General features: G+C 38.6%; 1 protein-coding gene and 1 pseudogene across 1 annotated transcript; both read right to left on the bottom strand.

The window, feature by feature from the left end:
- Positions 1-5,183: 5,183 nt before the first annotated feature.
- On the bottom strand, positions 5,184-5,907 carry LOC140235291 (uncharacterized; annotated as a pseudogene).
- Positions 5,908-23,777: 17,870 nt separating this feature from the next.
- Positions 23,778-127,397, bottom strand: LOC140234806 (uncharacterized). Its single transcript, XM_072314844.1, is given in 26 exon segments — positions 23,778-24,529; positions 25,587-25,689; positions 29,705-30,004; positions 32,704-33,191; positions 33,471-33,692; positions 33,964-35,425; positions 45,806-45,956; positions 46,557-46,723; positions 47,460-47,603; positions 51,413-51,721; positions 52,651-52,762; positions 53,271-53,688; positions 55,074-55,247; positions 55,776-55,905; positions 56,321-56,686; positions 63,904-64,117; positions 65,487-65,503; positions 65,877-66,063; positions 72,795-72,937; positions 73,620-74,162; positions 75,944-76,060; positions 77,980-78,031; positions 82,117-82,220; positions 104,258-104,315; positions 106,304-106,377; positions 127,289-127,397. Coding segments are annotated over 26 exon segments (6,171 nt in total). The 5' UTR covers positions 127,382-127,397; the 3' UTR covers positions 23,778-24,506.
- Positions 127,398-144,179: the final 16,782 nt, after the last annotated feature.

Genomic DNA, 144,179 nt, shown 5'->3' with positions numbered 1-144,179 from the left:
GGGTTGTTGAAGAGCTTGTCCGCAGCTCTCAGGAGTGCCTGACAGCTGCTCTCCCTCTCCTTTGATAAAGCAGGCTCTTTTTCTGTTGTAGCTGATTATTGATCTCGTCAGTGGCTGTTAAAATGGCATCTGCTTTTTCATGCGAATCAATCTGGAGGATGCAAAACTCATCGAAAGACAGTAGATTCACCATCCTTTTCATGTTGTCTACGGAGAACTATGTTATCCCGTCTGGAATATTGTTCAACATTGTCGAGCCTGTTGTCATGGAGCTGTAGCACTGTTTGTGTTTTGTCTTCGGACACGTAGGTAGTGGTCGCAATCGAGTCAACAGATAGATAGGCAGGATGGTAGCAACAACTGCCTTTATGTAGTTGCAGACCAGCTCTTTTACTGTTTTGCATCTGCTTTTTTTTTTTTTTTGTGAATGAGTTTAGAGGATACATACTGTTGTGCTGGGATAGATTTAATTTTGAGAGGTACACGTTTAATGACTGACTTGCGACACAGTTGAGTTTAATTTGAAGAGCATTTTATTCGAGAGGTGTTTGGGTGTGATCTCCTCTCTTCGAGCTTCAGATTGCAAATCCTTTTTCAGTGATACAATTCTCTTCATACATTGAATGATACACATTGGTTACACGGTTGTAATATTTATGTATGGGTGAATGAGTAAATGGGGGTGAAGTCTTCTTGTCAAAGAGAGGTTTTTAATTTGGCCAAACTTCGGTTGTTATAGAAATAATGGCGGGACTAGTTTTGTCATGTTTTGGAAGAGGTCCTTGTACTTCTGGGTTACCGTATCATTGACATCCCTCCACAGTCTCTCAATGCGCTCATTACGCGCTGAACTGCCAACCAGAACGGAATGGGGACCACCATGGTCTGTCCTCATTCCCAAAGGACACTGAAATTCTTCGATAGCTTTGAGAAATTGATCATAAACAGTTGATGCTCTGTTGTTGTCACTTACTTTTAAGAAGGTAATCATCCTTGTGTAACCATCAACCCCTCCATGTGTCACAAGTTTCCATTTGATGAGTTTGTGATTGCCATCCATATGCCATAGATAATGAGGGCAGGGCACACCATAGACTCTGCGTTTAATGGAATGGGTTCTAGATCTCCTCCTTTCAATAACCTCAGCATCAACTTCTTTCAAAATGTTTTCTAATGCAGTACCTCTACACATGAATACCGTGATGACGAAGGTGTCCCATAACCATCGCCTCCCCACTTTCACTATGGTTGTCTCTAATGACCGTAATTGCTCGTTGCAGATCATGATCCGATATTTTTGTGTATTTCTCATATACGATTCCATGTTTAGTCATAATCTCATAGATGGTTGGTCGTGATACTCTGAGTATCCTTGCAATTTCTGCTACTGGAAGTTTTACTTAAATCGGTTCTTTCAAATGATCAATATCCATCTGAAAAGATACAAAATTTCATATAACAAATTGGTAAATTTATGAGATTTTAGTTGCATCTGAAATTATTTCTCTTTACTGAATAATGTACTTCTTTATGATTGATTTTGCAATTATTTGCTGGCGTGTCATTGAGGTGGTTCAATTTCGGGAGCAGAGTAAAAATTATCCAAAAAAAAAATTTCATATATGTTATAAGTATTAGCCTAAGTAAAAAAAAAAAAAATGTTTAGCATCCCGATTTTGAAAAAAAAAAATCTGAGGATGAGGGCCTTTTTATTCTCAATTTGATATTGGAAAAAGACTCAAAGTTCCAATGTTTAACTACATTATTGGATTTATATGTGCAGCAAAGAATAAAATGAAAACGTGGAGGAAGCCCTTTTTATTCTCTTGTTTTGCATGTTATACACATGTACCCCTCTAGTATACCCTAAACTCTCTTGAAATGTATGCAGTTTTAAAGACTGTAGAATCAGGTCTATCTGTTGAGATAGTTTCAAAAATAATTTAATGAAAATTTCAATAAGACATTTTTGAATCATCCAAAAAAGGATGATGGAGGGGACACTAAACTTTTTTTTTTTAAAATTTGACCTTATATTTCCTACACAATGAAAGAAATTTTAGTCTAAAAATCCTTTTGTTTTTCTTTAAAATGACTAATTAATGGCTAATTAATACACAGAAATCAATGTACGTTTCAATCCCTGTGGCATGCGCATGAACTCAAAGAGGCCAAATGGAGTGTTAAATGCACTGTACTTCCTATCTTCTTCATTGAGGGGGACCTGGAAAAATGCACCTTTCAGGTCCACCACCGTGAAGAATCTAGAGCCATGCAGACCATTGAATAAGTCTTCTATCTTAGGTACGCTAATACGCATCAGGAATGACTCGCCTATAAGGTTGTCGATAGTGTACTGTTGTAATTATGTACCCTACCCCAGGTGAAGAGTACACTACTACAATAACACTAGCGCTGCACGCTAATGCTTGGCTGAGCGGCGGCAACAGCGCTAGCACACTAAATTACCTAAAATACGCTAACTTACGTACGAACTACGACTACAAAACTTACTCTACTGTTACTTTACATTACCAGCTTCGCTCACCTCAAATATCCGAGGGTCGTGCGTTGCTGTACAGACGGATGCTGACCGATTTAGCACCAGAACACCAGAGAGTCGTTCGGTGCACAATCCTTCGTCCAGCCACAGTCCTTGGGCGGCCAATCAGGATGCAGGACGACAGACCCCCAATTTGCATAATCCCCGCCTGGGCTAAACCACTATACTATCTAGGGGTGTTCATTATACTAACTCCAGAAGGTACCCAATTTGCTACTACAGTACCGTCATCCTAAGCTTTCCAGACTTTCTGCGTACCAAGCATACCGGTGAGCTGTATGCACTCTCTGAGGGCCTGGTCAACTTGGCATCGAAGAGCTCTCGGAAGAGTTGTCTGGCCTCTTTATGCATGCTTTGAGGGATGGGGCACGCGCGGGCATTCCATGGAGTCTTATCAGACAATTTAATGCTGTGCTCCATGCGCTTAGCACATCTGTAGTCTAAGTCATCTTTCGCAAACAGTCCCTCAAGCTTGTCTAATCTGCTTTAAACAGACACTTCTTGGGGGACCGTGGACGCAATGTCATAGCACCGGTGTTGTCATTGTCGTCATTAACTTCCTTGCTAGGTGTGGAAGTGAAGTAACAAGTAGCATTCTGGTATGTAGGTGTCGAGTAAGAGTCAATGTCAGTCATCCTACTTTCCAAGTTCATACATACCTGTTTGAGTGATCTGCTCCACATGACAGTGTATGCCCCAGCAATGATCTGTATATTGTACAAGGTAATTGGCTTGGCTGTATTGTTTGCGACAACCTTTGCCTTCTTGCCTTGTACATTGTGGATGGAGTTGACTACGTGTAAGTTGGCGAGCGTCTTCAACTTGCCTTCAAACTCTTGCACGAGTATCTCATGCTCCTCTTCAGGGGGTAGGGTGCTTTGGACGGTGCTACGTACCCGAACTACATGACCGGGTTTGACCGTCAGAGGGCGCCGGAGCCTACAATGCACTTTTCCCACATCCCCTGACGTGGGGTTGCCGAGTTTAGAGTCATGAACAGCCTTTTGATAGCGTGAATGGACGTAGGTGAGTATAGAGAGTCTGTCCAGAAAAATTTGGTCCAAATTGCGCCTTGCACTGACTTGCAAGTTCATGGAACACATTAGTACCAATAATGATAGGAGAGGGACAGAAGGTAGGACATGTAACAATTATTGCCAACACTTCAATAGGGAAATCTGTCTCTACTGTTTGTTTGGGAAGGATGATGGGAATTGCTTTGTATCCCTCATATGTTACTGGTTGCCCGTTTGCACCCTATATTCGATGGGAACCTCTGATTTGGTGCATTGGGTACCTGCCACGCAAATGTTCATCAAAAAATGATTTCTGTATTGTAGTAACTAAGCTGCCATTATCAATTAGGCATGAGGTCTCTACATCATCGATCATACAAGGGGACTCACAAGGTTCGCCAATTAATTTGGAAGGGATCTGGAGAGAGCTTGTTTTAGGAGGTTTGCTTTGATCACACCTTTAGGGCATTTGCTAGTAGAACCTTTGTCCAGCCCTCTGGCAGGGGTCTTTATTTGTTTTGAGAAACCTGGCATTTTGTGCCATTCATGGCATGCCACGTTTCAACAGTTTGATTTCTCATTTTCAAGTTTTCTTCTTTTCGCTTTTCATTTGGATGGTTCTTACAGTCCCTCTGGAAATGACTGACTTCTCCGCACCTGTAATGTACTCGAATCCTAGGATGTTTGCTCTGAATTGTTCGGGAAGATTGTAGTGACTTGGGTTTATTTGCAGGGACGATTTCTTTGGGGCAGGTTGGGTTGCCGCCTTGTTGTCTGCTAGCTGCAGCGAGCCGAGTTGCTGTGCAAGATGCTGTACTGCTGGCGTGGGACTTGCCTTTCCCAGCATGTTGCACAAGCTTTGCTGCGTGCATCGCCTCTGCCTTGTGCACAATGCTGATCAAGTGGCTCAAGGTAGGTGGGATAATTTGGTTATGAAGTTTTGTGACGGACAAGATGTACTCATCTGCACATCCCATTCTGAATCGGTCCAAAACTTTGCTAGGGGCATTTAATTGGGAAATCTCTCCAGCATTGATTAGTTTAGTCAGATGGAGTTGCAGACACTTTAAAAAGCCAGAAGGTTTCTCTTGCTTCGTCTGCGTCATACTCATGAATTCTTGGAGCAGGAGATTTGTGTTTTCCAGTTTCCCAAAAATTTCTTTGAGATATTGCACAACGTCAATGGCGGGGGCATCATTAGGGGTCTGCTTGGTAAAGTCTCGGGCAGGGGACACAAGGCAGGTCACAATCTCCCTCCTCTTGGTTGTCTCAACCAAGCCAGGCACACTAATAATTTCAAGAGCAACGTCCATGAATGTTTCCCATTGAACTTCCCCTTGCTTCACTGAGGTATTACCTGAAAATGTCCCTAAACAGGGGAGTCTGGGGACAGTTGGGGCACTAACTCCCATCATGCCATTATTAACTACAGGGGGTGGAACTTGCGGAGGACTGGGTTTGGTGCTGTCCTTCACCAACTCTTCTAATCGGTCTATTGTCAGACCACTCTCTTTCAAAAACTTGTCTAACTTGTCCTCAGGGGGCGCACTAGTTGCACCTAGGGTTTTCTCACCAGCTTCAGACATTTTTACGAAATGTCTATACTAGAGAAGGTACCTCAAACGCTTGCAATCTCTACTGTCGGACCCCGAGTGGGGTGGTCCCTGTCCTCTGTCTCGAGCTCGTCCACAGGTCTGGTCAAGTGTGTTTGTGAGTTTAAGAGAGTTCAGGTCGTCCTTTATTTGGTCAAGTTCGCTTTGTGAGGCGAAGGTCAAGTCTTTAGTGATGGTTCGTTTGTTGTTTTGTATGTCAAGGTAAACTTGCGCTTTGGCAGCTATGTCGTCGCAGGTCTGAGTTGTAGTCAATGCCGACATAAGAACGGCGGCACGACAGTTGTGGGGTAACGAGTCCAAAAGTCTGTGCCGAATTTGGATTTCCCCATAGTCGATGTAAGAGGCTGCTACATGGAGTCGTTGGGGGAATGCTCCAGTACTCTCTCCGTCAGTCATGTTTTGAGCGTTAAAGTCACATACTTTGGTGAAGTCTGATTTAGCAGGACTAAATCATCAAAGAAATGTTTCTTTCATGTCGGTAAAGTCCTTAAATAATAGATTGTCTATCCAAAGTCTTGCCTGTCCGAATAGCGTGCACTGAAATGTCTCAACTATAGTCGGCAAATTGTCAGTTTTGGATGGGCCAATGTCATGTGCATCAAGGTAGTCTTCAAATGGAAGCATGTGTGCTGAGCACTCGTCACGGTCAAGTTGGGTCACCAGTAAATTTTGGTGGCAGAAAGTCTTTTTGTCTGAGGGTGGTGGCAGTAGTCATTTTTGTTGTCTGGGTTTGTTTGTACAAGTTGATAAGGCCAATTGTCAATGAGGCCATTGATCTCTGCCACTGGGCTCTGCAATGACCATCACTTGCTTGCTGGGAAATGAAAGGTGACGCCAGTGAACATCCTTTATGTCAGTTATTGCGGCATTAAACAAAGTGTGTTCCTTCTGCTTAATTTCTACTTCTGAGATGTTCTGGTGACATTGGGCTGATTCTTGTCAGGGAGGATCAAGCAAATGCTGGTTAGGGCCTTGGTGCAGGGGACCCACAGGTGTTCCACAGGGTTCATCATGGAGTCACAAGGGCATGGGTAAGTGTCTCTGAAGAAATGCCCGTAAAAAAAGCATTGATGGTGTGGTTTGAGTTGAAGTCAGGTCCTCCATTGACGACAAGAAAGATTGTTTGAACTCTGTTCCAGGCCCTCTCAGGAATGTCTAGATGCCGAGGTGGGTTGTTTAGATGAGAAGTGACAGTGGCACATCAGACGACAATCGGAGCAGCATTGGCATTTGCTGCATTGACTGCTGTCTTTGCACTTGCTCTGACACTGAACACTCTCCATTTGAGGCAGGTTCATGCCAGGTGAACTGACTCAGTATGGTAGCACGAAGACAGGCAGTCATCGTCATCATGTCCTTCATGATTTTGTCATGACACATGTTCAGAGATCTCTTGAAGCAAAAGAGCATGGCCTTACCCCTCCTGCCATCTCTTGCACATCGGCCAACCTCCTGCCAGTAGGTTAGCACATTGTCCACGCCCCAGTTGATGATAACATCTATGTTATCTATATCAACTCCTAGCCCGAAGGCAATGGTAGTGATGACAATCCTGAGGCATCCCCCTGGCATGCTGATGCTCGCGATAACCTCCTTAGCCTTTCCAGCTGTAGTCCTGCTATGCAGCATTTCAATGATGTGATGCGGCTCTGTTTCGTGGTGACACGTCTTCTTGCTCAGATTACTGATAAACCAGTTGAATATGCTGGCACATGATTTCATTCCATTAGTGTACTGAATTATCTTTCTGTACATCTCTCCCCTGTCTTCCAGCTCCGATTGTAGCCACTGGAGAGCATCCTCATATTTGTCAGTGACATGCCTGACATCAATATAGATGTTTGGCCTGAGGGAAAGTGAAAGAGAAGAAAACAAAATAGGAAACAAGGATAATGTACAGTATGCTCATTCTTACGGGACTGATGTATACATGCACTTTTTTTCTTATTTTGTTCATTTTGTTGCAATCTGAGCCTTATTTGGGGAGGATTTTATCCAGCAAACTAGGAACAGTTTTGTTTGGAAAAAATTAAAATTTTCAAAAATGGGAGTATGTATTTCTCAATATCACTTGATGTCACAAACAATATAGCCCAATCCCACTTTGAGCCACAGACCTGAAATGCTTTGGTGATGTTTGGTCCTGTAGTGAATGTCCCTCATCCTTATGAAAACAGCAGAGCAAAATACATCTCTTTGTGAATGGCATGAATCAAAAGATGCCGATGTTCATTTTCCACTTAAATTGTACTCTGATGAAGCAAGTCTTATCTATAACAAGTATGTCCTAATGAAGAATCACTAATCCATCTGAGAATTTAGATTTTCCTCCAAATGATATAATTTATTCAGTATATTCTTGGAAGAATTATCATTTGTTTTGCATGAAGGAAAAATTTCCAATTTTTAACATTTTTCACCTCTTTTTTTGTTCAAATTTCAATTTCTCACATACATTCTGACAAGAATCTTAATCATTGAATTTGCCGGCTCCATATCCATCTCCCTTTTGTGCTTTTTGGTGGTGATCCTCTTGTATCTGTTCTTCTCTCTTGCGTTTTTTTTTTTTCTTCTCTTGTTCTGAGGAAGCTAAGGCCGATGCCTTCAACCTCAATGGCCCGAATAACATTAAGAGAGAATATGCAGGTCTAGTGCTCACCAGGGTACACATAATCTCCTGTATTACCAACCTTGGGGAACCTCCAGCTCCCTCCCATTATTGATGGTCCCACAGAGATTGGTTATAAATCCCCTCACTACTCAAAAAAGAAAACCAACAACAACAAAAGGACAAACATATAAAATGCAATTTGTAAAATTTAATGAACAAAAATTTATTAACTTACCAACAGCATAAAAGCGGAGAGTGGTCAACACCTGCACATGTACAGGTAGTGCATCATTCCGATCTGTGTCCCTCCTCAGATCACCTTCAAGCATGTTGATAAGGTGGAGTGCAGTTTCTTTCGAAAACATGTAGCGCACTTAAAAAGATTCATCTTCATACAGTTCAAATGGATTCCGCCTGTCGGCTAAATAAATCCTCTCCGCGGCCTTTCAGCTCTCTGGGCATGTACAGAGGAATAATTTAGACAATGATATAGTGAGAAAATATGTGGTAAAACAAAATGATTCTCCTTGTTGGTCATAAAACATATTTAATAATGAGGTTTGTGAAACAAATATCTACTATTCTGTTAACATTTCCTTGGTGCTGTTCACCTCAGCTCTACCCAAGAGTGATAGCAGGGTCAGTACAAACAACTCCTTGGGAGTGAGCATTTCTACTTACTACCATCATCATGATCAGTCAACATTTGGTGTTGGTGTTAGTTCATCTTAACTAATTGAAAAAGTCCCCCTTGTACTTCATCGCCCTGGTAACGGACACGCCCAGACTGACACCTTAAACAACTTTAAGGTGAAATAGAGTATTGGGGAGAACATTATTGTATACGCTTAAAACAGTAATATGCGGCTTAATTGTCCATCTAATTCACTGACTCTAATACGCTCAACTACCGGCTGCGTGGTGTAGCGAAAACTCCCTAATGCTGTGGTAGGGAAGAAGGCAACTGGCTGACACATACCATTTTAGATAAACCTTGAACCATTACTGTGCAGACATGTATGGCCAGTTCAGGCTCTCTGGGATCATCCATCTTTTTCTTTAACATTTTGTTATACTCGGCTAGTTCCCGGCTAACTTTGCCTACATCTGTGTATCCAAAAAGTTGGCCAGTTGAATTGGAGTACACAAGCCCAGACTTGATCTTCATCTCATTTACAATAACAGATATATTACGTTTGTAATTGGGTTGACTGTCAACGTCAAATTCAGCGTCTCCAGCATGTCATACTGTATTCCAATTTTTGGTGCGGCATGGTTGCAATCAATGTTGTAGGATGAGTCAAATTTACAAGCCCATTCTCTCAGGATCTTGTTTGCAGCACTTGATTTTGTTTGTATGGCAATGCACATTCGAAGCATTGCTGGATGCCATTTCATGCTTCTTGTTGTCATCTATTCGAAGAAACTCTTGCCAGTTTCCAGGAACTACAGTCGATGGCTCGACACGTCTCCTTACTCCCTTTCCTCTTTTGCTGCGAGTGTCCGCCTTCAAGCTATCTGCCATGTACAGATCCCAGACAATATCTAATCTGTCTACATGCTGAAGCTGAGATGTGACATACGGTAGGAAGACATCAGTGGCATAAGCTTGGAATGTCTTTGCACTCCCTGGTTGCAGCATGTTGATGATGGCAGCACCATCCATGATGCTGACCTGTACTTTGGGGGAGGAGAGGTCCTCTTTCATTGGAACAAGGTATTCTAGGCAAGGCAGCAAGTCTGACTTGGTTCCAGTTCTCAGGCCACCCATCTGAGACAGTGATGGTGGACAGGCCTGGTTTTCGTGTTGAAAGAACTGGTCCAAATCACCTTGGCGTATCTGGGATGCAATATACAGCCTGGAAAAGAGCGAACAGTCATTCTTTAGGGATGACATCTGCAGCTGCTTCCTTGACTTCTCTCTGACTGGCGGGCAGCTGAACAGATGGAGGATGTTTCGCTTGATGGGATCTGTGATAGGCACTGTTTGGTTCACAAGCCTCTCTTCAACATATGTCGTATACTGCTCAAGTCCACGTTTCTCCATCTGCCACACTGTGTCTGCCACTGCTGTGTCCACAATGTCTCTACTGTCTAGGACAAGCAGATCACTACTGTTTTTTGTGAATGGGTTCCCCATCTCTTCCATGGCTGGGCTCAATGATCGCACATCTTGTGCGAATGCCATCTGTGCATGTCTCTTCTGTTCATGGTGACGACCGTCTGTGTCCTGCCTCTTCTCAATTGATCCCTCAAATTCCTGAATTAAATGAGCCATCTCAGGACCAGATACCATCCAGCGATGAAGAGCTGCTGGGTTTTCTGTCACAGTCAGTGTATGAACACTGTCGCGGGGGACCAAATGCTTTCTTTCAGGGGGCCACTGTGTACGCACTTTCTCGCGGGGGACCAACCACACTGTGTATGAACCGTCCAAGCCAGGTCTATGGGAGCTTCCCTGAATCAAGTTTGTACTGTCACTGAAAGATAAAGACGCTAGAACATAACAACCTCTTGTTCCTCTAAAAATCTAATGGCGAGTTCATCGTACGTTGTAACCATTCTCACACGTTTTCTCAAATAAGTGAAGTTGTAAATACAGAACACAAATTGCACGCTCGTCACCATTTTTTTTTCAGACACACCAAACTATGGAAACACAACTCGTTATCAACATGTTAAAAAACGGAGCTCACCAAAAACAAACTCACAAAAAACAGGGGAACTCAGTTATTTGTGAATATATACATTAATCTTTATTCAATCTCATATGCCATTTATCGGGTATGTAGGTCGATCATTATGTTACGTTTCTGACACTCATTCGTCGCTGACACTCAGTGGTGTCATGTCATGGTTTGAGGTCGGTGATTGTGGGTGTCATGTCATGGTTGTAAGGTAAGGAAGTGCAAGTCATTCCGTTGTTTGTCTCACTCGCACTTGACGTCACCTGTCATTAACGGCAGCTCTCTCGTCGGCGGTCAAGTCCTTTCTCTTGCGACGCGAGTACCGAGTGTGCTGGTCAATAACCTTTACAGGCACCTTCCACATGGCCCCCTGTTGAGACCTGCGAACTGCGACCATGTTGAAGAAGTGGTGACGTAATGTCTGCACTCTGTTCAGGTCGAGTCACTGTCCGTCCGTCCATTCACACACTTCTCCAGTCGTTCATCGTCAGTGAAGAGAGGTTTCGACAGCTCTACAGCAATCTTGGTCAATGCCAATGCTCCAAAATCATATCTGTCACTCTCTGGATCTTCTGATTCCATTCGAGAACACTCAACACACTCTTTAGACAGAACAACTGCATCTAATATTTCGCCTGCATCCACACCTCGGCTGGATTTGAAACCACGATGATGCCAGGTACCATCAAAAGATGCTGCAACGTCTATGATATCATTGTCACCAATGCTATCATTATCTAGAGTCTTTGCCAAGAAGATCCTTGATATTTGCTGCTTCCCACTTACTGCACGGACATTTTACTTCCACTGTGAAGCGGCCGTGGCAATCGCACTTGCCTTTTCCATCAGGGGATGCTCCAAGGAAATGCGCATCTTCCAATAACCTAAGTCCAGTTTTATTGATGAAGACATTTACATGCTGTTTTTGTAGGGATGAGAGGTATGTGTTGATGGCCTTTTCTTCATTTGCCTTCCCCCACTGTATTGCTGAATGATGTAACTCATAGAGTGATGGATTGCAGATTCTAGTTGTAAGTGACATTGCAGGTGTGTTTTGGTTGGTGTGGAGTACTTCATGTGCAATGCTTGCTGTAATGCGACCTGTTCTTAAATCTTTCCATTCAGGTGACTAACTTTGGTTTACTGTTGTCTTTTCAGTGTAATCAAGTTGTTCTGACGTCAGTTGAGTGTTCATTAACTTGTCTATTTGATAGTTGATTTCTTGAGTCGAAGCAGCTGAAATGAAGTATGAACAAAGTGATGGTGGCAGGGATACAACAGCTGGTACTGCCTTTGAGGAGTGATATTTCTCAGAGTATTTATGAAACAGACTGAGTCCAACAGGTTGATCACCCATTGGCAATTTTTTCAACAAGTATAAAAATTGGGTCTGTTCTTCCTCTGTCGATACAACAGACACCTTTGCTTTCGTATGTCCAGAAGATAGTTTTTCGTTTGTTTTTTAACTCAATATTGGCAACCTTGGTTGTACTTTTTGTACAAAGTCATTGTTCCAGCGATGTGGTACATCTGTGCAGGCTTTCCGTGTGTACCCAAGTCTGACTGCTGCCTTGACTTTAAACAGGATGGCTCCTATATGTGAAAACAGGATTCTTCTAATCTGTTCTTAAAAGAAAAAAAAAGAAGGAAGCCCCATTAGATAACCTAAAATAGATAATGATTTAGTCTTTGATATCCAATACAGTGGACTATCATTATAACAAACTCCTTGGGCCCAGTGAAAGTTTTTTTTTTTATATCTGGATTGCAAAAATAATAGAATACATTGAAATTTTTAACTTTGTGACCAAAAAAATTACTTTAGTATATCGGGATTTTGTTATATCAGTGTTCTTTATAACGAGAGTCCACTGTAGTCGGTACACAACATATAGTCTGGTTATTTGACAAAAAAACAAAACAAACACTTGTTGAGAAAACTAATTGTGATGTGGCACTGTTTTGCTGATACCACTCCCCCCCCCTTTTTTTTGGGGGGGGGGGGGGCAACATTTTACTTTATTGTGAAAGTATTAACCAAAAAAAAAATGTTTAAACACTTGGAGAATTACATATTAGGGGTGTCCTTTTGTGACGTACATGTACACTCTTATAGTAGGTTATGAGACATTGGACTGCCAAGTTACCTGGAGTTTTTTTAGGAGGCAAGGCATTGGTATGTAAGGTACAAATGTTTCTATTTCCAAAATTTGGATTTTGTGGGTACTAATGGTGAGGAAAACTGTGTTGAAGGGTGAAATATGACCCCAAATTGTGTACAAACTGCTTATTTCATTGCAGTTCTTGTCAGGGGACTTTAACCACTTGACCACAGAGATTTTAGTGGTTTCGGCTTACCCAAGCTCAATTACCCAACGGAGCAACCATTCAACCCTTATACATTGAATGCATTTAAGTATTTGACTTGCAACTTTTGTCTGCCTAAGGTACTGGCATGATTTTTGTGGTATCTTACTTCTGTGGCTACAAGATTTTTCCCACATATGTGTCAAGAAATTCTTCATTTTACTGTGATAAAGCGGCCTCTAAGAGTTGTCCCCCATCTCCTTTATTTTTGTTTTAGCACAGAACAATATTTTCTGCGTTTCGTTTTAGATACCAGTAGCCTCTGCACGGATATACTTGGGCTCTTTGCAGATAATGCGATGGACAGGCAATATGTGTGCCTTAACAAAGTCATGTCTAGTGGAGGGTCAGTGTCCATGCCATGAGCTTGACCAAAAGCAGTATCATTGGTGTAGGGGTGTCCTCACTTGCTGACCCCTTCTGGGGCTCTTCTGTTACAGGACAAGTTCACCTTCATTAACATAAGGATTGAGAGAATGTAGCAATATTAGTAGAACACATCATTGAAAGTATGAGGAAAATCGGACAATCCGTTCAAAAGTTATGAATTTTTGAAGTTTTTGTGCAGTCACCGCTGGATGAGAAGACTACTGCAGTGTATGATGTCACATGCATACAACAATATAAGGAAAATATAAAGAGAATTTCACAAAATTTTATCTTTTGAAAAAAGTACACATTCCCTTGACTCGTTTCTGACATATGTTATGGGTAATATTATTCCCATTGCCTTTAGAAAGAGGCAAGTCAAGTGCTCTTTTATTATGCGAAAAAAGTGAAAATACGTTGAATTTTCTTTACATTTTCTTTATACTGTTGTACTCATATGACATCACGAGCCTTAGAAGTCTCCTCATCCAGCAGTTCCAACACAAAAATTTTAAAAATTCATAACTTTTGCATCGATTGTCCAATTTTCCTCAAACTTTCACTGATGTGTTCTGCTAATATTGCTGCATTCTTTCAATCCGTATGTTTATGAAGGTGAACCTGTCCTTTAATGACTGTGACTGGTCACTAGGACCTTGTATCTGCAGTCACTCTTAAAGTGAAAAGATCCTCTTTGTGACATGGTAACAGCCACTTTCAAACCACTCACATTTGAGGGATAAATGATGTACCTTGGGTCCCGCCCCTGGTCAGTTTTATAAATCACGGCAAGCTCTTTTAAATCTTGTGAATTCATTTGTCTATCAAAAATAATATGCTATTTTTGTTGTACCCTAGGCTTGTCTCTGCATGAAAATTGTTTTTCTTTTCTTTCTTTAAAGATTGAGGTCTGTGATGATTGCCATTTTTCTCGTCCCGTGATATTATGAAATGGTACTCCCCCCCCCCATTCTTCAATGCATTGTATCTTTATTGTGCTGTGCATAGAAAATTAAAACTTCTAACTTTATTGGAGATGGTTACTCCAATTGCTGTTCTCACAGAGCGTATACTGAATAGTCCTTTGATATATTGCTTACCCTCATCCCACACGACCTACTGTTAACCAAGTAGCAATGCATCCAACCAAACTGAAGCCTGTATGTGGCTATGACACAATAAGATGTGAGCTGGGTCAAAGATGGTACTTTAAAATCTGCATTTGAATGCAAAAATGGCTCCTTAAACACTTGGTGTCATGGCTTTTTTCTTCTTCTTTTCTTTCTTCTTTTTTTCAAGCCAAAGTCCTCTTGCTTAATACATAACATCCGAGCTTATCTGGCTGCCACACTCTCACACCCACACCTAAACAATTTTCCTTTGTTTTGTATCTCATGAACTGTTTGTCCAAATGTGCCATAATTTTTTGTGGATATTGAAGTTGACCAGACATGTGAATCTCAAGATAGATATGAATCCATAAAAGATATATCGCCCCTTGGTTGTGTAAATGAGATGTAAAACTGAAGTGTTAAAGACTGCCATTCTGTGTATTCCGGTAACAGCATGCTTTTCTAATAAATTATATTGTTTTCACCAATGATATCCCAGTTTCAAAGCTTTGATGTTTTTATGTTTTCTTGTGTGTGTTTTAAAAAGTTGTGGTTTCTCAGTGTGCCTCCAGATTCCCCTTAAAAAAAAAATAGGGATATTACAAAATCAGCATATTTTTGCATGGTAAATTAACAATGTCACAAACCTACTATATCAAATGAAAATTGACTTACGATAAGACATTTAGTGCCAAAAATGCACAACCCAGCCCTTCTACAATGTCCTGGCTTTCATAAAGTACAGCAATGCAGTTGTACCGGTATGTTTGTATGTACCGTACGAAGCATGGTCGTTTGATGACAGTTTTTAAGCAGATTTTTCTATGCCTCCACCACAAAGTGTCGCTGGAGGCCTTGGAAATTACTCTTACGTGTATACACTTGATTAAATTAGGTTAGATGTGTTACTGCACAATAATTTTGTAGGGAAAGACTTGGGCAGTGGGGTCAAAGGTCAAGTGAAAGTGTAAAAATATCACTATTTTCCCATGTTTTGAAAATAGCTTAAAGTCTTGTTATGAAAATTGGATATTACCAGTTACAGTACTACCAGTTGTGATTGTTTGAATATAGTCTTGGGCCATGGGGGTCACATGGCAAGGGTCAAATGTCAAATGAAAATGCTCAAATTCCCAATACTGTATGCGCCGAATATTTCGCGAGGTTTTTATTTTCGCGAATTTCGCAAGTTGGGTGCTATTCGTGAAATTAAAGACACGCGAAAATATTGACTCTGATCCCGATGTGAATGTGACGTACGCGTGTACACTTCTCCGTTCAGTGCAGGACTCCACGATCGCGAATTTAACCACTCGCGAAATCGTCGGGAATTCTGGATTTGCAAAAATTTAGACTCGCGAAATATATGGCATATACAGTACTTACTCTCTGAAACAGTTTAGCTAAGCAAGTGAAATCTGGTTCAAGGAATGTATAAACACAAAGAGCATGTGGGGTTGTGTCTCATATTGTCAAGAGACCTCGTGAGAAAAAATTATGAGATGGTAGAAGCCTATCACTAATCAGTCGCCTTAGCGGCATTTCTATTTGTGACCCGCGACAACGGTTTCAGGCAAAAGTCGCAAGAGCAAGTTCCCTCCTAGGAGGGGTACAAAGATTTTGAGCATTATTTTTGTCGATTTAGGTTTTTTGCAGAAATCGAATCTTTAATATGTTTTCTACATCTGCACTAAATTTCATAGCATAAGACTAAGTTTTTCCTATCGAAAATGGAATTTTAAGCACCCTATGCTGGATTGCACTCGTCAGTTTCGAGCTTCTTTCGAACGCCGCGCCAATATCCCCAGCGTTGCTACAGCACAGGGTCTCACATGCGATTGGCTGGTGCGTCGCATACATTTACATAATTCGGCTTTCGGAGACACCAGTTGCAGCGTTTGGGGAATGCTTTGTCCACGCGTGCACGATTACATGCTCCATTGTTCTTGCTATAGTGGTTTATATACCCTCACTCTGTAGTGCGTGCTCTTCGTTTGGCTTTCTATCCAAACTATTCTACCGCAATGTTCGACAACGAAAGTGAAACAAAAATCATGTAGCATGACATAATCGTGTGAAAAGAAATCTAAATATTCTCAATTTGTCTACTTATACAAGTAGTAAAAATTATGACAGCAGACTGACTCAATGGAAGGTAGATGAGAGGAAAGGAGCGGTGACATGAGACCGATTGTATTCAAATACTACACGTCAAAAGATTGCACCAAACTAATGAGTCGTGTTTGTTTGTTTGTTTGTATTAAGTTAATTAGCACCACCGAACAAAGCAACATATGCTTGTCTTGTAAAAGTAAAACAAAAAGGAAGCGTGACCCTTGCCAGCACTAGCAATTTTTTGCCTTCAAAAAGGTCACCAATGATAAAGACAAATCAACCACAATGAAAACGCGATTTGTAAATGTGTGGATTCACCACCGCTCCTGTTACATGCACACGGTCATGGCGTGTGGATGCCATTGCGTAATGTGTGCACCATACACAATGTTCATGTACATGTACACCATACGTGCAATTATCGTTTTCGCCATCTTGAAAGACGTACTGGTAACAAACCCGAGCGAAACGCATTGTTTTTTGGCTCCATACGCTGAGCTCCGAGGAAGGTGCGCGGGAAATTTGACTCTCTCAGTGAGCCAATCAGAAGGCGATGTGGTTGCTAGAGGCGGAGCTTAACATCGATTGGCACCATCGTACGGATGGGTGATTCTCCCCTCGCATCGCCGCTCGGACATTGTTTGAGAAAGAGGTGAATCTTCAAAGCCTGTTTTCTCGCAATTTTGTCAGGCTCGCAACTTAAAAAGCGCATTTTATTTCTCTTTCTATGCCCACTTATGGTGCCGAAGAATACAAGTGTTTTATATCAATGCAAAGCTTAGGAAATGGGCAATGTGATTCAGTGAAAAAATGAATTTTCAAAATTCCCGACTTTTGCCTGAAACCGTTGTCGCCGGTCACATTTCTTTTCTTCTTCTTTTTGGGCATGCAATAAATGTGTGACTCTAAAAACCAGTAATGCAGGTCACTGACTTAAGTGTCTGTGATTGCAGTGTGTCAATATTTGATACACATCCCAATATATGTAATGCATAGTAATGTTTGCCAGATTTGTGCATACAGGGCATTTCTTTCAGAGTTTGTAAGATGAAATCTGATGAAATAAAACATTCAAATAACAAAACAAAGTTTGTTTGCTGGTCTGAATTCTGAATGCTTGTTACATGTATGTACATCTGTATCTTTTATTTGTGTGTGTGTGTGTGTGCATGTGCAGGAATTTGTATTGGTCAGAATATTGGGTCAAGTCTAGTTGATAGCCTGTTGTCACATTATGACATTTATTTTGCAAGCTGCAATATGTAACAAATATCCCAACAATTGTCAAGAAAAATCCACTTGTTCACATTATTGTCACATGTGTGTGAAGTGTTAAGGCATGTTTCTGTTGTACATGGATGTTGCTGTCAAATGAACAGATTTAGTCAAGGAGCTTACATAAATTGTTTACACTTCTTACTGAGTTACAATTAACAGAATATTACATAGGAAGACACTGTGCTAATGTACAAAACAAAACAAACGAGGGCTAATACAAATTTGTTCTTACTATACATATTTAAAATCTGTTTGTGTGTATGTGTGTGTCATCATGTATTAATTGCAAAATGTTGCTGCTTCGATAGCCAATGTTGAAGTGAGTAATTGGGGCCATACATAACTAGCCAGTCCCCATAGTCCACCAGCAATCACCACAGCCATCTATTGTATACGCCGAATATTTCACGAGGTTTTTATTTTCGCGAATTTCGCGAGTCAGCTGCTATTCGCGAAATTAAAAACATGCGAAAATATTTACTCCGATCCTGATATGAATGTGACGTACGCATACACATTTCTCCGTTCAGTACAGGACTCCACGATCGCGAATTTAACCACTCGCGAAATCGTTGGGAAGTCTCGATTCGCGAAAATTTAGACTCGCGAAACATATGCCGTATACAGTATATGGCACATTGTTTTCGTGAATAAAATCAAGGACCTACACTCGCAAACACCAGATAGAAATACCAAATGCACTCCACTTATCCATTGGCTTAACCTACTGTATGAACATCACCAATTTCCACTGTGGCACACAAACACACTTTACCACTCTGAGGTCACTTTGGTTTAAAACAGTTTTGTACACGAGCAGAAAATACCAACACATTCTACATTGTAGTTTTGTATTGTATTTAGCACTCATCAAAATTGGAGGAAAGTTTGCGTCAAGATTTAAAGAAGTAGTCACTTTTGACTTTTGCAATAAATTTCTCATGTATTTGAAAGGAAAAGGGACTGGGCTTTTCCTTTGACTAATTCAAAATTTAACTCTGCTTGCAAATTCAGCCTGGCCATATTCTGTGCTATAGTGTATGTGAATGGAAAAGGAAAAATTTAGACTTGCCTAGGCATCCAGTACCAAGTAAGGTAATTTTGGGCTCATGCAGATTTTACTCTGCTTCATACTATGTAAACTTGAAAATGATGGCAAATGTCTCTCTACATATACGTTGATATTTTGTGTTAAAAGTATTCATGGTTACTATTTTCCATTTTTGCTGTACTTCCGATTTCAGCCATATAGACGTGTATATATATATGTATACACACGCACAAACACACACATTTACAGAATACACCATATGTGACCCTGCATCACAAAACCAACAAAAAGTCACCAGAAATGAATGAAAAGTGAAGTGTGCAAAGATTTTCAAAAAACGAAAAGGGACCTCTAAGACATATCTGCAGGGCCCCGTTTTATCAAAAGATAAAATTGATTTTAAATTTCCTTACTACACAGGCTGCCAAGGGCCCTGATCACACTATTCTCTGAAAAAAAAAGGGGGCAGTAAAAAAACTGCTGAAATCACACTTTCCAATTCATTTTATGATCCCATACTTAAGGATAATGTAGAAGAAGAATGGCTCTTTCAGATAATATGAAAACTCAAGATTGACTTGGCTGACCCATTTCACCATTTGATGCATCACATGTTACCCCGGGGTACCACGTTGTGTAGCGCCACCTCACGTCCACTTGAGGACAGCCGCAGAGAAATGCATGCACTGTGTGTGCGTGTACATAGTCATTTCCATGCCACTGCATGTTATACTATGCATGCATGGTACGCTGTGCTAGCAATAGCGTGTGCTGCAGTACAGTGTAGTGCAGTGCAGTGGCTAGCACGCGTAAGCTCCAGCACCAAAATAATTTCCCACTTTTTGGCACCCAGGGTACAACCTTAAAAAAAAAAAAAAAAATCGAACAAAATGGCTGATTTTTATTTGGTATCCCGGGATACCATTTATGTCATCATTTTTTAGTACTCACGTAAAATCAAGGCGTGCCACTTTTTGTTGGTTTTGTGATGTATGGTCACATATATTTCATGAGTCCAATTTTTTTGTGCATGTGTGTGTGTGTGTGTGTGTGTGTGAATTTGGACTACCAGAAAATTTTGTGCGTGGGTAAATTTGCAAATGCCAAGTACAGTAAGGAAGGGAGGCATGTACACGTGTACGCACCTCACATTCACGTCAAGGTAAAAGTAAATAATTTTGCGTGATAGGTAAGAGTAAATAATTTTGCGTGCTGTGTAATTTGTGAATAGCACCCAACGGGCAAAATTTGTGAAAATAAAAACCTCACAGAATATACATCCTGTACAGTACGTACATGTATTCCTGTCGAAGAACCACTGTACTGGGGCTTCCATCTGGCAGTTAACATCAGATAAATAAGGTCGTATGTTCACAGTCTCCAGCTAACACAGACATCAGGAAATTAAATCCAGTGATACAACAGAAACTTCCCATCTCACCAATCTGTTGTTTGATTTTATTTTATGATATAATGCGATGAAAACATTTCTTATATACAAGGACAGATGGCCACTGAGATCAACATACACAAGATGCATGTACACTAAACAGCATGGTCGGAATACAAAGTCGGAATACAAAGTCACTTCGTTCTCGTTGATGGTAAATAATAAATGTGATCTTCAACTTGCAATTTGCAGTGGATTCAAATCCAGTGGACAAAAAAAAAAAAATGGCGCACAATATACCCCACTGATATTTTGTCATTCTGACAATATAACTGTAGTCACAATTCAAGGCACTCGTGTTTTACAGATCAACCCAAAAAGCCAAGAATGAATGACTTTGCTCTGAGATTCCCGCTTCACAGTTCTGTGTCAATCACAAATGCTAGAAAAAAACAAAACAAAACAAAACAAAACCAAAAAACCTTGTGTAAAACAGTTTTCTCTCTTCTGTATGTTGTGAGAAAATATATAAATCTGTGATTGATAATTTTCTGATTGTAGCACAAATGAAAGGATTTTTTTTTTCTCTATCAAAAAAAATATACTCGCAGCCAACATATCCTCATCAAGTGGCTCAATTGAATATCAAATTGTATGGTTGGAAGTCATGATTTCAATGGGAATGCATGAACAAATATTGAAGGATCAAACTCAACCTCATCACCTGTACACTGGGAAAGAATACATATTGACATGTCTTTGAAAAAAAGAAGAAGTGCAGTATATTGTATGTAAGTGTACTTCTATTCCCTTAGAAATATATCAAAATATTGACTGGTTAAGCAAAGAACGCTACTTGTATCATACTGATTATTTTCCGACTTGAGGCTCAAGTTTGCATTGTGCACCTTTCTTACATTTCTTTCGATCTCTTGGCAAAACGTGGTTCAGTACAAACCAACATGATTGGTTGATTATCTTTCACGCATGGACATTTCGTTGGTGGTTGGAATACAATGATGGAAGACTTTACAGAATCTACACTACAAAGAGCATGTATCAGGACTTCATACAAACAATCATACATAATTATACTGACATGCCTTTGAAAAATCAAACTATTACAACATGAGAGAGAGATATGTACAAATTGATAAAGAAATATACACAAGTAAAAATCTACCTCAATAATATGTTAATATATAATTTCACTTCTGTGATTAACACCCAATTGCAATTTTTGTGGATGTGATGAGTTTTACAAATGAATAAAAGAAGAAAAAAAAACCACACAAAAGAACAAAAAATCCCTCTATACATAACAATATCCATTGGTAGCACTAAAACACAAAAATATAATGGTGTGGTTTTTCCTTTCACACAGATCACACACGATATACAGTCATGAATAATGTGAATAAGTGGATATTTAACCTTCATTTCCCATAAATATTGAGCTATTTAAGCTTGATTGCTGAGCCAAATTCAAAACATAAGCTTGTGAATGTCATGTCTAACATACCTTCACAATGTCTCTACTTTCATTAAAACACATCAAATTGGATACATTGCTCATTTGCAAAGCAAATCTGTACACACAAATGCTGTAAATCAATATTTCCAAACATCCACTCCAATACACTACTACTTCTTTAAATCAACACTTCCTTGCAACTTCACATACCCAGAATTATCAAAACCGTATAAAAACCAATATAGCCATCAAAAGTGACAAACTTTAACAAAACTGATTTCTCAAATGCAACACTTTGCAAAATAAACATGTAATTGATAAATAGAAACATAACTATCATCCATACAAGAGACCAATTTCAAACATATGTCTGCAATTGTTTCAAGTTATGATAATTGCACTTATCACAGCTCAGAACTAAAATGTAGCTGATAGATGGTTGCCATGGTAACTGCAACTACTCTAACTCACAATAACTGCAAACATCTTAATGAAATAGCCCTCTTAACTAATATTACACCATGCCATATATATATTTTTTCTTGATTTTGTACACATTATCCCTTGTGCTATTCATTAAATGATAATATTGCTACCACTACAGGAAATTGATGAAAACAAATGTAGGAAGCTTTGGCTTTTCTCATAAAGGATAAAGAATACAGACTGGGATATTCAACTCTCCAAGGTATCAATAATTCGCTTGCAATATGAATACCAAGCTGCACAAAGGTGAGCTACCTTCTGAATACATAATACCTGCTTCTCATTCTGGTTGTGCAACATAGCTCCTTCGGGTTGAGTGAATATGTACAGGAGGTATCTATGACTGTGCCCATATCAGGAAGTGACAGCAAGAACAATTTTGAGACCACATTGCATGGTGTGTGTAATCAGCATCTATGCACACATTGAGTCAGTAATCTCGGAGCCAAGCTGGTATAATCTGTTTAGTGTCTAGATATGGAAATCTTAAGGAATATCCCAGGACCATGTGACATAGGATTACCCCGCACCTGCATGGCATGCGACCCACATAAGGGTCATCATATCCTACATGACTGTTCATATCACTGCATGTTTTTGTGAGTACAGAAACCATTTCGGCCACAATTTTCATGTTTTCCAAGAACTCTGGAGGGTGCTAAAAACCCACCTGCTCATTTGCCGAGGGCAAAAATTCACAGGCAGGTAAGGAATATGAATGCGCCCCTGACTACATGCCCATTTGGGCAAGTTTGAGAATGTCTCCTGCCATGCCCTGCATGATTGAGAAGAATTTCAGCCCATCAATTATTTTTCCATCATCAAAACATGATGAGTAAGAAGCAGACATGTTTAATAAACTCTTTCAAACATTTTACGCAAAAATGTAGATATCTGACATAGCATCATTGTATGAAATGTCAAAAGCCAGGGAATGATGAGATCTTTTTGAATAAAAGTCATGAATACAGAACAATGTCAGCACATAGATACTCTGCCACTTGGCAGACTCCTATTACACCTGACTCTGAAAATGACAATTGGCAGTTCAGCATATTCAACCTTACAATGCATTATTCAACTCACAACAGGCTATCATGATTTTCATGATGACTAGAAGTACTTCCTTGCTGGAATATTGTGGATGAAGCATGGAAATATTAGCTTCATGGACAAAACAACTGACAAAATTTCCAACCATTGTGTAAATATGTCAAGGCCACAATGTATGAAGTACACTTCAATTCTTTACAATAGACACATAATACGATTTGGTCAGTCTGTATGAAGGAAATACGTAGGCCCGCATTCACAAAAGCAGCTTAAATCAAATCCACGGTTTAAATTTAGTTCATGGACTAAAACAAGTGCAATAAATGTCGGCATGCATCCATTATCATATTAAATGTCTGTTGACGTAAGTGTAGGTGATATGTCATGCACTTTATGGAATCAGGATTTGCATAAACCACAGACTAGATTTAGACTGCCTTTGTGAATTCCTGCTATAGGGTTGTTGTTGTTTTGTTTTTGGCATCATGATAATGAAATGAGGAATGAGCTAGATTCAAGTGAGCTTTCATTCATAGAATGTAATGAAGTGTGTAAAACAAAGTACCACTTTTGATTTAAAACTTTGTGCTAAAGGGATTCCACTCATCAAATACACTACAAATGTTGGGAGGTTATCTTGGTCACTACTCCTGCCTACTGAATACACACTGGATTTCAGTCGATATATGAAAAACATTGTAGTTTGCAGCCACTTGGACAAAAATTACACCACACAACAAACACAGACAAAAAGCCAACTGGATGCTGACACATCCACAAATCTCAAATTTGCACCTCACCATACATAAACTTTTACCACGCCCATCCTTAACAAAAAATCAGTCAATCAAAAACCACTCAGAAATTTTCATGTCTGATTTGAGAGTGCAATTTTACTGATGTTCATTGAAACTCTCACATTACTGACTGTATTTCCGTAATGATGAAATGTGTGCAGACTTTGTACTTCTATCTGTCGACAGAAGAAAACAGCTGTGAATGTGTAAGTGTTGATGACTTTCCAACAGCACAAAACCTATGTGTTCTACTAGTTAACTCCTAATGCCTTATAATTGGCAAAGAAAACACCTGGCTGAGAATACATCTAAACATGTGAAAGTTCTTTCTGAAATAAGCATACATTTGTGTGTCTCACATTTGCACCATCACTCATATATCAAAAAACTGGACACTGTGTCCCTCGCTCTCATTCCTCTCTCAGTCAATCTAGATTAACTTTGCAGCGTTCTCACTCCTTGAGGGCGCCCTTTCCTTCCTCTTTAACGTCTTTAATTCCAGCTGCCTCGCTCAGTGTCTTCTGTCATACTTCTGTGAACTCGAAGCCTGCCAACAAGAAATGAAGATGTGGGTTGCGTTGAAACAATCATGGTAATTGTAATTGAACCTTATGAAATTTGTAATCATAATTTGAAGCAAGAGGGCAAACTTAATTTGGATGAAAAAGTGATTGCAATAAATCAGTGCTCCCTGCCTTTAAAAAAAAAGAAAAAAAAAGATGATACATTAGTGATTCTATAATTTGATTGCACTAATCTTATGTGATTTTCTATAAATCATCCATCTTTCCACTACAAATGAGCAGTGCACCATCAGCAACTGAATACAATGTGAATGGTATGGCTGCTTATCCCCACCACAGTTTCTCTTCTATAAATAAGGTGCTGCTTTCGAGATTGATATCTAGATCTGGGGCCCGTTTCATAAAACTTTTCATCAGTGACAAGTTGTCATAGATGTGACAAGCTACTGAAATCCTTGCATCTGATTGGCTGAGAGCAAATTTGTCACAGAAACGTGGCAGTTGTCACTAATGACAAGTTTTATAAAACGGGCCCCTGGAGAGGTGTGAGATTAACTCTTTATGTGCCACATTCCCACGCCCGACTCAGTCGACAGCGTGCCAACTTTGCATATTCTGCTCAAACGCACAAACCTGCCCAAACCGATCAATAAATCGCCACATGTCACAGTAAATGAAAGCGTTTCTTGTGATTCCGTTTCTCTCACGTATAGCTTGCATTGTATGTGGCGATTGACTAGAAAGCAGTGCTCCCTGCTGCATTTGTGTGTAAATTCCAAGTTTCTGTCACTATTTTGTGTGCAAAAGTCCTACCTTTACAGTAATGTAGCTAATGGGCATTTGAAAGAAAAACAATTATGGATTTGTCATACATTTTACATCAATGGAAAGCTTCGCATTTTCTCGACAACTTTGCTCACTATGTCTACACTTCAACAGAAATTTATGAAAGTTACATAGATTTGAAAAACAGAATGTTTTCTCAGAATAATGTGGCACACAGGGGGGGTTCCCACCATGGCAGATAAAGAGTTAAGACAACACGAGGTGAGACTTGGGTGAGGGAGGGGGAGGCCTTACCTGCATCGTTGCTGTAGCAGTTTTGGCAGTGTAGCTTGTTGGCTCGGATCCGAACGTCAGTGCCTTTAGTTCCATTTCCGAGCTGGATGTTGCAGACGCAGCACTGTGGGCACACAAAACAGTGTACATGGGTGAGGAAACTCGTCATGATGGATATCTCGAGAATGTCCCTTCTTTAAACTTGCCTGCCTATGGGCAGGTAGTAACCTAGGAATGTTCACATAATGCTTTGATTTATGAAGAAATAAAGTATGTTTCTATCAACAACATTCACTAAACACATTGTCCCCCCGAAAGCTATGAGGAATACAGATTGAGATAGAGTTGAGCTTTTGTATTTTCAAACAGCTTACGAAACATTAATTTAATGACTTCCAAATATATCACTGAGAAAACACAGAAACAACCCAACAGATCTGGATTTCCTTGGAAGTCAAACAAACCTAGAATTGAATGAATTTTGTTTTTCCATTTCTTTTCTTGCAGGATATAAGATAGCTCACTTTTATTTAGTGTCTGTTTTTGCTTATGGTTCTATAACATCCACATCAGAAATTATTGTGATAATCAATGAAAACTGAAGTTTTCTCAGGTCTAGGGCAATTACCCGGACCCTTCCCCTGACCCTAACCCTAATCCTAATCCAGAACCTAATCCTAACCCTAACCCAAACTCTTAAACTCTCAACCTAACCCTAACCCTTATCTTTACTCTTTATCACTTTATCATTAGCAGTATTTAGCTGGGGGTAATTGCTCTCGGGGGTAATTGCCCTTGGGGGGTGATTGCCCTGATACGGTTTTCTCATCATTCAAATCACTTTTACGCAACATTTTTTGTGTCCATAAATATTACATAAAAAGAGCACAATGCAATGATCACAATATCAATTTCACTCGTATCTATAAAAAGTGAATGCAACTTTGGAATGTTTTCATTTCTCATGTTAGTGAGACACAGGTGGTGAGATCTCAAAACATGTGTGTTATTTGTTGATAAATGGTATCCAGAGGTAAATTTTGCCAGAGGTAAATTTTGTGGAAAGAGAGAAGGCTGACAAAATAGACGCACTATGGCCCAAATTCACGAAGGTGGTACGATTGAAACCATAGTTTAAACCATGGACAATTTGAATGGAGCACCAAGTGTCGCATAGCCTACTTTATTACGAAATCAGTCATTTTGTAAAGAAATGACAACATTTGGTCTGAAAACGAAATGGTCATTTCGTCGACGAGATGACTGACTTCGTAATGAAATAGGCCTTGTGACACTTGGCGCTCCATACAAATTGTCCATGGTTTAAACCATGGTTTCAATCGTACCACCTTCATGAATTCGGGCTTATGTGTCATTGATTGCTTGAGTACAATTTTTGCACAGAGAATTCCGAATTGAAAATCTAGCAGCGAAAAGTTTGCAGTAAGGGAGAGCAGAAAATATTAAGGCTTTTCATTAATGTCTTTTCTAATGATTTCTCAATTTTGTTTTTCTAAACTGGCCTTCTTGCATTGCTTTTGGGAACATGTCAAAACCAGTAGCATAATAGAGCATGAGTGTTAAAATCTGAAGCATTTGGAAACAACATACATATACTTAACCCTAAAAGGGCCGGGGGGGGGGGGGGGGGGGGCGGAATCCGCCCCCCCCCTCGACGTTTCGCGCTATAATTCTGTAACGCGAGAAGTCCTCGTTGCGAGGCTTCTTGACTTTCTTCGTTCAAGTCTCGCGCAACTTTTGAGACCAAATTTGCAACGTCCGCACATACTTTTGCGAAGCCACACCCATTTTTGTAACGGAATGTCGCCCCAAAACGGGCAAAATTTTGTGATTTTGTGTACATTTCCTATGGAAAACAGTGCTCTGTCATGAAAGTCATAAAAACCTGATTATTTTTACAATTAATCACTTTCATTGATTAATTTTGTGCTAATTATGGTAGAAAAGTGGTCAGTGACAATTTCCAATGAAAAAACAAAGAAAAAACAAAAGTTGAAAAACAAAGATATACATAAGAAATTCTAAAACAATAAAATACACAAGAATTGAAACGAGTTTTGGAAGTTTTTGTGATGTACAATTGTTGAATATGCTAAAACAGTTTTACAGATCAAAAATTAGACTCTCAATGCTTTTAATTAGGCTAAAATATCACCTTGAGCTTAATTTGCATAATTAATTAATTAAAATTAGAAATTGATTGTTTCAAAAAATCTTAAGACACAATCTTGTAGATTATGACGCGGGTCTCACGCATGCAAAATTTCATCGCGATCGCACCTCCGATGGCCGAGATCTCAGGGGGGGGGCGGAATCAATCCCCCCCGGTCTGAGCATAGCCAAAAAAGCCCGGCCCCTTTAGGGTTAAAGTATCTGCAATGCCAACTTCACTATAATATTTTGCTACAATGGGCAAATTACACAGAAATTGTTAAAATCGAGAGAATTGCACCATCCATGGAGATATCTTTATTTAGAATTATGCAACTGCTTTAATATGACATCATTAAATATTTCATCAAATTTGAAGGAAAATTGAGAGGAACCTCTATACAAAGAAATAGTTGCTCTACATTCAGACGAAAGATAAAAGGATCAATTAGTCAATATTACTATTTCAAAGACACCAATGTTACAAGAATCCTTTGAGAATTTTTTTTTTTATTCCATTCTGTACAGCCAAGAGTAGTTTAACAGACAGTAAGAATTTGCAGAAAACAGATCGTGTCGAGAATGAAGGCTGCGAATTAGGACAACAATGCACAAACACACAGCATCAGAAATTGCAAGAAATGAATTTAGCATGTGAACATTTGCAGTGAATTGTAAACAGAATCCGTTCATCATTTCTTTTCTTTTCTTTTTAACCCTAAAAAGACTGGGGGGGGGCCTAAAAGGCCCCCCCTCGACATTTCGCGCGATAACTCTGCAACGCGCAATGCTCTCGCCGCGATGCTCTATGACTTTTTTCTTTCGAGTTTCCCGCACATTTTGACACCAAATTTGTGACGCCCGGGGGTACGGTTCTGAAGTTACATAACTTTTTGTACATGCACGTGAGGCCGAAAATGGCTCAAAAATGCGATTTTGTGTACAAAGTCAATGCAAATTGAGTTTTTTCACATGGTTCATATAAATATGCTTATTTTTACTCTCAATGGCTAAAATTAATTTGTTTTAGGAGTATTATGCTTCAAAAAGTGTCTGCCACAAATTTTGTTTAAAAAAAAACCAAAAACAAAAGGTCGAAAAAACAAAGAAATACATAAGAAATTCATAAAACAATAAAATAAATAAGAAATTGATTTTGATACCGAATTTTTTTTCAAGTACATTTGCTAAGAATGCCACAAAGAATAATTAGACCAAAAATGAGCACTTTTGGAGCTTTATTTACTGATTTAGATCAAAGAGTCTGATTTCTTGCATAAATTAGCATAATTAATCAAAATAAAATAAAAGAAGACTATTTTGTAAAATTTAAATATACGATCTTGTAGATTACATCGCACACTACCATTGTGCAAATTTCCGTGGCAATCGCGCGATCCACGGCCGAGATCTTAAGGGGGGGCCCTTTAGGCCCCCCCCCAGTCTTTTGAGCTACCAAAATAGCCCAGTCTTTTTAGGGTTAAAGTTCAAATTACAAAGGATGCTTGCAAGATGTAGTATCCAATGATAAAAATCAGAATTGCTGCATTTTTATGACATTGTTTTGCTTTGCTTTCAAAATGGTTGCTTATTTTGTGTTTGGTGCAGTGTACGTGACAGGGTGATGAGGATTGCATGAAGTATGAGTGACACTCCAGAATTTGAATTCTTGATGACATGAGGTACTTTCATGAGTGATGAAAAAAAAAAAAAAAAAAAAAACTACCTTGCGTGTAAGCCTTGCATTTTCTCATTAAAGAGACGCAGAATCATTCTTACAAGTTCTTTACTGAAACAAAAAAAAAAAAAAAAACACGTCACACTGGGATTTGGTTTAAAGTGTCTGCTTCAAAACCTGCTACAGAACTCTATTTTGTTAGGTGTGTGAACAGTCAGCAGATACTACAGAAGAGATGTTGCATGTTAGAAACCTTTATTAACTAGCATTTAATTTTTTTTTTACCCACCCTAAAGCATTCAAGGTGAAAGTGAAGGCCCAGCGACTCAATGATCATAGCAGCGCCCCGCCCCAGTGATTTGCCACAATTGGAGCACTGGACTTTTCCGCTCACTGACCGCCCCGGAGGGGGGTTCTTATTGGGCTGCTGGAAGGCAGATGATCTGGGGCCAGGCTGGCCCCGCCCTGGGGCTTGTGAGTGAAGAGGCTGTTGTTGCTGCCGGGGTGGGGCTCGTGACTGGGGCGGGGGACCTCCGCTACCTCTCACCTGGACCGGTGGGCTCTTTGGCCCCCTACGATGGTCATGGGGCTGGGATGTGGGAGAAACGGAATGAAGAATTGAGGTAATGGTTATCCTCTCGGATTTTGTTTTATTTCATGTTTCTTATGAGGGAAATGCCTCGTTTTTCCTCGAACTTTGGGAAGGCATTGATGCCATTTGATTCAAAGTCACATTGGATCCCTGCTGGGATAAAAACAGACATGTTAGTTGTGTCAGTAGAACAAAACATCAGTATAAGCTGTTAGATTAAGGGGGAAACCATAATTTGGGGGCATTGTATCTATGTTCCCCTACGATACTTGTCAACACCTATAAACTAATATTTACGTTTTAGCTCTCCATCCATGCCTCAGAGATATACCCCTGTGATATTAGTAAGGGGAAGAAGAAACTACATGCAACAAATGAAATGCAGCTAGGTTTGAAAGCTCACCTCCTTTGCCTGCTAATGGAAATGTATAAATAAGCTAGAGTGTGCGAGACTGGAAGAAGCGTTCTTTGGAATTATACTTTGCGGGAGAGAAAAACAAGCTACAAAGGCTGCATGATATTAAGAAGACGGAGCCAGCCAATTGGGTTAAAGTGTAGACAGAGCCAGCTGCCACTGGTCGAGGTGTGTCTACCTGTCGCTGTGTGAGGACAGGGAACTGGGAGGCCGGTGGGGGGACTCCCTGCCACCGAGGGCCTTCTTCTGGGCAGCTCGCTGCATGATGCTCTGGTCCAAGGAAGACGGTGCACATTGGGCAACATCATTCCAAATACACACAAAGATATTGAGTCAGATGGCAATGTATTCTCAGAGGATATGAACTGGCAATTATGCACAGTGTCATGCGAAATATCAATTATGGAGTTCCTTTTCATGTAACAATTGTCTACTATAATAATCTGTACTTTTGAAAGCAGGACATTACAGTCTTAAAATGGTTACTTTTCTGTTCATCTCTAATAAAACATCTCATTACCTGTTGTCCCATATACCAATATTTCAGTTGGTAGCTTTTGATGCACATTGTCTTCAGCATATCTTGAAGTTTCTACGTAGTGCTCTTACATCAATACAATGTTAAATTACAGTTGGTGTACTACTAAGTTAATGGATGTAAGGTGGGTAATTTGCCTCGTTATAGATGGGTGGGAAACGGTAATTTGGGATAATATAAAAAGTAAAGACAGTCTTCTGCATGCTGTAACTGCAGTAGTTAACAGAAATCTTCTAACAACAAAAATATTCAATCCATGTGGCACGCAAAGCTAGCTTGTCCAAATTTATGAATTGTAGGAATTAATCCATTTCAACAACAAATGAAATAAATGAAATACTGTAAGTGTATTTCTTTTTGTTTCTTTTTTTGAGGAAAAGTGTAACCAAGAACAGAAATTAATAGAAAAAGAAGGGTGATTTGCTTAAATTAATAACACAAAAAGAAGCAGTGTAACCTCAAGAAATACTGACCACAAAAAAGAGGAGTTAAAGATTCTTTAAATCATAGTACCTGACATGACAACCTACTAGCACGTCATTATAGCCAATTATATCACAAACAACACTGACTGCATTTCTCTCCTTTCAAAAATGAAACTAACTCAATAGACCTCGAAGATATACAAAAATGCAAAACATCTTTAACTTATCACAAAAGAGCATTTTCTTTTCTTTTATAAAACCAGAAGAAAAAAAAAATGTGGGCAAATATTTGACAAACAAACACAAATGGAGTTTTAAACTTGCAATATCCCGGAAACATGACAAAAACTTCTTTGAAGTGCCTATAATACAATGTACACCTTACTGGGTAATTCATTTAAATATTCTCAGTAGTCACATCCCGGTATATATGTACCCCCTATTTATTTTAACACTTCTTGATTATCAACTGTTGTTGTGTTTTAAAGAAAGAAGGGGAAAAAAATATAAACTCTGCAGTAACACTAATGCCATCTTTTACCATGCATTGACAAATGATTAAGTGTACAGTGCAGTATATAAAGCATGTGTAGTGTTACGACGCATGCTATTGTGACATGCAAATACAAAATGAAAATTACAGAAACAAACATCCTTTTTTTCCTAGTGTACAAATCATAAGATCTCTACTTGATGAGATTATGGTGGAGAGATTTAAGTATCATACATTCACCCAATTAGACTTGGTTCTAAATTGATTCCAACAGAAATTGGTACTTATACATATGTGCATCTGTACACTACACATTGAAGATCAACTTGACACAAGACAAAAAAAAAAAATCCAAATCTGTACTGTTGATACTTTCATTCTTTATTATCTTGGCGTTGACTTTTTGAAAATGATATGTGTATCTTTGGACAGATCTAAAATAAAATTTAACAAACACGCAATAAACAAATAAATAGATAGATGAGCAGATATTGTGCATTGCCACTGTTTGAAAAATTTTCCATAGAATGTGCAAATATACCCCCCCCCCCAAAAAAAAAAAAAAAAAAAAATCCAAATCTGGCATGCAGTTGATTATAGTGTGCGCTTGTTGAAGGTGAGGAATCTATCACTAGAAAACAAAAGCTCCTATGAGTTTAAATTGGGTCTCATCCATGTCCTTGCTGTTAGTCTTTTGTTGGGAAATCTTTTCCTATTCTATGCTCATAGCCAACTGGCTAGCAGACACCATCATATGCATACAAACTCTTCCACGCCCAGATGGGGGGGGGGGGGGGGAGGGGTCATTTAGTTTCTGACACTCACCTGAATCAAGCTATCTGGACCTGGGGCTGGTCCCCCTCGCTTCTGGTCCCCCGCTGGTCCCATATGGTGTGGTGGGCCACCCCTCACTCCAGGAGGCCCCGCTCGCTGCTGCTGCTGTAGCTGTGGCTGTATGAGTCCCCCTCTGGGTGGTCCCCCGACAGCGGATCCCCTGAGCGTGGACGGGTCGTCCATGATGCGAGCAGTGGGTGCCATGAAGCTCCGCTTATCACTCAGGTCCGGCATGGAGCGGCGGTGGTGCATCTTCTGCTTGCGCTCAGGGTCGGGCTGGCCGTGCATGCGACGCTGAACTTGGCGGAACTCTGGCTGTGTCTCATACTTGTGGCGGGGCGCATCCCAGCGGTTGGTGTCAGCTGACGTTGGGGACTGCTGCGATTCATGAGGGTGCTTTGCTGGGCGGGGAAGAGAGCCTTGATCCCGATGAGGGGGTGGAATACGTGTGGGAATCTCTTGCTCAAATCCTGGGGGCTCTGGAATATGCAACATAATTTCCAGTGATACTGATCTTCTTTTGAGTATTACAGTTGAGAAAGGTAAAGATAGATATCTAACCAAAGGATTTTACTTATGAGTGTTTACATTTAGATATTTACAATTTGGTCCTCACTTTATTTAACCAGTCTGGCATTTACTTCTTAAAAATCTAATATAATGAAATCAAGACAAAGTGCATTCACATTTCCTGTGAAAAACTTACAAGCTTACATTGTATGTGCCATGTGTGTTCAAGCATATTATAGCAAACGCACCTGGTTTTCTGTAGTCCGTTTCATAAGGCTTGGTGTGGTAGATATTTGGGGTCGGGGCGGCATTCTCTTCGCCGTAGAGCTTTCTCTCCAGAACTGGCTCATGATCGAGGCTGTCTTTCCTCGGCTGAATCACCAGGGAGTCTGTCGATTTTGAGATGTAGTCGTGGTGTCTCCTCTTTGCCTCTTCCACAAGCCAATGCTTCTCTACTGGTAGATTGTCATCTGGGGGGGGGGGGGGGGGAAAGGGATATTTTGGCAAGAGACATTAACAATGCAGATTCTACAATATGTGGTCGTGAAATCGTGATGTGCCGTTTGTTGCTAGAAGTAGACTATGCTAATTTCCTTTTTGGTAAATGCAGCATGTGTACCATAACTCTCTCTGACTTCTGCATTTTTGAAAATTTGCAGACACAAGTCATGTCACTTGTGTGTATGCTCATTGGGCTGACTCCTGCTGATTGAAATGGAGATTGAGGCACACTGAACTCACCCCTGTGCATGGACATGTAGACTTGTCCTGGCTTGCTATCCCTCTCTGGAACCATCCTCCTGTCAATGATGTCCTTCCCTGGAGCCTGAAGGTGAGCAGCCTTCAGGGGCGGGTCCTCCTCAGACAGCTGCTTGTTCTTCCGATTGATGCTGTTCATCTTGTCCAGGTTGTCATCCTGGAAGACCTCGTCACTGGAGGACTTCAGGAATGACTTCCTCTGCCTGGCCAGTCTCTCCTTCTCCTCCTTCTGCTGCTGCTCCAGCTGTTCCCTCTCTCGCTGGAGCTCTGCCTGCTCTCTCCTCAGGCGCTCTATCTGCTCCTCCTCCTGTCTGTGCCTCTCCTGCTGCTGCAGCTTCTCCTGCTCCAGCTGCTCCCACTCCCTGCGGAGACGCTCCCTCTCCTCCTGCCTGATGCGCTCCCGCTCCTCTTCCCGGATGCGCTTGTACATGTCGTCCTGCGATGGCTGTCTCCTGTGCGGACCACCCAAAGGAGGGGCAGACTCCTGCCTCTGCTGCATTTGTGGCTGGATGATTTCGCTGGCAAAGGGTCGCTGTGAGCTGGCTTTCTCCTGCCTCTCTGTCTGTTCTTGCAGCAAGCGTTGGCGTTTTTCTCTTTCTCGCTCAATACGCTCCCTTTCCTGTCGTTGTCTAGCAAGCCTCTCTTTCTCCTCCTGCTCCCGAGCCTGTCTTTCGCGCTCGTCTTTCTCCCGTGCTGCTCTCTGTCTCTCCTCCTTCTCACGAGCTATCCGTTGCATCTCCTCTTCCCTCTCCTTCAGTAGCTTTTCATATTCCTCCTTCTCTTTCTGTATTTTCTCTCTGGCTTTACGCTCTCTGGCTTCCCTTTCTTCCTGAATGCGCCTCTTCTCTTGCTCTTCTCTGCGCTTCTCCTCTTCCTTTCTCCTCTTGACAAGCATTAGCTCCTCCTCTCGTCTCCATTCTGCCTCCTTCCTCTCCCGTTCTTCTTGCTCTCGCCGTTCTTCCTCCTCTTGCTCCAACCTTAACCGCTCTTCTTCTTCCCTCCTGATCCTCTCCTTCTCCTCCTGCTCCATCTGCTGGATCCGCCTTCTCTCCCGTTCCTGTCGCTCCTTCTCCAACATCTCCTCCTCCCGCTTCTTGAGCTCCTCCTGGGCCTTTTTCTGCAGCATCCGCTTCCTCACTTGCAGAGCTTTCAACTCCTCCTCCTGTTTCCTCCTAGCCATGATCTCAGCCCTCTGGAGGTCCTTCTCCTGCTCTTCTTGGAGTCTCCTCTGCTCCTGCTCGTACTGCTCCTGCCGGAGTCTCTCTTGCTCTCTCTGCCACTTCTCGAGGCGCTGCCGCTCCTCATCAACGTTGAAACTCTTCCGATTGGCATTATCCCTGCTGCTTATGGGTTTGGAACGCATCTGGACCTCATTCTCTGGAGCAGGAACAGTCTCCACGTTAGGCTGCTCCACCCGTTTCCACAGATCTTCCATGTTTTGCTCCTCTGGAGTGGATTCCTCCTGCTCATCAGCTAATTTAATGGAGGAAAATGATAAACAGTAAGATGTACACTTGCAGGCTGAATGTTTGATTCTTTTTTTTTTAATGCAGAAGGTCCACTTATACCATTTTGTTTATGTCCTGATACGCAATGACCACTCTAACATACAATTTACAGAGTATATGTTAAATCTCACTCCCCAAGAAATTAAAACTGTGAACAAACAAAACAAACAACACTGCAAGTTATCAAATGAAAGGATGCTGCAATATCTCATCTCAAACCAGTAAATTTTCTGAGCTCTTCACAGGTAAGGAGTGCAGTAGCGGGCCTTTAAAGGGGAATGCTATCACTTTAAGGTTTCACTTCAGGAAAAAAAAAAATGGGGGGGAGGGGGATGGGACAGAATCATTTTTTGTTTTGTTTTGTTTTTTTTGGGGGGGTATCTTTTCAAGCAAGGAATATTTTTTTTTCCCCCAGTGCACTTAGATGAAAGACTTTATATAATGCAATATGCCATAAAGAAAATACATCTTTCACAAAAATGTCAACTTGGGAGCATAGCAGGGGCAAAATGAGTCGGGCAAAATCACACAGGGGCAGACACAGCAAAAAGACCCACAGGTTTTTTTTTAGGTGCCCATCCAAATTCTAAGTTTGATGATTCATTAACATTCATTGACATTCATTATGTAATCTAACGGTTCTTAAAGTTAAATCGAAATTTATCACTTTTGCTGATTGGATCAAATTACACGTTCAAATCTCTCCTTCGATATATTTCCATGAAGATAAATTTTTACAAGACCGTAAATATAATAAGTTTTGATATTCCTCAGTGGCACCAGAATATGCTGAAAAACCTCAACGTCAAGCATATGACTTCCCTCAAAATGGTGAAATACCCCCACATCCACAAATGGTTTCTTTTTATCACAAAATCAAGTATACATGCCATCACTTCACATGTCTAAACATGACATGTGGAAACTGGAAACATGCAAATTAAGACAGTAGCATGCACTCATGAACTGACATTTGAGGAAAACAGATAACAATCTTTTATATGTAGTGTTGTTTAAACATGCAAGCATCTGCAAATGAAGTCAAGCCTTCTATATATTTTGGCCATGTATAAGCAAGGATATAGTTTTAGATGACTACAAAACGTGATGCAAAAAAAAAAAAGAAAAGAAGAAGACAAAGCTGCACAATGGTCAAGGCCAGATCTGTACTATGCAGGTTGCAAAAGGTTTACTATTATCATTATTAATCGTTACAATAGAAGAATAAAAATCAGATAATAAATTCTCTCCCCAGTGCAATTGTACAAAGTATTTGTCATCTTCCTGGCAATAAGTTCTGTTGACAATTTAAGAAGTTACCTACCAGTGTACTTATCAGAAGCAAATTACTCAGCTTTCATCACAGGGAAATTGCACATTGTGTCACTGCAGATTTATTTTCCACTGACTGCTTTCAAACTCCAATTTCTTTTTTTTTTTATTCTGTATCTGGTAAATGATTAATGATATCAATGTTTCTTTTTAACCATGATATTCAAAACACATTTCCATGCAGAAAGATATATTCACTACACAGAAAACTATTTATTTCAATGATTGCATTACAAAATTTAGATAACAATTCCAAACATTACCATATTCAAGTATTGAACTAAAATCTACACCTGTACAGCAAACTTAACAAAGTATTTGAGTATTCAAGGTGACATTACATAAAATCATGCTAACCCAACATATTTATAACTAAAAGTAACAAAAAGCACTACAAAATATTATGACAATCATTTAGGATGATTACAGACATGCTTACTTGCTTCTTAAAAATCATATTCATACCAAACTATGCCAAGAAAATCAAAAATAATATTTACCCTGTCTCTGGCTCAGGTAGTTAGTAGAGCATGCAGTGTGTTTGATTTCATATCGCATTTCTAATGGTAAACTTACCAGGTGGAATCCAGTTGCTATAGCTACAGAGATCATTGTCCCGATGAAATGGCTCATGGGAAGGAAGGGCGGAGAGATGGCAGCTGTGGTATTATGGGTAAAGCTAAGGATTCTGGGAATTAGGTTGGCAGGGTACTAGTGACATCATCTTTGGGGATCATGTTGAAACATGACATGTGGTAATGGGAGTGTTGTTTGCAGTATTGCAATACGATGCTGAATGTGTCTTTAAATACGCAATATATTCATCTGAAGGGAAGGGGTGGGGTGGGGAGGGTGGGGAGGGGTGGGGTGGAGAGGAGAGGGGGAGGGGTAGAGTGAGGTGGAGTGAGGTGGGGTATGGGAGGAGGGCATGCAATGGGGTCATAGGTCAGGATGGATGATGATACCTCGCATACATCCACACACATCCACAAACAAAGACCCACATAATCTCCATGCAGGATCCCCAAACATGCCAACAAGAATGAACACAAACGCATTGCCAACAACCTTGGAGGATGTATGTATTATGTGGCAAATGTAAAGGTTAATAACAAGGTAAGAGAAAATCACAACAAAACTTATGTTCTCATTCTGTGATGAATATCAGAGAACTCTTTTCAGGATTCAACATTGCAATCATGAAGTCATCCAGGATTTCTTCCAACACAACAGGAAAATTTTTGTATCAACTGTACAAAATTCCATGTCACTGTTGCTGGTATTTGATCCAATCAAACTCAAAACTACTCACATAAAACACAAATACACACACAAACACACACACACAAACACATACACACAAAGCATGCATACAGTTGCATAACCTCACACTGCATAGCAGTTGTATGTGCAATATTGGTATCTATTTATGGCATAAATTGGCTGTTACATTTGTGTATCATTTTTTCAAGCATTCCATTTTGTCCTATAGATGTCTTCAGTCACAAACCAATCCACAACATAGATACACACACACACACAAACATACACACCAAAGCTACAGTTGTAAGTCACAGATACACAAATAAACATACACATTTCACATCACAAGTACCACCGATACAGTAACAGCATTCTACGTACAGGAAACCTCTGCTAGTTTGGAGAAGTTACTTCACTGTTTCTTTTTCTATCTAATTCTGCTTCCCTCAGCTCACTTTGCAAAAGTATTTCCATGGTAAGGAAAAGAAAGAAAGAAAATAAAAGAATTGAAGAAAACTAAACAAGCAGAGAAGTAATATGATGCCTGCACAATGAGAAGTGATTTCATTGTCTAATTGCAATGGCTTTGCAATATAATCAATAGAAAATTTGGATGGTGATGTGATCTGGGGCAAACAACCAAATGGGAAACCCTTTCAGGGGCCTACACACTGCCAGATGGAGAAAAAAAAAAAAAGAACACAAACACACACATAGACAGAAACAGAAAACACTTGGGCCCAAATTCACAAAGGTGGTACAAATGAAACCACAGACAAAAACCACGGAGAGCCAAGTGTCGCACGGAATATTTTGTTACAAAATTGGTCATTTCGTCGACAAAACGACCGTTTCTTTAACGAAATTATAATTTCGTGGACGAAATATTCATTTAGTTACAAAATATTGTCATTTTGTTATAAAATCATCATTTCATCGACGAAATGACTGATTTCGTAACGAAATATTCCATGCGACACTTGGCGCTCCATGGTTTTTGTCCATGGTTTAAACCATGGCTTCATTTGTACCACCTTTGTGAATTCGGGCCGTTATGTACAGAGATGAAGGGAAAATTAAGATGGCCATCCTGATAGAGAAGAATCCTGTCCCAAAAGGCAACAGCTCCTATTGTGTCTTTCATTCTACTCAATGCATGATCGTGTAAGTTTTATGCATATCTCAAGATTCTGAAAGTGAATACATCACAAGAAGGCTGATCAGTAACAAAAGTTTTGATGAGTGAGCTTGAATACATACAAATACTTCTTTTTAAAATGGAAAAATTATGCCATGGGGGAAGAAATGTGCTAATAGAGATAGAGTGTGAAGCTAGAGCAATATTCTGATTTGGTGCCCTTTTCTCATCTGTTCAGATGACTCTAAGAAGGGACATTAATGCTATGTTGTAAAATAATTCCTTGAGATGGATGGCTGGAAGATTAACATCTTCCTCATTCTGAACAGGTGTGTACAGTATATGGTCATGTAGAGATGAAATCAGCAGCAATGCACACAGAAAATACAGAAGAAAAATCCCTTAATTGCATGAACAGCACCACAAACACCATCGTATGGACACCAGAGGCAAGGTACCACGCTGAGCTCCCTGATACACGGTGTAACACCAGGCATGGCTTACACCATGCAAGGGTCACACTATGAATGGTCTACACCAAGTATGCCCTACACCGAGCAAAGGCTTATTGTAAGCATGGTTTGCTATGAGCATGGCTTTTGAAGAGGCTAATGTGCATCACAGGGCTCTATAATTTTCATAAAGCTGCATTGCTTCCTGCCCTATTCCTTGTATTGCTGTTGCCAAGTCAATTTCTAATTGTGTTTCCTCTCATTGGTGGCAAATTTGAATTAGTCTTTATCCGAAGGCGTTGACACTGGTGCACTTCAAACAAGTTGATGTCAAATGTCATCTCAGAATGAGTCTGCCACATTAGGTCAAACATGTAGTATTTACAGTAAGTGTCTCCCACATTAGGTCACACATATAATATTCACAGTAAGTTGTGAACTATGCAGTTTCAGCACATTAGAGTTCTTTACAGTAAACCAATTTCTGGCATCGACTTGGGTAATGATATTCATTGAATATTGGCATTATATTCTGCCTCCCTCAATGCAACACTAGCCAATATACTACAATACTTCACTATCTGGCTCTCAGATCAGGTCCTATTATGTAATTCCAGGGAAAGCGCTCCTCAAAACAAAAGTTTTTCCCACGATGTTCAATTCACTGAAGTGTGATCTAAAACAGAACCAGGGTTGTTCTCTTCCTTTCTTTGTTTCTTACGCAGCAGATAGATGCTGCAAGTTTTGTATAATTGCCAGCTGAATCAAGTAATGCAAGCTGAGTTCCTTATGAAAATGAGATATCCCATGAGAACCTACCCACGATATATTAACTAGGTATATGCTGACAATTTCTTTCTCTACATTCAAATACTCCTACTGCACTGGGGGTGTGGTTAGTTTCCTTGGGTTTGCGACAATGAAGAAAGCACTGCTGAGTTTCTTGACAGGCAGAAGTTAAGCGCTTATGGAAAGCAGAACTAATTTCTACGTGTTAAAGTGGTGGGACCTTACCTCTTTTGAGAACAATCCAGAATTGAAATATGTGCAAACTGTCCTTTTTTTCTCTGGTTTTCAAGGTAATGGTTTATTACAAGTAACATATCGATGAGAAAGACATATAAGTGATGGCAGTCCATGAAAGTGAGCGGTCAGTGCATGACAGGAAATTGTTAAAACTTTTGCTATGGAGATTCCTACTAGTAAATAGCAGAGGATACTAAATTACACATGTAGGATATTACAAATAATGGTACATATAGGTCAAGGAGCAGCAAACAATGTTTGGTCCCTATCTCTAGTATTATACTAACATAACAACCAAGTTCATTTTTTTTTCTCTCTCTCTCTCTGTTGTACCAATTCATGGTCATACATGTATATACTTCTAGATACATCTATTGTGGGAATTCTACAAGGCAACTTGAGTATTTGGAATGAATGTATAATGGAATGAATGACGGTAATACTCAATGCACGCTTTCACACTACACAATGATTCTTTGGAAAAAGCACTGCAGTTTCACGTTTCTCCCTCTTCAAGCAACGAGGAGTGACAGTAGAGGAGACGTATAGTATGTACAATATATCAGATGCAAATCATGTCATGCAGCAAATTTACTGAAGGAGAGAGTTTCAAATAACTACTGGTTAAGAGGGGAAAACCTGTAACACATACATAGCGAACTTCAAATATGATTTCTACTTGAATGCTATTATCTGTACATGAAATATCACGAAAAAAAAACACAGAACTCTAAGAATCAAACAACACCACAGTAAAAATGTTTCACAGAAGTTATTAAAGTAATTGATATTTAGTAAGATCATAAACTCATCAACTCTGGACTCTTGTGAAATTAGCTAGAAAATGTGGCAACAAACATTCTCTCCTCTCACTCAAGCAGAGGACACTTTTGGAGATGGAATATGAGGCACTCGTTCATTTCGACCATGTAAACCGACTTCTTATCAAAAATACCAATCTTATTTTGGATTATCTTTCACTTCATAAAATACCGGTACAATATCGATCATAATCCATCATGATAAAGATATCTATTAAGAACTATCTTGGTGTCTCAAATCTTACCAGTTTGAAAAGTGATTGCATATAGTCCTATTTCACTATAGTTTACTTCATACATAATACTTGAATCACCTAGGATATATCAAGACTGTTACAGTGTTAACAAATCTGTGATGCAACAGAGAGATCAGACGCTGTTAGTGAGAAGGATAAAGAGCAAGCAGTATTACCCAGAGTGAAGGAATGTGTCGAGTGAAGAAGATAATTTAAAAACCCCTATGTTACCAGCTTAAATGCACCAATCTAGCCAGCTGGTATTACTTTCCTCACATCAAGGGTATTGAACAGTTTCAGGTTTCCTGAAACATTCTGCCACATATTTTTCATTACCTATCAATGCCTTTTTTATTCAAACCATATCAGTGGCATTAAATCTATGCAACAAAAGTCCCAAATCCCCCTTTCATCTGTTTGACTAGCACATTTCTTTTGTTTGCCTTTTTACTTTGAACAAGAATTGGATATCAAAGGTATATTCATGGTGCTTGTCCCAGTTTCATTCAAAGTATAGATGCAGAATATAAACCACACCCCCAATTATGGAAAGAATAAGAACTTCTTGAAAATCAAAACAAAATTCATGCTCCTATTTTTTCTTTTTTTTTGTTTGAGGGGTGCATTTAAAGCCCTTATGGACTGTGCTTGTTAAACAACCATACAAGGAGAACTCATTCAGCAGTTAAACAGAAGACTACTAAAATGCTCCAATGATTAGCATTCATCATTCAGATCAAACACAATGTTTAAGAGTTTATTATCTAAAGGGGCTCTGTGCATTTGAAGAGGAACCGTGGACACCATTTCATGAAAGTTGTCAGCCCTGACAAGTTGTCATTCTCTGACAATTTTAGTAAAATCCTCTATTTAGTTGGCTGAGAAGCTCTGGTCACTGACAGTTACTATCATGGTGATTGTCAGATACTGACAACTTGTCGGGGCTGATTTCTGTCATGAAACAGTGCCCAGAGCAGTTTGTTACTTGCGACAGAGGAACAAAGCAGGTAGTTGCAGCCACAAACATGGAGAATGGTGGAATGGTTGTGTTTGTCTGACCCTGTTGCCCAAAAGCTTGGCAATGAGTTGTTTTTATAATTTTCTTCATTTGAGCAGTTGCAGGCAGATTGGTCCTAACTGATGTTGGGAAGTGACAGTGCATTCATGCTTCAGTACAAGAGTTTAGTATCAGCCAGCTACAAACACATGCTCACTTTGCACACACACACACTCACACATTCATACATAAACATACTCACAAGAAGAGCGACATACATGCAAACACGCCTTTAAATGCCTTCAAAAATGGACTTGTCCACCATGTCAAATTCTACAAGCCACTTGACTGTGGACCTCACTGTTTGAAGGGTTACAACTAACTGTAGATCTTAATGTAAGCTATGCTTTTTAATCGCGTACTGACACACCTTTTGGTCCCTATGCACTTAATTCACATGCCTTTTACATGATCTGCAGCCTAATGTACCAATGCAACAAGAACGTCAAGAATTCTGTTGTCTACTGCAAGCTGGTGTGTACAATTTGTAAGTGTGAAATGGTCTACATTTGAAAGGCCCTGCCAACTGAACACACTAATTGACACAAACAACCCACCCCCCCCCCCCCACACACACACACTCCAATTTTGGTGTGCTAAAAAGTCCCATTTGACAATTTGTGGAAAGTTGGAACTAGTATCATTGGGGGAACCCGACTGCACATAATCCTTTACACCGACACAAGAAATAATGGCAAATATTTGATTCCTGAACAGAAATCTTTCCTGCACAGTGATAAGCAGAGTGACAGTGGCTTTTGTTTTGTTTTGTTTTGTTTTGTTTTGTTTTGTTTTGTTTTTGTTTTTTTAATGTCATCAATAAAATTTGAATATGACATGTATAAACAACTAGAAATGTCGCTACGGCGACTGATGCCTCCGCCATAATGCATGATTCTCCCAATAGGTGTATAGTACAATGTCTTGACAATGTGTGATGACAGTTTCACATAACTGGCAAAATATCGAAATAACAGGTTTGTCAGAAATATCTTGAATGTTCACTTTCCACGAACTGGGTTTGCTATAATTGTCTATTAAAGAGTGCAGGTACACATATTTGGGGAATTGAAAATTTTTACTTGACTTCTGACCGACCTTATTATAAGTTTATGCATTGAGTTTAATTTTCAAGGTATGAAAAAAGAGTGTAATTACAGTACAAAATATTTTTTTTTTCATTTAAACCTGACCTTTGACCCTTAACCTTTGACCTTTGACCTTCTGGCTAGACATTTCCAAGGAATCTCCATCAAGTAATACATGTACATATATCAAACACTTTTAAAACTAATAATGCAATCATTGCATATACTAGTATACATGTATGAGGAAAATACAGCAGTAACATTTTGAGGAGTTGACCTTGACCTTTGAACCCCTGACTATTGACCCATGACCCCTAAATTCCCTAGATAATCCCTGCCAGTCAGTACATGCATATGTACCATATTCCATGAAGATACATTGAACCATTTGGGAGAAAAGTGATATTGAAACATTTTCACCTAACCTTTGACCTTTTGACCTCTGACCTTATGACATGAAACTCTCTCTGGAGAATCCTTACGCAGTAGTACATGTCTACACTAAGTTTCAAGAAAATAACTGCTAGCATTGCATAGATATGGGGGAAATAGCAACATTTTTAGCATTTGACCTTGACCTTTTGACCTTTGACCTCTTGTCAATGTCACTAGAATCTACTCAACTAATTGTCCCATCATACATCATCCCTGGACCAAGTTTGGTGAAAGCTGCTTTATCCAGTTTTGAGTTATCACATAAACAGATAAATTTTAGGATTTGACCTTGATCTTTGACCTTTGACCTCTGTCCGATTTCACTGAAAAACTATTCAAGTAATTGTCCCATCATACATCATCCTCCAACAAAGTTTGGTGAAATTTGCTCCATACAGTCTTGAGTTATCGCGTAAACGGATACAATTTCATGATTTGACCTTGACCTTTGACCTTTGACCTTTAGCCGATTTCACCCAAAATCTTATCAAATCGTTGCCCCATCATACTTCATACTTGGACCAAGTTTGGTAAAATTCCAGTAAATATTACTCAAGTTATCGCGTAAACGAAAGCGGACGGACGTACGTACGGACGTACGTACGGACGTACGTACGGACGTACGTACGGACGTACGTACGGACGGACGGACAACCCGAAAACATAATGCCTCCGGCACCACTTCGTGGCGGAGGCATAATGAAGCCTGAAACAAATTTAAATGCAATAATCAAATGTTAAACAGGGCATGGATCCTTCGGAGTGTAAAAAGCCTTCCGTACAATAAGTCTTCCCCTTTTGACTCAGTCACATTTTCATTTCTTTCCTTTTTCTCTCTCTATCTCTATCTCTATTGGAATTATTTGCAGCACTGCACAAAAACATCAGGCTGCAAATTTTCTTGCTTTTCTATCTGCATGAAGTATATTTTATCTTCTTCACTTAGAATTTCTGCTAGACTCCCCATAAATAGTTCCTTGAATGCACAGGGCAAGAAGAAATGTATATTGGACAACTGACACTCGCATTCATCATCACATTTCTTCCACTCACACATGCTCACACAAATTTTGAACTCTAGCTGTATCCCAAAAACGAACATGCACTCCTCAATCACCTCCGTGTATATGCAATATCACTTCCTTCTTTGTCAGTTGCATGCTGTTACGCACCAAGGAAAGTAGAACTATTATTTGGGTTCCATCGATACAGCTAATAAAGAGATAAAGTTACGTCACAATCCGAGAGCACACATCCTTCTTCACAATTCTATTCTTGGCATCAACATAGCACACAGAACACACATATTTGCAAAGGGTTGGTATAGGTTGTGTGACTTTCCAGTGCACTGATATCTGGGAGCTCATCAGCACGATGTATATCTTAGGGGGACGGGGATAGGTTGTGGGTCATGTGAGCCATCACATGACTCTGTACTGCGTTCACCTGACTGTTTGGCTAGGGTAACACATCTGCATGACTCTTAGGGACTACCTGAGTAACCAAAGACGGGCATGTCCTTTGGGTCAGGGCTCTTACGAAAGAAGTCGGAGCGGTCCTTCTTCACTTTCTCCTTGATGTCGGTGCCATGGCTAACAACAGAGGGCACAGCCTGCGGTCTGGGTGCACAATGAAAGACAAAATGAGACATAGCAATGAACCTGTAAAGAACAGACCAATGGAGCAAAAAGCACAACAACAAATGGGACAAAATGTGGTCACGGGGCCCACCCAGGTGGTATGATTTCATTGTAATATTTGGGCCACAGAGAGAGAGAATGATAGAACTAAGATTTATTCAATCTAACAAAACCTGTGACAGAATACCGGAAACAGAGCACACTCTAATCTACTTCATTCTATTATATAATCATATTCTTTATTTGTCATTAACAGGAAACAACAACAAAACAAAAAAACAAAACAAAAAACTTCTAGATACTCTGCCTGTTAGTGCTATAAGGTGCAGCGCGATTCACCAAGTTTGTGCAATACTTGACATTAACAGCACGCATGCTTTGGGGACTATTTGCTTGTATTTTGTTACTTTGTGGTATCACTTCTGGATCGGCACGCATTCCAGCCATATGATCTGCTGTCAACGCCAAATGAGAATCCCTTCTACATACGTCCAGTCACTGCATACAATATTTTCAAAACTGACAAGATCTCTCACTATCACACACCATTATCATATTTCTGCTGGAGCTGATGTTTACCTGAATGGCTGAGGCCCCTTGTTGGTTGGTATGAATGGCTTGGGTCCCTTGACACTCCTGAATCCAGTCGGCTTCATCTTTAGGGATGAGGAAAAGCTGGATGGTGGAGGCGCCGATTCTTCAGTCGTCTGCACTGTGGGGGCCACGATGGACTCCTTTATTGGTGACTAAAACAAAGCAACAAATACTTTTTAATCTCAGCAAATAATTCATTACAGAATACAAGAGGTGAATAAACTTGAGCTACTTCTAATCAACCGAAAAATAGACAGAGGTGTGCACATACCTTTAAAAGAATCTTTAAAAAAAATCATCGGCACAACTTTGTCCATTCACATTTGGTTTCATTTGGATACCTCAAACAGTTCTTAAGTTACGCTGCCCACAAAATTGATTATGGATGGAAAGACAGGAGGGATGGACAGACAACCCAAAAACTCATAACGCCTCCAGCAACGCTTTGTGGCAGAGGCATGAAAAAAAAAAAAAAATCACTGTAAGGTAAGTCAAATTGAATGAAACTTGGCAGACAAGGCAGGAGGGAATATTTTAACTGCATGGTAACCTATTATGTCAGATTACACAAAACAAATTGATCTCATGTTATATAACAAAAGTGTGGAAATACCAACACATTATCTCACCAAAAAAAAAAAAATGTTAGAAACCTGAAATTAGGTCTCAACCAAAACTATACGATCCCTTTAATTGCGTACATACAAAGTGCAATCATATTCTATTACCAAAAAAAAAAAAAAATAAATAAATAAATAAATAAATACTAGTCTAGTTGTGGTATGTACTCACTTTGACCAATGTGAGATGATATAAAAGGAGATGGAAAGAAAGGAAGATTTTACTCTGCAGAGTCAAATTTGTGGCACCACGATGAGGGCAACTTACCTTATCCTGCTCATCTTTCTCAATCAGCCGGTGGACCTCTTCCCTCTGGTCTTCCTCCTTCTCCTCCCGTTGGAGCCGATCCATGATAGCCTCCTCCAGTCGCTCCTCCTCAGTGAACTCTTCCTCCTCATCCTCCCTTGTCTCCTGCTTCACAGAAAACACAGAGATGGGAAACCCAACACAATATGAGAGCCCAACATCAATATACATGTACATGTATATACCTCATATACTGCGCTACAATGCAGTCCACCAAATATTTCATCCGCTTGATCACATTTTAAAATTATCTATGCGGTATAATAGCCACGACCTCTGCAGACTGTGTAACTGGCATATGCATGCTCATGTTTCATCAAAATATCGGTTTGATTTCTTTTTTTTTAGGGGGGGGGGGGAGAAGGATTAAAGATACAGTGTATATTGTTTTTCCCTTTAACAGAAACATAAAATTACTTCGGCAAAATGTTCTCTGATGACTTTGATCGATCTAGCCCACTGGACTGAGCCCATTCACTTTATTTCTTTGAAACTGTTTAGCTCTTATAAGGATGGCTTGATGGGAAGTTAAATGTACAATCTATGCTTGAATATATGCACAAATCAAATATACACATTGTAATCAGGAAATGGAGTCAGTCATATATGAAACTTCCCACTGACTGAGCAACAGTTTCTAAGGATAATTTACTTTGTTACTGCTGTTGTTTGTTTTTAGTGCATCTATATGTATATCAACATTGAGATCCACCAATGTTTTCAAAGATCATATAATTGGTCTGGTAGAAGATGAATGGCACCAAGGCCTAATGGAGCACTTCTTGTAAAAGGCAGGAAGATAACAATAAAATAAGACACTCATTGTGAATGCCATTCATTAAACATAATATGTTATATACAAAATCAGTTAGTGGTTGACAATACACTGATACTGATGAGTGGTGGAGGAAAACATCACAGAAATTTCTAACTGTGGGGTCTCAATGCTTACAACATAGGACAATTTGAAGTCCTGTGACACATTCAATGGATTCATCATCAAACCACATTGGCACCCTGTGTAAAAACCTCTTAATGTGACATTATACAAATAGTGAATGGTCACGAGTGTAATGGCACAAGATTTCCCACGAGGCGAAAGATAAAATTCAACGAGGCGAAGTCAAGTTGAATAGTGTGCCTCATCTTTCATAGAGTGCAAAATCTTGTTCCACTGTATGAGTAAAGACCATACACTATTTGTTTTATACTACATCTTGTACGTTAACAAATGTGGTCCACATAGATTCTTAAATTTAGCACAGAAATGGCAGCCATTTTTTGATCTTGAAAGGCAAATTGGTAGCATAGTCGACCAGTCTACAGTATGCAAAATCAGTTGGTTGAGTTGTTTACAGTAATGATCGAGTGACCAAAATGGGTGCTTGTAAGCACGCTTGTAACTGTTGAGTGCGTGTGGCAAAGGCCAAGTTTATTGCAACATCAAAGCCGTGCGATGGAATAAAAATTAGTTGATCACATGAGTCATTGGAAATTAGTAATGTCAGGAGTGCGATATCCATTTTCACTCAAACAAAACTGCACGGCCGACAGTGACAGCATACAATGAAACTTTTAACTGCATGTCACATGATGAGTAATCGACCAATCGGATAGCTACATTATTTTCAGGTGTTGTACAGTTGGAAGTTAGTGATTAGCGTACAATGTAGTGAATGGGTTAATCAAAGAGTAACAGAAGAATTCAGGACCATCTTCAGGGCCTTGATCATGTTTCCAACACCAAGGTAAAATTGTGTTCAAACAGACAGGTCGAGGTGGTATATCAATACAGATACTGTTCAAAAACATCGTCAATGATGGTACCAATATTTGCAAAGATATTTTCACATGAAAATTTTTCTGGTTAGAGAGTCATCAATAGGGAGTGGGTAGGCCCTTTTCAGGGCCTAATAGATAGCCAAGAAAGAATATGTGTTAAGCCTTCTATTACCCAGAAGATCCCATCACATATGAAGTCCAAACCGCGTGACTGTACATATCCAGTCAGTGACACATAATGGATTATTAAACCCATATGATAATTAGGCACTGTTTCCGGGTTAAAAATAGGTATGGCCAGCGGGTTGGTCCAACAGTGTTAGCTAATATTAGCTTCCAGTGATCTCTTGCGATATTGTATTGTATGTCAAGACATAGCATGTGAACACTGTATGCAGGGCCCATGCATTTCCAGACATCAAGAAGGTTGTTAATTTTCCCAGACCACACCAGGGGGAGTGTACAACACACTCCTACGCCCATTTCCACAGAAACAAGACACTTGCAGTGACAAGCCTGAATGAATCCAATTAAATTTCACCTATTGATTACATGTTACATAAGAAGTGGACCCCAGGGAAGATGAACTGTGCCAAGTTGGCAAGACTGGAGCAAAGCATATACCCGTAACCAGCCATTTCATTTCCCTTTCTATGCTTGTATTTTGTGTTTGATTGAAAAAAAAAAAGTTAATAGTATCTCTACTACTTTTTGATGTCAGAACTTACGGTCGTATTCATTGAGAATATGTATACCATTGTTGCTCTCTCTCTCTCTCTCCCACACACACTCGTGCACAAGCACCTCAATACAAAGTTGTTTTAGCTTTTATTGGCACACTGCCTTTTCCCTAATTCCTCTTACTGTGTATACAATTAGAAATGAATATGAACTTATCAAACATTGAAAGAGGCTCTTAGAATGTTCACAGAATACAGCTGTGTGCCTCTGTGCACCTCTCTCTATTTCTTTTGACAGGTAGCTCAGATTAAATAGAAAGGAAATTCTGTTAGACTTAACCCTACCAAAAATAATATATAAATAAGTATGTGAAACAGGCCCTGTCAACACTGTGCAATCAGTATAGGCCAATGAAGAATAAAGCAGTTCCAAAGAGGGAGATATTTAAAGTGAAAGTCTTCAAATGCAGGATACAAACTAGTTAGATATCAAGCAACATCAAACTGTGGGAGTCATGGCTGTTCAACAGTCAGTGTACTAATAAGATAATATGACCACCCATGGGATGACTATGAAATTTCCTCTACATTCAACCAGCATAGACATTATACAAAGTGTAATCAAAGATTTTATATGTCTTTGGGCAAACGAATGACTCGAGTTTCTGAAAATCAGTAATCCACATGATATATATCATGGATAATAATCATTTAGATTTGTTATATTTTAGAACAGGTGGAATGTAACATGTTTAAGAACAAAGTGATGGATTTGCACTACGCTGAGTAATTGTACCATTTTTCATTGACAGGGATCAGCCTCTGAAAGGCCATTATGGTTTACTGTTGATCCCCCTAATTTTTAATATATTTATTGCATCTTGCATGATGTAAGTTGCACATATTGCAATGTTTGTATTTCTTTTATTTACCTTGTGGAAACAAAATACATAAATTGCATTGCTACTTCACAACAGAAGCTTGTATTCCAGATCTTTGATACGAAATTTTGGTTGTCAAGGTTCATTTGACCAGCCAAAATGGGTGTTTTCATCACATATTATTTAAAAGTGGGGTGCACTGTCTTAGTACGAGTTTGCATGACTCAAAACACTTCTGATGAGAGATGGAAACAAAATGTATTTGTGATATGATACAAGACAGAGGCTACAAACCTCACAAAAGGGATTTCTATGTCTTCAATAGAAGTGGAGAGAACATCATTTGTCAGAACTTCAGAACAAGAACACACTGCAACACTGGTTTAATTTTCCCCCCTTACTGCAAAGGACACTGAAAGAAATTGCACTTGAAATGCAAGACAAAGACACACTGCGCAAACACCAAAGTTTTAAACATTTGCTGAAACTACACTAATCATAAAACAAAAACACGGCAAGCAAGATCAAGGGATGGAAGTGGGCAAACACCTTCAAGGCTCTTGGAACTCACCTCGGAGGCAAAGAATGAATCTTCAGTGCCGAATGTTTCATTTAGGTCATCCTGGCCCTTAAGAGCCTCCTCCTCCTCCTCCTTTCCCTCATCCAACTCCACACCACCATCCACACACTCTTCCCCACTCGGGGTCGCATCGCCTTCCCCGGAGTGGAGGGGGTGTGGGTGGTGGGGTGGCTGGTCTCTTGGGGTGGGGCTGCTTGCATCAGCAGGGGGCATATCTTGAGGAGGTGCATCGGAGAGGGGGAGGGAGGGAACGGGCGAGGATATGGGAGAAGGAGGTGGCGAGGGAGACTGAGGGAGGTTCTGGGGAGAAGGGGGGTTAGGAGATGATGAAGAAAGTGCATTGGTAGGGGGCTCGTGGCTCTCTACACTACCATTCTCATGGAGAGGCTGAGGTGGGGGAGTTGGAGGAATGATGTTTGGTGGGGAAAGAGAAATGGAAGAGTTGCATACATATATACAAGGAACATTTGGCATGCTCATCACAATATTTCATGCAAAGTAGAGACGGCATTGGGATAAGATGCAAATATTTCTTGCAGCAAAGGAATTGACTATTGGAGGCTCATGCAAGAAAATGATGGCAGAAGACTGACAGAGAAACAACTAGTTTTTTTTTTATAGGTTTTTTTTTTTTATCCGATGAAATTTGAAATAAATTGCATTATCATCTTATAACTCAACATATTAAAAAGATGACTGGAAACATACTATATGTATACCTTTTGATGGCAGTCTCCTATGACTGCACACACAGACACACACACAGACACACAGACACACACAAACAACCTATAAAAATATGTTGCAGCTGCAGGTACGTTGACTTCATGAGAGAAAAATGCATTTGCAATTATGTACCCCAACAGATGAACATAGATATGTATATCCCTTTGCATGAACTGTATGGTGATTTAGTATTGGTGTATGAACATGTTTAAGTGCAAGGTTTGTGCAGATTTGTACTGAATGGTTAATGTGCGAGTGACATGTAATTTGGTAGTAATTTAATAACAGCTCTGTCAGAGTAAATATTCTCTTAATTGAGGCCCTCGTTAGTGCATGTCATCATTTCAAGTTACAATTTCTAGAACTTGGAGAACTTTGTGCAATTCACAAGTCACTTGACTTGCATCCACATCTACACTCATTAGAGAGAGATTACAAAAATGCTGTGCATCTATGATAGGTGCTTGTCCACTATGAAGTGCTTTGACCCAATTTGATCTCACCTCATCTCTCTGGCTGGATCCATTCCAGGAGTTGGGTGCCATCCCGTTGAGGCTACCATTGGTGTAGCCGTCATCCAGAGCCCCCCGATCCTGACGAGGTGTCTCCTCGGAGCTAAGAGAGAAAGAGAGCAAGGGAGCAAGAGTGAAACTTGCACTTGTTAATGCCAGTACTAATAAAAAAAAAAAAAACACACAAAAGTCTGGTAAACTTCCCTTACAGGTACCGGTAGTAGAACCATTCTCCAAAACCAAGACTGGGGTCTCATGTGAAGTGCGTCGCTCTAACCTTGGAAGCTACCATTGATCACATTCACTTGTTGTGTGGAATTCACTCACATTCATGTGTTGTGTGGAATTCACCCACACACACAGCCTAAACATATTCATTTTACTATTTTGACATAAATGAAAGACAAGTTTTCAGTGAAACTAGGAAAAATGAAATGAAATTCTTGACTTCTAATTCGACCAAAATTCATGTGATCTTCTTCATACGCTTTATCGTACCACTGGTGGCTTACAGAATCAATAATATTGAATATTGTAAATAATCTACCAATTAAGGAAGTTACTACAGTGAAACGAGCAAACCACTGTTTTGCAAGTCTCAGATGACTCACCTTGTTTCATCGTCACCTAACTCATCGAGGAGCTGTTTGGCTCTGGACAGAGCATTCCCTGATGGGCTGGAGTTTGTCGAGCCATCTTCCCTCTTCAGCCGCTCTTCCCGTCTCCTCGCCATCTGAATCTCTTCTTCCTCCTTCCGCCTCCTTTCCTCTTCTTCCTCTCTCTGCCTCCTTTCTTCTTCCCTTCTTCTTTCCTCTTCCTCTCTCAGCTTCCTTTCTTCTTCCCTTCTTCTTTCTTCTTCTTTCCTCCTCTCCTCCTCCTCTTTCCTCCGCCTCTCCATCTCTCTCTGTCTCTCCTCCTCTCTCCGCCTCTCCTCTTCTTCCTCCGCCCTCCTTGCAGACAAGCGAGCCTGGGTGTGGTCGGTGTAGGAGGATGACGATGCAGAGACAGTCCGGGGTTGGCTGTGGGAACCTGCCCGAGGACATAACAATGAGCGTGTTTATACAGAGAAGCAAAATACGCGCTCATGCCGGCTCATGCCGGCTCATGTGAGAGGACCTCTCGAATTTTGCTCTGTATAAACACGGCGTATGCCGGCATACGCCGCCAAATGCAGGCTCATGCGAGAGGTTCCATCCGCCACCTTTTGAGGTGGCCGATGCAAGAGGAGCCTCGCGTATGTTGCTGTGTGTTTATACAGACGACCGAAATTCGAGAGGTAACCGGAAAGCGTGTATTTTAATATCTGTCATGATCGAACCACGTCTTCTCCTTCTTACTGAAAAACTGGATTTCAATTGATCATTTGGCCGGGTGGTTGTCAAGAGGAACGTTACAAGAATGACCTTCAAGCTTGGTGGTTCTGATGACTTTGCTGGTGCCATCTTGATTTTTTTCATTTTTTCCCATCATGCAATAAACTGCACTGCGAACGTGACCTATGCTTGACCCCAAAATTCGAGAGGTCCGGTTCAGCTGAGGTCCGCTCGCATCGGCTCGCATGAGCCGGTATTTTGACTTCTGTATAAACACGAGAAATAAGCGCTCATGCGGGAGGTAAAATACCGGCTCATGCGCGCCGGTGCGAGAGGCTCCTGTATAAACATGCACAATGATGCGTATTACAATTTGAAGACATGCTGCACACACGCATGGCTTGTTCTTTAATTGTTTTTTACATGCAATATCACTATCCAAATTTATGTCATAGGTTTTTTACTCAGCCAGCATCAATTAATAGAATCTCTCTTATTGCATCCAAACTCAACTTGCAAAATTGTTCCTACAGCAAGTTGAAGCATTTTCTCTGAAGGATTTTCCAGAACCTTGCAAAGAATTCTTTTGATTGCTTGAGATCTGGATCCATTACTTGAAAATATTATATTTTTTCACAGTTCTCACAAAGTATAGAATCTGGAGAGGTGTAGAATATCAATCAAAGAGGGTGTGGGGGATGGGGAACCACAGTTTTCACAAAGCATAGAATCTGGAGAGGTGTAGAATATCACTCAAAGATGGTTTGGGGGATGGGGAACCACAGGAAACACATATCATGCAAAATCTTGCAAATTACTGTTTGACCCAGACCAACATGGAGACATACTCCCTGTGAAAGCAGCCATAGTGTGTGAAGGTTCAATGGTATTTGCTCCTGCGACAATTGTTCCCATAAAATACATGCACGCTACGGAAAACATAAATTCTACCCACAAACAAAATCCTAACCCCAATCCTAATCCTCACATCAAATTCATCTTAAAACCCTATCACAACCCTGATCCTAAGCCTTTGGAGAATATAAGGCCAGAGCAATTGTCGCAGTGTCGGCATGTACAAAATATTGTCATCATCCTCACCGTCTCCGGCAACATTAGCATCATATCTCCGCACTTTCAGGTCAAGATTGCCCGAGAGCACAGCCTGGCTGATGCTGTACTGGAAATCGTCATGATCAAACATCTTGGTTCGCTCCCCATTTATGGCACTGATTTCGTCACCAACCATCAGCTTGCTGAATTTGGCGGCACTCCCTGCAATGAAGAGACATGACCTCATGACATTAACAAGGAGAAAAATGAGCTGATTACCTTTAACACAAAACAAAGTGAATACTGCAAACATCAATATTTTCATGTGATTATTCATTTATCTTTATTTATCTTTTTTTGCATTGAGCAGCTCAAAAACATATTAGCGAGTACTTGAATTCACGCTGTGCAATGATCAACCCATTCAAAATGTGCAGAGAGAACTGTGAAGATATATTTGTGGGTTTCAGAATTCGTGCTAGCCAAAAGTAGCACGAAATATGCAAAAAAGAATGAACCGTGAAAATGTCTGCGCTTACAGTAATCTGTCAAAAACAGTAATGATTAGACTACCTGATTTGGGAAACACTATACGAGACACAAAATGAATTTCTTTAATTTTTCCCATTCTTCGGGGATCTTTCATTACTGGCAATCATTTAATGACCTCCTCCTACTCCTATGCCTCAACACCATCAACATTATCTCTGCACACAACTTGCAACGTCCCTGTCAACAGAAGTTACCCACCTGGTTCAATGTCTTTGACCACGATAGGTTTCTTCTTGTCAACGCCTCCAGTCACTGTGAAGCCAAAGCCTCCCTCACTCCTGGGTCTCCGGCTCATGCTGATGGTGAGTTCTGTAAAAGCTGCCGGCTCCTGCAATTCATGATTGGTTCAACACAGGCTTCATCTTTCATTCAATTTTATTGATTGCCAGTGATGTATCATCCAATGAAAACAAACAAACAAGCAAAACAATTCACTAACACATGCTTGCAGTTTGCTACAATAGTAAGGGTAGGACATAATTTCAAGATGAGAGATTTAAAACGAAACAAGAAGGCTGAATACTTTGACCTGGGAAAAAATTTCCCATCTCTAAATTGAATAGCAATCTTATCTAATTCTAATTTGATGGATATGTTTGGAGCAAAACAGTTTATAATTCTATGTAATGAAATTGCTACACAAATGTCTTTTTGCATAGCAGTCACACCAAAATGCACAGTAAAGTCCTATGCAATACCAGGAAAATTATTCCCTGTTTGATCTACACATTGACCTTGGTTACCTGGGGCGCCTGCTGCTTGGGTGGTCGAGACACCGAGGTTCGTGAGGGCGGTTGCTCCGACTCCTCATCGCTGCCCTCTCCCTTCTTCTTGAACGCCTCGCCGCTGTTGAAGGCAGCGATGCGCCCCATGATGCCGAGGCTCATGCGCTTCTGGGTGGGGCGTCGGGCCGTCTCCTGGCCCACCTTGACCTCCTCCCTCATCTGCTTCTCTTTCTCCCGGTCTCGCAGGATCTTCTCGTGGAAGGAGCGGGCTGGGAAGGACTCCTCCGAGGGTGTGGTAGCTGCAGTGGTGGACGGCGATGATGATTCCCCGCGCCTGCTGTCTGCAGCATCACCATTCTCGGGAAGATCCACCCCTTCATTAAGCTGTTCAGAAGGAGAAAATACAAGGTTCATCAGATTTCAGACCAAAGGAAAAAAACAAACAAACAAACAAACCTGAATCAACATCCCTGTGTCAACAAGTAATGTAAATAATTCACTTAGGGCATTTGCAGATGTTTCTGACATAGTCTGTCCCCGCTGATGGATCACATGCTTAAATCTTTCTCTCTTTAAATTAAATGCGAGCTGAATGCTGGTGAGCTAAAAAATCAACTCCCCATGATTATCATACAAGTCACTAATTACACCGAGTGATAACATGGTGAAGAAAAGTTAAAACCAAACTGACATTTTCTATGTCAGAAGATAAGAAGAATCAGCAAATGCATGCATGAATTTGACGGAATCATAACTGTACACAAAATGTGAAATACAAACTCATATAATTAACATTCCCCTTTATATGGTACAAGTTTAACACACAATGGTTATTTGTATAAACATATCCTTTATTAGTTTACATTTTCAATCTCTTTAATATTAGGGAGGGCATCAAATGCCATTAAATTGTTGCAACGAGTCATTCAGTTGGGCTCACAGAGATTCAGAAAACTATCATCTCCCACTATTCCATACTGATAGACATCAGAGTCTATACCAGTGGCATGATAATCACAGGACTTCTAATGAACAATTCACTGTCTATATACAACAAGCTCATGCACATGCATGCTTTAAATCAGAGAAGTAAAAAGCAGAAACAAGAGAAATTAGTACAAATGATGCCAGATAGGTGTGAAGTAAAGCAAGACATAGCAGTTCATAACTTCCTAAACTGAAATAACATATGACAGAAAATTACATGAGGAAGATGAGATGAAATCAAGATAGCAAGTGCACTGTGTCATAGATTTAAAAAATGAAAGAAAAAAAAATAAATGTATGGATTCAATACCCTATTCATTTCATCTGACTTAAAAAACTTAGTAATCAAAATAAGATGCACAAAAGGTATAGCAAAAACCATCTAAAAGAAACCAGACCTAGAATTGTGGACTTACATATTTTTACTTACACGTTGAAATCAAGAAGAAAATGCGTACATAAAATGTGTATACTGGGTTGTAAAGCAATGCTAAACCATATTCTGCATACATTTGTATATCTAAGTATGGTTTACTATACACCTTATTATAAATTACTTCATGTAGCAATACTGCATTTGGCTGAAAAAAAAGCTAACAAAAATTCTGAGAACTGACGTAACATGTAAATGTATTTCTGGGGCTGGATGGGGTGAGGCATTAAGTAGAAGGTAAAATATTACCAGGCTCTCAGCCATACTTGTACATAAAAAAAAAAATAATAATAAATTTAAAAAAAATAAAAAAAAAATGAACAAAATCCCATGGTTGATTTGTTTTTTCCCTGAAGAAAACTAAACTTGATTTCAGTTAGAGCATGACATATGAAGCAGGGCCACTGGGAAGTTGATGGTTCCCTTTAATCCATCCACTGAGTCCAGCTGTTGATTTGGCCTATACGTTAATGAGTACTACGCAACACCTAATCGTCATATCAAAATCAGTCATAGAGGCTCATGAAGAGTTGTCCAAAATAGAATATATCATGCGCCGATCCCTAGCCACAAATCCCTATTGGTTCTCCTGGTTTATGATTAAGCTTCATATCGTGGGTGTTGGAGGGGAGGGGGTAGAAAAGGTACAAATACCGGTACTATCTTCTCTACTGGTAATTCACAAGGTAATTCACACGTATGCTAATCTACTTTGTGCAAATATAGTCAGGTGTGACAAAAAATTTAACAGGCATTGAATATGGCATCAGCACTGTTCCACATTGCATACATATCATCATTTTCCTCTAACAGGCACTATCAAGAAAAGCAGGCCACCTTAAAGAAGCAATTTTCAACACAGATTTTTCGTCCATAAACATCACTACCCCTTTTCCCTTTTAAAAACAAATATGATTATATGATTATCATATTTTTCTAATGCTTTTTTTGTGTGGTGGTTGTGGTGGTATATATTAATATCACATTTCTGGACATTTATTCACAAAGGATTTTATTTTGTTTCTTTAACACAATTTGGTACGAACTGATGTGTCTTAACTACTCTGTGCAATTCCCTTCACTCACTGCTGTTATTTTCTACCAAAACAAATACATCATGATGTACTGCACAGGAGAGATGCAAGAAGCTGTCTGAGTATTATTATCCACAAATCTATGATATACACTTGAAAATCTGTGAAAGTACTGTACTACATTAAGTCAAGAACACCTGCACACACTGTATAGTACATGTACAATTTGTAACTTACGTATGTCTTCTTACTGAGAACAGGCGGGATTCACAAGAAAAATAATTTTTGTATTTTTTTTTTTTTTAAAGAAGACAAAACGTATCCTCAACAAACATACAATGTAACTTGTGAGTTTTCATCTTTAGATTGAGTTCAAACTACAGGAAATTTCAATTTCCTAATGTTAAATGTCCCCTCCCCTACCCCCATACTAACATTCAAGTATTCCGGTTATAAGTGGCTCTCCCACGCCACTCATCTCATTAGCAAGGTATGCTCCTCTCAGACAAAGATATTGTCTGCAGAATTTATGAGCCTGCACTTGGCTAACACCTGTTGCAATGGTGAAATGAAAGCCAAGAACAGTGCACTCCTGAGGCAGTGATCATGTGACCCAGTTTTGAAGCACATATAAAGTTCAGTAAAATACAGGGAAGTTACAAGAGTATGGGAAGTACTATAAGGTCATCCGTACATATTGAAGGCGTTAAAAGAAAAAAAGCTCACTGAAATACATTTTAGAAAACTCTCATAGCTGAAATAAAAGTCCCCCTTTCATACTGATGATACCGCAGTGATATTGTATGAGCACATATCATCAATCTTTGACCCAGACTTTGTGCATATTTTGATTACAGTATCCATGCACCACAATGTAGTATGCTACACAAATATAACATTTCAACAGAGTAATATGAATTACTTCAAAAAAAAAAGATGATGATCCTTCAAAGGCAAAGTGTTGGTTTTATGATGGCCCACAGACCATAATCTTTATAGTTCATCTTAACTAATGACTTAGGCCTACATCTAATCTTGTTCAAACACTGAATGATTGAACATTTTAGAAAATTACTTTTTACAGATGCTTTACATAATGTTTGACATTTATCATTATACAGATGCATTCAAATTGTAGGTGGATTTTCTATTTTTCCTTCAGTTCATCTTCATATCAAATACTGAGTAGACCACATTTGATCTATCTACCAGCTGGGGTTCACAAGATGAATTGTGATGACTTTAGATACAGGTTTACCCATTTAAATCCAACCTTTGGAAATTCCTCGTTTGAAAAAGAAAAAAAGAAAAAAAGTACAGGAAACGAGTATATCAGTGCAATAATACAAAGAGGAAAAAAAATGAAACTAACTGCTTACAGCCAACAGCCCTACACACAATGTTGAGGTTGATCACTGTTAATCATAGATCCCATTAATAAACAATAGAGCATCAATTCGATTCGTGCCCCAATGTGATTCATTTTCCCCTACCACTATACATCATGTCACCGTGTGTATCCCAAATTTGGAACAGTTGTATGTGGATATCATTAGATATAAATTTCCCCCATTTCCTCCCCCAATTATTCGCAAAGAGTTTCAAGGTTTGGTAATGCAGCGAGAGTCATCTCAATGGCACATTGGCAATTGTTGATGGTATTGTGGGTCGGCATTCTATAAAAAGAATTAATGAAAGCCTTCAATTTCTATATGAGTAATTTATCAGTGATTCCAGACTGGGGAAAGTGAGGGAAATATACCCAAGTGTATTATTTGAAACATTAATGATGTGGAAAACAATATTTCAGCCCTAATCAACCATTAATGACAATTGATGAGAATGGTTTTGGTATCATCAATGATTTAAGTTTGAAGTCAGAAATTCACTATCACAGCTATCTGTCACACATCGCAAATCCAAACCCATACTGACACAGAGTACAGAACATACTCTTGAAGCAAATATCAGACACACACAACAATTGAATTTGGGAGATAAAAGCAATTTTACCTTCCAAAACCACACTTTATCTCCTTGAAGAAAAATAAACTGAAGTTCGAACGAATACATCGGTTCACACCTTTAAAAAACAGTTACACATGGGTTGTGTATGATTTTGTTGTACAACAACAAAATAACAGCAGATACAACAGTACATGGAATGATAGAATGAACAGTAAAGAAATCTATCACCTGCTCTTACATCATGTACGTCAATCTTGTTTCGATGACGCAACTTGAGCTGCATTTTACCGTCACATTCTCTGCAAAACAGCTCGTAATCGCAGTGATTTTGTGGTATGATTTAGGTGGCTTTGAGAGGGGAAATGAGACAGAGCGGGTAGCGAGACTGGAGAAATTCATGATGAAAGTTTCAGGTAATCTTTGCACCAAACAATAAAGACTGGCTCACCACGTTTGTCAGCGATGTAATCTCTACCTACTACACACAGTTTAGATCAGATGTCACCTCCATTTCCATACTATTCCAGGTCAACATTTGGCTTCCAAACTCACCACAATCAGATACCTCCCATGCCTCCTATTTTACTTTATTTTATTATTATTTTTTTATATTTTTTTTTAGTGTGTGGATATGAAAAGCACAGTAAAATATTTGTAAGAACGTGGGAGCACTTCATAGATGCAAGAACAAAATGCGCAAAAAAAAACCAAACAAACAAACAAAAAAATATAAATGCATACATCACATTGCTCATACCTTTGCCACAAATAGTTTGGTAACTTTGATTTTTCATTCTTACTAACCAAAAGTTCGTGTGCAAATGTTCTATGAATCATATGAATATTCATGTGAAAGAAAATGTTTAGCAGCATTACTTCAAGTGATTTCCATACATCAATATCCCCAGAGGAGTTCTGACCACAGCTGGCTCAAAACTCTCAGATATTCTATTTCAAAAAAAGTGCCATCCAGCCATCATACAAAGCATTCACATACAAACTGAACAATGTAATTCCTGTGTTGGCCAGATCCTCAATAAAAAAAAACAAACAACAACAACAACAAACAAAAAACGGGGGAAAAAAAATTGTCAGAGAATTTACCTTCCCACCCCCAATTCTGCCAAAGTGTTTAACAGTGCAGGGTTTAGACACATATCATAATGGAATGGCTCTTGGAATGTCTACTGCTTTATTCTCCTACCCTACCATTCTCTTATAGCATTCCTGCTGTACGCATCGTTCCTGTTCTGCAGTGAGTAATAATAACATGTCATGAATCACATGTTCTGCCAGCTCGATGGGGTTAATAGCTTATCACATGATTATGAACACTGATCTAATCAGAAGAAACTGGTTCCCAACATGAACACTGTGGTGCCTACACCGCTCAGACAGACATTAAATCAACCTGGCTCCAATACACAGCCTTCTCTGGCAGAGAACCTTGTGACTCAAGCTAACTCACAGAGGTGCCAATGAAAGCTTGATAAATCGCAGCTCTTTTTTTTTTTCTTTTGCAGAGAATATCCCTCAAAATAATTTCATCTCCAATAATATCTTTTTTTCTTCGTAACTAAGATTCAATTCTCAGAGATAGATTTTGAATGTGAAGAAGGTACTTTGTCTTTCTCTCAAACAAGTTGACATGAGAGCATGTTCAGTGGTATGGTTGGTTATCATAGTTACCACTTTACGAAAACTTTTTCTTTTTTATACAACACCTAAAAAGAATGTAGTTATTAAATACATCGATTGCCTATCACGTGTCATTTACTTAAAAGTTCCATTGGACGCTGTGGCTGCCAGCCATGCAATTTTGTTTGAGCAAAAATGGATAGCGCATGGCTGACGTCACCTATTTCTTTTGACTCCTGTGTTAAACTCACAATTGACTCAAAGTTTTTGTTCCATCGCACAGCCCTGATGTCACTAGAAACAAACATTTGCCACGCACTCTCAACAATTACAAGCGCATACTTTTGTCACTCATTTTTGAAAACAACTTCAATCGATCTGCTTTGCGTACGTACATACACGGTGACTGTGACTGTGTGGCTACTCATTCGTCTTTCACAGAAAATGGTTGCCATTTCTGTGCTAAAATTCAAGAATTTGTGTGGACCAAGTCTATTGACGTTCGAGGTGTTGTATAAAACAAATAGCATATGGTCTTTACTCGTGCAATGGAACAAGATTTTGCACTCGGTGAAAGATAAGGCGCACTATTCAACTCAGCTTCGCCTCATTGAATAGAGTTCCTTTACCTTTCACCTCATGCGAAATTTTGTACCATCGCACTCGTGACCATTCACCATTTGTATAATGACATAAAAGATTTTGAAGATGTAATAATTCTGTGTCTTCACAAAGCATCCAGCCACACTCAAGCCCATGATGCAGAGTGAATTAGCAAGGGCCAACATCTTGGCAGACTACGTGTGCACAACTTCTGCAGCATATTTAACTTGAAGTAGAAAAGAAATGTTTTAATCTTTTAAATATGTTAGGATCATAGTGCAGGAAGTATTCCATTATTATTCACAGTTGGCAACTGAAAATTGTGTGAAATGTAGGGAAAGGCTTTGCAAATTTAGAAATCAGTTTCGATCCACTGAATGTCTTCATGAAAGGGTATTGTAAACTTTTGAAGGGAATTACAGTGTATGTGATATGTGAGTATAATCGTCACCCTACAACTTGTCCACTACACTGAATGTACAATAATATCAGCAAAATATCAGTAAAAAAAAAAAAAAAAAAAAAAAAAAAAAAAAAAAAAAAAAAATCAGCAAAAGTAGATTTACAGTTTAGATCATACGTCCAGAGATAAATCTCAAGTGCATTGTTAAGAAAGAAAGTTTTGATTAGTTTCAACAAGAAAATGGCATGGGATAAAGCAGGGATGACAAATGCAAGCAAGACAACAGAAACATGCTAAAATAATTAATGAGATAGAGCCTCCTTCCACCAAGACAAAGTGAACAGTCAGAGTAGATATTAAAGCTGAAATAATGCATATCATTCACAAAAGGCACCATTTCCACATGTAAGAAACATTCAGACATTTAGGTATTGGAGACACAGCAAGACAATGGCACTCTGCGAAAGACAATGAGAGCAAGGGCGGAAAAAGGAATGGGATAGGGAAGATAACCAATATGGGGGTGTATACTAACGGATTGACTTCGCCGGTAAGGTTGAAAGGCTCCTGCGCTGGGTCGGTACTTAGGCTTAGGGGCAACAGAGGGGGGAGGCTTGTGACTGGTTGTGGTAGTACTGGTAACCGTGATGGGTGCAGGCTTGTGGGGAGGTAGGGAGGATGAAGAGGAGGAGGAAGAAGAGGAAAATGCCCTCTTCTCCCTGGTTGGAAGGGTGTTGGATCTAGGTTGGCTCTGAAGAGGGAGAGGGCAAAAGGAAACATGTATCATTAGAGGAGTACAGACACAAACCAAAAGCTCTTTTAATACAAATATGAATGCAATAAAACACAAGGATACATTGAGCTCAAATTAAAACATAACAAACCAACAAAGCAATTCAAATTATATACTTGGTTTCATCATAAACACAGCCAAAGCAACAAGATGACATCTATGCTGAGTATATTCTACCAACGAAAAACAACAAAACTTCAATGAATATATATACATGCACTTTCACACAGAATATACGTGTATGAAGCTGAATTTCAACGTAGATTACAACATAGATGATATAAAACAATTGCAACTCTATGAATGATGTTCAAATACACCATCAAGTCCAAGAAATCACTTTTGTGTGGTTCTGCTGCTGCAATCTTTTTATTATCTAGATATCATTTTTGTAATTATTGTTTCATACTTTAGGTACGATCAAAAATTATTTGAGCGTTTTGTTATTCATCTATATTTTGTTTTGTTTGCAACATTACCCTCTGTATGTAAAGCACTAAAATTGCAACTGATTCGCAAATTGGCAACATATTAAAACAGATTAAAACTTCATCATTTCTGTCTCAATTTATCAATTTTCTATAACTCACTTTTTCTGGTTTTAGGCAGATTTCATCAATCTAGCCAGTTTCATCTAAACTTTTCCCACTCTAAGACATGCACTAAAATTCAGTATTGCCAATCTAATGAGAACAGGATTATAATTTCCACAACAAAATTCCCTCAAGACATGTCACAATGATATCCCTGTGTGTGCATATAATTATCAAGGCAATAAAAGTTGGTACTGGGCAACATGGGTGCTGTGACAGACTAATCAAGGCAAATCTAAACAAAATAAACACAACAAAATCATTGCCACGTCTTCTCAAAGTCAGTTTCAGTGCTCAGTGCATTTACTCCACACAGAGCAAGGCAAGTTTTGGGTACTGTCAAATAAATAAAAATCAGTGCAACTTGACTGTAATCATGTATATAGGATCTATCATTAAGCATGCTGGGTGTACATGTGCATGCCAAAACAACACAAAATAAAATGCCAAAAAAAAACTTACAGACTTTAACAAAATGTTTGAAATTCTACCTTTTTGTCCTTTTCAATTTTATTACACAAAATAATCTTGGTAAATCTAAGAAAACTAATATTCATCATGGGCATGTGCTCTAAAACTATGTTCCCTTACATAAGAATGACTGGTGTAATTTACATGACCAATCAAACTGCATACAAAGGGTAGAGAGGGTATAGCATTAAACTAACAATTTGCAAAAACTCTACAAATGTACCTCACGGACCATTTCATAAAAGATGTTAGGATAGAAACTCTTGCTGGAATGGCAACTTCCAACAGCAACAGCCAATCAGGAAGCCAGATTCTTGTCATTACCATGACAATTGCCATTCCAGCAAGAGATGCTATCAACTTTTTTTGTGTGTGAAATGGGGCCCAGGTCTTCCAATACCGTATATATTTCTTTACTAAAGCACATCAAAATCAGGCAGGTCCAACAAAATTCTGAGAGAGATATGTGTACCCAAGTGTTACACGCATCCCAGTGGGTAAACAGTGCTCCCAAAATTAGGAAGGCTATCATACGCTTTCACCCGGATGTGAAAAAACAAACCAAAAAAAAGGTGCACTTTTCAGAGAGCCTCTTGCAGGAGCTGGGAGACACGGCTGCTCCAGCTACTGTACTACCTGTCATGCCCTTACCTCTGTGACTGGTTCTAAGCGGGTATGCTGCTCCTCCTGTACCTCCACCTGAACCTCTGGCTCCTTCTCCTCTTCGCTCTCAGACGAGTCCACCAGATCTACAGAGGTCAGGATGGCATGAATTTCATCCTTCTCCAGGTCCTTTCGACGCTCCAGTTTCTTGGCAAGTAATTTCTCCCTCCTTTGTCTGATGAACAAACAGACATGAAAACAAGAACAGGGCATGAAGATCTTATATGTCTGATTACATCTGACCTAAATGTACCAGAAAATGCATTAATGATGAACTGTTGTAAACATGGAATATTTCAACGTGGAAATTTGTGCATATTGCCTGTTCCACTGAGCTATCACAAAAATATCAAAATAAGATTATTTTCTCTGCGTATCGAAACATTGTAGTCTCTGCTATCACAAACAAGCAATATTATTACTAATGTTGAAACTAAGTGTACACAACAAAAAGCAGTTGCACAGAAGTTCCCCCACCTACAATACCTTTTAACCTTCTTCTACACACATTCCTGTTACTGGAATTTGTTAATAGTTCTCAGTCTAGCACAATTCATGTACATCTAAAGGTACATACAAACTCTAGGGTTACAATGGAAACTATTTATGATACAGCTTGCACCAGAAGTTCAATACATATTGTACACTTGAAAGCTCAACAGGTTTTAAGCTAAAGCTGAATTTACAGAGTGTTTAATACAATGTAGGTCTACAGCATGCAGGGATGCCAACCCTGTAAACAGCAAGGCAGTATTCCAGCTGAAAAGGCATCATTTTGGTAGACATGTGTAGTAATACAATCTTGTGAAAACAATATTTTCTGTAAAACTCGAAGTATTTTTTAGCAAAAAACAGTACAAAATACTGCAATAAGGTTACAGTCTGCATCTCAGAGTGTGAATCATCTGGATACCATGTTGCACAGGGGACATTTCAGGCATCAAAACAAATTAGTGTTGCACTCATAGAGACAGCCATGGCCCATATACTGCATAATTGACTCAAACTAATCAGCAGCACCTTTTGTGATAAAATGGCTTCTGCACAGGAGTATTGCACAGGCAGACAGCTATCCACATTCAAAGCCTTTGTGATCGTAATGTTATTCTACAGTATGTTGAAAACGGGAATCTGACTGCAGAGATACCACACTAAAATGATGGATGAATTTCCCACATACTTCATCAACACTAAGGCTTTAAAATCACTTGAATTCCAACATCCAGTGCGCTGTACACAAAGTATCTCGCAAAAGTAATCAAATTAGCTCAAACATTGAATTATATCATTTCATCACAGCCATTGTCAAGGAAAAAAATCACACATGATGGACATTACATTTTTATCTTGTTTGTTGATAAACACTGCACAGCCATTCCCCTGATGCATAATTGTAATGTACTGCACATTCAAAGGTTTTACTGGACAAGTCACTGTAAAAAGGATCCAAGCTTAATTTCCTTCTTAATATACAGTGTATAACTAATTCCTCAAACTAGTAATTTGAATAAAAATGCCAATTCAGACAATGAAGACACCTTGTATAAAAATATATCATACGGAATATACATGTAGTTATACATTTGTAGCTACAGTACATTGGAGGAGAGTATGCTGGAGAACACATTTACTGTCATCGCCACAAGACACACATCGCCACAGTTACTCAGCTTCTCATCAGAGGAGGGAGATCACTGGGATTAATTGGGAAATGGACTGTGCAGTGTCGTCTCTGCATGATTAGAAGTCTGGATCCACTGTACAAGGCAATGGCTGCCTACGTACTCACGGATCTTTATCAGCCAAGCACATACCTACATGGTCCCTTAGACCTCATTAAAAGGTTCAGATAGTTACAAATAGGAATAGTCTACTAGTATATATGATGTTTTTTAGAATCACATAAGGATCTAATCAAACACACAAACACACACACACACACACACACACACACAATATCAGTTTTACAGTATGGCAATTTGGGGGTTTTCTTTACATAGCGATATAGGCGCAGTACAAAAATAAGTGCAAAAAAACATATACACCTGTTATATTTATCTTATTTACACTGCATGAACATAATGTATAACACATAAACACACACAAAAGCAAATTTCAAAAAAGAAATAACAAAACATGAAAATAACTAAACCACTGAGCTTCTCATTACATATAAAATCAGAGCACACAGAGGCCTATTGCTCAAGCTACAGGATAAAATGACAGAAAGTGAACTTTATTTTGTTTAAAATAACTTGTAATTTCATTTCTTTTTTCAGTCCTCTAATTCCTACAAAGTCTGAACTTCCCTAGTCATTAGACTTTAATGCTGGTCTACCATTCTCACTTCAAGTATCAGATCAGTTGACTTTTGCTCGAGAGTTTGAAATTTATTTGACCTATCTCTTTACTGCATTCAATTCTATTCTCTTGAATCTACTGCTTACAGCATGGTTTTCATATAGCCAATAAATCCTTTTATCTAGTTTTGCCATCTGGATGGAGTGCCTGTAAGCAAACAGATGCAGCTAGATAATGTCAAAACGAAAGGTCGCTCACTGTTTGTTTTAAAGTTAGCAGTAACATTCCAGCATACCACAACTTAAAGGACAAGTTCACCTTCATAAACATAAGGATTGAGAGAATGCAGCAATATTAGTAGAACACATCAGTGAAAGTTTGAGGAAAATTGGACAATCGATGCAAAAGTTATGAATTTTTAAAATTTTTGTGTTGGAACCGCTGGATGAGGAGACTACTAAGGCTTGTGATGTCATATGAGTACAACAGTATAAAGAAAAAGTAAAGAAAATTCAACATATTTTCACTTTTTTCACTTTTTTTTTGGGGGGGTGGGGGGGGGGGGGGCTTATTGACCCATCAATCCCACAATCCACATTTTCTCTGGTTGATGTTGCATCTCTTTATAATTTTTCTTACAAATCATTTCTTGTCCTCTGATTGGTCGAGAGTATCTACTAAAAGTGACAAAACATATTTCCACCATGAAAATCCTAGTCCAACTAAAGTTGTATTTCCCTACAGAAATACTTTAAAAAAATATTTGCTAAGCGCACGCGCACCACTCTTGTCACCAGCGCATATTTTAGTGTCACAGTATGGTTTTCCACCAAACACGTGACGTCTACGCTTCACGAGATAAAGGGCATCACGCAGTCGATGCATACACTTTCATATTGTAGTTTTGTGCGTGGAAAAAAAAATTACTTTGGATCAGTCAACTACCCACTTTACTTTGCTGTTACTCTTAAAAATTCATTGGGAGGGATATAAAACAAATATAACAGGCCTTTGTTTGAGATTCTAGTGAAACCATGTGCCTTCGGTGACTTCAGTAGCACTATTTTCTTTGGGGCTGCACCACTCAGAAAATAGCACTACTGAAGTCACCTCATGCACATACTTTCACCCAGAACCTCTCCGGCCTGGTTTATTTGTATGTTATCCATCGATAGTTTTCATAAGTCTAGTTTTCACAAGTCAGAATTGAAGTTTCTCTTTCATTTCAGCCCTAGTATACATTCATGTGGTTATGAATTTGAGTTATCAAAAGCCTGTTGCTAAATCTATAGCTGACACTTACAATGTAAACTGGAAGTACATTTTCAAAGACTAAACCCAAGTTCTCTCTTTAAGTCAACATTTTGTATTTTCCCCTTTATTTTGTACAGATTTATCGAATTAAACCAGTTCCATCTGACTTCTTTCTCCAATACAGGATATGTAATAAAATTCAGAGCATTTGATTTAATGAGGACAATGTGATAATTTCTGCCACAAAATTACTCCATGACCTGATGTGTTAATTAACACTTGTAACAGATAATATGAGATTCAAAAACAAATCAGATGTTCTGGATACACAGGATATAAAATATTAGGGGTAACTCTGCCCAAGAGTAATTACAACTTTCCATATCCTGCATGGCTTAATGATACTTTGGTGTTAATAGTACAGTACAAACAGCCCCAAAGGTTTGCCAATATCAAGAATTACTGTATGTCCCGGCTCTCAGTTCATTACCGAGAAATTATTATTTTTTTAATAATTATAGTAACTGTGAGGGAAAACCTGACAAAATCTAAGTTGTACACAAGCACACAAATATTTTATACCAAGATGTCGACCTACCAGATTGCATGCATAAAAAAAAAAAAAAAAAAAACTTTTACTGAACATAACAAAGAAATGAAATTTAGTCCTCACTTTGCAACACTGCCTTCACAATCAAGTCTCATTTCAACCTGTCTATATTGCAAACTGTGCATTACTATTTCCTAATTTGCACTCATACAATACTGTGCATTGATCTAGATAAAGAGCTCAGTGAAAAGTGCTTAAAATGTTCATCTACACTGTAGTAACAAATGTATGCTTTCAGGTATTTAAAAGCTACACAATCAAATGCAAACCTGGCATGGTAATCCTCTAACTAGACACAACAGTAGCCTGTACTTGGGCACATCATGAACTCTCACAACACACTCTTCTGAAATTACCAAGCCTCTCCTTCAACTGGTGATGGCAGTAAATGTCACTTGCCTTCAACTTATTCATGGATCAGACACAGGGAAGGGCCAATTAATTATCTGTTAAAGGAGCTTACTGCTCAACAATATACAGTAATTTCTGCAATTTGCAAAACACACACAAACACACACAAAACTGAAACAAAGTAACAAAAATATGAACAGAATATGTTGAATCTTCATCAGATGCCCTAACATCACTTCTGCCATGTAGCAACTTTGACAGTGTTTGAGTGGCATACAGAAATATGAAAAAGTATAAAGTATTTGAATAGGAGTGAGTGAAGTCCCATACATATTGGTTCACAAGAAAACAGAATGCATGTCTACTGGCATTCCTTCCATAAGAAGTATATTACATGTAGTATAATTATACAATATCAAACAAAAAAAATGAAAAAAAATATCTACACCCCATAATCTCCATATCACTTTTAACTTGGCAAATTAATCTCGAACAACATCCAGTTGCAAATCTCACCAACACAAAAACATTTCTGTCTTCCTTCAACGCCAAATGGGAAATATCGCAAAGCACATATTAATATCATATTAATGGCATTCATCCAGATGGTTTTCAAGTTATTACATGGCCTTCAACAGCCGATGAACAGATACTGCCGGCCAGGCACTGTAGAGCACTCCATCTGTCTATAATTCTCCAGATTTAAAACGCTCCACCCAGTCACCTAGAGTAGACTGGGTGGGTGATCTTTCCTTCTTGATCCTGTATTAGTCATCTCCTTTTAATACCATACTAAAATGTCATATCACACTTGTCTTACTCTGCACATAAGTCACATTCACAAACACCCAAAATTAATGGTTTTGCAAATCAACTTCTGCATCGCGAAGTGAATAAACTCGTAATTCATATGTACACAAAAATATTTGCTGATTATCACGACCTGCAACGCAATGGAAAAATCTGACCCACTAAATTATTTTTTTTAAGCACTGCAATAATTTCCCTTGCAGTGTGTGTGTATATGCCAAGCGCAGACTCTCGTGATAATTTGTCCTGCACATGTGTGAACAATGGCAGATAAAACAATTTTTTTGCATCATAATGCAAACACTGATAACTCCTGTGTGTGAATGTGGCTATAGATATCAGGCATGGATCGATGTGCAGTATGTTTATCAAAGCCCCTTCAGATGACACTGCAAAGATGTCAAGCCCATTGCTGCCACTTTTTCCACATCATAATACAGACATCAAAGAACATATCCTAGAGAACTAAATTAAATCTGTATCAGATCTGGCATAACTTCTTAATTTTTCAAAGGTGATTTGAAGCATGGGTACACAGTCATTAATCCTATCAACCACATTTAATACTGACAATTATAGGCAGAAAGAAAACAAGGGCAAACAAACAAAGCAAAGAAATACATGCTAACAGGGCAATGTGTAACACAATAGGACCATCAGATTAATTCAACTTTGAGCAAAATCTTGTCACAGTATGTTGTGACCACTTAAACAAGAGCATGAGGATTAACACGGCAAGCTATGGGCCCCTCAAAAGGGCTGCCTTGGTCATGTGAGCATGTTTAATAGTTGCACTTTACAACTTACATACTGTACACATGATAATATCACTGATCCCACAAATTCTCATATCAAAAAAATGAAACAAGTCTCAAGAACTTACATACCATACTGTAGATGTCACTGTTAGCATTGCATTTCAAAAATACAGTGAAATCAAGAACTTCCCAAGAAATGCATGAAATCTGAGAGGTAATTAGTTACCTCCATGCATTGAAAAGGTACTACTTGAGCAATGTTTATCACTTTTGAGATACCAATGAGATACTTAAATCTGACAGTCATGTGTTCATTTTAATCAAACTTTCACTGATCTGCTGCTCCTATTTCTTGTACTGGTAACTGAAACACAATTGTCTCTTTGGAAAACTATCTTTAAACCAGCTGTAGAAAATTATGGATCTGATGTGTTATGTGAAGGTTCAAATAATTTTTTATATAAATTTTTTGGCATCTGGCATTTTGCCCGGTAATATAAGAGTCGATGTGAAAGGGATACACTCCATCATGTGAGCCACACAAAAGATGAAAGTCCAATTTCTCTATATAAATGGGTTTTATTGGATAATATACTTGGCATAATGTGCTTAGCTCCAAATGAACAATGACTTTCAGATCTACTCCATACTTAAGAAATACAAAGTAGAATAAGAGGTGCTTATAATGCCGGAGCAAGAATTTGCAAAATGCATCCCTCGCTTGACAGCTTCCCACACAACATGAAAACTGGGGCATCCCAGCCTCGGTCCCAGGACAGTATCATGAAGAGTAGTACACATGTCATTTAAAGAAGTACTTACTTCTCTTCCACGATCTCCCTGAAAGTCTTGGGTTTCTTCTTGCCTTTGTTCTGCTCAGCTACCTCCACCTCCTCCCTGAATGCCTTCCTCTCCAGGACGTTGGAGGCCACCTGGTTACGCTTCATCTTCCACGAGTTGAAACTCTGCCAACATAGTGACATACATAAGAAGACATGGATTGCAAAAAGAAAATGGTAAGGACACGTTTCATATTTACAGACTCTACACACAGACAGACAGGCAGACACACACACGACACACACCCACGCACAAAACACAGTAAGTGCATGATACAGTGTAAGTGAACGAAAGTGGCACATTAGCACATGCAACTTTGCTCTGAATGCAGTTTGAATGTTTTTACAAAGATTGATATATTGAAAGTTTTTACATATCAAATAGTTCATTTTAAATTAGTCATGCATAAGATACTTGGAATATTAAAACTTGGAGCACAATATTGTTCTGAAAGAATCATTTTTCATCACTGAGAATATAATGCATGCATCATTTATTTCTTCCCTCATATCCAGGGCTTAAATTAATCCTAGGCCACCAAAGGCCATGGCCTTAGGCATTCTGACGCCATTTGCAGAACTTCTTCTCTATCCAGTATTAAAACAAATATTTTGTTTTGTTTTTAAATTGGCCCTATCATTTAAAGATTCATAACTTCAAGCTCTGCAATTACATTCTTTGATGTTCCAACAAAAAAAAAAAAAAAACACCCAAAAGTTGTTCCTCTGACTAATAGTCAGTACCATACACTGCAATGATAAAGACGCTAGAACTTTCAAACATACAAGTGTGTGGTTATATTTTTACCGATCTCCACATGTCCTGGTCTTCATCATCATCATCAAGGTCCTCGTACGTGGCACTGTTGTGATTGGAGTCCAATGCATTCTGCCTCAGCATTGTCACATTGGAGGACTCCGGCAGACTCAGGCTGCGGGTGTGCGGCTTTGCCGAGGTGGGAGGGCCCTTGCGACCAGCTCCAAGCTTCCTCTCCATTCTGCGTAATCGCACTGCGCTTGGTTGTCTCAGAACAACGCCGCTTCCAGTTTCATCTGGATTCCCGGCACGGGATTCGGTAGAGGCAACTGATGCGTGATTGTCGACACCGTTTGCCCTCCCAAAGTTTGCTTGAATAGATTCCACTAATTGACCACGAACAGGTTTTATGGGTCCTTCTGGGTCAGTCGTCTGTAACGCTTTAAGATCAGCTTTCCACCTTGGTTCCTTGTACACTATCGTCTCAGGAAGATTCAAAAAGTTTTCCTCAAAGACACTATCAGATGGGTCCTCATTCACCTCTTGACTTTTGTTTTGTTGATCTGTGCTGTTTGCTGTTGACTTTGGGGTCTCCTGAAGAAAGAAATACAGTATCATTGCACGTATGTTCACAAAAGTCTCTTTTTCAATGTGACCCAATTTCTAAGCACACTGCTGTCCACTGTAAACTCCCTACATCATTAGTATATGGTACACAGAGTTCTTGCAAAGATAATGCCTTTATTTTAAAGGTAAAGTGTAAGTTATTCCGTGCAAAATATTTTGTAATATCTAGTGTGTCAAGCCTGATTTTTTCCCTCTATATTTGCACGTGTGACAAGAAAAATTTACATTGTTGTCTGCTAAGTTGTCTTTATTTCTTTCTTTTTTTTAAAATCACAAATATGAATAAACTCTGTAACTTGTGTGGGATCCACTGCTGTTTTCCAGTGATTGAGATTTTTGAACATATAAATTCAGGGTGCATTTATCTACAAATTTTCTGAGGCAGAAGCCCAATCCTAAATGCATTTGAGGCATTTTCGGGTGATTGATAAATGCAACTGTGTTTTCAAACACATTTAAAAACTCAGATTTGAAACACACTCGAGACCATGATCGCCTTTCTGCGAGGAGATAAATGCAATGCCATTTTGAAATGCATTTACATCTCTGAGCTGCCATGGTCAACTTCCAGCTGTTTCCAACTGCGGTAAACAGCCCCAAAATGTACTGGAGTTAAAAAAACACACATTCAACATCCAATATTATCCCAGTTGTTTTCGATGTATCATTGAGCCTCAAGCGTTACAAGCAGAAAATGTAAGTCACAAACTACAAAGGTACAGGTTGGATTTATACGGAAGCATTTCACTTGGTAAGACAAAGACTTTGAATTCCTATGATCATTCCTGTCAGAAAAGAGTTCAAGAAGATATATATCGTAGGAGGGTCCTTGATTTAACATTCCAGACAGGATCATCAAATAATGTGCTATAACCTTGAAAGTAAACAGATCTCACACCACTGATTTTGTTACAACACAAGGAATATGAAGGTCAAGAGAACTCACAACGGAATAGGTAGCTTAGAACGAGTGTGACTTTATCAATGTACGCTCCTCTCATGATCCTTGCAAAAGATTATTAAACATTTCCCCATAAAATCCACATGTAAGGTCACTCTCCCATATGTGCAGAATAGAAAGGTTTAGGCCTAAATCATGAATGCTTTGAGGCACCAGCTGTAAAACAGGTTCACTGCTGATTAATGAGTAATCATAAAAATTCACATCTGTGATTTAGTGATCTATGAGATATCTATCATCAACATGGAAAGTCCACAGATCAACATGGTGAATATCATGTTTTCCAGAGCAACATGCAGGGAGCGAAGTTATTAGAATTTATTAAGAGACCACATTTTTTTTCCCTGCCCAACAGATATTCAGGTAAAATTAATAGCACTAGGTTTGAACAGTAACCTGTGACACAATTTGTATACTGTGACAGAAATTTCTAAAAGTCCTATCAATTTCTTGGTGAATAAATTGGCTGTCTTCCAACCTCTTCAGGATATCGCCTTTTGAATGTTACACATCTCAATGAAATTAGAGTTGACATCTATTTTCCTAACTTGCCTCTTAATCAGACTGAGATACAACAATGTACTATGTCCCCAACTGGCCTGAAAAACAGGTCACAGAATAAAGCAACACAAAACAGACCAACACTACATGTACATATACCTAGCTTCATCCTTCTCTACTGGTTATAAAACAAACTAAAAAGTCAGACTGTCACGTGCCGTTCAAGGGGAAATTGGCAATCATTGCAGGACTACACACTGTTTACAATGATCAATCTGTGTCTTACCCTTGGTGTGTAGATTCCAAATATGACCGACTCAAAGGCGTATGTGTCAAGTTTTGGCCCAGTGTATGATGGAATGTTCTCAGTGGCTTCTGCTATCCAGTACACAGTGGTAACAATCTGTAGAAGAGGGTAAAGTACAACCATAAATGTACAAATATAACGAAAAAAAAAAAAAAAAACACCTACATTTAATGCACCAGCATAAGCTGCTACTTTAGTGAAGTATAAGCAATTAAACAGGTTTGTATAATATCAAATACAATGCCTTCACCACAGGATGGATGCACTTGCTAAGTGGGCCTACTAATTTCATTTGCAGTGTATGCCACACAACTCAGTTCACTCAGTTAATATAACTCTTTTTGAGGCATTATTTGTAGTTCATGAGTGATTTGCACAGATGTTATTTCTACCAACAGCCACATGCACACCTAAGTTGTAATAAAAATAAAATGAATATCAGGGTCAAGGTACGAACAACTGTGTATACATGTATGAGTCAAAGATGCAATGAACATCACTAGACATACAGCACTGACCTTCATACAATAGGGCTCATTTAGGGGGTCATTGACAGAGCTCCTCACTTCTATTCCATTTCTCTGTCATTACAGTACATCAAAATTTGGCAAAAATTGGCAGGGCACACACTCGAAATGCAAACCAAAAGAAAGGAAAGCAAGACTACACAACTAGTGCTTCAATATGTTGTTGTTTTCTGTATATTTTTCTGCACAGTGAGTTTGCAAGTAGGCCTATATACTGGTACATACAATGTGTACATTGTAATGTAAGCGAACAACATTCTTCCAAATGCAATAACCATTTTTCATGACAAAATCTAATAAAGATCGTAATGGTCCAGAATTTGAAGCACTCTAATATGACAGAAAATTGCTACAAAGCCTGTTCATTCAAGGGAATATCAAGCCATCAAAATAGTACAGAAGTTACACATGGCCTGCAATCCAACCCCATCAGCCCTTTTTCTCCTTCATGTATTGTGCATATTGACCACCAAGAATGTTTTGACATGCCTACAGTGCATGAAGGTCATACCCCTTGTGATATACTGTACCATAGAGTTACCAGTAGCTCCATGGACATACAAAGGGCTTGCATTGTACAGAATGGAGTCACAATGGAAATTTTGGTACAAAGTTAGAATTGATAGATTTTTCTTGCATTTGTCATTGAAAACCCTCTTTCACTGCATAAGATACCAGACATTTTCATGACTACAATGCAAAGAGCTCACATTCCATGACATCCAGGATAGGACAGCATAAACATTGTCTTTCAGTACAGTAAATGCACAATGAACACAAATACAGTAGCACTTCAGAAGAATGACCAATAAAGGCATCATGTGTCTGATCTGTGCGTGAATGTACATGTACAATGCATGTGTGTGTATCAAGGCTGCCAACATTCACCAATCAAATCAGGAAAATTCCACCTACAATATAGGGAGATACTTGCATGTCACATGCATCTCAATGGTCTAAAATACATTGTAATTCCCAAAACTCTCTGATATTTTTAGCTTCCCTTTTTCAAACATAGTTGTAGACACGTCATGTACAATGTAAATGTACTTGGGAATGCAAAAACCTTGTAAATGGCACTGCAATATTCTGATGGCTGCAAAAGCATTTCTTTTTTTGAAAAACAGTATTTTTACTGTTCCTCCAACAGGCATATGTATAATAATAAAATTTGGAAGAAACAGGATTTTCTATGAAACCTGCACTATTTTGGGCTAAGAAAAACAACAACAAACAAACCATTAACCACAGTACTAAATATGGCAAAAACGGTTGACGCCTCTGCATACTGAAAATTTTAGGAAGTCTCTTGCAGAATCAGGAAGATTGGCAGCTTCAGTGCATGTTTGTGTTGTATGTTGTAAAGGTACCATGTACACTGTATGTACCCTAGGGTATGTACAGCTGTTTTTATACCATTCTTCTACTTTTCAGTTGAGCATCCATGGTCCCAAAGCTACAAAGTGAAAAATGAAAATGCTGGCTTACACTCTTCAGCTTCTCTCTGTCTGACTTGGGTGGGGCAGATGCTGGAGACCAACTACAAAGATGTGAAAATGGGAAACATAGCATTCATTATTAATGTGATGAAGATGTCCATTTAGTATAAGAGGCAATTTCACACATTTGGGGCATTCTCACTGGTTACTGTCAAGCGAAGTTTATAAGCCTTGCAATGCTATTCAGGATCTTACCAGGTACTATCTTACTGATTACATCACTTGAAACGTTAAAAATTACAACATTCATTGACATTCTTTCCAAACAAGTCAATATTTATCATACACCGTATTATGTGGTGGTCACATGCCAATTATAAGCCATTGCTGGGTCTGGAGACAAAATTCTGACATACTGGTACTACGAAATAGGCCATATAGTTGGTATTTTTTAAACCGAGTAACTGTCAACTACAATTGTAACACTGCCTTTCGTTTTCCATGTGCCCCATTTGGTATTCAAGATTAAAGCATGGTAGCAAACTCACCCATTGACACACACACATTGACACATACAGTGTATGGAATACTGTGCTGCAGGACACCATGGGTATGGCAATCAAATTTTGCCATTTGCAAATATGTACAGTTTGCTCTTATTGGCTGGGTACTGGTATTTGCACCCTGATTCTGGCTACAGTACTGTATAATCAGGGAAAAATACACTGTTGATACCACATGACTGTACATCGTCACTTGGCATCATGCTACATTGTACCACACACAGGCTGTACACATGTAAACTCACATCTTTGCTCAGAGATTAACCTTCGCCCATGCACTCACAGCTACATACTGTATGTGAGCAAGTACAATTGTACCACATGAACATTACTATCTTAACATACATGTACATGTAATAGCGAAATCACAAACAGAAAGGCTATTGTACACATATTAATCAACAAAATGTACGAATACATAAGTTTGCCAGTAAATTTTAACTTTCAAAAGTGCTTGCCTTTGTTTGGCAAATTAGTTACAGTTCAGAGTATTTTCTTTTTTCAATAGCCACCTTGCCCGTACACTTTCACAGAAGGTGAATCATTTTATCTGTTGTTTCCACAATACAGTAAATCAGAGAGAGCTCTTCATTGCAAAACAAAAGACTTTGCAAATGAACAATCAAGTACATGTATACATATACCTTTGCATGCATTAGAGAAAAAACAAACAAACAAACCACAAAAAAAGACATCAAATCAATTGTAACTGATCCTTGATATGATAAAATGCAATTACCAAAGTTTAAGGACAGATCTAGAGCACATCACATTTCGTGAAGGGGCATGTGTTGACATTTTCCGCAGTCATTACTGGTTGTGTGCATTAACCTGATTATCACATTTCACCTTATAAGAAAATAGTTTATCATATCACAATGACCTCCTGGGTAAATTAGATAGTTCACAAGGTGGATACATGTGTATTGTACTATCCTTTAAGGTGTGCAACAATAAATCGAGTTTCAACAATAAAGCTGCATAAATTAATGCATTGCACTCACAGATTTCATAACAATTTGTAAAATCATGTTTGCCTTTAAGGGAAGCACAACACAAAATCTTACATCTGTAATCACTTTATTACTTCTGTAATCACTTTCCATTTTATAATAAAACAAATATGACCTCTGATTCATCAAAAGTAATCTCTGGTTGAATAGCTATGGACAGAAGTGTACTGATTCATCAGATTCTAATGTGTTACTCACTGTCTCCTCCCAAAAAAGTCTATCAGTAAATGAGTATTAGAACCTTGTGAGATTGTGTGGGTGCACTAAAAAAAATAAATAAATAAAATGGTCACTATCTATCATGTACACTTGGAACAACATACATCCACTACACTCCACACATACCTCCCCAAACTGAATTGCAGTCAGTACAATGTACAATTTTGTAGATGTGTACAATGCAAATATGCAGAGTGCTTTGGCATAAAGAAAAAAAGATCGGCCCTCCCCGGTAACCACAATATCATGAGCCAGCTGCCCTGAAATGGAATTTCAATTGATAATGAACGTATCTGGAAAGCACATTGACGCTGGATGAATAATGCTTCAGCCAAGGCAAGACGTCAATCAATAGCCCATTTCTCATATCGGTGGCAGCTATTGAAAACCTATCAAGTCTAAATTATTCCGTCAGATGTTCAGCAGAAATACACAGTGGCACCTTAACAAATTTGCCTGTCAGTGGGTATGAAGCATGCTTGAATGTGAGCGACCCTCATTTTTGTCCACAATATAAGTGGGGCCTCAAATATTAGAGAGAAAAGAGTCTACATGTATATTAATCTGAAAAGTGTTGTATGATGTTGTAGTAACTCATACTTTGTACATTGTACATGATCAAAATCTTTGTTAAACAACCATTTCTTATTGAGCGTGTTTCTACTGAGCGATGAAAATTCGAGGTGATGCGAGGCGATGCGATGTGATTCATGGTGATAAGCGGTGATGCGCGGTGACACCTCAAATTTTTCCTCGTAGAAACAGATCGGGTAGTGGCCGATGCGAGGTGATGTGAGGTGCTCTGTGGTCCACCTTTTGAGGTGGTTGATGCCAGGGAGGATTCTCAGTAGAAACACATCCGGTAGCGAAATTTGTGGTGTATCGGAAGTCTCGAATTATTGGGAGCTTTTGCCCCGCGCTTTTCAAATCAGTTCATCGCACACTCTGACACTTGTGTACACAACGACCATAGTTTCGCACACATCATGCCGTGTAACAACTCCTACTAAATACATGAGGTGGTACATGTGAATTGCGTGCATTCGTCTATTGTTTGCGTGCCCAACAGCCTATCATACTATATACTCTGATTTTTACACTGCGTTCATTTCTCCCATAATATCGTATTGTCTCGAAGTTGTAGATTCCCAAATTCGTTTTCGCTGGAATACTAACGTTAGTGTGTCGGAGCCCCTAGACCTGCAACGATTCCTAATAACCCAGTGGCAGGAAATGTTGGTGAGGGGCATTTCTGAATGGAAAGACTAAACGAAATTCAGTGGCCTACCACAAAATAGCAGTGCAGAGGCAGCGTGACCTAATCTGTGACCTGAAAATACGCGACTTCCGGATTCACCGCATTTTGCACGTCACCTCGCATCACCGCATATTTTATTGCTCAGTAGAAACAGCTCGAGTGGTCGTAAAATACGAGGCGATGCGGGAGACAAAATTCGCGGTGATGCGAGGTGCTCTCAGTAGAAACACGCTCTTAGACCAAAAAAAAAAAGTGTCATCATGAATAGAATTACCTGTACGTGCTATTCTGACACCAATGTCATTGATAGGTTGTTCTGTTTGTTTTTGTTTGTTTGTTGTTGTTTTTTTACTACGTGCACACATGTCAAATATTACTGTCATGTTGACATGATATGTTCACATGATGATTACTGGTAGCACTTCTTGTGAACATGGACATAATGTTTCATGAAGCAGTAATACAACAGAATTCCTCAAGAATTGGTTCAAAATAATATCATGTAATGCATGGCCTATTGGAGCCTTTGAAATGATCTGACTTCTTCTATTCATGGATATAAAAAATATTGACATTTACTTCCTCTACTCAATTTCATCGTACAGAATCAGTGTATCAACATAGAGGAGTGATTCTTTTGAAGATGACTGGGGAAAGTTTTAGAGAACATGCTGCATCAATGGCAACATCATATGACATGAAAATATCCCATTCTCATTTGCACAGTACGTTGTTTTTGTTCATTTTTTGTTTCTGTTTTTGTTTACATCCACCCTGGACGCCAGGTTTATCATAACCGCTATATTGGCCAAAAAAGCTAAGGATATACAATTACCACTGCTTTCTTCTTTAAAAGGCAACACGGAGCATAAACTGACATGACTGAGAAGACAAATGATATGAGGGAGTCACATGATCCGATATGGAATGTTACTACAGACTAAGAGAATAAGGAAGAATGTGTGTGGAATGTCTTGCTCATTTCTGCACAGCCTGCATCGAATTCCCAACTAGCTTATCACTCAATGTCGCACTTTAACGCCCAATGCGACCCCATGAAATCCCCTGCAAGGACATCCAGGGAAACACAATACCCCATGCCTAGTTTACGGTTACCATGACGACAGTCTTACCTCAATCTCCTGGAGGTGCTTTCTAGATCATCTGGAGCAAATAACTGGGAAGGTTCCAATCCAAGTTTTTCTTTACAAGCCTTCAAAAACTCTGTGACATTTTTCTGCAAATCAAAAGAAACAAAAGAAAAACATTTTCACTTTTGCTGCAGAAAAGAGCACTGATAGTCAGGAGACTTCATCGAAGGAATTTACACTTCATATTTTTCTGTTCATTGAGCTTTTCCACACAAAGACCCCAAATGCATTTTAAAATTTGTACAATGTGAGATCACTTTAAAGGTTTGCCTCAGTGAGACATGAAACATATAACATGACAAGGTTGATGTTCAAACATAAAGAATGCTGCTGACGTTCTGATCACAGTACATTATGTACCAAGTACATTGCTGAAAAGGGAAGAAATAACTTGGTGAGAGCGAGATTTAAATTCATTTGAGGCTATACAGACTAATACAATGTATGTGTACAAAGATTCCCATTCAGCTTTTACCTTTGTCCTCAAGGAATTTTGCCTATAAAAAGTACCTTCTCATCTATACTGGTAAAAGTATAGGCCTAAATCATGTACATTTAGTACACTCTGTAGTACATGTACAATGTACAAAACTGTGTATACCTTGGCCAAGTATGAACAAAATTGACAATAGATTCTATAATCTTTTTATCATAAAAACCAGATTTGAGGCATACAGACAGATGGACAGGCGGACAGATGGATGGACGAACCCAAAACATAATGCCTTCTTTACACTTTGGTAGTAGAGTCATAGAATATTGAGTTACACAGAAAACATACAAGCAATATTTCCTAATATGCCATATCAGAAATCCATACAGGCTAGATTAAGAGTAGGCCTACATTGAGAAAGATTCCAATACCAAATTGGTTTGCAAAAAAAAAAATGATAAAACACTGAAATTTTGTACCTCTATAAAAATATACCGAATGATTTCATAAGCTAAACTGTTGAATATTATCGAAGACCTTGCCATCAAGTGTATTATGATATATACATACACGTGTAATATGATCAGCATATACTGTACAAGCATTGTATGCTTATCATTACTGATACTACACTATGAAATAATCTGAAACTTCTACAATGTATTTTGAGATTTTTTTTTTCAACAACTACAATGTAAATACTGACTTCTATGATAACTCAAGAGACAAATCTGTCAACACTAACAACAACAAATGGAAAGTTTCCCATGTTTCTTTCACTGGGGCACTACACAAGAAGAAAGACTTCATATCAAACACAACATCATAGGCCCCATGCCTCCAATATATGTACACTGCACAGTCATATCATGCACAATAAAGCACTGGCAACTACATGTAGGAATGTTTATACAGTGTAGAAGCATGATTGATGAATGTGCTTGCACTGTAATGTTGATTTACACAGATATTGCTTACTCATTCAATCACTGCAGGGATAGATATTCCTACGGTATGTAATTTATTATGCCAGTCAGACTACACTGGAGCATGTGATGGAAGCCGACAGAGTCTGAGCAGCTCCTTTACCTTATAAAAATGTATTAATGTAACTTCCATGCTGTGCAATGGTATAAAATGTATCAGCCTAAACAACAGACGGCATAAATTTGTTGGAATTGATACAAATTGTATGTACACTGTAACACAACAGACTGTAAATCCCACCTCTTTTGTACAATTTACAGTATGCAGTTCTCAGATTTTGTACAGAATATTTTTTCAAAATAAAGGTAGTTTCGAAGGCAATGATATTAACACAAATTGTACATGCAGTACTGAACGACAACGATAGAGGTAAGAATGTACTAATGTAATTATTCAAATGGTGAAAGTCTTGTTGAAATCGAACAAGTTTCATTCCCATCCAAAATTACAAAATTGGGAAAAGACTGGAAAATTAAACCTTTTCTTTTGAAAAGTGATAACACCTCTTTCTTATTTTGTCAATGTGGTCCTTGATCGTCAATTCAACATCCCACAAAACTGTGATACAAGCCCCAATTTGCGAAATACAGTACTCCAGAAACACATTTGTACATGTACATGTGCCTACAGTATATGAACACAATGCTTTGGTGAAATATTGAGCTACATGTTGATAAGCACATAATTCATAAAGTATAGAATTACGCTATTCTTATTTACAGCATGTAATCTATTCTTAATTTATTGATTAATAGTAAAAAGACACATGAGCATCTATAAACAGTGCAAATATTCTACATTGTAAGGTATGTGCACATACAATAAAATGTAACTGAAAACTGACTGCAAGTGCAACACCTTTGCAGTACAGACTAGGAACTGGAGGTAGCAGACACCTGAAAGTATTCACCAACGATGACATCTGACCTTCACTACCGCCAAAATGTCACTCCTGAAGCTTTATATGAAATGGAAGTAGAGCTCCTGCACATGGGGGTAAAGTGCACAAACTGGAATGCAACGTTCTGCGGAATATACCTCTTCTTACCGAGGAGCACAACATTCATGTATTTTGTACAAGGCAAGTGCAGGTATTGTAAAGAGCATGGTAATGTTTTTTCAAAGATTGTTGATTTGATTGTACATGTAGGCAGTGCAAGAACAGGAAGCAGATGACATCTGAAGAACTACTGTAGGCAGGTTTATGGTGGATATTCAACCTGATGAAAACCTCCCACAGGGAAAACACCCTCTATATTATCAAAATCAAATCATGATTTCTACACGATGTTGATACAACACGACTAGTACAGATGTACACAGTCTATAGTTTTAAAGGGTAAAACATAAGGCGAGGTACATGTAAATCACACTGTCAAACAGAAAGGAGAGGACTCAAGTTTTGAAATGACTGACAAGTTTTAGTTACTGCACTCCAAGCTGTGTAGAATCACACTTCACTTTTATAATTTTACAAATCTGCCACTACAATGTCACAGACTGAAAGATTTAAATGAACATGACTGATTATAAAGTATTTCACCTATTAATGAAACTTGATTCTATGTCTAAGGACATATTCTACCACTAAAAACACTGTCAATACTCTGCTTCACTGAAGAAACGAGCCATGAAGGGCCTACAAAGTACAGTATAAAATGTACTGTAAATCAACATGGATAGCATGCAAAACCTTACTCCACATCCCCTCCCTCTTGGGAGAGTTATGCCAGATTTTAGCATAGATATCTGCCAATGTTGACAGTAAGGAGGTGAGAAGCAGGATGCAGAAGATTGTAGAGCTCTCTGAGATACACTCAATACACCTATTCACACTATTAAAGGACTTCTTGTGTTACTTACTGTAGACTGTTTGAGACCACTTTCTCATGTTTGAAGGTATGCAGCGATATTGTGGTGTGACTGCTTATTGTAAACAACCAGTCTGATTATTGTTTTGACATTTACAATACACACATATGAAGAAAATAGCACACACTCTTTCTTGACTGAAAGCTGTCATAAATACTCAAACTCTGGATAGTCTCAGGCCTGAGCTGTGTTCAGACGCATATTAAGTTGACCTACTAAATTCTATCTCCAAAACCAGCGAAGATATGTCCATACATTATATAATCAACACAATGTACAAAACTTTTTCAGTCAAAGACCATCATGTGCAAGTCTATACCATAAGCCTTCTACTCCTTGCACAATAATTGTAGGCCCTACTTGATTGTCACAAACCAGGGCCTATAGACTGAATGCTCTCATATGATTGTCTTGTGTGCAGCATGGCGTAAGTACCGTAACAGAATGTTCTCGAACTGAAACAATGTACATTACTAGTTATGCATCATGCGACTAGGTGAACGCACACTTCATGTGAAAGAGCTCCTAATAACATACAGGAAGGAAAAGTGCTTGACTCCTTAAGGAAGAGATGAATGCACCAATTCCAAACAGGTGAATACCCATGTGACTGTCCCGGGTGACACAGCAAACAGCCTAGAGAATGCCACTGTTATTCAAGCCATGTGTTGACAGAACTGATTCATGTGGAATCCCCACATAAACTGACTCAAAGTTCTGGTGACAAAGACAAATCCACGCATTTCTGACGAATCCAGAACCCTCCCTGCACAGTGCCACTGAGCCAACTCATGTTTACCCACCTCCATTTCATGTAAATGTCAAGCTGTTGACTCTCCAACCTTCTCAAAATTTTAGTCTCATTCCCAAACTCTTTGTTGGGAATTATCACTCTATATGCTACTCCCTGATGAAGAATTACAGTATTATGAACTCATAATCCTAGATATTTAATCAGAAATATAACCATGAACAAGTCTGGTTAAAGTGTAAATCCCTTACTGGATTCTCAGTTTTTATTGGCACTTGGTTCAATCACACAATGACTGTAGCTGGTTTCCTCCTGATTAAAATTGGTTACAGTGTCTGACACTGTTTCCTTCATCACAGATTTACCAATCCAATCTTTTGTAGGAACACACAACCCCTGATCCTATACCCTGAAATCCTGGTCCTAAGCCCCTTCATCCTGCTTTTGCTAAACCTGACATAACAGGAAATACACTGCATGAGATTAAACAAAGTACATATGTAAACATACAAATGTACCATGGTTTATTGACTACCCATTAATAGGTCTTTTACATGTACAGGAGAGCACAGGAAATTTACATTGACTTTGGCGCCAAAATTGTGATCTGACTTGTCTGGGATATTGCATCCAGGGATAAACAGGAAAAGCATTCTAAAGGCCTATATACTGAGTGTACAGTATACACATCGCGGCATATGCTGTATGCATATGAAATGTATGGTTAAACTTTCATTTTCTCCCACAAATTTCCTTTCCTAAGGAAGACTCAAGACTGAAAAAGGATGAAATGCAATGAAAATATTACATGCACAGAAACTCACATCTCTAGCATCAGATAGCTGCGTGCAAACATTACTCCGGTACCTCAACAGAAGAGTAGAGATCACCACTGCAACCCCATAACACAGAGCAGCATAGGCCTATTTTGTAGAAATGCACCAAAAGAATGACCAGTACTAACCACATTTCAGATGGGAGCCTGCCACTTAATCACACTGATTTAAAAGAAAAAAAAAAAAAGAAAAGAAAGAAAGTTACCCAAATGGAGGGGAAGAGGGTATCGCTTCAGCTCAACTTTTTAGAAGTTGTTCCTCTGGATTAAATCCAAAAGAGATTTCATACTGAAGAAATTGAGAGAATTGCCTCTAGTCTGAATACTTGTTTTGATGACTTTGACCTACTATCAAACAGAATGAAGTTTCACAGCATTCCAAGATGGTACAACTGGTCTGTTTGAAACAGTCCTAAACCACTGAAGTCCATGGTATTCCTTCCTCATAACAGTACCTCCCCTGTGAAAGGCACAACTTCTATACTGTTTTGCTACACACACAAACATGCACACACAGTGCTTTCAGATGTCAAATTTGTAACAAACATGTTCACTGGTTGCATCAAGAATTCTGTGGTTTGCCAGTAAAACAAATACCGCTTTATTCACAAGAAACTCACGACATAACACAGAAATACCATTGTCTATTCTAAAGCTCTAAGAACAAATCTGGAAATGAGAATATTGTCCCCACTTATTCGAGTCGTGCCCTTTAATTGAAAAACTCACGTCTGCAGAAATTATGAGGAGCTTAAAGGGGATTACTGGTATACAGTATATCATATTTTCTGCAAATTTCCATCAATTTCAATATTTTCAGGAATGCTACCAGTTGTACAATAGCTGCTTTATATGGATATCTTTACTGCAAAATGTGAGAAAACACAAACATTGCACTTGCACTGTATCCACAACAAACTGTACTACGTATGCATGCACAAGTATACATCTAGCGCATTGTTTTGTAATCTACAATTATACAAGTTTGTACTTAATATTAGCAGAACTACATGTACTATCAGAGAATCTTCAATAAACATACTATAGTTTATACTACATAGTTTTCCTGACTGATTTTGGAGTAAACTTGCTTCCTTGTTCTTGTTAGTTTTTGTTTTGCCTGTAGTTTAATACAGCAGTGTGAACTTGACGAAGTATTTAGTCAATGTCAGCATGGTCTGCTGCACAGCTAATCTGTTTGCCATGTTATAGGTCACTCCATAGAAGGGCAAAGTTAATACCTTCTCCTTTTTGTATTCATAGGACAAAGGGTTAGACATTCCAATCCTGAGTGGGAACAATAGAACTGACAAGAGAAGAGCGTGCCCAGTCCAAACAAGGAGTCTTGCCCCACCTCTGAATGAAGTATCCATCGATCACAATTCATTGGACAGCTCCAGTGCACGTGAATCACTAATGAGCACAACGAGTACTGTAACCCATCCCCCTACATCATGTACCCCCATGAGAGTACACTAGATTATTCATTCAACAGGCTAAAGTAGATGATATATTGCATATTTGATGTCAACTTCAAGATTAATGACTGTGTGCAACACACCATATCATGACAGTTGGAACCATTTTGTAGGTTAGTCAAGAGGTCAGCACAAGAAGCACCATGAAAGAGTTTGCTGGGTTCCAGGACTGTTGCCTGCTGGTTGCGTGCCTTTTTGTTTAGTGCCAAATATCACTCATTCATATATTTCAAAGATATAAATTTACTTAACAACTCTCTGCTGGAGATGTACATGTATAAGTTAAGCATTCCAAATTTTGTTTTTGGGTTGCTGTTTTCTTCAACACAAATTCATTAAAATTCAATGATAAAAGACACATGAAAAGAGGGCTAGTTCATGGTACCCTTGGATTTGATTTGGAAAGCATCCATACCAAAGACATTCGCCCAGACAATTTTTGATGCACCTTTTTACTTAAAGGGATGATAAAATATTGGTGGAGATGAGGATTGGGCTTTTAACTTTGAAATTCTATACTACCTCACATCATGCTAAATGCAATGTCTATCATTCTGTTTACACACTTGTATGGTTTCTTGCTTTACTCATGTCATTACAGTCAACTTAAATGTGGACTGACATATTTTACTTAAAAAAACCCTTCCACATGAGTAGGCGTTGAGGATTTTAAGTGCATACTATTGTCTGTGAGCACTCATGCTGCTGCAAAGGGTCTGAGAGTCCATGGCCTTTACTGAGCTAAAAATGTACCTCACACCATGCTATACAACAGCATGTTTTGTTATCAACAGTAACACTGGATCTGTCTACCAGTAAAAATACAAGGATGCAAACAAATTTCTTGTTTCAAACAGATCACATTCATGACAAATGAGACGCGGCTACCTATACATATCGCTCTCATATTTTCCTTTCCTCGGATATCCTGGTGTACCACTCCCCAGTGTGATAACATGCTTATTAATTAACTTTTTTTTGCTCCTTTCTATAAAACACTCTGAAGAAAGTCTGTGACGTTAAAATTTGTACTTCAAAATTGTACTGTTCTTACCTGATGATAATTGGGAACTACAGTGTACATAATGCACTTCAGTGGAGACCCAACTTTAATTGTACTATAAGTGTATCAAATTTTCAGTTGCATGATACTGTTTAGGTCCTAAAGATATTAGTTTCCATCACATTATAATCCAATCGACCTGCCTAATCAGGCATGTTTTTAGCAGAAATCTCTATAATTTTCCATGGAAAGTCTAGATCAAATATATAGAAATTACTGAGCACAGGTGAACCCACCCCACCAACTCTGCACGAGAGCCATACATGTATTAGTGGCATTTAAAGACAGATCAGCAGGCCACGATCAAAGCTGTGAGATGTGCACTATATTTACTGAGAAATTCATATTTGTCATCTATTGCACTGCAAACAGGATCCAATGATGCCTGCAACTGTGAAAATAATGGTACTCTAGTACTTCTTCCTGCTCAAAATGACCTCATCACTGGTCAGTGGTGTTCGTAGCTGTTGATTCTGAGAAAAAACATTGGCAGCTTTAAAAAAAAAAAGAAATACTGATATTGCACTGCTGTATCTGTAGTCATTATGGGAAGTAATCGTGAGCTGCATCTTTCCTCTACTCTCAAGTAAAAGACAATGCTGCTTTTTTAGGATTTCTGCACATATAAAACCTTATAAGGCAAGCTCATTTCAGCAGCAGCACACACTTCCAAGGCACTATCCAGACTTGCTGAACGAAACATCAAGGCATTACATATAGTACTGTAGGCTATCAGCCGCAGACCCACACATTGAAACATGTACTGTACATCGGCAGAGTAGCGTTTCCAGGTAATACACAGGGATCTCAAAATGAAATTTAATAGAACTCTTGATGTTTATGTCAGATTCTAAGAACTGATGACTGACAAATAACTTTCTTGTTTACCTGCAATCCTACCTGAGTATTCTTGGTTGGGGGGGGGGGGGGGGGTGGATGGAATGTCACTTTAAAACTACATTGTCCCCGTTATGCTTTTACTGTTGAAATACATACACTGTACATCACCAGCTGGCTTCACCTACAAGTTATCTAGAGCATTTCTTTTACCTTTGTTACTTATAACAATATATCTCCTCACAGGTAACCTCCATTCCTTCACTATCATCACTGCATAACTTGTTCTCATTTATTCCTCCTAAGGCTACAAAATTGTTACTTTGTAATGAGCCAATTATGGAAATAGAAGAAGCGAATCAAAAACTGAGGCTAGTAGAAATGCTGATACCAGCAAACAATATGCATCTGTCAGAAAACAAGGTACATAGTGCCATCCATCAGCAGAAAAGTAGAAAACATAAAAATGGGAGAAATAAAAATTTGTGTTAGAGAGCTTCCTCCCTCACATGCATTATGATACTGTAATGCAAGATATTTTTGCTGCATGAAATTTTTACAAATTGGAGCCAATGGCCTTTTCCGTAGCATTAAAAGTTTTGCAAATTGCCACTGGCATTCAAAGCATACAGTGTAGACAAGAACTTTTGTGTGTATTGTAATTTCGCAAGTCTTGGCTCTCACAAAATTTGCGAGATTAAATTACATGCATTTTCTGGTTTTACAGTAGTTTCGTCCTTTGCCACTTCTGCTGAGTTACAAACATACATATTTCACTGACAGTTCGCCATCTTTCAGATTATTGTTCATGTTTTGAAGTTTTGTGTTCATGTTTTTGTGTACTGTATACGCCGAATATTTCGCGAGGTTTTTATTTTCGTGAATTTCGCAAATCAGGTGCTGTTCATGAAATTAAAGACACGCGAAATTATTGACTCTGATCATGACGTGAATGTGACGTGCGCATGTGCGTTTCTCTGTTCGGTGCAGGACTCCACGATCGCGAATTTAACCACTCGCGAAATCGTCAGGAATTCCTGATTCGCGAAAATTTAGACTCGCGAAATATATGGCGTATACAGTATTTATAAAACCTAAATGACAATAAAATGATGCACTTTCAGGTGCATGCTACATTGTGATCTTTATACCTGACATCACAAACTACATAGCACTCCTAGGGTATTATGGCTACTGCAATCTTTGCCTGAATGCCACTAACATTAAAGCATTAATTACTACATTAAGAACAATCAGTAGGCCTGAAAATATCTTATACTCAAGTTATGACTTTACTTGGGGCAAGTCTTCAATGGGTTTAAAACTGTATAAATTACAACCTACTGGTTCTGGAGGTGAACCTCAAACCTCTTCTGACTTCTGCAATATCATTACCTCATTTTTAGAAACCAACCCTCCATTTGCAAACACACACACACAAAAAGACCGTATAACACACAAAGCATTCAGTGATACAGATGCATAAAGTAACAAGTCTTTGCATACTAAACTAGCAGAGAAACTCTCCTGGGAAGAAAACTGAGGGCCCTTTGTCAAATGCACTGGACAAAAGACATGTGATAAAAGAAAGAAAGAGGCAAGAGAAAGGGACATAATACTTGTAGGTTGGTTATGTAATACATAGTGGGAGAGGACAGAAATGTTGGGACTTGTTCTGCATTCTTTTCTGATCACTTTACTGAGGCTTGCATTTTAATAGCTCTAAGACCTTTTGAAACAGAAAAAGTGGTTTTACTGTAGGATAGTTGTCAGTGCTGTGTGCTGATTTGCTACAATTTCCTTTGACGGATTTGGACTGCTTTCACAATCTACTTCCTACAAACGAGATCAGTTGGGCACAAAGGGATAGCCAAACCATTTGCAAGCCTGCTACAGTAGTAGGCATGTAATATTCATCATGCATTGTGCACACTGATCGCAATATGGCACATGCTAATGGCTCACATAATGTATTCTTGGAAGCATATCACACAAAATCAGCATGAAGTGTAAGATTTCACATGAACAAAACTGCCCAAAATTTAATGCCAGCAAATTCACACATGCCAAACTTGCAGACCCGTAAAAGTTTTTGATAACACTTAGGTACCTCTCAATATTCCTTCAAGGCATAAAATTGTATCCAACTTCCACTTGGCCTTGTCATCATTTCAGTATGTATGCAGACGAAATTAGCAATGCCTTACATCATCACAAATAGTGTACATCACTAAATAAACATGTATCACCATGCGGTACAAATGTAGCAGGCTACAAATGTGTGAAGACCCTAGGATACGATGTTCATTTACTTCACTCAAATGGTGGCCAAATGGACAACGTAACTTGTCGAATAATTCAAATTTTCATCCAGGTTACAAATGTGTGAAGACCCTCGGATACGACATTCATTTCATTCAAATGGTGGCCAACTTGGCAACATAATTCTTTTTAAAAATCATTCAAATTTTCATCCAGCTCTTGCGTTTTCTTATGCTCTGTCCTCTTTGTGGCATAAGAGTGAACCTCCGGATATATGTCCCATATGACACTGGAATACACTGTTATGTCCTGTTTTGTAATTTCTGTGATGCCCTCAATCAATATGTCCATTATTTTGGCTGTACGAAATCCCTCTGTCACTGACAGGATGCACACATTGTACATCACAACTGGAGAGGTACGGTAAAACCCAAAACATTTGAGAATCGCAGCATGAATTTTCTGTGAATTGGAGTCAACGGCCTTTTTTTTTTTTCTGGCTTGAAACTTTCATGAATTGCCAATGGCATTCAATGCACTGTGAAGACACAAACTTTTGTATGCATTTTACTTTTGCAAATCTTGGCTGCTCATGAAATTTGTGAAGGTTTCATGCACTTGAAAATGTATGGTTTTACAGCACTAATGGATTAGATGTCTTGACAAGAAAATATCTTTATTGACAAATGTTGGATACACAATTTAGGCATACCAGTTATAGGTGTCACATAAGCCGCATTTACACTTACTAACAGCGCGATTTTTAAAATCGCGATATTTTGGTTCCACCGTTTACACTTAGGCAAAAGCACGCGAAGTTTGAGCGTCACGAAACATTGCAATTTTTTGGTCGGTAGTGCGCATGTGTAATGTACCTCTCTTCAACACAGTAGACGAGTGGAAGCGCGGGCTATTCGTATTCACTGCAGTGCAGTCTATTTTGCTAACAGCTAGCATTATAGCAGGGAGGTGAGAGAAAACCTCCCTGCAGCTAGCTAGCTGGTTGGAACGTTGAGCCAGGGCTTTTTATCAGTTCAATGCACACATAAATTTGTGTTTCTCCAGAGTGTAAACTTACGACAAAACTATATATTATATCACATTCGTAGCAGGTGTGTAAAACTTCAGCTTAGTATGGGAAAGTTGATGAAAGTAGCATTCAGGAGGATCATGAAATTTCGCCGATATGATGAAAGTGAGAAGTATAGGCTCGTTTTTTAGGACTGGTATTTCATCAGGCGACAGCAAGAACTCACCATGTTTTAACGACACTTGTTAAGTATTCCTGTATTCCACAAACTCAACCTACATTTTGTATACCGAGAGCAGTGTGGGCACTCCAAAATCAACACATTTCTGGGAGAACATTATTTTGTTAAGTCGTTATGGGGTGATGGTACGTGGTTGGAGAACTTCAGGTTGGTTACTAGTTTTCAAATACAATATAGTTTCATCAGGGAGGTGAGAGACCACGAGCCGAGGATCGGCCGTTTACCTGTACAGCATGTACCCTGTACTCTGGCCACTGGCCGATGTACTCTCTACACGTTCCAAAGAGGGATCGGGAGCGCGTGTAAACTCCCGGTGCAATCCGAAACCGAAGGTCACGTGATGAAAAATCACAATATTTCTGCGGCTTGGGTTTACACTCGCCAAACTTCGCCTCAAACATCGTGATGTTTCAAAAAATCGCACTCCGGCTGGCGATTTTTCTGGCGATGTTTCAAGGGCGTTTGGGTGTAGTTGCTTAGCAACTTGCACCCAAATGTCGCGATTTTAGAAAAATCATGATTTTTCCAAGCAAGTGTAAATGGGCCTATACACTCATACATCTTCCAGGGCAGGGAAATCCTACACCAGCGTGGCTGAGGACTTTCGATGAAAAACAGGAATGTCACATTGTACACTGAATGAATGTCATTCTGAATGTCCCACAGGGTTAACAAACAACTGACACAGAGAAGGGTCAACCTAACTTGTGATACCCATAACATGTACATTGTAGTTGGTTCTACATTCCCCTCCCCTCCCCCCCCCCCCCCCCCCAAAAAAAAAAAGGCTAAAAAAAAAGATCAAAATTCTAACATATATTGGATGCTGCAAGTTTGGAGGAATGTGTCTCAGTAATTTTATTGCCCTTTCATATGACAACTGGAGGATCTCCCTTGGGTCAAGTTACAGCAAATGATTCCTTTCCCTTTTCCTCTTAGTTCCAAGGCACAAAAACTAGAGTGTAATTGGGAGGGCATATAGGCACCACAACTTGGCTTTGACCTCTGTGACCCTTGGAATTGTAACAGGCGTGGTAATGTGATCTACTGGGGAGATTTACACAGGAGCTTGTCACATCAAATCTGACACACTGGTGCCTGACGCTAAAATTGAGATTCTCTGTAAACCTGGCCCTACACTGAGTCATCCACACTTAAAGTCTCGGTTTAAGATTTTATACACTTTTAATACTCTGTGAGACTGTAGTCATCCAATCACAATATTTGGATAAGTTTGCTTTAATGATGGCAAAGACCCACATGAACATGTAGAGTGCACATATCTCTTATACAATTGTATGTAACAATGTCCCTTGTCCTGATTATTACACAATTTTTACAAAGGCACACAGCCAACCATCAGAAATATTGGTTAGATACCCTTTAAATGATTTGAAATGGTAAAAAGCCTTAAAAAAAATCAGAACCTTGTTGGTGATATTAATGTTTCAGAAGGCACACATCCACGCATCAGAAAACAGAACAGGTTTATGACAAACACGTACAAAACACAGCATAGAAATCCCCCTGCATTCAACATGTGATGATAAACATCAACAACACTGATAATGTCCACAGGTGTACAGTGTATACTCCATATACTTCTTGAGCTTTTTATTTTTGTGAATTTTGAGAGTCAAAAGCTATTCAAATTTAGAATAAAAATTCAAAATTAAGAATATTTTTTTACAGAAATCCCTCAAAAATTCATACAAATTCCCAGATCAATACCAAAATTCAATTATCTGTTCCTTGTGTCATTATCAATTTTTCCTGTCAAAGTTTCATCCACATCCATTCACAACTTTTTAAGTTATTTTGCACACAGACAAACCAACACTGACAAAAACATACGTACCCTCCTTGGCGGAGGTACAGTGTAATGATTAACAAACAAGATCTACACATATTGTGAATATGTGCATGGTCTACATGTCTATAGATGTGAATGGTCTTTACGAACTACACACACACTTTACACTGTGTAAACCAAGTGCCAATGGAAGCCAGGAGTATGATGACTATGCCTAGTATGGAATGTAGCTGACAGATTTCACTTAGAGTAAATATTATCTTTGTTTGCGGCCCGATCATGTGGGAGAGTACTCTCATTTCCCATAATACGATGTGTATTAAAACTTTTGCTTTTGTTCCTAAGTGGGAGTAAGCACACTCAAGGCTCTTAACCTGAAAAACTGGAATTTCAAATGGAAGCCTCTCACACCAGTACATTCAAAATGGTGTAATACTAATCAGTAAATTACATTTGTAACTTGTAAGGTTTTTAGAATATGTATGCCATACTAAATATACAAATATATTGTGTCCTTCGAGGGTAATTTGAGTTGATGGGAGAAAGTAAGAGTGACCTTCTGCTCCCAAACACTGCAAATGATACGTCAAATGAACAATTTCACGAGCCTTCAGGGGAGGCCACAAACAGGGCTACAATAGAGGGCCATGTTTCAGTTTGCATCAGATGGCACATCGGACATGCATTCACCGCATGCGTGCAATCTGCATGTGCTGTTAGAAATAACCAACTCTATACCGCCTATCGCCTCGTGCCGCAAATTGGGAACGATCCCTGCCACAAAAATCACAAAATCAAGCTTTGGAAGAACAAACCCATTCCACCAGGCCATGACCCAGCCAACTTAGTTGACAATATCTACATTGTACACCTGAACTACAGGCTGCAAGCTACACTCAGTATCATCCATAGGTATCCATCATGATCCATGGCATAGATAGACCTGTATCATTCTTGTGTTGACCATCCTACAATGTTGGGCTTTTTCACACTTTCTAAAACATAATACAAATTATGTTTGTTTGAACACTTCAAGTATTTCAATTCCTGAAAAATTAAAAAGATAAAAAGAACTTTGGCGTATATAAGCACTGGTTATTATGTGACTCACATTTATTAGACACAAAAGTTCTACAAACAATGTATACTTAACTATTTACCAGACAGCATTAATTCCGGACGCGCACATTTTTGCGTACTTATGACATTCAATACACATGGGACTTCGTACAATGTAGATTAGCCTCAAAGAGCGTTGTATGGACCAAAATCGCAAAAAAAAAATGACATAAAAATGTAAAAACGCTAAGAAATTCACATTTCACCTCAGATTTTAGAAGATGTTGATTTATCACAAGGTTTTATCGCATGAACTGTTTGAAATGTTCATGTTTGATAGTCTAACATAAAATACAAAATTTGAGCCTCATTCGCCGATTTTTTCTTTGTCGTCAGCTCGGTAAGAATGTGTACAGTGAATCGTGGGTATGAATTTTGATTCTGATGCAATTACAGTGAAAGACATCAATTATTCAATCATGTCCGGAATTCAAATTTGATTTTACACAACACAAAAAGGCAGTTTCTTGGAGAGGGGTATATTTGAAGTCTATTGTACAAAAATCGGAGTGCATGATTTTCATAATTCTGCCAATTTTCAGGACTGTGAATAACTGGTATGGAGGTGTATCCTATTAACGAACAATTTTCATTTAAAGGTGCATGGTCCCGGTGTTTTAGTCAAATGCGTACGCGGGCACACGGCGCAAGTTTCTATAGAGACCTACGCTATTGACTCCTCTTTAGCACTTACGCTTTGGCCCACTTTCCCGAGTCCGAAGAAGTCCGATTCACTGTAGTCAGTGGTCGGATCACAGTTCGGCTCATGATTCGGCTGAGGGAGATGACAGCTTAAGCAAACTTCTTTTGTGATGTCATAATAACAAGCACATATGCACGCACTCTATACTACAGACTGCATGATGCGCAGAGAAGACAACAAAGGCAACATTACTTTAAGCAACACCTACGCACTTTACTCTTGATGACAGCTAAACTTCGGTAATCTTCGTATCAATGCTAACGGTGATCGGCAGTATCATCAACAGCGCCCTCTACACTACCGGGGCTATGCACCTTTAATTTCCCCAAACGGGCAACAGTATGCATTAATTCAGCTAAAGATCTCCTCCAGTCCTAGCAGATAACTGAAATGCTGATGAGTTTAGCTGTAAACTGTAACTTGAAAACTAAGCTAGGCACTAAACAAAATCCGTATCTCAAATAACCCTTCCACAAAAGCCATCTCTTTTTACCAACGCAAATCGTATTGTATTACCGAACGTGCGCCCTCTGTATGGGGAAATTTATGCATTGTCTTTTCGGTCAATGACTGTTATTATTAGTGCAGAATTACGAACATCAAAATTTTAGCGATTATTACTATTAAATTTCAGGTAAATTTGTACTTTTTTCGCTGCAGTTAGGCAATTTTCTGCACTGGCTTCCCTTGTGAGATAACAGCGCATATAGGGTCTAAAGTTAGTGCATCCTCCGAGTAACGTTACAGAATTCAGAGCCACTTCAAAAAAAAAAAAAAAAAAAGTGTCAGGTGATACGATCCGATCCACTCTCCTACTAGAACTCTATTTTCTATAATGTCTAAACTTTAACTATGAATGATCTGTTTTGTATCGTAAGCTCCTGCAAACTGGACGGAGAGAGAGGGTGGTTTCTTGCTGTGGGCAACTTAGCAACGCTACACTTGCGTTAAATTACTGGAGTTAGATGTAGCCGGACGGAGATTGATGATGAAACTTTTTGCTCACAAGATTGAAAGTCGAGTTTCTGGGCCTCGGCCCTACTTAATGTTAGACTTTATAGACTTCATGAAATTGATTTTTCCCTTCTCTTTGAAAATCTATCATCCTGTGATCACAGCGACGTATGATCGACTTTGGCCATTCTGAGATTTGTCTGTAACGTTAGAATTAGAAAGATTTTGGGATTTCACTTTTGTGATGAATTCATGTCACGCATCATGAAACGGACCCCGGGCCCAGCCAGGCCAGGGTTGGTAGGCAGACAGGGGGTCGCCTTCGCGCAACGATGATCATCGGATTCGATTTAAACCCGTTAAATTGTACAAGCTACTGTCATGTTACGTACCTTGCTCACTTTCAAATGGCAGAATAGATGTTGTACTAAAAAATGCAGCTAAAGGCGTCAGGATTTGCAGCACAAAAATCACAAAATCCTTCCTAGAAGTAACGCTGAAACTCCGGCGTCGATGGCTCTCTCTCCGAGCTACTCGACAGTCTTCAATTCCAGTCACTGATAGCACACCCACAGAATTCTAGGATAGAACAATGCACAGCTAGCTAGCAAGCGCGACGGTGGTGTCCTCACGCACGCACACGCATACGATCGCCGCAGGTTGAATGCCGTGTGCTACTACTGCGGAGTGGAGTACCGGCGCTGGCAATAACAACGTGGTTGAGTTGTGTGGCCTTGAGACTGACTGTGTAACACATCCACTCCGCGTATGGTAGGAGAGAGCACGCCGTTTACTCGTATTCGGTGCACTACTTTGTACCCCAGCCCCTTGTGTGTAAAACTAATAGGGGAGCCACGAAATCACCGTGGACTAGAAATCAGACGATATTGATCGTACTCAAATATCAGCTGATACCATTTTCGCCAAAAAAGCGCTCCCACCGATGAGTATTTTGTTCGCTCTTTCATAAAAAAAGATAGCTTCACAAGATTATGCGTCCAACTTGCAGCCATATGATAAATGAAATTAGTCGAAGGTGTGCTTGGTTTTATTTTTTTTTTTTTAATCGTGATTCACTTTGTGTGCTAATATCTGCACATGATTTGAGGTTACTCATCCCTTTGAAAAATAGAATCACCCACTACACCTGCCACCGCATTCCGCACATTTTTTGACAGATGTGTACAAACAATGGTGCCGTTGGATTGGTAGATTTGTTTTTAAACACACTCTAAATGCACGCATGTTTGAATCATACACTGATTATTTGCTATGATTCGTCACAAATATCGCACCTACGCAGTATTCAAACATTTCTCATGTATTGACTGATGTGCAAATTTGAATTTGCTCGATCACAGCAAGGTTTTATACATGGAGTTCCAACTGGCTGTAATTATTCAAACAGTTGTCAGATTTCTATTGATGTACAAAAGAATTCCACAGGTGCGCTTGAGCCTTTGATAATCGATGTTCGACGCCGCCGTCTTGCTGAGCAATATGAAGATTCATTTTGAACGTTATCATAATGTTGGCCATATTTTACCTATTTATTCATTAAATGAAATGAAATTTCACTTAATGATAAAGCATGTAAAAGAAAAGTCAATTCCGTCCAGAAATTTGCACAAAAGAGTAAGTCAGAGCTGTATCATGTGAAAATGTTTAAAACTGTACCACCCTGGAAAGCTGGTTTTATCACTTTTCGGCTTAATTTCCCCAATTAAAAGTAATATGGAATGATCTTCAAGCATAATTCTTTATTGATAGATATATCAGATTAGTGCCCGCATATGCCCAGTCGAGTAATTTTCAGCTTTATTTCAGCATTTTTTGCTCAATTTCTGTTCGCGCATCCTCTTGTCTGTACCACCTACCTTTTATCAAGAAGGGGTAGTGAAAAGTAATTACCATCACAAAGACATATCTTCCTTGAAGTGGCTGGTGATTATGCAATGAGACACTAGTCTATTGTCTTCCTATCTGTGAGGCAGCTCCAGTTTAGCACATACTGTACTTAAAATATTTCTTAGTGGCGGCATCAAACATGAGATCAAAGGGAATAAAACTGTTGTTACTCCATGTATAAAACCTCCTTGATCACAGTATTCTTTCGAGCTTGACGTACGTATATACGGTAATATACATCCCACTACCATTGTAACATGCACTCTACTCTTTTCATTGTTTCACTAGAAAAAAAAATGTTATCAGAGTTCAAATCCCGCTTCTCATTCTCTTAATTTTACTCTACACACATTAATTTACAAACGATCTGCAAGCAAGATATCACAGTAAAAATTACAAGACTGTATAGCTGACGGATATATATATAGACTCAAATTCGATTGAAAACATATTGGATCTACTCGATCTGTCTCTTTTCATCCCCCACTGAGGCCCAGGTCTCAACAATTTGATGAACAAAAGAAAAGTTACATACATATTGTATGAACTATTGTAAACATGATTGAATATGACATATCTAATCATACTCATGTTCAAGCCCGTTGCTCGATTAATGATTGTTGATTTCTTGAGAATCACGTGTTTGAGCAAACATTAATCACATAATCATGAAAGTCGAAAAAATCCATATAGGCCTATTCATGCACATAAACCTGACCCTTCATGTCGTTGTAGCATAACGCAGATAACCACTGCGTAAGTCAGAATGGAAAGATTTGAATTTGTTGAACATAACTAGTTAGGAATTCGTTTTTACAACATACATTATGATGTGTTTTGATGACAAATACACATCGATTTTTTTTTTTTTTTTTTGGAGTCACTCAGGTACCATGAGGTCGCAGAAACGGTACGTTATATAGCCTATCTACGTGGCCTTCAGGTCACAAACGAAATGTAGACATTGAGAAAGAGCGCGGATATTTCAAGAAACATGCTTATAGCAATTACGTGGGGTCGTAAACCTCAACTTTTTTCAACATTTGGAAGAGCAACTGACCTTGCAACGATGTGTTCGAACTGGTTTTTGCTATAGCATGCCACACCTATCATACATGCAAAACAATCTGAGAAGAGATTAGTGTTGTTCTGTTTGTCGGCCTACTAGGGGTTGCGCCACTAGCACGTGTAAGATCTCATTGTCTGGAAGCAAATTAACCACGGGTGGGTGGGGCGCATGGTGCTAATTAATGATGTCCAAAACCAAATATATCTGACAGGGAAAGGGGAAAATCATAGGTGACTAATGGCTGTTTGGGACTAATCGCCGTTTTCCGTAAACGAACGCTTCGAAGGGCCATAACCGTAAACATCGAGCCCTAATTAACTGTTTCAGCCCCGTCGGCGCTGCATGCGTACACAGTCAATATGACATTAGGTTTAGTGGTGCTGAGAGGGTTAAATCAGTGGCGCTGTATCAGACAGACCTTGCTGTGGGTTGGAAAATTTATTGCCTGAGAACGGAGAAACAATGACCTCTATGTAAGATTGTGACTTTCGGTTATCTTCCCATTTCGTTATCACTGATCAGATAAGCGCTCTTTGTTTCATACTTATACTTAATCTTTGATCAATGCTGCCATGTTGGGATTAAGAAACTTTATGTCGATACTTCTTTACGGCATTTTTTTAGCACGATCGAGGTCTTCAAGGCAACGAGGGATTAATCTTTGCAGGCAGGGTGATACAAGTAATTAGGTCTATAATCGACAAGACTGAACCACTGGTCTTGATAGACATTTTTTTTTCTTCATAATAACCACTCTTGCATCTAAAATGTATATATATATATATATATATATATATATATATATATATATATATATATATATATATATGTATGTATTATATACACATATGTATACATATATATTTTTTAAAGAACAGAAGAAAAAAAATCCTTAGACATCAAGATAGGTTTCAGGATAGAAAGGTCAGTGGCGATTTTTATGACACCCGTAGTACCACGTTTGTAAAAAAAAAAATAAATAAATAAATAATAATAATAATAATAATAATAATAATAATAATAATAATAATAATAATAATAATAAAACGTTTTCAGTTCCATTTTGGCGGTTAACAAAATTAAAATGCGCAATACATTTCTCATGAAAACTGTTGCTGCACAAGAGCTTTGGGTCTAATCAGGGAGGGCTCTTCCACCTCCCTGGTCTAGTCTTTCCACACCATACGTGGCAAACCCCTACAATCGCGGACGCTCACGTATCGGATGATGTCGTTTGAAAGATTCGAAAATGATTAAAATAAATGCCCCTTATACTGCATGAAGTTATCATATTTCTTGGATAAAAAACACTTCAGTTTGCCTATACCACATTATAAAGCAGTGATTGACGTGTCAATAGTAGCAATGGCACCGAGATATCTCGTAAAAATAACACGACCTAGGTTATCTATTTCTTTTACATCTATACGTGGGCCTATAAGTAGTTAGTGAAGTTAGCAAAACTGGTGCTTAAAAGACACAATCAATTAATGTCGTATAAGCGTCTGCGATGGTGTCTGAATGGTGAATAGAATAATCATACGAATTGTTGAATCGCCACGGCGTAAATCATTCGGCAAAATTGACGAAATATTCTTCCACACACAATCACAAGTCAAAACATGCTTATCGAGTAACAAGTGAAAATGTCTTAAATACCTCAGAATTTGGATGGTGAGTGATGTACGTCAGAATTTAGTATTTTTATATACCATAAAACACGGGCAAACTGAACAAACTACATAAAATTGCGCATATGCAAATTCTTACGAGTTTTTGCATGATTATGAATCGAAATCTAGCCGCATTAACACAATCTATCATTAAGAATAGTTTATATCCGTTCAGAGAATTCGAAGTACAGACATACAATCATTCTATCATGACTTTAATCATAATCACTGTAGGCAATATCTGCCAGTCTGTCAAAGAATCATGATACAATCACGCAATGACATATATGGCTTTGCCCCTACCCTATATCAACATGCACCTTTTCATGAAGAAGTAGTTTAGAAGCTCTATCTGTGCGATACTATCGACAAGGTTTGCTCTCATTTAGTTCTGTGTTCTATGATATGAAAAGTAGCAATGTTTGTTTGTACTCTCTCAAGCTGAAGAGACCACAGAAATAGAATTTCCGTGGTGAAAACTCAATGACTGATGAATGCCAAGAGACTCGTCTAAAGAGGGCGCTCCTTCATACCCGCCAGCAGAGTTGTTGATGTTTCCAATGGCTTTGCACTTCATCAGATTTTCTTCTTTTTTTTTTATTTTTTAATCGCATAGCAACTTTGGTTTCTACGTACAAGCAACGGTTACTTGAAAGTGACGTATGCAATTCATATCCATTCATTTATATATTCGGGTTGTTTGGGTTTTTTTTTTCTTTATATCAGCCTGTAATGCATGTTGCCGTTAGTGATGAACGCGTGTTAAGACTTTTTCTTTCATTTCTTTGTTTTTTGATCGGCATAGAAAGGTGATTTCGACAAAAATGTTATGCATCACTTACCTTTATTTTAGCACTTCACAAATGACCATTGTGTTGAGACAAATTCAAATCCCTTCTCCAACACCGTAAACTATTCTTGAATTTTCTTTTAAATATATATATTTCGATTCTTTATCATTATTTTCGTTTGATTACTACCAGCAAAAGTTCAATTAAACAACGTTCAAACATAATAATGCACATAAAAATTGTAAGGATTCATACGTACATTTAAATCAAAATATGAGATATAGCGTCACATTGAACTCCTTACCTTGGGAGTGTACTTATTTGGCCGGTTTACACTTTCCCTCTTGATAGCCAGTACCAATCTATTCAGTAAGGCAGTATCATAAAAGAAAACAAACAAACATAAAAGAGTGTCAGGTAAAATTCACTGCCGATTACGAAGAAACAAAAATTAAACAAAAATGTTATAAATCCTAACAGTATTATACATTCAAGTTTTAATGCTATCAAAGATAATGTGACAATATTGGTCCAACAGTCATAGGTACCTGTTTAATCGCATCATATTTTCTCTCTTTAATCACAATATAATTTGTTTCACATAGAGACTTATATTCCGTGACAGAAATAAACAAACGGATAAAGGAAAGCGGACGAGCACGAAATTTGCAGACTGATTTTTCCTTTTCGAATTCCTAAAATTTCTCGAGCGTAAGGTTCAATCATTAAAGACCTTTATCAAGGCATGCAAGCACCGCTGATCGACAGGTCTATTCCAGTCTATTTGGAAGCACTGTGTTGTTGAGCAGGAGTAAACAAAGTTGAATTTCATACACAAATAAAACAGACAGGAAAAGAAATTATTCTAAATATCTTTTCCTTGATCTATGATTTCTATTGTCATTACCCGCCCATCATCTTTTCTTTCCCTCAAAGTTGGTGAACTATTGACCGCATACCATCCAAAGCCATGTCTGGAATCTCTTTCTTTTTTCTTTTTTTTTTTTCTTTTTTACTGAAAAGACAGACAATAACAGGTCAGACTCAGTTCAACTGAATCCTCTCAGAGTTGAACAGTACATGGGGTTGCTATATACCGCACAACAAAGATCACAAACTGACAGGGTATCAGTAATATTCAATGTATAATAAGAAAATTGTTTAGCATCATGCCACATAAAGTTTACGAAATAATTTACCAATAGTGTATTGACTTCTTTAGAATTAGAACAGTAATTCCTACATTTGAGTTTATTCGGTATCATATTATGTGGAGGCCTATACAGTACCGAAGTTATTTATATATATATATATTATTATTTTTATTGTTGTCGTTGTTATTATAATTATCATAATTATTATTATTATTATTATTATTATTATTATTATTATTATTATTATTATTATTATTATTATTATTATTATTATTATTATTATTATTATTATTATTATTATTATTATTATTATTATTTAAATGTCATTATTGTTATCATTGTTGTTATTAATATGACTGTTAGCATTATTAGAATTTGGCCTAACATTATAGTCATCATCGTTACTATTTTATAATCCATCCTTCCACAATGAATATCGTCGTCATATTCGGGGGGGGGGGGGGAGGGTTAGGGGAGGAAGTAGTTATAGCACAGATTTCTTTGGTAAATATCTTGATATCTCATTGCCCCATTCACGCTGCACAAATGTCGCCGCTCGAATGTTTGCCGCCATGTTACCGCGCACACACTTATATGCGGACATCCGACATTTTCCAGCACAGATTTTGTCCCCAAGAAAATGTGGTATGTGAGCTCCGTACACAGTTTATGGTGATGTGCATGGAAAGATGGCGGCACGGTGGCTTCAAAGCGACCGGCCAAGGAGTTATCCAGATATTGCCCACAGAGATTAGGGTTACCTTTCGTATCTACGACCACACGTACTATCTAAAATATATAATGACACAAAAACGCACTCGATGTAACATTCTTGAGGTTTAAAAAAAAACCAAAACAACAACAACAACATCGACTACTACAATACAATGATTTCTTTATAGTTAAGGAGCAGAAAACAGGCCAATATAAAAATCTAAAGAGTCTCTTCGATTTCTCCTTGTGCGATTACAATCAGTCTTTGCACTCACCACCACACCTATAAGATTAAGACTTTTTCAAACAGAAACTCAGAAAAGGAGGTGTATTCATAAGTATTTCACATTGCGTAAGAGACATGCAGTGAATTAAGAGACATGCAGTGAAATTAGGGATGGACATGACCTGATGACAAAATAACAATTTTATTTTCCGCAGCAGAGATAAATCCCTTCAAAACTTGATAGCTTATGACTTACTCGCAAAGCAACATGCCGTTCGCTAGTGACTTCTGGAGGTCGGATGGATGCGACAGCTCACGGTAGGTGACTTCCTGCAAATGAATAGATGACAGAAAATCGGTTGACACTGTTATTGTCCACTAAAATCCAGTTTGTTCCTCCATAGCATTACACGGCGCAAGTCAATCTTGTCTTGCGATTTTCTTGCCATTACAAGAGTAGCGCACCTTTGAAACAATCAATGTACAATATACAAACTGCATCCTCACGATAGACTGAAATTTGATTGGATACAGAGCCCACCATACAATACAAAACAATAGAAATTTCATGAATTTGACTAATAGAATGTAGTCTATACCATGATATTGCTTGGTAAAGGTACACTCTGTCCATATAGTCTCAGAGTATAGGCCTACTAAGAAAATTAAAAAAAATATTAACACACACCACAACGATGAATGAAAACATATTTGATAATGATACTGAACCAACTTCAACCAATCATTATTGGACACTAGAAATTGATTAATATTATTGATAAATGGATGTATCCTGTATGGTTCTGAGGGCGTCATACGGGCATTTCACAAAGACGTTCACGTTGACAGCACTGGATAGACATTAATGGTGGCACTTAAAATACCGACTGATTTCTATGCTGCCGTGAATGAAATACTGACAGTGGGAAAAACAAGAACTTGTGGCATTACTTTCTAACGTCTGCGTATTTCAAATTTGATATGAAAAAAGACTCATTGTCTGCTATGGAATCTTCCTTTAGACTTTGATATAGGTTAAAACGACTATTTTCCGCGAGGTTGGCTGACAATATAAGTGGATGAATCACTTATTTCTTGGAAATACATAGTGATTATGTCGTTTAGATGGTGCAAAGCGTCCTGATCTCTTTCTGCGACCTCGAATCTGATGATGGCAGTTAGAAGGAGGCAATGAATCTAATCTGACTGCACAACGACAGGGAGTGAGTGAGGTATATAGGAGTCAGACTGATCTGATAACGACAGCAACAACAAACCTGGAAGCTGACGACAAGGTAGCACATATTGACAATTGTGACAATACCCAAGGATTTATAAATCATAAAGTCCCGACAATGGACTATGAGCTTTGCCTCGCGCATTTTTGACTATGTCGACATTCTTTGCCGATGAATTCCCTTGTCATTGAACCCTCCTTTGATTTTTTTTTTTTTGAGGAAGAAACAACAACTTTGCACTATGGAATAAATTGCTACGATGCACATATGATAGCAGTCACCACAAATGACGTGTTCTTTTCATGATTTTCAATTCTATCGCCTAGTGCAAACACAAGGTCGGATAAACAACATCTACGAAGCGGACAAGAATTCTACAGAGGAAACGAATCAATATTCTTTGCGGGCGTGTATATAGTTTGCATGTGTTCGCGTATATAATATGTGCATTTGTTAGCGCCGTGAAAAGTGAATCATAATGGTATATCATAGCGGGCTTGCACACTTGCTCTGACCAGTGACACTGGTCAAACGTGGATGTCCTTAGTTGGAGAATATAGGCCCTACTATGTAAACTTAGAACTATGGAAAATGCGTTAAATGTTTTCATGCTTCATGGTCATAAGTGTGAATGAATATCAATGCAAAACTATGTTAGAAGCTTTTTTTTTTCTTTTTCCCTCTTTTTTTTCCTTTCTAACTTGGCCTTTGATATGTCAGTTGACATTGGTTCCTTTTATTTTTTTTATAACTGTTTATAGTTTCATTAATTCATTATTAATTTACGTTTTTGCAATAATTACAAATAATTATGTTCTGCTTATACTTTGCATATAATTTTCTCTGTTTATTTGATGAAAATGAAAATAAATTCGAACTTTGAACTTTGTAGTGTGCCAAAAGTGTTCCGACTTTGTGCAGTTAATTTGTGTGCAAATCACTAACTTTGTAATTTTATGATGTATGTTTGTGGTCAGGGTTTTTTTATATCTGTAAAAGAAAGAATTATGGTTGCGATTTTATCATAGAATGTCATAGAATAATTGTATGTATATCTTATGGTTTACATCAATCATAATTCGGTGAGTTTAATTGAGTTATATACATGTTATATGCCTTTTGATAACTTGAATGAATAAAATCAAAATCACGGTGGGAAAGAGTGTGTATAGTGTGTAATAGAAAGAAACAGCAATAAAAACACATCAGAAACAGAGCGTTGTGCACGTATCTATGTGTGTGCGCGCGCGCGCGAGTGATGTGTGTGTGTGTTTTCAGCGGCTGATAGTAAACCATCCAGTGCGACACGGACAGGGCTGGCGCCACGTTTTTAAAAGTACTGGGGGTAGGGGAGGCAATTCATTTTTTTCAGGTGCTGCCACTTCCGGGTTTCATTAATGGGCTGACATGTAAAAACAAAAACAAAAAAGCCTTTTCTGTTGCCACTTCCGGGGTAAAAAGTGGGGGTCCCAAGTGGTTAGACCCTATGTATTCCTTTGTATTATGCACCCCAAGTTTCGCCGGCCCCGACTGATGACACTGTTACAACAATGAAGCTAATCACACATTTTGCTCACACTTTTGTATCGATGTCGGCAAAAACGACATATTTGGTCAAGTATACGTGCATTACCCACGAAGAGTTCTTAGGGAAGGGCCTCGACTCAGATTGTCAGATTAGTTTCTGGTTTCCAAGCACAAATAGGTCATAAATCGCAGACAGAAGAGAGAGGGGAGGGGAGAAAAGACTCTTTTCTACGCTGCCATTGAAAACTACCATTGCAAAAATTGTGACAATGACTAAAAGATCCTTCTATCCGGAGGATAAAGATTCCATTCCTTTCACGTTCGTCTTATGATTTTGTTGAACTCAACCGACCGCGCACTAAATACTTACTTTGATGGATGATCCACAATGCATTTGCAAACAAAGTACCATTCTTCCATCAAAGATCAATTGAAGGGTGAGGTCGCCCTACCTACTTACACGAGCGTGGGCAGTTTGACTCTGAAGTGAAACAAGTTACAGTGACGGGAAGGAATCGTGCCAAGGGTCATGAGTAGGCCATCAACAGAACAGTGATATTTGTTGCTGGAAAATTACTACCAAGTATATAGGCGCTAATTCTCAAGGCCATGCGTTGGTTTTGATTTGTCGAACCTTGCAATGGCCCGATGTCAATCTGCAAGATTCCATATACTCTCAGCACTGCTGCCTTCACCAATTACCTAGTTTCTCCACCCTTTTGAAGCTTATATTCCCCGTTACTACTACGACTAATACTACGACCACTACGACTACTACTCCAGTAACTACCACTTTATACTACTACTACTACTACTACTATTACTACTACTAAAGTACTACTACTACTACTACTACTACTACTACTACTACTACTACTACTACTACTACTACTACTACTACTACTACGACTACGACTAATACTACGACTACTGCGACTATACTACTCTATTTTAACTACCACTTTATACTACTACTAATATACTACTTATAATACTACTGCTATGACTACTACCACTACTACTACTACTACGCTTTGTTTCAAAACAAAGGTAAGTTGATGAGTAACATAGCTGAAATGTTTTGTAGGAGACTTTGCACCGTCCCACTTTAAAATTTCTCGTTCCGCATATTATCATACTTCAGCATATTGAATTGCGGTTTTGTCGCTGATAGAGAATAAAGTCTGCCCAGAGTGGAATGGGACAGCTAGAACGCATGGGAAGAGATAAGATCGCTTGCTCCACGGACCGAATCACAGACCACGATCTGGTTGAATCAAGAGTAGAGCAAACAAAATCATTCAGGATGACTGAATTGATGCAGAATTTAGCAAACACTAAATAAATACATAAAAATGTCCCCATCGAATTGAAATGCCTCGATGAGTACCCCCCCCCCCCCACCCATTGCCATCCCTCTCTTTATATGCGATGTTTTTGGCTTGTCCTATCATAGAGAAGAACGTTCAGATGCATTCACTCTGGTTTAATATAACAACTGTACAGTAGGATTCAGGAAAGGTCCTATACTACTGATAACATGAAACTTACAATGAGTAAAAGTGCATGGCGTTGGTGTAATCAGGATACCTCAATGGCATTCCGTTTACTAGTATATCCCGTTTACTGTGAATCGACAATACGTGTATACTCATAGAATGAAAAAAGCTACTCTACAAAAGCACAGTTTTGTGTGATGAAGCACTCAGTACAACTATTCGTGCACGAGCATGCATGTCAGCTCTTAAAGTACTATGGGTGCGAGGTGTCATTGCTCAAGTTCAGCGAATTTCAGAGACATCTCTAAACTCTCATCTGGTCAGGATTTAAGCATTGATGATTAAAGGGGAAGAACAGACAATTTTTATCATTATTTCACATCATAAATCGAATAAGAGAAGCCCAAGCCAATACCTTGAAAACCCTGAAAGAAATTACACTGAACAAGGATGATGACATAGGACGCTCACATATTTCAGAAATGCAGCAATAAAATTCCATTACAATACAGCTTGCTTATAAGTTCAACTGCGTATGAATTTATTAATGTTTTCTTTATCTCTCCTTTTCTTTTTTCTTTTTTGTTCTGCTTCCTAACCCCCACAACTCATTCATTCTTATGGTGAAGCTGCCATGTCATCATCCTTGCTCATTGTGATTTATTACAAATTTGGGAAACATTCTCATTCCTCATCCCAATCATTATGAATTCTGAAACTCTTTATACCAAGTATAACCAGTTCATAATTGTTTAAATTTTTAAGTCTGAAAATCATCCGGATGAGGTTTCCTTTCATACCTCAGTGTGAATGTGGAAACATTCATTTCCGATGATGGCACATAAAAAATGGAGCCTATCAGTTGAGTTGAAGGTAATTAGTTTAGAATGATATGTCTGGAACCAATCCACTTTACAAACCCGTGATTTATGGCGGTCGATGGAGCTTGAGCTGAATCCGAACCGGTCTCTATTGTGTCACGGTGTAGACTGTAGATCTTTTGTTATGCACAAACCTCGATAATAAGCTTCTTTTTTCCCCTTTACAGACATGAGCAGCCATGCAATTTGTAACAATAAAGCGGCGAGGTAGCACTTCCAAGTTTCTCGAGGAGGGCATGATATGAGCGTCCTAAACAAATCAACTACTGTAGTACGAAAGAGGTATAAATAAAGTGATTCTTTGGCAGGAATTCGGGTCTGACCGTGTGATTACCCGAGGGAAAAAATATAGGGCGCCACACTAGGCCGTCTCGGATCTTACAGCAGATCGTACATCAGCGAGCATCGAAAAAGCATTTTTAAGGGATTGAAGGACACCTTCAGGTATCCCATCTGGTGACAATTCTTATAGATAGACGTTGTTATATTTAAATGTCAAATCATTATCATAATTATATTAACGAGAGAAATATGTCTTCAGATCTCAGTAATCCAACTTGTTTCTCTTCAGTCCTAAAATTCGCAAGGTTCTTCTGCTCTAAGGTACTTTGCAGAAAGTCTGCGGTGTTGGAGAAGTTAGACAGTTCAGTCTGAAGCACGAGCTCAAAGTTCCATTGAGGGCGCTATAGCTTGTAAATTATATTACACCCTGTGTCGTGCACAGTTTTGCGACGTGCAGAGCAGATGCAACTTTTGATTCTTGAATATAGGCAGGGAGGGTTTCCTCTCACCTCCATGATATAGGTCACAACGCCATATCAACACGTTGAAAAAGATGGGAAAGCGAAACATGTTAACACGTGTCTTATTGTGTGTAGTAGGAAAGTATGACGACTTGCCATCAAAAAACGCATAGTGATGAATTACACTGTAGCCTGCTCACCTATAGTGGTTATAACTTCGGTGTATAATACTGTATAAGATTGGGGACTCTCCACTGTTGCTTTATAGAATACTGTTTATCCTTCCATTCTTTTCAAAATATTTCATCCGTTATAGATTCAACACGCTCTGGGTGTAGAGTTTAGAATACACATTGTCTCTGACAATCAGAAATATCAAATTTAATTATCTTCTTCTATCTTTCTTTTTTTAATTCTGCCAGCTATAGACCGCATCATGTTTGCATCATCTTGCCTGTATTATGACTGTTCTCTATTTTCTACAAATCTCAATCATTCATCTAGAAGAATGAACGCTAATAATTAACGATAGTAATAACTTCCTCCTCAAATATCAGCGTCTGCAATTTGAGCCACCCCTCCCCTATCATGGGGGGGGGGGGGAGGCTGAGAGATGGATGTGGAGCAATTCTATGACCACGGGCAACAACCAACGATGAAAATATTACGGTCGCGTGTTCGATTCCGTTATCATCTAAAACAGGGTATATGGCAATCATCCCGGTGACTTGTCCCCTTTGCACTTCGCGTTGTCCTCCTGCACGCGCCGCAAAGTAACCTGGCGGAAGATGGTTGAAGGCAGTCACGAGTATATCGACCTTTCTTCTTGGAGAGCAAACCCCTTGTGAGCGGGCTTAGACCTAGACTTAACAGTCTGGACAAACGCTGCCTACCTAGAGCAGTCTGTCATTAATCAAAGCAACCTTTTTGCTTCCTTCTTCACCACTTTCCACATTGCTCTCATCTTGTGCCTTTCCTCCATATTATACTCGCTCGAAATAATCCTCTTTCAAAAATCCGATTTTTGCGTCTCTTCATCCACCAGGTAATCTTCCGTGAGGACGGATAAGGTCCCCGATAAAAGACGTCGAAATTGCGATTGTCTATTCTATAGACAATATCAACTGTTAATGTGCTACTGGGGCAGACCAGCAGCATAGCCATAGAACGATACAGCACCACTTCCAACACAGTAATGGTGCACACAATGTGAATGCATACGATGTTTAAAATGATCCTTATCTGCATGTAGGCAATCTTCATTAAAGCGATTCCAATCACTGCACATAAGCATATACGTTTTGCCAACCTAGCATTAAACATTATTTTCGTAATTCTCTGAATGTTCTTATTTACATAATCTTTCACAACTCTCCTGATTCTATTCAACTGTTGTTGTTCTGGGTGGGTTTTTTTTCTTTCTACAATATTAATGAAATGTTTAAATTCAATCTATTAATGGTTAGCTTGATGCGTCATGAGCTTAAAATCTCTAGCAGCGAAATGAAAATATTCATCCTTATATTTCTGGAGCATTTTGAATCACATATACGGCCGACTCGGCAGTATCGACAATGCGGAATGACCAGGATATGATATGAAATTGTAGCCGACTTTAATTGGACAGACAGCATTCAGGGAGCCATATTCAGTCACTGTAAACTGCTCTTGCTTTCAGATGAAAAACAAAACTATAACATAGGAGTTGTACTTTTAATCAAGTGTCATTCTCCTTTGAAATGAGAACTATACGTTTCGCATCAGAGGTCCTATATATAGAGGTTCACAATCTCTTTATGGGGTAAAATAGATAATTATAATTTAGGGATTCAAAGCAAGCCATTTCAACCTACAGTGATGATCAGCTCACAACATTGGATTCATGACACAGAAATCTATCTGTCTATATCATACATAATATATTTGCATATACTTAGTATGTTTAAGTAATCAATCATTATATCATAAGTTTAAAAAATTACACGCAAGGTTTGTGTATTTAGCTACCATTCCACAATGCTCTGTGTCGGTCATGTTAAGCTGGTAATTTGCCGAGGACAGGGTTAAAAATGCCACAGGTCTCTCTTAGTGCCAGTTTGGCACTAATCATGCTGGTGACTGGTGAGACTTTTTTACCTTACAAGGGAAATATATAGATGAATGTGATTATAAAGTATACAAATACCTTCTTCAAATTTTTATTGATAAATGCGGGTTCACTAACAAAACACTCAACTTAATTTATAACTTATATCTCAGGAAAGCATTTTAGGGGTGACGAATCTATTCTTGATCGCATCTAAATTCAGGATAAAACACCAATAATCTGGAAATATGTAATAAAACATTATGAGCACCACGTGGTGGAAATTGTAGTATTATATGCAAACATGCAGCGTTCTACAGAGTAAAACCTTGTTCACAAGCTCGCTAAACTGTGAACCCGAAGATTACAGTTGATTGATATGACGAGCTAATTGAATGCAAAGTTTAATTTTATAGGGCCAAGATATTTCATTATAGGTATAGGGTCAGAACATCAATGTTAACTAGGGGCGGATCCAGGAATTCCGTAAAGGGGGGGGGGGCAACTAATATTTTCGGTGCCACTTCCGGGTTTCATTTCATTTTTTCTTTTTATTTCTTTGGTTTTAACAACTAATAAAGAGGGGCGTGCGCCCCTTGCGCCCCCTCTGGATCCGCCACTGTTAACGACAAGTTATCAACAAATCCTTCATAATGAATGTTCTGGAGTGACGTATAACAAAATGTGGAAGTTCGTCCAATTCGTAAGGTGAGAATAACCGTTTATTTGAATATGATGATCGATAAGGGAAGATGCTTGTCAGGTTTCAAATTGGTGTATTGGTGTTCCCCCATCGTCCATCGCTTACTCTGGCTTTTTCGTAAGTAAATAGAAAGGTTGATGCCGTACCTTGATGCTTCCGTTGCTACCGTTCATGATTTCGTGGGACACTGAAATAGGTGCCTAGAACATAAACCATTGTGCGCCACATTACAGGGCTGACATCGTTTCATTGCAGCGACTTAAGTTCGCTTAAATTTTTCTTTTGGTTTTGTTTGTTTCTCCACCTATATACGAATGAAAAGAATGAGGGGAAAATGCATTCGTGTAGAGACGCAAAGCACTCCTCAAGGACAGCCGTTGTTATTTTCCGGCAGGATTAGATTGTAAGGGTCTATTCTCCGCTTGACACGCTTGTTGTTCCACGTCTTGACGAGCAGTGTAATCCGGGCAGAATACATTCCTGCCACAATGCCACACTCATCGAAAAAAGTCGCGTGAAGAAAAGCGAACAAGAAGACACATACTGCGTATTTCTCGATCTTGAGAAGACGTACACCACGACGATGGGTGGGGGGAGGGGGGGGGGAGGGAGGGAGGGAAACGAGGTTCAGTGGTAACTGCTATGGACCCTTAAAAATGACATTCTGGATTCAATGCCCTCCCTACGCTTTACACGATATTTCACTCTCCATGTTATTGAAATTCAACATTTTTCGTGACCCACATGAATAAATAATATTCGTGTAATGTGAGGTGGTACAGACCAAAAGCCTTCGTTAAGAGTATGGCGCTTATGTCTACACTAAAAAACCTATATACCCTGTGTCAATAAGGCCTATACTTTTTAAGTGCTTTTCTACACCCCCGTAAAGGCAAAGTGGTATTGATGAGGAAGTTCGTTCAGAGTTATTGTGTATGAATATTGTTTTCACGACGTCATTTCAAGTAAGCTGAAAGATTATATTATTGAAACTGGTACTTTATAACTTTCCACTGAAGCAAGACCTCAATTTTTTGTATGACATCACACATAATGCATTATACTACTTCGATCAGAACTCAGCATAGGCCCAGCCTTATCAGCTCCAGTGAAGATGACCTCTTCAACTTAATTTATCTCTTTTTTTCCCTCGTCAACGACCGGAAAAGTTGTTTCAGATAACAAACATTCACTACAATATTTGAGACTACCAGACGCTTGACAATGCTGGGGGTGTCTCATGGGTATGGAACGTCGAATTGCACATAATAGAAAATTATGCCTTTTTTCCCCCAAAGAAAAGTCACGATTGGGATGCGACATATACGTGTCAAAGACGGTGCGCACGACTGCGCATCGCTGCAGAGAACAAACAAGTTGACATCCGGGACATTCTCACCTTGACACTGCGATGACAAGAACGAGAATTCTAACACAGCTTCCTGTCCGAGAAATTTTGCCACGTCTTAACGTTTCTCACTCTTTCAACGGCCTGCTACATCTAAACAAGAAATCTGGGTGTTTGTCTATAAGTTCCATGAGTTGTCAACATGCGTTTTTAATCCACCTACATAATGGATGGGGCTGCACTTTCCCGGTTTTCTCATATCCACACCGATCAGACATCCTTTTTGTGTATTTTGGCCATTGTATCCTTTTGATAATGATTAATAAGATGTAATGAAATACTATAATAATCCTGATGTTAAACACATTAGAATAATAAACAATGAAAGGCCATATATACACAATTGATTTTGTTACAGTGTCAATGCGTTTGGACGTATTTAATATTCATTCACTCGCATAAGTATGTTTGCTATCACGCATAAGAAACAGTATTGTCCAGGTTTGTAATCAAACTATAAATCAAATGAATCTCGCGCAATAAAAAATAACATCGCTATATCACTGCAAATCAAATCATGAAAGAAGTGTAACAACGACAGAAAGTAGAACGTGCAAACGAATTCCATTAACAACCCCCCCCCCCAAAAAAAAGAAAAAAAACCCACACACACACACAACCCCCCCCCCCCATGATCGAGTAGTGCATCACAACCTAGTACCTGCCCCCCCCCCCCCCCGCACCTGGCTATTGAAAAATATGTTTGCACAAATCAATGAATATAATTGAACATTTTCAAGGATATCTGTAGTTGCCGTCTCAACCGTAAACTGTATACTCTGTCTGAATTCTGTCAAGTGCAAACGGAAGAAATTGCAACCGCGGTGCATAGTGAATCAGAAAACAAAGAAAAATAACCCTAAATTATTCCACTGCATACCTTTATATAGAGTCTGAAAACGAGCTTAACACTTTGTCCTCGCATATACAAACGTTAAGGCAGCTTATTGAAAAGAAGAAGAAGAAGAAGAAGATAAAATCTTTGTGTGCTGCAATGAAAATTAGCACAAGTATAGATCATGGTTGGGTATTATAACAGTGTATAACATGTCATGTGAACCAACTGCCTGGCTTTCAGACATAATAAACGGCCGTCACAACATACAGGGGGTATGTATCTATAGCGTTGGCATCTTCTTCTGACTCGAAGTGCCCGATTTGTGCATGGTTACGTAATCATACAGGAAAATGTTTGTTATTTTCCCTATTTCTTCTGCCGTGAGTGTGACTTACGTGTCGTTGCTTTAGAGGTACTATCTTATCAGCTGTCCTGTAGAAAGCGTCGGCAATGTGGGAACGTGTTCACAATAAAAGTGCTACACTTTGTCTACCTGTGAGTCGACCGACCATGATCACGTCCTTTAGAAAAGTGTCTTTTATATGTTTGTTTATTTTTGTTTTTGTATGTGGTTTGTGTGTGTGTGTGTGTGTGTGTAATTCAATTTTGTAAATCGCTAGAGATATCCAGATATCCGATGGAAAGAAAAAGGATAAAAATCCATCGTTATTGATATTTTATGTGCCTTTATTTATACGTCACAAAGTTATTTCGCTTTCCGAATAAAAAAAACCCAAAATAAAACAGACAAACAATACTTGAAGTACAAAGACTCTATAAACGGACTGGTAAAGTGTGTCGAGATATGTCTTTTTTATATTTCAAGGTGCTTGGTTTGACAACTGCAAAAGTTAAATACATGGATTGAGATCTTATGGTTTCAAAAACAGATATAATGCTCTTTCTATTGACTGCGGAAAACTTTGATACAAGGGCACACTTCAGTGTCTCTTAAATGTCAAAATATTTTTGTGACACAAAGTATTTTATAGAGTGAGAACAAGAGCAAATGCACTGTTTCGAGGAGTTTTACTAACAATCTTAAAGGTTCCCTGAAATTAAATGCATGTTGATTTGTGTTAATTTATGATGCCCTCAACATCACTTTTGCGGTGAAACGAATATCTATAGAAACATTCCATGTATTTTTGATCAATTTTTCTTCTATTTTTCTTCAGATTACTTGGATACGCCCACAAAAAAAAAAAAAAAAATCCTTCCAAACCAATATTCCTGTTGTGACCTCATCTGTCAATCATTGCTTAAGTACTGTTTAACAAGATATTGGAATGCACCTTCCCCTCGTCTCAGCATAACTTGCATGTTCCCTCGCCATATCTTTTGTGAGTCACATTAATATCACAGAAGCATGCAAGTTATGCTGAGTAGAGGGGAAGGTGCATCCCAATGCCTTTTGTTAAACATATCAGTACTTCAGCAATGGTTGACAGTTGAGGTCACAACAGGAATATTGGTTTGGAAGGAGTTTTTTTTTTTTTTGGGGGGGGGGGGGGCGTATCGAAGTAATCTAAAGAAAATAGAAGAAAATTAGTTTAAAATATATGGAATGTTTCTATATAGACATTCGTTTCACAGCAAAAGTGATGTTGAGGGTATCATAAATCAACACAAATCAATATGCATTTGTATTTCAGAGAACCTTTAAAGATTCCGAATGTATATAGGCAAACAAAGCAGTAAACTGACGATAACATACCGTCCTTGGGACAGCTCTAGACTCTTAACGTCTTTGTGGGATTTGCGCAACATGGAAGCTCGAATTATTGGTCTTTATAATACTTTAAAAGAAAGCGAGGAGATCATGCAGGTATTGCGGAATGTTTTTCAAACATTTGCAGCACATATCGACAACAAGACAAGAGGATTTTGAATAGAAATAGGTTTATTCTATTCCACAGTAACACATTATGAAGAGTTCGATCGTAAAACGGGTTAAGCGCATTTTAAACAATTCAAAGTTAAGTCCATCATTAGGCAGAGCAAAATAAAAACTTTCCAGCGATACATCTCACTTGTGACATTATAAAAAGTAATATTCTTCAAATTTCGATTAAGAATATTCCATACTTTCTTATCATTTTTGCTGTGTCTTTATTAGCTTTAATCGCAAATATCTCAAAATGGCAAGAATGCAGTTAACTCGTTTGCGATTAAACTTTTCATATACTCACAGTACATAATCCGTTAAACGTACACATACGCACGGGAAAATACTGTGACATCGTAACAAAACGTTATACCGTGATACAGTGACCTACTTTCTCACACAAGGTATTTGAAAAAGCCCCAAGCATTTGAGAAAGGTGCAAAAAAAAAAAGAGAAAAAGAGAAAACATCCTGATCTGTCACTACCTTCACAGACTATAGACGATTATTTTGAGCTAAACAATTCTTATGTCATGTAGATCCATTGACCCAGTCTTTTGATTTCAGTGAGTCCACATCCACAACAGAAACCAAAAACGTGACACAAACATTTAGAGGGCTTGGTCAAATAATGGAATCGCTACCGATACACCGGTTTACTTGCGGCTTCCTTGCCATGTTGGTACATGTTATATATAAAAGATCGTTGTTGAATTTATGAGCAAAGAAATGGAAGGAAAGAGAGAAGAGCGATATGTTGATAAAGAGAGAAAAATAATGAAAGAGCGGAGAAGGAGAAGAGAGCAAATATTAACTGTCAGCCGTCAAGGAATGCAAGGCTATTGATTTAACTCGGGTGAGCTGGAATAACCCTTTCCCTGTTGACATTAGGAAGGTATTTTGAAATACCGAGGTGGGTATGTAACATATTACACGTGAATCAGCGCCAGCCACCGTGAATTTCGAACAATAGCGAGCTGGTGGGAGGGCCTTTGTTATTTCTCTGGAGAGAGACGCTTTTTGGTCCATGAGCAAGAATTCGATCACAGGAGAAAAAAAATAAAAATAACTCTATGGGAGAGAAGAGTTGTTTCCCACAGTGCATGTGTGTTTCGAACCAGAGAACTGGGCTTGGAAAACTGTCAGCTATGCGTCGACAACCGAGCTGGTCGACAGCTCCACATTCACCTGCCTGCCCATGGGGAGCTAGCCGACTGGGAGACCCCCATACCTTGGCGAACTTAAAGGAGGGGTAGTTTGATGATGAACAACTCCTCTGAACACAGAAAAAACACCCCACAGACTATTTTACTACGACGTGATGAAACCAAGGAGGTACTACGCATAATTTCTCGCCTACGTATACCTCACAACAATAACTGGCCAATCTGTAAGGTGCACATTCTCTTTATGGCGTGGCGTCCATTCGTGACCTAAAAAGGTTCATATTGGTTGTTATTGTTTATGTGACTCTGGTGTTACATTTTTTAGGCACCTCTTGTGTTGAGATTATGAACATGCCACTGGTATTACATTTCTCGACGTAAACGTATATGATCTACTGTTGATCATGATCAAAATGATACTAATTTTCTTGCACGCACATAACCCATGATACAAAAAGTCAATTAAGGGATTCGTGAAATATATTGTAGTTATTTCAAGGGAAAGTCTTCATCTGTTTTCGTATTGCGATAACATAACAGAATGAAGGATATCACACAAGTCCTACCTTGGTCTCGTGACAGCTAGACCTTATGATATTATATAGCTACTCGCAGGTCCATTTCTTCATGAAGGTGATGCATTTGATTACACGCTTGCGATAACATTTTATATGACAACAGAAAGAAAAAAAATAGAGTGCGTTGGTGTGAGAGAGTTCGTTAGTGTGCGGGTGTGTCTGTGCGTTGTTGTTTTTTGTGTGTATGTGTTTTGTATCTTTGTATCATTGTGCGATAGAGAAAGATGCATCGGAATGCAGAGAGATACAGACATTGCATGCAATTGGACACAAACAGCCCTGTTAATGATAAGGAGACAGCGAAAAACATGATGGCTGTAATAACACACAAGGATACAAGGGACATGATGTTTGACATCAGAATTACATAGCAAAATGTCACTCATTTCTCTTTTTTTTTTAGAAGCTGCCGTGTTAACCTTAAAAAAGGCAACGCAATTTGGATTGTCAAGAGGTATACTTACTGATCTATGAACGGAATTACAAGCTTACTCTCTGATTGACAAATTGCCCTACATCGGCGTAATCGATTTTCAATCAGTTGCTCGACGGAAGAATTTCATGAATTTGAATAAGAATGCCCTCATTGTTTTAAGCTAGCGAACTTGATTGTAAGTCATGACCCTGCACAATAAGATATGAAATCTCACGTCTCAGTCGTAATAACAGCTGCGCAAACATTTTTAAACAGAATGATGAATGAAAACAATACGATAGAAAACCACGACAGACACCGTGTATTGAATCCAGGGGCCCGTTGCATAAAAGTTACCATTATGGTAACTTTGCACTACCATGGCAACAATACTCAACAGCCAATCAAAATCAAGAATTCCATCTGTCCATGGAAGTTACCATTGGATGGCAAAGTTACCATCATGGTAACTTTTATGCAACGGGCCCCTGATGTTATCTTCAACTTGGGCTAGTGTGGCGCCGTACAGCAGATCATAACCAGCTCATCAGTATGCGTACATTAGCTATATTATATACAGTCAAACCTGCCTCAGCGGCCACCTCTCTATAGCGGCCACCTGTCTATAGCGGCCACTGAAAAATCCCCCCGAGAGAAAAGCCCTGTTAAAGACCCTGTGTATAGCGGCCACCTGTCTAACGCGGCCAGCGGCCACAATTTTGTTTCCCGCGGTAGATTTTAACCTGTCTATAGCGGCCAAAAACCCGATGGAGCCGTAGCCGAGCCGATAATTCAGGGTATTTTTCTGCTTTTTAGCCGTGCCAGTCATTTCTGGGCAACATTCAGTCATCGCCACCGTTGCATTCATCAGTTATTCAGTCACAATAATGCACTAATTCATGACTGTGCACATGCTACATCTAGTGTACTGTGCAACAATTTCATAAACACCGGCATTGTTCTATGCATGGTACACACTTGTGCATACGTACACACATAAATGTACATGTATATACAACGATGATACATGTACATGTAGGCAATGCACACAAAGTTGGATTACCTGTCTATAGCGGCCACCTGTCTATAACGGCCACTTTTCCCGTATCCCTTGGGTGGCCGCTATAGACAGGTTTGACTGTACGTCTTTGTATATAACGTTGTTTTCTAACATTCTCTTGCATAGGGAAATAACGCTTGACGATAGACAACACATTGTTGACTCCTGAGTAAAGAAAACCTGATACAGTCTCATCAGTACAGTGTACTACCACCAATGATTGCTATTTCGGCTAATTAGGAAGAGGGCTTCCTATAGGCCTATAGATCCCTCCCAAACCTATCAAGCAGATTGACCCTATACAGTTGACACCGCACCCACATTCAGACGATAACCACAAAAACAACAGTGGTATGTTAAGCCTAACATTGATGAAGTAACATCCATTCCCATATACAGGAGGAATAAAGAGCAAAATGAACGAGGTAAACAGGGCATACAACCGATGACACGCTTGACTATATCCTATCGATGATATCAAGAAGGACAAAGATCAAACTTATTCATAGCGGACATTTTTTTTTTTTGTAAAGAAACATACCAGAAAACAACCAATTGTGTACATCTTTCTGTCTATCTCTCTTTCTGAATATGTGCCGTTCCAAACCAATGCACTTACGATATCAGCAATGAACATCACTGTACACATGATTGTCTATTGCAAGCAGGAAGTGAAGTGTGTGGTTTTAATCATTTTTAATCAAATATTTCAGCCAAGTGTCAATATCAATCTGCCTGTAGAGTTCTCTCTGAATACATATCGCTGAGGGGGGGGGGGGAAATACGAGCTTCGGAGATTACAAAAGAAAGACGTGATGTTATGTCGACAGCCTTTGAATAAATATATCATTGGACTTTAACCTGTTCACAGCCAAATAATGGTTGGTGTTCGCTGCTGATCCGTTACATGCCGACGATACAATATGCCTAGATAATAGTGGGGTCATTGGGATAAGTACGCAAGCAACATTGGAGAACATGCTCCGCGGGCACGCGCAAAACAAAAGTACATTTTCTCGACGCTTCCCTTTGCAAGATTGCAGCCCTCTTTCGGAAGTCCTCCAAGTTTCCAGCAAATTTCCTCTGACGATAACAATCTGTATAGACTCGAATAAACACATGTCAAACTGAAGCTAAAACAATGTAACCTGATGTGCAGCGAACATGTATGCAGTGTTTCCGTAAGTGGGTCTTCATGTCTACTTTTGGGCACTGAAGTTTCCCTTACTGTTAACAGTATTTGGCACGCAAGTAGAGTATGAAGGACCCGAATCATCTGTGATCCTGTTACTTCATGAGTTGCAGTAAGAGTATGTTCGCTAGAGAGCCTAACCCATGAAGCAGGCAATCAAGGGGAATTTCGTTTCCAGAAAATTTACCCGAAGAGAAAATGTTGTATGTGAAAATTAGTGCTAAAGTCAATATGGATCCTTTAAGGTGGAGAAAATAGAATCTTTCATACATTTTCAAACTTGTCAGTTTTGTATACACACCCGGAGGTGAACTTGATGCTTGCGACAAATTTGGTCACGTGACCTACACGGATATCTCGAAGTCAACGGATGACGCCATGTTGGATGACCTGTTGACCCTCAAACTGTCAAAAGGTCCTCCAACACCGAATCGTCGCAACGTTGTGTTCGATTCTCGCTGAAACTTTCGTTGATATCTGATTTCATGCATAACAACCATTTTCTAGAAGTAAGATGACCTATAAAGGTTGTAGCGCTGAATTTGTGAAACTTCACGGGAGTCGGGAATCGAAACGGTCTCAGTGTGGCAAAGACCGACAACTCAAGCTGACGACATACTATCCAGAACATTCGATCCGAGCTCACGACCTAAATAATATTTCAGCTAAGATAGAATATTTTAATGTTTTAGGCTGACTGAGAGATACCTTCAATGTCTCAAGACTAGCTTTACAAAATGCTATTGACAGTGAATGCAAACAACTTCACTGGCCCCAGACTTTGGAACAGTCTTGACAACACTCTCGAAGATGCTCTGACTCTTTCTTCCTTCAAATTAAAACAAGGAAAATGGCTTTTGTCATCCAAACAAAAAACAAACACACTTCTACTATTTAGAATTACCAATAGTGCAGGGTTTATTAGTTGGCAGATCTTCATTGAACCTCAAGCGTTTATGCCTTGGAGATCTTTCGAAAGAGCCTAATTGTAGACCACTCGTTTTTGTTTCCTTTTCTTTATTATGCCTATGTATGCATTTCCTGCAGTTCCGTCCTTGTTTTCGTTCTTATCCTTGTTACAGTCTTTTCTCTCTGTCCGTTTCACCTGACGTCATGATGTCAAGATTTTCATGCATGGAGTCCTAGATTGATCTTTAGATGCCCTTATCTTCTATAGAGCAATTCACAAAATTTACAAGCTCTGCTTTTATTGTGGATTTTTCTTTTCCAGATACATTTCAAAAGTATAATCTTAGTTGCTTTCTTGTTCATTTATCGAAATATAAACACAAAATTACTATTACTGTATAAATTGAAATTTGTGTGATTTGGAATTCTTTACTCATGTAAGCGTCATGTATATTACCTTGTATTACTTTGTATGGAAATAAACTTATTTGAATTTAATTGAAACAAGTTCAGGATGAATTACAGACGTAAACATTCCAAGAGTGTTAGAAATCATCGCTATTCAGAGACAACATTTACTAGCCTCTGCTGTTCGACTCTGTGATGATAAAAGAAACCCCAAACACACACATACACACATACAAGCAAACCGGAAATTAGCAAGCAAATTTCAACCACAATAATTATACCAATTCCTACTGTTCTTTGATAACCTCACATGGAAACGTGTTAGAAGGATTATACCCTACAACTAGGTCGAAATCTTGGGATGATGTCGGAATGGTCATCTAGCCGTCCGAAACTGTCCGTGTTGCATTAAGGAATACTCCGGCCATGCCTATTTGCAAAGGTGATTGAAAGGTGAGGCGCGCTCAGTCAGACAGTCTATTTCTGTCGGCAGACCGTAAAATAAGCAGTGTCTTCTACATCGAGAGAATCAGACTTTCCTGTATATTTTGTCACTTGTTCATTCAGTCAGACAGATTTTCTCGGACAGACTCAACTTACCTCAACATACTGTTCACCCAGTTACGGAAAGACAAGTGTCAAGCTATGTGGGATTCTACGACTTGTAATCTATAGCTGTGCTTATAAAGAAAAAGCGGAGGAATCTGATTCAAATAAAAAGTAATACTTGATTGAAAATACTTCATGATTCACATTGTAAAGATGAAGCAGCGCTATACTCTCAAAGTGACTTCGATGAATAGCATGATGAATTTAGTAGTATACCACATAACTCAATCGAGTATTTAGACACGTTTATTGCTTTTGGAAACACTGTCTTTCGTGATTCTCTCATAATAGGGTAGATGAAATAGTGGCATGTTGTTTACGTCAAAACGTTTTCAACTTCTCGAGTCCAAGTTTGAGGGTTATCATGATCACGTGTCACAGGGCGAATGATTCAAATACCAGCAAGACACAGAACCCCACCAAAACGAGCAACTTTCTTATTTATGTCATCACTTTATCAGAAGTCTGCGTAGACTGCTATCATAATCGATGAAAGAGTATATCCTTATATATGACATACCCCCATTATATTACAACTAAATGGTCGAACTTTAGGTACTATATAATTTATAACGAAAACAACCAAGCAGGTAAATTGAAGTCAGTTCACAAAAGCCTGTGTGGTTTTTCATGATTGATATCAGCCCCGCAAAAGTCTGCACGATAAGTGAAGACGAACAATCAATTTCGGGAATCATTTTTTTTTTTTTGGGGGGGGGGGGCGAGGGGAGGAGATAGTCCCTTTAACTGACTGTCATAAATAAATCACTACTGTCACTAATCGACGTTCACTATACCAACGTGACGGCAGTCGGGGCAGTTTTCTGTCATCGGGATAGACACACGATTAAATTTGAACGTCACGTACACTTCGTTGAAGCCGTATTATGGTCGTTATAACATTTTCCGCATATTTCTGCCAGACGTCAGCCGCCGCACCTGACATCTCATTCTCGGACTGAACTTGCAAAGGGTTCTTGCGCTGTTCACGTATACTGCAATCTTCCCAAGACCACCACACTGGCGCAGTCTCCACTGGCATAAAATGGCAGTCAGTGTGTAAGCTCATGGAAAGTATTTGATTCTCCTGATTTTGGACACACACTTTGGTGGCCATCTAATACTAATGTCAATTTTTAAACGTTCCGAAATGATCATAAGTATTAGTGGTTACAGGTGAACCATGGAGCTACTGAGCTCCATGGGTATACTATAGACATGTTCACCATCGGTCATAAGAAGTGAAATGTTCAAGAGCATTTCATATAAGCCCTTATGTTTGAAGGGCACACAGATTTGTTACTCAAAAGCACATAATCAAAGCGGGGTTGGACACAAAACAATAGGTCAGAGCTAGTGCTGAATTTCTATCTTTACAAGGTCACATTTATACAAACTGGACGATATTGTATACTCAAGGCCGTCATTTAGAAATTTGTTGACCACAATTACTCTACGATTGAAATCTCATCTTTTGTGCAGGCATCGCCGCTATTGGAGAAACCAAAAACGTGATGTTTACTTTGCATTTTTTCCGGTTGAAATTTCACACTACGGATTAATGGATCCATTTGCTATTCAAGCAATATGCGGTTAAATAATGTCTATATAGTGTCAGTAAGGGAATGGGAAACTATTCATAATGTATTCACTGAATAGGAACATTTTGTTTTTATTACAAGGAGCCACGAGATGGGAAATTACTGCACAGGCGAAAAACAACAATACCACTTGGATGTACAGTCGGTAAACATTCCAATGCGACATGAGTGTTTCACCTACTCACGGAATGTGTGTGGTGTTTACTCGAAAAGTTTGCAGTACATTTCAAATGGGTTAACTGCCAAATAAAAGGAAGGGGACGATTTGTATTGGCGCCTCTTTATAGAACGAACCAGGAAGTATAGTTCGTACCTCGTGCTTTCGGGGCGGGACAGCCCGGGTACTGTGGAGCTTCCACTCCGTGCATAAGGCCTGATCGCACATACCCACACCGCACCTCCCCATCATTGTATGTGCACAGACAAACCATTACGCGTTTTGAATGTGACAAATTATGATCAATGAACCTATCAAACTGAATTTTTACCCTACCTTTATCCAGCGGCATGATTCCTCGATTGCTTCGTCCAGCATAGCTTCTGGGTCGGGAGTAAATTCAGGTTCGTCCTCGTTATATTCCTCCATGGTGCTCCAGCGACTTCCTGCGTTTACCAGTCCTTACCTATACGCACGCCACTCGCTAAGCACATTTATCTCCGTAGCAGACAGCACGATAGTAAGCGATTTACAACTATCGAAAGATTGTCGTCTGCTGTGGTGGGTTGTCACGGAAATTCTCTCGTATGAACACCAAATCAAGTTTTGCTTATTTGCTTTTCTCCTTTCTTTCAAAATGGATCTTGTCAGTCGTGAAAAGGTATTTCAAGTCGTGTCATCAAGAGTATCCGAAATCTTAACGCCAAAAGGCGTAGCAGGATCCCAGAAAGGAATGGCGGTGTTTCGATTTGTGCGCAAGTTCCACGAATGATCCCGATTTGCACTTCTCTCGACAATAATTCGCGGATACTACAATAATAGGTGGTCCACCTACAGTTCATTCTATGAAATGCGTGCGCAGTCATTTCCATGGGTTCATCTTTGTTTGATTAGCTGTACTATTCTCTGTTGTATCGTCTCACCGCAAAAAGACAACAACAACAACAACACAACGTTGACACCTGAACCATTCAAAGCTATTCAACTTCACAGGCTTCTTTCGTTTCTCGTGACGTCACAATGTTAAGCCTCCGTGATTGGATTTTTTTTTCCTTCAGACTCTCTCACCTTGTGGCATAACAATCCTTGATAGCAGTTTACACCACACGTCTAGGCTTAACAAACGTATGTTTAACAAACATTATAAGCACTGTTAAGTATGAAAAAGACAGCGCAATATACCAAAGCTGTTTTTCCCCTCTTGTATATGATAGCTCCAAATTCTTGCACTTTATTACTATCGCTTCTTTTCTTTGATATTTTCCCTATTCAGGTTTACCCTTCTTTGTCCCTTCAATTCTTTTATGTCTTGTTATGTTTCCTTTGTGTTGTTTTCCTCGGCTAAAAGATGTTGAAAATACGAGGAAGTTCAAGTTGTCTATTAGTCTGTATGTGTTTGTCTCCTTCCTTAGAATATAAGGGAAAGAATTTTGAGAAACCATTATAACCCAGAGGCCGTTATCCCAAGCGAATTTCTTCTTGAGATAACGATCTCCTCCACCTGTATATCTGAAGATACGGTGAAATACACACATACGCATATCATTATACGCGTTATTACATTCATCTTTAAGTACTCTTGTTTGATGCGACAATCGTTGATTTTGTCATATATTGTTTCATTATTGTACCCATAGAGATAAACAAACTGAGCTGAACTGAACTTTTCGAACTGCTTTTTTTTTTTTCCAGAGGATGTTCGAATAGTCCCTGGAGCGACAGTGTATCTCATTGAGCAAAAAGAACTTGAAGAGGATAAGCTATGGTTTTCGAACGCAATCCATGTCCAATTAGAAATAAAGATGAACGTAATGTTATATGCACGATCTCTTAACTTAAGTTTCAGGCATAGAGGACGTAAAAATGATTAAATCCTAACTTTGTGTAAGTGCATAAATTGAATATCAGGGTACTATAATGGGAAGAGTGTGATTCCATAACAGGTTAAGTCCATCTTTTAAACATTTCGGAGTAAGTCTGTCACCAGACAGACCAAATAAAACCTCCTAAACCTCACTTGTTTCATAACAAACAAACAAAATCTTGAAGTTATGATTAAAGATATCCCATATTTACTTACTAATTTCATTGTTTTTAGCCGCTTTGATTGCAAACATCTCAAGTTCACACGAATGGAGTACACTCGTTTTGCTTTCAAACTCTACTTCATTTGATTTGGTTTGATTTGATTTGATTTGATTTGATTTATTCTCTGTAACGCATTTTCTTTACAAGTATGCATCAATTCTCTGCAAGTAACCCTTTAGAAACTGAAGATTCCGTTTGTATACATAATGGCCTATTGTTCCTTGGAAGGTGCAGCAATATCACTCTCATTTCGACAACTTTCTAAATTACGTAAAATATTACACTGCATGTTTATTTGGGCTTATCATTAGTTCGAACTAGACTTTACCGAGAGACTCATGTGTCACAGAAATAATTCTGACATAATTTTGTTGACCTTTGACCTCTTTCAAATTACTTGATTATCATATTCTGTATAAGAAAACAATAAGAATAGTAAAGCATAATGCTATATATATATATATATATATATATATATATATATATATATATATATATATATATATATATATATAAAGCGGACGGGCGGTTTTGGGCGGTTCAGTTACTAATGGGTTAAAATTGTACAAAAATGTGGCATCATACATTATTATGACTATTTTCAACAAATTTTTGTCATACAGTACACATCTGCAACATAATCACATGCATTATATCTGAATTGGCATACAAAACCATTGCCAAGAATAAGCACAAAGCTTGACTGTTTAGCAACCAATAATGAATGACATTGATAGGCCTACAATAAAAGAAAACAAGGAATTTCAACGTTGTGCTCGTGGAATAAAAGGATAAGGAAAGAGAGAGAGAGGGGAGAGATATTGAAATAAAATGTTGAAGTCTAATTGCGTGCATGGCATATAATTGGGATGTTTGCCATTTTAATTCTTAAAGTCTGGAAATTAAATAACCAGTAACTGGTGAGTTCTTTTTTTTATTATTTACTTAAGGTAGAAAAGACTCTGAGACAAATTAAGAATCCTATCCCATGTGTCGTCGAGGCTCGCCCGATATAGTAATAGCCCTGATGCAATGATCTCATTTTTTTTTAAAAAGAATATGTTATTCTTCATCAATGGGAAACACAATGTACAAACAAATTTATACAAAACTCTGTTTTACATCAATTTCATAATCATCAATGGAAACAAAATTTATACCAACATTTAACATCAATTTGATATATTTTGATACACACTGATACATTTTTTTTCACAATTCATATACATACCTCTTTTTTACTATTTTTCACTATTAACCACACATTCTCTTTTTGATTTTATTCCTTCATTACATTACGAATTTTATTATCTAAATCACTACCCCCCCAAAAAAAAAACAAAAAACAAAAAAACAAAGAAACAAACAAACACACACACACACACACTTTATTTTCAACATTCATTCTAACCAACTTTAGGTATCAATATCCATTGATTGAAGTTTATTCTTAAAAAAAAAAACAGCCCGCCCTTACCCCCGTCCATTCTCCCCCTTACTACCCTGCCCCATTCCCCCCTTCCTTCAAAATTCCCCATCACAACAAAACCTCAGAGACAACTAAAACATGTATGTCCTGACATACAAATCATTTGATTCCATTGATAGATCAATTATGTCGAATGACAGATTGGCTGTTCACATGCATTGCAATATTATTGAATATGAACCAATTTTTGAAAATATTATATTTCTACCCTTTAGGCCTACTTAACCATTTAAGGAGAAGGTCAATCGAAAGCATAACCCAACACCATTAAAGACGAAAATTCCATAGTCACATCTTATCCACTGAATCATCATCAAAAACTCCAGAAAGACCACTTTTACCCAACTGCTTACGTAATGACACCATGTCACCCATGATTATAGGTGACAAAATTTCCGTGACTTTTGGAATGGGATTTTATTTCTTTCATGGCTGCAAATGATTGTTTGTATAAGAGCAATAGTCACTGGCGAAATATTCCTTAGTTTCTGCCGAAAATCTTATTTCAGTTTAGTTTAAGACTATAGACTGTATAAAATGCCCCCAAGTACAAGATTTGTATGTGTGTCAATTTCTCATTAACCCTTTGTGTGGTTTGAGTGCGTATTCACACAGAAAACCTCATATAGCAGAGCACACATTGTCCAATGTCCTTGGCACATAGAGGGTTAACAAAAATTATACAGCACATGTTACGAAGAAGGAGGAAGATGTATCATATTTAGTTGGGGTCTCGTGCTCACCATGTAAAATATCCTTCGGTAACTCAATGCATTGGTGGTAGCTTCATTCCGCGACTACCATATGCAGTTGCAATAGTCTCACCGAAGATGGCGGTATATAAGTATCGCCAAACAGTTCAATTGAGCGATCCTCTCTCTGCTTAGGTGACTGACACATAAGGAACCAAAGCAGGAGGACATTCAAAGCTGAAGTGAAAACATGAATATTTCTGTGAATACATGTTTTAGGTGTTGTCACCACCGTCTTGTTACGCATCGAGGCAATTGTGTGTGTTCATAGAAATACAGAACATAAAGACAAGCGAAAGAGATCGCACTTGTGGAAAAATAGCTAGTTTGAATAATTATCTCCACTTATTCTGCTTCTCACGTCAAAACAATATAAATTACTTTGTTGTAAAGAACTAACAAAATTATAAATAAAAAAGAGAAATTCATAAACATGATACTGCAGCAAAGAAACCTTTATGGTTTTATAAATCATAGAAGGTAATAAATTCGATTTAACGACGGAGCAGGAGACCGTCAGCATTAGTATCACTTGACTTGGCTGACAGCCTCATGGGAAATTTAGCTCAGGTTTGTCTCAGCCTGGCAAGAGGGAGAGTTTTCACAATGGTGTAGTCGTGGAAGAAAGATATATTATACTGGATTAGGGTAAGCTGTGCGCGTGCAGCATGTGCATTGGGTGTTTGTGCTAGGGCCTTGTAATATATCACTATTCATCAGTATCAATACATAATTATAATACTACAGGGGTGAGATCTGAATGCAGAAAAGTTTGTGTAGATTATGCAGATGTGTTTACAATGCAATGTATTGCTGTGTTGGTCATTTTTTTTGGGGGGGGGGGTGGGAGGGATGATTTCATTTTTCAACTTTATTTCCATTTCTCTCTCTCTCTCTCTTTATTCCATAGTGTATATATATATATATAGTCGGTAGAGCACCGGTCTAGTAATCCGGAGGTCTCGGATTCGAATCCCGATGAAAACCCATTTTCTTTGCTCAAAATTTTCGCTATTTATTATTACAATTGTTTCTGGTCAGTTTTTCCTTCCTTGTTTAAAAAAAAAGGTATATATATATATATATATATATATATATATGTATATATATATATATACATATATATATATACAGTATATACATACATATATATAAATAAATAAGTAAATATATATATATATATATATATATATATATATATATAATATATATAATCTTCTATAACATATCATAATGGGTTACAATGGGTTTCCATCGGGATTCGAACCCGAGACCTCCGGATTACCAGACCGGTGCTCTATCGACTGAGCTATAGAAAGCCCTGGTTCGGTGTTCGTCCCTTTCTTTGTTTATATATCTATATATATATATATATATATATATATATATATATATATATATATATATATATACAAATTACGTACCCACCTAGATACATACATGCATACATACATACATACATACATGCATACACAGGGGCGGATCCAGGAATTCTGTAAAGGGGGGGGGGCGTAACTATTATTTTTGGTGCCACTTCCGGGTTAACTTTCATTTTTTCTTTTTATTTCTTTTGTTTTTAACGATAAATAAAGGGGGGGGGCGTGCGCCTCTTGCGCCCCCTCTGGATCCGCCACTGATACATATATATACATACATACACTGCAAGATGATATAGGTGAATGGAGAGATATACACTGTAGTAGTGTCAGAGAACCAAAGCTATTAAAAAAAAAAAAAAAATCAGAAAGCCGTTTTCAAGCAATGTGTGTTCAGATTCGAGTCTAGCTGCATTTTGCGTCTCATTGGTCACTCATTGCAGCGGGGGAACGGAACCGGAGGCGGGGTGGGGAAGGAGGTCAGCTGCAGTCAGCCCGCTGACTGGAAAGTAAATTGTAAATACAGCTTTATTAAACCACAACAAAGCCATCGTGTAGCAAAACATTTCGCGTGTCAAGACCTGTGCTCAAATCCGGAATGAATTAGTACTCTGATGTGGGCCCATGATTCTTCTCAATATGTATCCTAATTCTCTGTCGTTCATAGTCTCATAGATTTGCATATAAAGACAAATATCTCAATATACAGGCCTTATGGTAAGAGACAAAATTGAACATCAATGACCTTTCTTTCCATCACTTCGACCTCTTGATTTATTCGAAAGACAATCTATTTAGGGGATGCATCATCGATCCTTATGCTTTCGACTGTGAATGACCCCGTATATACACAAAAGGAGGATGCTCAATCCAATGAGGTGTGATCGCCTTATTAATTTCCTATTGACCTGCTCACACATCTCTCCTGAATTGCTCTTTACTTAAATAACACAGGGAGGAGCCTCACCTCCCTGAATAAAAACAAATATTTAAGAACAAGTTCTTTCCTTAATTTCATGTCGATAGTTTGTTTGTTCGTTTGTTTGTTTGTATGTTTTTTTGGGTTTTGTTAGCACATGGGGTTCACTCATCTGCTCATCCCCACATCTGTTCTTCCCCACACCATGCCCTATTTCTTTGGAATAGTGTTTCACTTTTACTACACTCAAGGTTTCATAAATACCTCTCTCATGACAGTCATTTCCACTAACAGTTGTATTTGGTTTCATGAGCTAACAAGCAAAAACAAAAAACAAACAAAAAACAAACAAACAAGCAAACAAAAAACATGGTCTTCAGCTCATCTTTCTCCTCTCACTTCTGGGTTTCTTCAGCTGCCAAGAAAAAAAAAAAAAAAAAAAAGGTATTCAGCGGAAAAACATAACCTTACCGCGCTCAAAGATCTCTATTTCTCTTTAGTGCCACTTACGTACTTCCGGGTTTAAAAAAGTGTGTGTGTGTGTGGGGGGGGGGGGGGGGGGGGCAAACGTTAGTGATGACACCTTATGTATTCCTTTGTATGGTGCACAAAAAATGAGGGCCCCGAGCCCCCTGCTCCCCCCCCCCCCCGGTTCCGCCGGCCATGTTTGGTTTCTCAATATTCCATCAAAGTAAATCATTCATTGCACCTGCGACAAGAATTCGATACATACGGTCGCTTATAGGCGTCTCACTTTTCTCGCGGCCAAGTTTGCACATAAACTTGCATAAAGATGTTCATTTTATGGTAAGCCTAATTTTAATTTCTTTCAATATCAGCATCATGCTGTCAGGATTCATTTTATCGAAGTTAAGCGTTTACTTTTCTTGTTAATGTGTACCTTGTAATGTGTCACACATGTAATTCGCATTGGCTTCAATGGCAATATTGCCATGTGTGTGGTGTAAGTTTATAACCTTGTCAGTCATTTTTGTCGAGTGCTACTAGTAACTACTTTACCATTTTGAAGAGAAATAATAATCATTATTATAATGTCTTATTATAAATAAGACCTTTTTATAATGATTGCACCATACACGTTAACCATATTTCGTTCCAAACCTCACGCACTCTGTAAAAACTAATAAGCTGGTGCTGACTTTCATACAGGAAAGTGACAGGAAGGAGGTGGCCCAGTTCATTGAGATGAAGGACTATACAAATAACCAAAACACGAGAGGGAAGGGTTCTGATATTATCATTTCTTTTCTCTTAACCTAGACGTAAAACCCAAAATATATAGGCCTTGTGGGAGTTTGTTAAAGGGATGGTTTAGTGTTAGTGGAGATGAGGATTGAGGTTTTTAACTTTCAGCGATAAACAACTTATGAAATAATACACAGCATACCATTCTAACTGGATTTCGAAGTCTATTAGAAGAAAATTGGTTTAGGAATGGCTGAGACATCCAAAAACAAAATAAAACAATGTGATCCTAATATGAGGTGAGTCCCACCTATTATTAGAATTGCTCTGTTTTGGATATTTCAGCCATTTTAAAACCAATTTTCATCAAATAAACTTTGAATCCCTCTTGGAATTACATGCTCTTTCATATTTTATAACACGTTTCTCATTATCTCAAAAATGTTAGAAACCTGAAGTTAGATCTCACCCAAAACTATACGATCCCTCTAAACAGTTAGCCTATATGGAGCCCACAGAATATGTGAAAAGAACTACATTTTGTGCGAATATAATGTATTATGGCGCCCACATAACATATGAAAAACTGAAATCTTATCAGGTGAAGGTAATCTTGCAAGACGGCTGAACCGAGGTTGAGTCTTAACCACAAAATTAATGGTTCGCACACGAACGTAAATTTCTTGCCTGAATAACGAATCAGTAAATCTATCGACGAAACGAAGATATATCAGGTGACATGCCGAAAATGATGGCCCGGGCGCGATTTTTTTTTCCGTAACCCTAACGCGTCGAAATTGCCAATTGTGGCACTTGAGCAAAGACTATCAGTGTACTAGTTGGTTGCGATACTTGTGTTGCTTTCTTGTATACAGTACCATGGTCGTCTGCTAACCACAGAATCAGATTAGAATGTGAGAATGGCACGCCGCCTGGTGAGCTGTCATAACAACGGCTTTGTGTGTGTGTGCGTGTGTGTGTGTGTGTGTGTGTGTGTATGTGTGTGTATTTTTTTTTTGTACATGTCAATACTTTCTCGTGAAGAAATGGTCAGTAGGATTGATTTATAATCGAGTTGTTATGTTTGAAGGGAGATGATTGGCAGTATAAGTTTGTAATGGATTTGTCTTTTGAATGGCATTTGTACCGTTTTTATGTTCATGCTACACCCAGAATGGGTTGATTTATGATTGATTTGAATGAAATCAATAAAATATCATTGAAAAACAAAGTGTGTGTGTTGTGTGTGTGTGCGTGTTTCCACTTCGCCATCGGTATCGCGTTCTGCTTTGCCGTCTGCTTACACTACTGGTATTCCTGTGGTTTTGTTCGCCGTCTGCTGACACTTTTCCTTTGTCTCGCAAGACTTAATTGCGCTGTTAATGATAATAATAAATATCATTTATAAAGCGCTTATTACAATGTTTCTAATCGCTGAGTGTCTCGATGAAAACATTAGAAAAGAGAAATTCAGTCATGGAGTACAAATTGTTGTTAAGATGCAAACTCGAAGTTTTCATCAATATCTTGCAAAAGTAAATTGGAAATCTAAGCTTGGAATAAATTATGATATAAGTATTATATCGGCCTATATAGGCGTACAACTGCAGCAATTGCTATTGTTAACATTGATCATGTTTATTAAGCCACGCAGAATCAGATTCGAAGTGGGCATTCACGGGTCTAATTGGGTAACATGAACACACTACTTGGTTAATTTGGGTTTATACTTCTCCAACCTCACGATGATTGTGCTTTTTTTTAAAAAAAAAAATGATTCAGAAAGGCGTAGTAGGCTTCTTTTTAGTTCAGGTTCATGTAGATCAAGATATAATTATGATTAAATTCTCATGCACTAACATCCAAGATGAAGATGGGGAGGGAAGAGAAGCTGGGGGAGAGTAATCATCGATTTCGATCGATAAAATCTCTATATTAATATATTAATTCAATCAGCTTTATAAAGGCATTTTGAAACAGCGTTTATAAAGCAAACAGCAACTCATTTTCATTCTAATATTACGTACGGTTTGAATTGATCTATCAATATAGATATATAGGTCTATATTTTTTTATGTTCAGTTTATTATTGACAAACCTATAGTTCTCCTCATCAAGTGCCTCGTTACCTCTACCAAAACGACCATCAGTGAAGGAAACCCAAACCCAAAGAGAAATGTGGATTGAGTGAAAGCAGCAACAGTAGTAAAACACATCAGTGACAGTTAAAGGAAAATCGCACATTGATTGTAAAAGATGCAAAAGTTATGCATTTTTAACGTTTTGATGTTGGTACAACTGGATAAGGGGATACTATAAAAACCGCTTTCAGAAAGTAGGGGGAATGATTACTACCCTTAACATAACTTATGTCAGTATCAATTAAGTTGATGGAATGTGTAATTTTCATGAAAAATGATTTCTTTGTGGAATTCTCTTCATGTTTTCTTTACATTGTTGTCCACACATGACGTCATGGACTCTAGTAGTCTCCTTATCCAGTGATTACAACACCAAAACTATAAAAATGAATAATTTTTGCATCGATTGTCGGATTTTCCTCAAACTTTCACTAATGTTGCTGCGTTCACTCAATCCATATTGCTCTTTTGGGTTTTGGTTTCCTTTAATATCAAGCAATCATCACTACCATCATTGCTTCAATTAGATTATAAAACTGAGGGATCGATCACAGAAAAGAGTTCTGTGGGATCGACCATAAACATTATTACTATCATTTCACAACTGGATATCATCTTATCACCATCATCATCACCATGATTGCTACTCGTATCACCATCGTATACAAATTACCACAAGCAATCTTCCTCCACCATATTGCACTTATCAATACTTTTTTTCATGTCACCAATCCATCAACAACTTCACGAAATCTCTTGCATATTTTCAGCTTCATCATTTTCATCAGTCTATAATAAGCATTGCGACTATCAATATATTCCTACTCGATCCCTCCCATCAACGCCCACATGGCCTTAGCACCCTTATTGTTAGTCGATTCAATGGATGATGAAGATAAATGATTGAATATTAAAACACTGATTTGTTTGTTTGTTTGTTTATAAGAACACTAGCCGCATTCACACGTGTGCTAGCTGGTTACCGAGCGCGCTCCAAAACTCGAGTTCTTGTTATACTCGTAACTTTTTATGAAACTTCATGATCGATATATTACATATAGAAACAATCACCTGGCATTAACTGGTATCAGATTCCCAGGTGGGTTCATGAGTTTATGAGTAATACACATTTGTGGAAGCGATTTGAAACGATCGTTTTATAATTTGGCACAAATTAATTTCATTTATTCTAATGGTGAAGGATAACCAAAAGAAAATTAATCTACCCGATATTAGCCAAATTTAAGGTCTTTTCATTAAGTTGGAACATCAAGCATCTGTTCAGAGTCACAGACGCTACTTACGCGTTTTTATAATATGCATTTATAGGAAACTGATATACGTTTAAACGATGTTAGCCATCATATTATGGTGTCCTATATAGCTCCATACCAAGCCTGGACAAAAGTACGGAATCTATCAGCAATGTTGCAATGTGTGTGTGTGTGTGTTTTCTTTGCACCGAAAACTCGAGGGCGGGCGCCTGAAAGTGCAATGATTGCACCTTCCATGCACTTTGTGTGTGTGTCTTTGTGTGTATGTGCGAGTGCGTGCAATGTGTGTTGTGTGTTTGTGTGTGTATGTGTTTGTGTGGGTGTGGTAGGTGTGCAGTATATCGTTACTTGCAAAGTTTCGTGTATGCTAACGTAAAAATCGTAATCAAGAGTTATTCTGAAAGAAAATGAGAGCGAGGTCACAGCTGGTCGTTGTTCACGTCTGAAAAAGTAAACATTCTGGTTATAATCATAAAATTGTCAGAAATTGTGCACTCTATTGTTAAAAAAATGTTTGTTATTCAAACTCCAGCGTGTTTTATGAACACATATTTATATATTTCAAGATTGAGCCTGCTGTGACCTAGTTTAGCAACCATGTCATAAAGCATTACAAATTTTTCTGATACAACAATGCTAGCAACTATATATGAATAGGTGGTAGACGTAGATATAAGGCTTAGGACATTTGCAGGAGTAGGGTAGGTTAGATTTTTATCATGATTTGTACCTTGAGGTGCTCACAAGCGTTTTATTAGATCTTAAACTGAAATACTGATAAACCAACTGGCCACGACTTCAAAATGACGTCAAAATCACGTCCATTTCCCTTGTTCTTGAAGAAAAGGCGTCTTTCAGATGTATTCCTTGTTTTCTTTTCCAATATACGTTAAAAAGTCATGAATTGACGTGTAAACGACGTGCTCATGACGTTCTGACGTACATCTTGTCTTTAGAATTGTGATTTACATGTCATTAAGACGACTCTTATATAACGTCTTTTGGACAACTTCCTTTTGAGCAAAAATACGACATATTGACGTCAGTTTGAAACGTTAATATGACGTGCGTCCAGTATCTTTGTTTATTTTCGTCTAAAAGATTTTTTTTGACGTCAGTCTCGTCTTCAAATTAGTAATTTACACGTCTTTATGACGTCTTTGTATAACAACCCAGACGTCACAAAGACGTCACAAATATGTCGTCTTTTAGACGTCATCCATTTGAGCAGAAATACGACTTTCTGGCGTCAGTTTAAGACGTCTAAATAATGTCTGCTTTCTTTGCTTATTCATGTTAAACAAACGACAATTATTGCGCCTTTCTGAAGTCTAAATAATGACGTCATTTTTATATCTTCCATTTCAACGAAAATTCCTCTTATTGTTGACAGTTTCGACGTCTTTCTGACGACAGTAATGACGTGATAATGTCGTCATTCTGACGACAGTATGTCGCAAAGCAAACTGATATAACTCTATAAAACTCTATAATTAGTAGGCCTAATTATATGACGTTATAAAGACGTTGAAAAACTTACGTAAACGTAACGTTAATATGTCGCTAATATAACGTCATAAATACGTCGCAAAACAACGTAAATTTAACGTCATAATACGTCATTGATATGACGTGATAAATACGTTGCAAAGCAAACTGATATAACTCTACAAAACTATAATTCGTAGGCCTAATTATATGACCTCATGAAGACGTCGCAAAACTGACGTGAACATAACGTTCATATGTCGTTAATATAACGTCATAAATACGTCGCAAAACAGCATAATTTAACGTTATAATGCGTCATTAATATGACGTGATAAATACGTTGCAAAGCAAACCAATATAACTCTATAAAACTATTCGTAGGCCTAATAAAATGACGTCATAAAGACGTCGCAAAACTGACGTGAACATAACGTTCATATTTCGCTAATATAACATCATAAACACGTCCCAAACAATGTAGCCTAAATTTCACGTTATAATACGTCATAAATACGTTGCAAAACAAGCTGATATAACTCTACAAAACTATAATTCGTAGGCCTAATTATATGACGTCATAAAGACGTCACAAAGCTGACGTGAACATAACGTTCACATGTCGTTAATATAACGTCATAAATACGTCGCAAATCAACGTAAATTTAACGTTATGATACGTCATTAATATAATGACGTGATAAACACGTTGCACAAAAACTGATATAACTATAAAACTCTATAATTCGTAGGCCTAATAATATGACGCTACAAAGACGTCGCAAAACTGACGGGAACATAACGTTCACATGTCGGTAATATAACGTCATAAATACGTCCCAAAACAATGTAGCCTAAATTTCACATTATAATACGTCATTAATATGACGTGATAAATGCATTGCAAAGCAACGGTAATTTTACTTCACTTATGCGTCGTAAATACGACGTGAATAATACGTCACAAAATTGACTTGAATTTTACGTCTTTAGTTCGTCGCTAATATGACGTCATAAATACGTCGCAAAACTGACGAAAATTTCACGTTAATACATCGCTCATATGACGTCATAAATGCGTTGTAAAACAAAGTATATATTACGGTATTAAGACGTCATTTAAATAACGCTATGAATACGTTGCAAACCAACGAAGATTGCGTCATTAATACGTGTTTATGACGTAAAATTACGTCGCAAAATTGACGTAAATTTTACGTCATCAATATGTCACCAATATTAGGTAATAAATACGTCGCAAAACTGACGTAACACATCAGGAGGTCCATAACATGATGTGATAAATTCGTTTCAAAGAGACGTTGAAATCACGTCATTTTCTGGTCATTTTCAGACTTGCGACAACTTTGACCATGTAGTTGCGACCAAATTGAGACGTCTTTTTGACCTCCGTCTGCTAGCTGGGATGTTCATAAAGTTTGTTCCATCCCTTTCTGCCAATTCAACCGCTCACATGACTACTTTAGAATTAGTGATATATGTTTTTCCTAACCGATTTCTGTGCATTTTCTGCACGCATCCTAATGCATCCAGGCTGTAGAAATCGACAACTTTTGCTGATCTGAGATACAACGTCAAACGTTGAAATAGATGAATTTACAGGTCTGAAACCTAAAGTAAGGGGAAGTCCAAACTAAAGATAACTTCTTTAAAAGAAAAAAAAAAAACCTTGGCAAATAGGGAAATATCGTTGGTTAAAGATTGAGGAAAACTTTCTTAAGAAAGGTATCATTCTAATTTTCAACAAATTATAATCGATCAAGAAAATCAGGCAATCTATGACGTTTCCAGCGACTTCCTATACAAGAGAATAGAAAAGAAAGTACATGTATGCAAAATTACATATTCTAACGTAAAGGCATCATTTACCTTTTGCATATGAAACAAAAACCCAGCATCGGTGCTTCAAAGTAGTTCTTAAATGTGCGTTAGGGATAGAAACAACCAATGTAAATATTTGAACCATTATCATCGATGTTATGTATTTTTAGATATACAAAATGTGTACAATAGTTATAATAAAAATGTTTCCAGATTAAACCGTCCACAGTTATGGTTTAGTGAGAAAAAATAGTGATATCTCCTTATATTTCATGCTTTATTGAAAACGTTTTATATGGTGGGATGTGGAATGACCTACACATGCATCAAAAGTGATATCGTGAACATTTTTTAAATCACTGTTCTCAACGGTAAACAGGACCTTTAAAATACATGTTTGTATTCCATTTTAAATTCATCCTCTTTATATAGTAATCACTCTAAATATTTTACAAATAACCTCTGTGACATCAGTTCTATTACTTCATCAAAACATCATGGAAAATACATTTCAAATAAATTTCTCAATGATATCTTTACAAATGCCTACGAAGGAGAAAATTATCAAAATACTCTTCATAAATTAAGTGACGAGCACATCAAAACACCACTTTTCTGCGGGGGAGGGGGGCAGAATGAATTTTTGAACACTGTGTAGGTGATTAATTCCTAGTGGAGCACATCTTGGTTTCGAACCAATGTTGGCTCAACCTTATACATGCACGTAGTTATGTCGTGCCACGCTGGACTAACCATTCATGTAAACGTCACATGGATGTTGGCACAATGTTTCATTGAATACTGTCATTTCTTTTAACATCTTTAAACCGTAGATTTTTTAATGTTATACAAATGCGATCCTATACACTAACCCTTCACAGACAGCTGTTAACGCCATCCTAACAGTTGACTAGCAAATTACTATATCATACACTATCTCAGCTGTTGTAAAACAAAAACAAAAGAACAATCGTATGGATGTAATTTATACGGTTTTGTCAAAAAACATAGACTTACATTTTTGTACGTTCACACACGTATACGCATATACACGCACACACACGCACGTAAATAGCCTTCGAGATTTTTATATATACAATCACTTATTTAGACGTAAAGATGTATTAATTTATATTGTTTAAAAGTTTTATATAGTTATTATAAATCTGATACATATTTACACACTTGTGTATGTTAATGCACACCACACCAAACACAACGTTGATTTATACAGATTAATATTTCTTTAATGTTATATATTTCTGACAATGACATTGACATTGTATTGCTGTATATCTCTTGTGTGTTTATCATGTCTATGTATCCATGTTAAACGTGTGCTCTGTATATTGTATGTATCGATGTAACTTGTATGCATGCTAACAAAACAAATTTCCAGAAACGGACAATAAAATCGAACTGAATTTAATTGAAATGAAATTTCTTTTACCTCACGGCCTATGTATACATCATTATATCAATCAGCACTATTATCCTACCCCCCCCCCCCAAAAAAAAAAAAAAAATCATTCGTGGCTTGTCAACGGACACCACCTGACGCTCACTCCACTTTTGAGGCTGCCGCGTAAGGCAGCCCATAAATAAGCTGAACACAAGTGATCGCTGTCAGTGAAAGTGACCAGTGATTTGTAACTTAGCTTGAAAAAGGCACCCTCCCGTCTACCATGGACCTACAACGACCATGCGTCTACCAGGGAGGTGAGAGAATTTCAGTCTCACCTCCCTGCTAATATACCAGCAAGGTGAGTCACCTCCGTGGTTATGTTGTACACGATATACCGAGTGCCGAGTTTTGTAAAATGATATACTGTACTTGCTAAATGGCTTGCTCGTGTGAAACGTCTTCGAATAAAGCTCCAATTTACCATGTACGACTTGTGTCCTCACTTCTCATTTTCCTCTGGAACTTCGATCAATGGGAACGTGTTACTGTTGAGTGTGTATTTGCAGTGCGAACAGAATAATACACACAAAAAAAAACTTTGAAAAAAATGATATTCTTCATTAGAATTTCATCGATATCAGGCCCATGTTTACAGTGAAATTAATTTGAACAAATATAAGCAGCTGAATTCTTATCTCTTGTGCTTCTAAATCGTATTTTTCTTACACACAGTACAATATAGGCCTACAGTGTATATAACCATGCGTAGCGTATTACTTGACATACAATTCTGCATGAATATCTCAGAAAAGGCTTTCTGATTACTTAGTAACTTCAAGCCAATCCATATCTGCCTTACGCACACACTTGTGCTGCTGAATCACCTTCTTTTTTAAACACACACACACACACACACACACATACACACACACACACGCACACACACACGCACACACACACACACCTACACACAAACCCGTTGTTATGTTTGAAGGACGTGCCATTCACATTCGAATCTGATTCTGTGTTAGCAGACGACCATGCCACTGGTATATGTGTACATACTGTACAGCAGTACAGTAAGAAGTCCAAGCGCATGCGTACAAAACCAGCCAAGTACACTGATAGTCTTTGCTCAAGTGACACAATTGGCAATTTCGACGCGTTAGGGTTACGGAAAAAAAAAATCGCGCCCGGGCTTTACTCAAACATGTTATGATGATTCCTATGTAGAATTATCTGTTCGG

This window comes from Diadema setosum, chromosome 11, assembly GCF_964275005.1.
Source record: "Diadema setosum chromosome 11, eeDiaSeto1, whole genome shotgun sequence".
Taxonomy (NCBI): domain Eukaryota; kingdom Metazoa; phylum Echinodermata; class Echinoidea; order Diadematoida; family Diadematidae; genus Diadema; species Diadema setosum.
This window is presented reverse-complemented; position numbering and strand designations above follow the sequence as displayed.